This window comes from Lichenostomus cassidix, chromosome 3 (assembly GCF_008360975.1).
Source record: "Lichenostomus cassidix isolate B80296 chromosome 3, HeHo_3.0, whole genome shotgun sequence".
Taxonomy (NCBI): domain Eukaryota; kingdom Metazoa; phylum Chordata; class Aves; order Passeriformes; family Meliphagidae; genus Lichenostomus; species Lichenostomus cassidix.
The window spans coordinates 17,041,574-17,168,941 of record NC_139483.1 but is presented as its reverse complement, the minus strand read 5'-3'; the positions used below and the strand labels follow the sequence as shown (position 1 = coordinate 17,168,941).

The following is a 127,368-nucleotide window of genomic DNA, read 5'->3' as shown; positions in this document are numbered from 1 at the left end:
AGTGTTGTTGCTGGGGGGCTGAGAGGGTCACAAAAAATACAGTGCAAACAATATTTATTCAAGTGAGGCAGGAAGTCAAAACCTTCCCCAAGCCTTTATAGTTCAAGAATTTGTTCTAAATTTTGCCAAGAGAGCAACTTGTCTAAGAAAGCAGTTTCTGGAATAAATCAAAGTCCTTGTTGCCCTTAGGGCCTCACTGAGATGTTCTTCTCAGATATCAGCTGCATGAGAGATGAAAATAAGTGTGTCTTTCTGACTGACTGCTGTTCTGCCTTGTCTTTCCAGCAGCCTGGAGAGAATTAACAAAGTCAGGCCTGGAGTGAGTGGGGTTGTCAGAAACTGCAATATTTGGGAATCTTGAGCTGTAAGCAAAAATCTCAGAACATGGCTGAACTGGAAAATGCTAAAGGAAAACACAAATACAGGAAATGTAGCCATTTAATGGACCAAACCCTGTTTATCAGCCCTGGAAATTACTGTCTTTAGTCATGTCTAGCCATGGATTGGCAGTAACAAGTGTTTTGTTCTGCTTGCCATTCAGTGTGGGGCACTAGGCAGGAATAACAAACAGTGAGTCCTGTACACCCCTAAATGTAATTTTTAAAAAGAGAAGCTGGAGAGAAAACAAGAAGTAAACAATCATGTTATGCTCTTTGTTTTCGAACTGATGCTGAGTGATACCTGAATGCAGGGACTTGGACCTCCAGGATTATTGTTTGTTTCTAATGTTATTGCTATGATTTTATTCAAGTGCAGTTTGGACAATTTTGAAATGTCAGAAATGCTTTGGAAGACTCAGAGTGTTATTACAGGGCTTGCGAAGCGTTGAGGATAGAAAAACAATCTTTAAAAATGTTTTCATTTTGAAGGCTTTTACATACAGCATAAACACCGTATTAATTAAAAATATTTTACCAGCATTTATAAAGAAAATTTCCACATTTCTTTGCAGCTGCTTGACATTTTCTCTTTTTCTCCCTCTCTTTGTCTTTCCATTTTGCCGCTGAAGAAGTGAAAGAAGAGGAAAAGCAATAAAGGAAATCAATCAAACAAAAACAAAAAAGGCAAGAAAACTGAAGCTTCTTTAATCTGGGGTTCAATTTTTTTCAGAAGATGATTCTGAAAATATTATTTTTGCTGTAAATTAATATTTTAAATGTTTCCTGAAATGAAAAAAGCACCTCAATCTGATAAGAAAAGCTTGTTCTGTTTAAGACTTTGATCTCTTTCCTGCCCCTGGCCTTTGTGCAGCTTTGTCTCCTCTTTTATAAATCACAGGCTGGTCTTTTCACTCCAATTTGGGAAGAATGTCAGGTATGCCTGTGTCAAATTGCCCACATAACCTTCTCTGCTTTAAGGCATACACTAAGCTGTCTCTGTGTAACACTGTCCAAGGGATCTGGTTTATCTCTGCCACCTCAAGGTGAAGTCTCCTTCCACACTTTTTCAGGTAACAATTAAAACCAATAACTGCCCAGACTTCTCTGGCTCGGCTGTGTGTGTCTGATGTTTGGCTAAACGAGCCCCTGCAAGCAGAGGCTACAGAGGAAATATAGCTCCACTGAACTTTGGATTCCTGGTCTTTCTATGTGGAGATGCCTGGATCTCCCAAATCCTTCACTTTCTTTCCTGCAACTCTCGTAAAGTTGCAACTTTGTTCAAGTGCTGGCATCCTCACAGCTTATCAGTGCTAAAAAATATCTGGGATCACTGTGGTTTCAGTGAGTTTTTTGGGGCAGTTTTGATTCTCAACAAGATGTCTGTACAGTGTTGTGCTAATTTCCCTTGCTGCGTTCCCCAGTTTCTGTTTGCAGTTTCCTTCCCGTCTCAAATTAGTCTATCCCAGTAATACTTAGTTCTGCTTCTTTGGTTATTTCCATGTTTCCCAAAAAACTTGTATATGATATTTTCTTTGGCAAAGGCACTTGGAAATTAGGGGTGTTATAAGAATTAACTGTGCAATGCAATGACTTTTTTTAATATCAACCAAACCTCCCCCCTTATGAAGCAAAAGCTTTTACAAGCTGAAATGAGACTGGTCATCAAGACTGTACAGTGCAACTGCAATCACAGAAAGTTACTTGTATTTCTTACTGAGGTGTTTGGTGTGTCCAACCAGTTATTGGGAAAAAAACTGAGTTCGATGACTCAGCTGAGCAAAACCGGAATTATTTGATTATTCTTTGAAAAGATTTTGGATGGTACAAGTGGTAGTTAAAGCAAGAAACATAAGGATTGTGATTATGGCCCAGACTCGAACCTTTCCAATCACTTGTGCTATTCAATTTCTCTGTGCTCTCGAATCTGAGCAGTGGGGAAAAGATAATGCTGATCTTTCAGGGAGCTGAGGAAAGTTTACAAAGTACTCAGGAACTGCAGCTTGCTGTTACATGGCACAAAATGTCAACAGTTCACCCAGAGATCCCCAGTCTGATCCTGGAACAGACTACCTGGTTACTGAAGGCAGCCTCCCTAGAATCCCAGCTGAAAAATATAATCCCCTAACACAGGTGGGATGATATGGCTGTGAACAGGTGGAGAGCAAACATGCAGACTTGTGAGCAGAACTTCATCTTGTCATTGCACAGTTCTGATTCCAGAGCCAGCAGGACTGAGATTGGGTCTTGTCTGTATCTTGGATTTATCTTTTTTGGAGCACAGATTCAAAAAACAGCCTGAATTTTTTAGTTGTTTTTTTCCCCCTGTATGAATTCTTTTATTATTCCTAAAAGTTTTGTAGCCAATTCCATTTCACACCTCACACTTTGCAGCTCTTCAAGATTTCTGTACAATGTTGTCATGCTTGGAAATACTTCACCTTAGGTACATCCCATATGTCAGATATTGCTTGGAAATGAGACAGAAAACAACAGGCTGGAGTGTGATGGCTTCCACATGATATTAATGCTATATAAAAATATATCAGAGATGCTGAAAAACTTCCATGGCCTAACTGGCCTCTTTAAGCATCCTGTGATACTTTGGTATCCAGTGGATGCTTTGTCCAAGGCCAGTTGTAGATGTGCTTAGGTTTTGGAACAAGTTTTGGGTTGTAGCATGTGCAAGTGGAGTGGAGGTCACAGAAGCCACCTGTGTATAATCCAAAGCCAAATACTGCACTCAGAAAACTCTAAGAATTTTGCCTTTAAAGTGTCCTTGATCGATTACCTGGTTCTTCCTGTTCCAATAATAGCTTTTCTGATTCTTTCTCTGAAAAGTGAAATCACATTATGAAATTGCATTAGTGTGCATTGAGAGAGCACCAGTTATCTCATCTGACATTTCATGTATTGATTGAAATGCTGAGAGACAAGAAAGTCATGATTTATAAGAGTACAGTGCAAAACTGAGAAAGAGGTGAGGGAAGGTCACAAAACACGAGCAGCAAATGGGATCTTAGCACACTCAGATGAGTCTGTCAGGGCTATTCCATGGTAGAATGGAAGGCATATGGGGGGTTCTTATCCCCCATTCTATGTCTGGTTTGCCTGGCTGTTTTATTTTTCTAGGTAGTCTTACCCACGTATATGGAACAAACCCCACTGATTGTAAGGATATAAATTAATACCTAATGCAAAACTTCTTACTTGCAGGTCTCAAAAATAGTTCAGAAAGTTAAAGCGGCAGAGATGCCCCAAGGCGATTATCTAGTGATCTGGTGGGGAAGCCCAGAGAGCCCCCAGCACTCATGAACCCCAGTCAAGAAGTCTGTCCTTTTGGCTGAATTGGCTTTAATCATGAGACCAAGAAAGAGTGATGTCAGGGTTGTGTTGTCATCTGCAGCTGGAAATATCTGGGCAAGTCTCGTTTAACTTGAGCTGGTTTGTGGAGCACGCTTGGCTTTGTCACCCCGCCAACCTTGGCCACTGGGGAAAAGCACAGAGTATGTGTTAGGGGAGGGTTTTTTTGAAAACAAGACTTTTGATTTAATTGCTATTTACATGTTCCACCCTTCAGCCTTTTTCAGCTGCAGGGAGATCTTGTTCTATTTTAAAAGCTTGGGCAGGAACTCCAGGCGAGAGACTGCAGCCAAATCAAACAGGAATCTCACCAACCCAATGGAGGGCTGGCTGATAATAAAGGCTATCTTCCCAAGCCTTTAAAGCTCTCTTCTTCCAAAGACACTCCCTTATCTGAAGCCTCTGGCTTCCCATGAGAGGGTATAAACATCTTCCTATGCAGCAGGGTACCCTTTGACATTAAGAGGAAAGCACAACTCAAGATAAGTTGAAGAGGCTTTTATGTCTAATCTCAGTAAGCATTTGGAGGCTGTGAATGTCTTTTTATCCTGAGTTGTTGAGGTTTGTTTTGTTTTTTTGGCTGGGAGCACATTTTGCTTGGAGTTTTATTGCATCCCTCATGGCTTTTTTTTTTTTTCTTTTTTTCTGTTTTTTTTTTTTTTCTTTTTCCAGATGAGCTGTCAGTGCAGTACTTGTTTGGTCAAGGCTTGTGTGTTTACTTGGCATCTTCAGTATATAAACCCAGTGCTCTTTGCATGGCTTCCCTGCAGCCAATTCTGCTAATATTTTAAGGCTCTGACTAATGTGGCTTGAGGGTAAATGTTTTCTGACTTTAACATTGTACCAAGCTCACAGGAGCAAATTCTGATGACTTCCTTTCACTGGCAGAGGTTTCAACTTCGTCAATTCACTGCTATTCCTCATTAGAGGTTTTTTTAAAAGGTGTCAAAGATTTTATTCTTTTTTCTTTCATAGCTGTTGGGATCCCATCAGTGAACAGCTCACAGAAATCCCAGCTCACTTCATACAAATGCATCAGTGTATCTGTGTGGCTGCTGAAGGCAAGACCCCTGTGCTCCCCTTGCAATAATAATCTCCTCTTCCAGGAGTTCTAATCTCCCATGAGCTCTCCAGGACCTCTTCACTGACTGTTGTTTCATGTCCTTTCCCAGCCCCTGCACCCCAAACACCCTTCTCCTGGCTAATGCAGAGCAAATGAGGTCTCATTCGAGCCTGGTTTAAGTGGCTGTCTTTAAGGACGGAAGCTGAAGGATTTGTGAGGTGTTTTGTGCCATCCCAGGGCCCTATGCTCTGCCTCTGCTGCCTCCCAGACTGTCTGGCTGGGAAGATACTGGAATTGACCTTCTCCTCCCAGCAGCAGTGCCAAAGGCCTTTCTCTTCTGCTTGCTGGGAGCCAATTAGGGAGAAAGCAAAGATATTTCTGCATAAGATTGACTCCTGTGACTTGCCAGCTGTGGTGTCTTTACTCAAAGGCCCTCTTGAGCCTCCTCCTTCTCTCCCATGGATTGAAGGGAGTGCCTCACATGTTCCCAGTAATCACCTCAGGCCTTCCACACTGGATGTTCCCCCTTTTCCTGCCACTTTCACTTCTTTCAAAAGGAAAACATCCCTCGAGGCTCATGGTGCAAACGTGTTTTTAGATCAAGAACAGGTATCCAACCACCATAATTAACCTTCCATTTTAAAACCTCCAGTCTCAGATCAGCTCCCTACAGGCTAATTTTTCTGTTTGTAGGAATGCATGAGTGATGCACAGATGCTCTGTCAGGACACTTTACCTATTCATTAAGTTTGATTAGATAGCATTTGCACTCTGCCATCTAAGAGTGTGCCACTTTCTCATATAATTAGTGTTCCTCCAATTAGGATAAATGGCTGTTTCATTACTTTTAAGTGGATCATTAAAGTGCCATTCCTATCTCCTGCCTCTGGAGCTGACAAGGGTACCTGCACACTCCTTTTTGCAAAGTCAAACCTAATTTCAGAAGGCTAATGGAGAAGGTAATGTACCAGGGCAGATGTTGCTCATGGCTCCTGCTGAGAGCAGTTCCTGGGTAGCTGATTTTCCTGTGTGCTTGATACTCTGATTTGTGAAACAGAAGTACCTGATTGCTATGACACCTTTTGAAGAAGTTCCTGGAGGCATTAAAACCTGGGAATTATTTAAAATACAGATTGATAAGCTTCTGTTGCCAAATGAATTCCTGCTATGACTGTGGAACTGTGTGTTGTCATGGGGAAAACACAAAGACTGTGCCTTATCAATAATAACCCTTGTATCTTTGTTTTCCCATCCCAAGGGAATTCATCCACAAGGATGTCTTCTCTCCAGGGCTCATGCTATTTGCTTGGAACCTGAGTGTGGCAGCCCTTTTTGTTTCTCCAAGAAGCCTTGCAATTCCTTAATCATTAGATCCTAAAAACAGCATTTTCTGAGAACTGGAGGGCAGACTTCTGGCCCATATCAGAGAATTGTGACTCACATTTTGGGAAGGGATAAAGTCATCTCTTTTGTAAGGCAGATTTGAGTTGTGAGTCACCATGCTGGTCCCTTTCTGTAATTTTTTCCTTTTTAGATGTGGAATTCATAGACAGCTATATATTTAAAAACTGCTTAGGGCCACATCTGCAGAAGAATAATCTTGATAATTTTGGATGCTGTTAGTCAGAAGTTGGTCCAGCTCTGAGATCATCTGATTTGCTCCATCAAGATCTAATATTGGTTTTAAAAATTTCTCAATAAGGGCTAAGATTTTGGAAAACAAAGATTATACTTCTTGCTGCAGGATTAATCTACTCAAGATGTAGTAAAAATGCATTTTTAAAAAAACCTAAAATATCTGTGGAACTCCATGGGTATCTTTCTATTGATGAAGCTGGGTCAGATCTTAGATTGCTTAAAATATAAAAAGCCTATTTGTTTTTCTCTGCATTTTTTGTTTTCCACTAGTTTTCTCTGATTTTCAAGACCTTTTGTTCTCTTCTAACTTGTGGTCCCTGATTCTCTTTTTACCACAACATAATTGGGTAAGACTTATCCTTGCCAGTTCATCCAGCTTGCAACCATTGAGATGTTTCTCAGGTTCACATCTCAGATGACTCATCAAAACCAAAGCACGCATTAACCAGTCACCAGTACTGATTAGGTTTATTTCTTGTAAGTTTGGAACTAAAAACCAGACAAAGATGTTTTTCCCATCCTCCTCAAAGTCAGAGGGTATCAGGCAGGTGGGCTGCAACCTTTATCCCCTTCAATGACTTCTCAGTGGGTAGATTGAAACATGCAGAGCAATCACAAAAGCCAAGTGGGAGCTAGGCAGGAGGGATTAGATCTTGAGGAATTTTATTTAATTAATCTTCCTGCTCAAGTAATCACATCTCACTTCTCAGACTCTTACCCTTCTAGGTCATGTTTTCTCTATCAAACTGTGAAGTAACACGCAGAATTATATAGCCTTCTTGGTATCTTTGATTTAAAATAAAAACATAAATAATTCTGAAGTGACATGAAAGTATAAATAGATGGAGTAAGAAAATATTTACTGCTGTGTAAACAGCTACCAGTCTGTCAGAGATGTATGCAGCTGCTGGATCTCAGTGGGAGGCACCTTGAGCCACTTGTGACAAAGGTTTGCATTGATCCCAGATGCTACTTTGAAAACTGAGGCTCTGATACATCTCTCATCTTTGCAGGAAGTCAGAATAAATCCAGCAGCTCCTGTCTCAAATCTGTGCTGGTTTTGCTGTGGAGGGTGTTTTGGTGCTGTAGCAGCTCTAAGTGAAGATTCTGGCCCCAGATGCACATTCCAGGAGAACAGAGCAATATTTTGCAATGCCACATTTCAGTGACTAAGGCACCAAACATATTGTGGGAGATAATCAGGCATTATTAATGCATGTATCCTGGAGCTCTCCAGAGGAGGGCTGGCCTCAGGTTCATCAGTTCAGGCAGGATGTGCTGCTTTGTCATGCCAATGAAAAACAGTCAACAGGATATGGGGAGATCTCCAACCTCAGTAAGGGCTACCAAAGGGTCACTGGAAGAAAAGCTGCTGCTTGTAGATGTGAAGTACAAATGTATCCCTCCAGAGTGTCTCCAGCTAAGCTTTTCCTTCAAAGGGGTAAAACCAAGGTGAGGGGGCAGTAAGTTATTGAGTTTAAAAGTCTGGATTCTGAGGCCATCTGGGAAGTGGCAGATGGACAGCATGGCAGTAGGAAGGGTGAGGCTTTGCTGAGAAGAGCTGCTGTTGATGCAGGTGTGTCCAGTGGATGTCATCACCCACTGCTGGCTCTCATGAATGTGCAGCACAAGCCAGTTTCTGAGTAAGTGTCCTGCTTCCATGGGACAACAGACATCTGAGAAATACCACATCTCCCTGAAACTTGAGAAGGCAGAACAGCCCAGCCACAGTGATTACTTGCAGCAACCTACTTTGTAAAATATTTTTTCTGCAGGTATTCCTGATAGGTCCCTAATTTACAGTGCCAGGCCTCTTTCCTAAGGGCTTGCAAACCTGAGGTGAGTCATGGATCCTTCCTAAATCTTGGACCCTGCAAGGAGCCCATGGAGCTCAGGCAGGCCAACCTTTCCCATGTGCCCTCCCTCCTCGCAGGGCACAGATGTGTCCCCAGCATGTGCACTGTGCTTGGCCACCTGCAGCCTGGCCTGCCTCTCTCTTCAGGGTCAGGCTGTTGGCTGACTGGGTCAGCCTTCCCCAAATAATTTACTCTGGTTACTCTTAAGCACTTTATAGGCCTTCCTCTTTATTGCTTAGCTCGCAGGTAGCTCATTCCTCCCTCATGAGGCGTGCGCTCCGCGTTCTGGCGGCACACGTGGTCTGCTGTGGAAACAGTCACCCTGCCAAATCCTCTAAATATTGTAAAATTCCAAGACCCAGTCCAGGTCTCCCAAAATAGCATGTCTGAGCAAACTTCCTGGGGCTTTTTAAACAGCCTTCTGATGTGTGTGCTGGGGTATGAATGGAGCTGCGGATTTCTGAAGTGTCAAGGGGGTGAATGTGTGTGTACCCAAATGAGAATATTATGAATGAGTCTCTTCAGAGAAGAACACTGATGAAAAGGACACTGTTAGCAAAAACGACCACAGAAGTATGAGCAAATACTCGAAAGGAAGAACACCCAGGGGGCGTGGGTTCCCACTTTCTAGTGAACTACATTATTTTCTTTTCAGAAGTCACACTAAATAGGAAAGATTTTTCAGTTTTAGCAAAAAAACTGAAATAACGTCTGTCCTTACTGTAAGGTCTTCAGGGTGTGAAGACAAGTCCCTGTATACTTCCATGGCCATAGGATAAGCCTATGGATTAGTCTCTTAAGAGGAGTTAAGTAAGTTAAAAAAAGGCTAAGTTCTTATCTGTCTTCTGAGTTTACACTGCTTCATCAGCATGTTGTTTAATTGTCCCTCAGGTTTAATATCTTTACAGTTATAGCACCCTTATGATATAGGGCTTGTGCTGTCTTCTCACAAAAAAGATGAAAAAGTAAGGCATGAAAAGGGTGATTTGCACAAGATTCTTTAAAAGTTGAACTTGTCTTGATTATTTCAGGTTATTGGCCTCTTATGCCATTCTTTGTCCTTTGTTTGGTCATCTCAGTATGAATAGACAGTGAGCTGACAGGGACAGTGCCCTCTGCAATAGTGCAGCTCCTCTCCCTTCACACTGAAAACTTCTGTTAGCTTCAGATAAAACTTTCCTGCAGCTGTTTTTGGTAGTTCTTCTGCTTCTCTAGGCTCTTCAGCTCTTTAAAATCAGACTAAAGATCTTTTCTAACCTTTCTTTTCTTTCATGTTTCCAGCTTCACTGAGGAGCTGAGGGGAATTGCACAAAAGCAGAAAACAGGGCAGAAAACTGCATGGGCTTTTCTAAAGTATGTCTCAAGTTTAGGAAGAAAAAAGAAGAAATTCCCCCTTTATTTAAACTAACCAAGCTCTGTCATTCCCAGCTTGGGTCTGTTCTCCATCAAGTCACATTCCAAAATTGCTCCTGATAAAGAATTGTAAAGACAGAGCTGAGTGAAATACCACAAGCTTTGTCCTAACTGTCAGCCTACATTTTTCCTCTTTCTGGATGTATCCCTGAGGAGTATCAAGGGATTTTGCAAAGGTGATGTGTGTTCTAGATTTCTCTTTGTTGTATTTTCCCAGCTTGTATCTTCCCTCGTGCCATGAGGTCTCTCAGGGGCAGCAGTGGCTGCTAATGCTGGAGACTGAGCTGCTATCTTCTTAAAAAGTCTTGCCTCTGGCAGGAGAAGTGCAGCCCAGACTTCAGAGACATGAGGAAGTGCTGTGATTAATCCGTGGGTTTTCTCTGAAGCCCGAGTAGTGAGTGTGGTGGACATACCTGGGTAAATGGTTTGCAGATCATTCCTAACTTGTATTAAATCATGCAGAGGTTCATGGTACTTGTCAGCTAGCTGCTCCCAGCCCTCCCTTGCAGCACAGGATGGTCTTTCCCTGGGTGGCTGCAAAACCATTTGTAACAAAAGATGGTGCAGGAATGTTTGACAGTGTGGAACAAGGGAGGTTACAAAAAGGAGTTGCAAAGCAGTTAAAGTTTGAAATAAGGAAGCTGACACTGAAAATTGCAAGACTGCTTCCAACAGGCAGTTGGAATGCAGCTTGAAGGCTATTCTCCCTAGGAAAAGAGTGAGAAATCCAAGGCCTGCTTTTTGGGAGTGTTGAATGTTTATGTCAGGAAGGCTGCAGGTACTAAGGCTCTTATACAAAGCAAGTGATTCACCCTGGCATTTCTCACCATCCCAAAGGGAAAGCTGGGTGCAGGAGCCTGGGGTTTTCTTTCTGATGAGTTAAAGGGAGTAAATCCAGAACATCAGATCTTTGGGGAAACAGAGGTGATAGTTAGGATAGTTTTGTTAATTTCTCATATTTTCTACAATTTATTGTTTCACTTTCTTTTCCCCTTATTGACATTAAATTCTCAGGCTTCATTGTTTTGAAGCAACATATCCAAATGGCCCTTTCTAAAGATTTTTCATGATCATTGATGAATTTTAGTATCTGAGAGTTTTCAAAATAGAGTTCATGTGTTTCAAATTACCTTGCCTTCTCCCTGTTCTCCCTACTCCATTGCTCACATTCCCACCGGTCCATCTTCATGAGGACAATGTCCTCCATGGTTTGCCCTATCATTCTTCATTTGTAAGCCCTCACCAGAAATACCAGACCATGTGGGCACCTGAAAAGTTGCCCACCTGAAAAGCTCCCAGTGAAACACCCAATGGATTCTTGCTCCCATCCAGAATCTGCTCAGATCACGTTGGTGACACTCAATGACTCTTCAGGCCCCTTCTCCTCCTGTAAAACCAGTTATGCCCCACATGGACAGACTGGTAGCATGATAAGTGGAGGCCTTACACTGTTAATTAGTTCTGCAGGTAAATAGAAGACTTTAATTTCTAAGGTAATAAAAATGCAGGTTGTAAAACTCCTGCTAAACCAAGCAAACAGACCCAAGAGCTTTGACAAACCAGAGCTCTCTTCCCAGTGCTGTCCAAGACCACAGGTACAGAACTTCATTCTCTCTGCCTCAATTCCTCCATCTTTAAAGAGGAGATCATAAAATGCACTCATCTTTATAAAACACTTCCAGGTTCACTGCTACAAGGTCCCACCTGTACCAAATATATGTTTTGATAGTGCACCTGATCTCAATGCTGAAATTACATTGCCAATCCAGTTTTTAGGAACAGCGTCAACAGACTTCATGGCTTGAAGTACTTAGTTTTAGGTAGCAGCATGAAAAGATGACACAACCTGGTATGTATAATCCTGATTCAACGCTCTCCCCCCCAAATGTGCACATCTGCCATCTCAAACTGTTGTTTTGCATGAGGATTCTCCATTTGCTCCACTCCTCTCCATCACTGCCCTTCATGCAAAGCTTGAGGCAGCCTTACTTCTTACACTGTGGAATCTTGTATGTGGTGATCAACCCAGTGCAAAGACTGCTCATAAATCCAGTTTTGCAAGAGACTGGTGAATTGGTAAAAATATTCTAAACAGCACTTGGGACACACTAAATAAAGAGTGAAGCCTTCTTTGATACTCGCTGATGTTTATATACCATGTAATTATTATTATCATTGAAAATCCCAACTTCCTCTCTTTGAACATAATGTCTAAACAGGAAAAAGCTAACCTTCCTGTTTGGAGAATTGTTAGTTTCAGGAGAAATATATTTTTTTCTCTCTTGCTTGCAGTTCTCAAAGATTTTATTTTTAATACAAATGAAAAAGACAAACAATAGACTATCTAAAAGGAAGGAAAACCACATGTCTGAAACAAACAGAGTCTGCTATGAATAGATAGTCTTTGCACTATGAAATAACTCATGTCATACCTACATTCTGACTTTTGCATATTGGGAAAGGAAATGTAGACTTATTTTTGGCATCCACTGCACAGTATATAGACAATACAGAAAACAAAGTTAAGGTTAGACAGGGAAGAGAAGCCTCCTGTCAATCGGTGCAAACAGAAAGGAGGAATCATGCAGGGAGTTGGCCTGGCCCAACAGTAGTTTCTAGATGTGATGCAAGGCTGAATTTAAAACTTCTGGTACCTGCTTGGCATACAGCATTCTGTTTCAGGTCAGTGGTGACAGTGGCCTTCTGGGTAAATCTCAGCTTCTAAACTTTGCTTTGGCAGCTTTTGTTTAGTTAAAGGACATACTGGTGGAGCAGCACCTGCAGCTCTGTTCCAGGTGTGTGTGGAATCTTTGCTGGCTGCCAGCATCAGCACAGTGAGACTGAAGACCAAGATGCTCAGCTCATCGTTGGGAGGCACAAATCAGAAAACAGGTAACTAAGAGCTGTGTATGAAAAAGTGCCCATACCCAAAAGCAGAATGAGCTGTTTGGCATTCCAAAGGTGGTTCATCCCTTCCCAGAGTCTGACAGGCAGCCTAATGGAACAACCAGCAGAAGAGGCCTTGTGAGGACTGCTGATGTCAGTTTGTCAGTATGGGAAGTGTTCATGTTGTCACTTCTCCTTCATGTTATTTCATTGCAGTCAAGGCTGTAGTCTTGCTGATCCTATTTAACAGCAACAACTAAAATACATTGCATGAAGGGAAGAGGATATATGTCATGTCAGATAACTGCCCAGAGGGGGCTGGGAAGCTGGAAAGGCCAACCTGTCTTTTATTCATCATGTTCCTAAATCTCTTTATTCCAAGCCTGACTAATTTAGATGTTCTTCACAGCTAAGCAGAAGTCCTGCAATACTTGGGTGATTTCTTGGCTCTTGTATTCACAGACTACATGGATATCCACCATCTTATGATCATGTAGAATGTGTAAAAATGTGGTCTTACAGGGTCAAATACCAGACATTTATTATTATTTTTGTTCCTTGGGGTTTTTTTTTACACCAGTCTCTGATTTTGGAAGCCTTATTTTACAGAACTGCCTGCTGACTGTTGGCAGTACTGTGGCAGTGAAAAGAAACCCTGCCAATAATTGCTCATGCTGTTTTCAGGTGAATCTTCTTATTCCATTAGGGCATTGTGCCTGCTCATGTTTGTAGAGTCAGATCCTAAAGATGTATTTTGTTCCTTGACTGTCTTCTCTTGCTTCATGTTTCCACTTCCCATGGAGCCGAAGTGTGCATCCTTCCCAACTCTGTGCTTTCCCAGAGATTCACGCATGAGGCTTCTGCTCCATTTGCAGCCACTCAATCCTGCCACTCAGTTGTGCACTGCTCTTTATCTGTAAGTATTTTCCCAGTTATGGGCTTTGCTTTATGATTTAACTGGATTGCATCTCCAGCAAGAGGAGAACATGTTAAACCCATTGCAAAATAATGGGCACCACATGAAATTGAGAAGGGGCGTCCAATGATCTGAAATGCAGATGGTCACTGGCAGGGAGAACTGTCATGCTGAAAAAAACCCCAGAAGTCAACAAATGAGCTGAGTTAATGATGTGGCATGAAAAAATTAAAGGCAGAGTGTTTCTGGGCAACATTGGAGTGCCCCACTGGAGACTGAACTCTCTGTAGTCTTATCTATGCTTGTGTTCTCCACATGGGCAGTGCAGCTCTTTGGGGTGGGGAAATGCTGGATATGTTGGTAGTTAGATCTATCACCTTGGTAATTAACAGCAAGATATATCTCCCAGCATGTGGAACAGTGTCTCTGACTGGGATTAGCAAACATAGCTGGACTTTGCTGAGAACCCTATGCATGTCAGATGGGAGGGCATGCCTGATTTAACTGTGTGTGGAAAAGTAATAATAATGTAAAATGTGAAATAATATGTGGCTGTACAGCTGTTTGCTTCTGTTACTCTCCACAGGGATGAGTTTGTAGAATCAGGGCTCTGGTCCCAAGTGCCTGGATTTCAATGAGGAGCCTGTGCAGTCCTTGGGCTCTGACAGGCTGGCTAGATGTTGCTGTTGAACAACACTGCCCACTTGACCAGACAGTGTTTATAAAATATATTGCAATGGCAGGAGTGGGCTTTTGTTATTGAATATCTGAGCTGATACCATGGGGCACTGAGTCACTGTCCTCTGAAGATTCCCTGTGCTGCTACTGTGAATAAATTCACCAGCTTCCATCTTAATAGCTTGCTTTGGAGCCAGTGTTACACTTCACACCCTATTCTGGACCCTCTCCAACGAGTTAATGTTTTTCACTGAGGAAGGTAAGTAAAACTGATGAGAGTATCCTTAACTAAGGAGCCATAAAATTCTAATAGAGCAGTAATGTTCCCAGTGAGCCTGAAGGAAATCCGATCAATAGCTGTGAGGCTGAGGCTCAATTTATGGCCTTAAATCATCAAGCATAGTCATTCTCCATTTTTGTACAGGATGCTTTTGTGGTTCCTGCTGAGCAGAGGAGTATTAAGTCTGAGCAAGCCCTTTCTAACAATTCCCCAGGCTTTGTCATTTAAGATAGGTGACTCTACAGAGGTGGTGCTCAGGGTCTCATGATCTATTTGGAGGCAATTTTTCATCATATAGGACAGACTGTACCTACTGTATGTGTTCTGAGAGTCTCAGACTTGGAATAGTTTCACAGAGAATAAAAAAGAAAGTTATTTTGGATCTCTTTAAAATTAGACACTGCAGTTATTCATTTGCCTTCAAACCACTCCCCAGTCAGGAATGGTTTGGTAGAATGTTCTCCAAAAATCCTTTTACTGCTTTTTGTAGACACCTTGCAATAGAATTTGCAAGACGCAAGCTGGACTAATTCTACATTTCTAAGCTACCTCTATGGAAGAAATAAGTTTCCCCAGCTGCTTCCAGCACAGGTGTGATCTCTTTAAGTTTTGAAATTGGTTTTTAAGCACAGAGGCAGACAATGAAATTTCATCCAAGGGTTTTATTAAAACCTCTGTGTAACAAGTCAGACCTTTCCAAAGCCTGAAGTAAATGCAAACCTTACATAGCCACCTCCCACCAGTAGCAAAAGCATGAAGCAGACAGAAGCTTTTCAAATGAAATAGAAAAGCCTTGGTTTAAGCCATCTCCTGTAGCTACTTGTTATTCCTGCATACACAGGTTAGCAGGAGAAGGTTTTAAGTATCTGAAGGGACAAGAGTATTTTGCAAATATACAGTAAGGTCCTGAGTGGAGAGGGCTCTTAATTAGTACTTGACCAAAAGTATTTTGTGACATTCATTCCAATATAATTTCTTAAAGCTGCTTTTAAAATCCCCAACTCTTACACCGTGCACAGATCCACAGACTAACCACCTGGACCTGCAGATGATTCTCCTTGTACAGATTCATTCCTGCTTTGGCTATCTGCCAGTGGGTTTTGTGTGAAATACTCCCTGGTATAGCCTCTGCATTTAAAGGATGCTTATAAATATCTGCACTGCTTAACGGGACAAAAGGAGAAAGAGCTGACATTGTCAGAGAAATGTAAGAAGTGAGAAAGCTGAAATGCCCATGGTGGCTTTTCTCACAGCCCAGGGGGCTCTGGGCAGGCCAGGGCTGCTGGTGCTTTTCCAGCCCTCTCCTAGCAGCAGGATTTCCCCTCCTGCCAGCAGCTGCAGCGGCAGGAGGCAGGAGGGGCTCGGAAAGCCGGGATGTTCCCTGAGCCAACAGCGACACCCAGGGCTCCACCAGCACACTCAATCCCTTCTGTCACCTGCAAACCCGCGTCCCAGGCCGGCTGGAAAATATTCCAAGGTTTAGCCCTTTCTGCCTTCCTGGATGACTGCACTGAGCGAGAAGGAAGAGATATTTTGCTGTAGTAATTTTATCAATAGAAATCGTATATACTGTGCTAAGAGTAAATTAGATCAGCCACAGGCACATCTATATTCCAACGACTGCATTCACACAAAGTGGATTACAGTCTTTCACCTCTATCAAAACAGTTAAGATGTTTTATTTGTTTGCAGCTAAGGTCGAGGCAGATAACTTATAAAACCTCCCATTCCTGTTTCCTCTCTACTGCAAAAAAACCTCACTGAGTCCACACTGAAAATATTTTGGTAAGCTTTTGTTGAGTAAATGCACAAACAGAAGGGAACAGTACACTCAGGGAGTATGTCAGGACCAAAATAATAGGTGCAGGTTCTGTAACAGTGAACACTGAGTCAGACTTTTATTAAAATGACCCTGAACAACCCCTTGAAGACACATACCTGAGCAGAGAGTAGTAAAATAATTAGAGAAGTGAGAGAGGATCAGGCATTAATGACTCTAGAAAAGTATTTCAACAGAAGCAGAAAAATCTTAGAATTGTTCAGCCTGCAGGATGTGCTGAGGACAACCCAGATTACACAGGACAATTACAAAGTACAAGTGTACTTCCCACTCCCAGAATGGACAGCCCTGTAACCACTGGACAGCCTGCACAGCTGCTGAGGTAGTTTCTTGTTTGCTTTCCAAGCTCTGGCTTGCTTCAGATCCAATGGGAATAGCTGTTCCTCTCTGCAGGGCAGGAGGCAGCTCAAGTGAAAAAGCACCAAAGCTGGAACAGCAGCAAAGGTTGTAGTTTGACCACCAAGCAGAGAAGCTGTGGATGGTAAGAGCATGAATGAAGTTCAAAGTTTTATGCTCCAGCTGAGCTGAGGTTAATTGAGTAGAAAACAAACAAACAATATCTGTGTTACACCAATTAAAGCATAAAGGTGCAAAACAATGTACTGTGAAACAGAGCATGAAAAGTTACCAGTGCAGCAAGCACAGGGGTGAGTAGTCCAGGAACCACAATGGTCAGGCTTGGCAGTGCCTGAGAGCACATTTGGTAACCTCTGGACAGCACCATGGGCTCTCTTTGGAAAAAAACCATGAACACCTTTTCTCTAGCAGAAACAATTAACAATTAAGTAAGCAGTACTCCAAAAATCAGGGCTAAAGTGCCTGAAGATGCATCCAAAATGTGAAGCATCTGTGATTCATTCAATTCTGAAAATGCATGTTGTAGTTCATAAAACAATTGCACTTTCATATATTTACTGCTTGCTTTGTCTCTGTGTTCTGTAGGATTTATACTGAAACAGTTATCGTTCTGCCTGTCTTTTCAAGGAAAGATGAAGCAAACTTCTGTTTATTCCTGCCATGGCACAGTTGAAAATGGGATATTTGCCAGGAACTCACACGCTGTCAATGTGACACAGTTGCTACAGCCTGCAACTCTATACCAGTGGTTTTCCTTTGCACTTTATTTTCCTTCAGAATTTGGCAAGAAAGGTTATCTAAAAACCAGTCTATATCTTGATAATCTTCAGGCCACCACAAACACTGACTCCTTTGTAAGAAGTTTCGAATTGGCTTGTGTTTCATCAGTTGATACTGAGAAAGCGACCCAACCACTACCACAATGAGGACATCCTTCAGGTCACAGAAGTACCTGCTCTGGGCAAAATTAAAGGCTTCCACACACCACCCATCTTTGAGAAACTGCCTGGTCACAACGCAAATTGTTTTCCTGCTGTTCCAAATGGCATCACGAATATTGTTGATATGTTCTTCCCCAGGTAAGAAATCTCTTTCCTCAAAACACAAGGTAAATCTGTTTTTAGCACAATACTGTGAATCCAGGTTCTTTAGCAAAGAATTCTGGACCCATTCAAAGTCATTTTTGCTGTAGCACAGATATGCATCATATTTGTATTCACTTTTATCTTCTATTTGTGGTTGTCTGTCTATCACTCTTTTGGTGATGGTTTTATACCAGATAAAACAAATCCCCCGGCAGCGAGTAAAAACGATGACAGCCACCAGAAACATGAGAAGAGTAACAGAGAAGAGGATGAATAATGAGAATCTGAGTGTCTGCAGGAGTTCATCTTCATCACAATCATCGTATGTCAGAAGTGACAGGGGCACCCCTTCAAAGGCAGGGGGGTACACACAGTACCTGTCAGACGGGGAGCCAGCCAGGGTTACGTTGGTTTCATTCAGCCACACCAGCAGCCTCTTTAAACCACAATCACAGACATAATTATTATGTGTTATATCCAGAATAGTCAGAGTCATAAAGACTTCAGGCTCAGGGGAAAACAGCTGGTTTCCAGATAAGTTTAGGTTTATTAGGCTTTGTGGAAAAAGCCCAGGAGAAAGATAAGACAACAGGTTGGAAGCCAGGTTAAGTCCTTTGAGAGACGTTAGACCACTAAAAATCTCCTGTGGAAGAGCACTAAGGTAGTTGTTATTCAGATGTAGAACCTGAAGTTTGGACAGTGCCCCAAACACATCCAAACACAATTCTCTCTCCCACACCAGCTGTAACATATTTTCACCCAGATCCACATATATTAACTGATTGTTTTCTATAGCATTAGTACTTTTCACACAGTAAGAGAACCGGTTCTGTTTTAAGAAGATATACTGCAGATCTGGAATTCGGAAAAGAATATACAGGTCACCTAGGTTTTCCAGCCAATTTCTTTCTAAATCAAGGTGTTTGGCAGTTATTGCTCTGTCAGCTGCAGACACTAGCTTATTGTCACCAAACAAGGCAGAGGTCAGATGTGGAAAGGAAGGAAGTGTTTTAATGGCATTGTCTCGGAGATCAATTATTTGCAGATTTACTAATTTCCTGAATGATTCATTCATAATCATACCAATATGATTTTGCTGTAAATCAATATACATTACACTACGTAGACCCTCAAAAGTATAATCGTACAACTCACCCAAAAGGTTACTTGAGAGATTGAGAATTTTTAGGTTGCCTAAGCCAAAAAATGCTTGCCTTTGTATTTGATTTATCTTGTTTTTGAAGAGGTTCAGTGATGCCAGATTATCAAGACTTTGGAAGATTAAAGAATTGAGAGAGAAAATGTAACCCCCTGAAATATCAAGAAAACTAAGATTACTTCTTCCTAGTCCTGCAAAAGTAGACTTATCTGGATTTTTTAAGTTATAAAAGCCAAATCCCGAACCCATTATATGAGGGCTAAGTATTAAAGAATGGATCTGAGTCCCTTTAATGGCTGTACAAAGATACTGAACTCTCTCTGTGCTCCAGCCATTTTGACTAAGGTCTAGTGAGGTAAATGTAATATTTTTGAAAGGATTAGGGCACTTGGCCCAGGCCACATCTTCTGTCAAGTACAAATAATTAGAATCAAGGTTAAAAAGTAAAAAGTGTTTTCCTTGGAAGCTGGTGAGATTGGTTTGACAAAAGTTGGATATCTTGTTGAATTTCAGGTTCACACTTTTCAAGGCTGTTAGATTAGAAAATAATGGATGAGGATGAAGTTTTGTGATTTCATTCCCTGAAAGATCCAATTCTTCTAATGACCTCAAATCCTGAAAGTAACGTTCTTCCAGGATGGAATCTCCAAGGCCACAGTGAAACAGACGGAGTACAGTCAGGCTTGGCAAGCCCACAAAAGCATCAAGATCCAGACGAAGAGCTGTATTATTTCCCAAGTCTAAGATTCGGAGGTTTGGCAGATTCCTGAATGCTCCTTTTCCTATGGTAAGAGGGTAGACATACTGCGTTCCTATTTCCAACAGCAACAAGTGCTCCAGCAGTGGAAACGAAGCTGCAGTCACCTGTGTGATGTAGTTGTAAGTCAGGAGAAGCTTCACTGTATCCTTTGGCACAGGTGGAATATCTGTGAGGCCGCAGAAATAATATATGGAGACCTGGGCTTCTGAGTAGCACGTTCTAGATGCACACATCCCAACAGCTAGTGACAGGACAAGGACAAGGAGCAGCTGAGAGCACGACATCATGAACCTGCACGAGAAAAAGTGACAAGAGTGAGAATTAGTTCTGCAGCTGGCTCTCTGTGCAGTGAGTTGTAGAGCACATTTTTAACAGCTGTAGAATACAGGACTAATGTCACACTAAGAACGACTCATGATTTGGGATTTATCCTTTCTCTGAAGTCTAACAGGCATCACCTGATAGTCTGTTTGTTAAGAATACACATCCCAAAAAGATGTGAGCACCTCCTACGACCTTAAATGTAACCATCCTTTATGTTCCTTAAAACCCCACCAGGTAAGAGTCAAAATCTTGGCCTGGCTATTTAATTTGCACCATGGAACTGGTAATGCTGGTGCATTAGCTTAGCTCCTTAATTAGTTCTCCAAAAAGACTAGAGCAGTTTGGATTGTCCAAGTAAAGTGCAGCCAGCCAGTGATCTCAACAGAGCAGGCAAACACTGCCCTTTCCCTGAGTGCTCTACTTGTCAGGGCAATCACCTGTTTGGAATTCAGACTGCTGTCACACAGAGGTGCCTAACAGCCATGACTTTTTAAGAAGGGGAACTTCTTTTGGGGCTCCTTGAGCCTCTAACCTGACAATGTGGAATTGTTCTGGAAACAGCTGTTAAAATAGTTTTGAAAGTATAGGCAGAAACAAGGCTAACAGTAATGGAACAAAAAAAAGTGCAGTAGCCTGAAACTGTGCTGCAAGATTTCATGTTTTATGAAAAACTGTATTTGCCAAACTGTAAATTCCTAAGGTTTACAGAAAGGTGCATAACACAATTTATGCAGCTTGCTGATGAATCCATTTATTCCCACTCTGTATTTTCCTTGCATTGTGCCATCTGTCTGCCTGTTGCCCTTTTCATCTGAGACAAAAACCTCTTCAAAGCAAGGAAGGTCTTTTTTATTGAGCATGGTAAAGAACAGAGCAAATTATTAGCCCTGAAGTGGTTGTTTGTGTAGTGTAGTCTAAAAAAACTCCCAACCTTCTAACTGAGATTGCAACCATCTGCTTCTGCTTTTAGACAAGCATTTATTGAAATGAAATGATGACCCAATGGAAGAATTCTTGTGTCCTCCAGCACATTCTGCTTAAAAATTGCTAAGTGTGAATCCTTGTAGAACCAAACCCCCAGTGGCCATCTAATGTCGGCAAAGTAAATCTGCCTCAGAGAGGAAAAAAGTGGGGGTTTGAACAATTACTGTTCTGATTTGAGCACAATGCCTCTTTAAAGGACAAAACTCTATGCAGAACGTTGCACTAAATTAAATTAAATTTAAATTATGCTTACTGCCATCATACAAAGGGATTCCTGGGAAATTAGAAAATATGTCAGTGGAAACCACTATGACATTCCCACTGCAAATACCAAAGGAATGAGCCAGCCAAGTTTTAGAGACTATCTGCTACACTGAAAGTACAAGGAAATTACAACACAATCCAATCTCATAATTGACATGATCCCACTGTATCAAACATTTTTAATGATGTTCTCAAAGCCATCTGATTATATTGAAACCTTAATTTGTAGCAACTCTGACTGCTAGAGTGAGTCTGCAAATTTTCACCCTAGAGGCTCAAACACCAAGTGGGAAACCCACATAACTCACAACTTAAAATACTGATCTTGTCATTTTTAAGACAATCTCATGTGCTTGAGACAAGCTCTGATCCTTGAAAGTAAAAGAGATTATGAATATAGGATAAAAATTGAATTCTGAAGTCCTGGCATTCAAACTTCCCTCACGTTTCTTCTCACTAAGGAATTTAGGATGTGCTGCAAAGAAAAGCAAATTGTAGGCAGTGAGTATCAAAATTCTCTTTTATTTGTCACAGTAAAGAACAGAGTAATTTATTAACCCTAAAAGGGTTGTTTCTGTACTGTACTTTAAAAAAAACCTTAAGAGATTTTAACTTCTTCTATGGGGAATAATTCCAAGTACTAAAAAATAATTGTATTTACTAACCTCTTTTTTGACCTAGCATGCACTTTTAAAGGGGACATTATGAGCAGTAAACTATATAATGTTTGTTGTGCTACAAAATATTGTAGGTTATTAAAAAAGACACAACTAAACACACAGCAGGTAATTCAAGATCTTGTTTACTTTTTTACTTTTCTCTTTGCTTGAACCTTGAAAACAAAACACCAAGTTTCCCTTTTAATATTTGATAACTATTATATTGGTTCTTGTTGACACCATGATATAAGGTGTTTAGCACAAATAGTTTTAAATTATGTTTATCTTTCAGATATTTACATTTTCATCCCAGATGAAATGGCTGCTTCTAAAGTGTGAGCAAAATCATGGCATCATGAAAAGCAGTGACACAGAGAAAATATTTAGAAAGTCAATATTTAATGGACATGGGTACAATAGACCTCTAGAAAAAACTCATAATGTTTAGAGTGGAAGAACTAGAAAATGGTTTTAAATTTTAAAAAGTAGTTTTATTTTTCTTATTGGAATATAAGAAAATGGGGGAATATTTTAGGCATCTTTTCTTTTTCACATTTACTTGCTTTTCCACATTCTTGTGAGCTAAAAAAACATCTAACAATCTTTTAGCAGTTGTTGCACTCCACCTCTGCTCTGGTTTAGTGACAAGGAAGATTTCACTTGTAAATTCTTTGCTCCCTTTCTCTGTAAGCTATCACCTTCTCCCCTGCATCCATGAGCAGGAGAGGGATGCTGGCAGTAAGAAAAGCCTCTTTACTGCTCTCATGAGGACAGCAAAGATTTATAATTTAACAGAATCCCATCATGTAGCATTTTATGCAACCTTTCACCACTGTACATTAGCATGTAAAACCTTTTGGGAAGAACATTCTTCCCACAAAATGAGGAGCACGCCATGCAATTCCATGTCTGTGCATGGACATGGAGATGAAGGGATGTTTAAATGCTTTATTCATAGAATCATAGAGTAATAGAATCTTTAAGGTTGGAAAAGACAACCAAGATCACTGAGTCCAACCTTTGACCAAACACCACCATGCCAACTAAACCACTAGAACTAATTGCCAAGTCCAGTTGTTTCTTGAACATTTCCAGGGATGGTGATTCCACCACCTCCCTGGGCTGCCTGTTCCCAAGTTTAAATTCCCTTTTGGTGAAAAAATCCTTCCTGATGTCCAACCTGAACCTCCTCTGGTGGAGCTTGAGTCTATATGCTGTTGTCCTGTCAATTATTGAAAATTTTCATTATTGAAAACTGGAGCACTGAAGTTTAGAGAATCAGAGCCAGCATTTGAAAATTTGTTTCCTTCTACTGCACCGATGTCAGAAAGGGTAAGCAGTAAAGGGAAAAGTGGGAAGGCTTTGAGTTTGACTTTCACTATTGTACTCACTGTTTTACAACCTGGTTTTGCTAACCTGGAAACCTTCACTAGCACCTAGAAACCTTCACTAGCACAGCAAAAAAGAGTGGGAATTGGCAGTACCTGAGAGTGGATGGTGTAGCAGAGCCTGTCTATCTCAGCACAGAGGGGTTTGCCTAAGAACACCCAGAGAGGCTGTCAGGAAGCAGGGCCTGGAGCAGAGCTGGGAAGGAGGGCTCAGACTGTCTCTTTTTATTATTCATGCCAGAGCAGCAACTCTCCCACGGAGACTTAGAAAGCAATTGCCACTCCCCTTTCCACACCCCCAACAAAAATGCATTGGATTCCATATAAATAAACAATTGCTACATACCCTGCTTCTGTCCTTGCTGGGGCCCGAGCCTTGCTTTTTCAGAGAGTGACCTGAAAGGAACATTTCAGTCTCAGAAGTGGTTTTGTGCAGCATTCAGCAGCATGCTGACTCTCCTCAGCTGCCTCCAGTGCTTCCGTCACAAGAAACTAAGTCAAAACTGAGCCAGCAAATGTCAGTGGGAGGAACAGATAGGAACTGTGTGTGCTTAGGAAAATGAGCAGCAGGTCTAAGTGGTCCTCAGTTGCCAGCCATAGTTGTCAACCTCATTCTGGGGATCTGGGTGGACTCTAGAGAATACTAGTCCGATATTATCATCAATAAGATTTAAAGAGTTTAAAAATATTTTTGATAACCTATTGCAGTTACCATTACATCCTTCTAAGAAGATTCTTCCTCGATGACGACTCAGTCAGCCAGAGGAATTGTATGCCCACCACATGCACAGGCTGCTTGAAATAATTCCCCAAAGGTGAAGTCCTGTGACCAAGAAGAGCAGTCTTGTAGATGTTTGCGATGTGGTCAGTGTAAAGATAGATGTAAAGCTGGTAAGATTTTCATATCTGCACCAAAAAGGAGGAAAAAAAAGAAAAAAAACAAGGTAAATTTTTCACTAATGCTAATTTTCATGAAAACATCCAGTACATAGCTGATAGACTTTTCGCCCTCTGTACCCCAAAATATTAGGCACTGAAGAGACAAACACTGTCTTAATAGTCCCATATTATTGTTTTCTAAAGTGTGATAAGTTTGTGTATAAAATTACAGATTTAACTTAGAATTTGATATGCACGCTGTTTTCATAATCAGTTTACAACTGTTCTCGTAGCCGTTTTGAAAGTATACTGAAACCAACTTCCTTATGTGTATGTCCAGAGTCCAGCCAAGTGAACAGAGACTGTTTGACATTCATCTAACCTGAATTACTCTTCCTAGTTAGTTAACTCCAGGTCTTCCTGCCAGCAACCGGCAAAGCGCAGCATTAATAAAAATATCAATAAAGAAATCAGCAGCAGGTACAAGGCATATGGGCATGAAAAAGCCACTGGGAAAGGAAACAAATATCAGGAGGACTTTGGAACCCATGGTGGGTCGGCCCTGGCTGGATGCAAGGTGCTCACCACAGCTGCTCTGTCAGGCTCCTCCTCAGCTGGACAGGGGAGAGAAAATATAATGAAAGGCTCATGGGTCAAGGTAAAGGCAGGGAGAGATCACTCACTGATTGCTGTCATGGGCAAAACAGATTCAGTTTGGGGAAATTAGTTTAATTTATTACCAAGCAAATCGGAGTAGGGTAATGAGAAATAAATACTAAATTGTAAAATATCTTATCCCACCCTTCCCTCCTTCCTGGGCTTAACTTTACTCCCAAATTCTCTACCTCCTCCTCTGCCCAGTGACACAGGATGACAGGGAAGGGTGGTTGTTTCTACTGCTCCTTCCTCCTCAAGGGTAGGAATCCCCACATGCTTCCCCTGCTCCAGCAGGGAATCTCTCTCATGGGAGCCAGTTCTCCACAAACTTCTCCAATGTGAGTTCTTTCCACAGGCTGCAGTTCTTCACAAATTGCCCCAGCAGGGGCCACTTCCATAGGGTGCAATCCTTCAGGAGTAGGCTGCTCGACCATGGGTCCATCACAGGGTCACAAGTCCTGACAGCAAACCTGCTCTGGTGTGGGCTCCTCTGTCCACAGGTCCTGCCAGGAGCCTGCTCCTGTGAAGGCTTCCCTCAGGGTCACAGCCTCCTCTGGACACTGATCTGCTCCACTGTGGGGATCCTGCAGGGGCTGCAGGTGAATCTCAGCTCTGATGCCTGGAGTACCTTCTACCCCTCCTTCTGCACTGACCTTGGTATCTGCAGAGCTGTTCCCCTCTCATATTCTCACCCTGCTGTTCTCTGGCTGCAATTATGTCTGCACAGTAACTTTTTTCTCCCTCTTAAATATGTTATCATGGAGGTTTTACTGTCATTCCTAATTGTCTTGGCCTTGGCCAGGGGCACATCTGTTCTGGAGCCAGCTGGCATTGGCTCTGTTGGACACAGGAGAAGCTTCTGGCAACTCCTCAGAAGGCACCCCAGTAGCCCCCACTCCCACCAAAACCTACGCAAACCTAATACAGAACTTTTGGGTAAGTGAGGACATTTTTTTTAGTTTCAGGTTAAGCCTGACTCAGTATAGATACTCTCAGCTAGGAGGACTCTCAGATTTCAAAGTTTTTCTTGATTCAGGCCACAAGTTTTTTAAAAAGAACTCCAACAAAGTCAAAGAAATCCTTTCTTTCTCTTTCTTCTCTCCTTCCCCTTTCAAGCAGTTTACTTTTGTTAAAAAAATTTAGGAAAATGTTTATGTCCTGGTAGTAATAAAGTTTAAATACCTGATCTTTTTAGCTGTGTAACTGATCTCTGGCCATGGCCATATTGTATATAAGGTGCATGGAATAACTTTGGGCAAGGAGCTATGGTAGATACAACAGCTTGATACCACCCAGCCACGCTGACAGGACAAAGCTGAGCTGTTAAGATACAAGAAAACATACACAGAACTTGGAGGCCAATAGGGTTGATGTGCCTCAGGATACCATTGGCCCTCCTGTCTGCAAGGGCACTGCTGGCTAATGGACAATTTGTCACCCACCAAGACTCCCAGGTCCTTACAAGCAGAACCACTCTTTAGTAAGTCAGCTCCCACCCTGTGCTGGTACTTGGGGTTGCTCCTCCCCAGGTGCCTCTCTGCACTTGCCCTTGTTGAAAATCCTCTCAGCTCTTGTGTGCAGAGCCATGTTTGTGCAGGAGAGATGTTGTGTTACCTAACACACTTAAGTGCCTTGTGGTTAAAGTGGCTTCCTTGAGTGAGACCCAAAACGAAGGTTCTCAGACTAAGGAAAGCAAAGTACTCAGGTCTTCCACTTCCTTTAATGGTCTTAAGTGGGTGATAGCATCAGAGACCTCTCCTTTCCTTGGCTAAAGTTTGAAAGAATATGTCCATGGCTAATATACCCTGAACTAAACTTGGAGAGGAGTGCTCCATGCAGGCTCCCATGCTTGGGGCCACATTCTTTCATGTTGACCTCCCTAATACCTGCAGTTGCTATGCAATTGCTGCTTAAAACCCACTGAAACTCACCTGAACAGACAAACATGTCTCAATCTCATTCTTCAGATCTTGGGTCCCTTCTGGCCATCCAAATAAGTCTCCCTTGTGCAGTCTTCTCTTTATATTCCCAGGTCACAGTTCTGTAGGGAAATGAGAATCATTCCTACTTCTTGGATAAAGTGTAGAGCAAAATATCATTGTCTGACGCCCTAATATCATTCATATTTCAAAAATTATGGGTATCTTTCCCAGAGGCTGGTGATATACACTGACTGAAGAACTATTTGCATTTGGTGCTTGGTAAAATTTCTCAGAAAAAAAACCCCAAAGACCTTCAAAGAGCATCCTTTTTCTTTTAATCTAACAGAGAGCTTACTGACAAGGAGTTTGTTATATTTATTTAGGCCATAAAAAAGATCTTGAAAGATATATTGCAAACAGTAAGCTTTTGTTCTTAGACTGGTCAGATAAAGGCCAAATGCTATTGTGAAAATTTGTATTGCTGCTGTTATCTGATTAGATCAAATCTACTTACTGAAACAAAAATAAAGCTCCAAGCTTTTGCCTGGGGCTTTAAGCCATCATAATATATGCATTTGTGCTCATATAAAGTTGTGCAGTGTAAACACACTTTTTGTCATGGGGGCCCCTCTAGCCAATTCCAACCTAAAAAGAAACTATTTCACTCATCAGATGATTAATGAATGTGCCCCTTCCCAGCCCCTCAGCCTCTCCCTTACATTTCTGGGATGTTTAACTCAAATATAGCATATTTCCTCTTAAAATCAGGAAGCATCTTACAAAACAAGTGAGCTCTGTGACAGTTCCTATCATTAATGGAGAAAAGCATAAGGCAATAAGGCATTTAATGACCTGACAGAGCAGAAGGGCCATAAAAGCCAGCGCTGGTTTGGGTGTAATGATCTACTTCCTGTTTGTATTTATTTGTTTGTTTTGATATCCCATCAGATTACACGATGAGATCCAAAAACACAAAGGCAGATGTGATTCCTCTAATTATAGTGGAACAGTTTTTAAAAGACAGCAGTTCCAGAAGGATGGGAAAATAAACTTGAAAATACAGACTAAAACATGCTCTGGGCTATTTGTGTGAAGGACAGGAGTAAATTGGATGGAGAGGGGTGTGTCTTATCCCCAGCCCCTGGCCCCAGCTCAGCTGATTTCAGCCTCTAGCACCATTTTGAGTGTGTCCCTGCTGAGCACAGCCAGCCTGCTCCCTTCCCTGCCCAGGAGCCAGCTGGGCTGGTTGTTCCAGGAACTGGGCACTGGTCCATGAGGCAGTCCCAGGCAGCCCAGCTCTGCCCTGTGGCTCACAGGGCATCAAGAAGGCAGAAAGAGCCTCAGCTGGGCCTCAGAAGAGGACCAACAACCACTCTTCAGGTCCTACAGAAATAGGGCTTCAATGAGGACAGCGAAGATCCGAAGGTTTGGAGGTTTTTTGGTTTTTTTGTGGCTTTTTTGCTAGTTTTTACTATTGTTGTTTCCCAGTAGACGTGCTTGATCAAAGCTGCACAAACCACCTGTGGGCAGTCACAGTCACCACTCAGGTATTCCTACCTCACATCCTGAATCCATGTTTATCTTTTTCTTTGAAAACTGTCATGTGAGAACTGCCTGATCTAGACTAGAAGCTGCCCCAGGGAAAAAAAAAAGTCTCCTTCCTTTTGGTTTCCTTTCCTCTTTGCTATAACTTTGGACTGTGTTTTTCACAAAGTGGATTTAGCCCAGGGACACAGTGTCCTTTTTTTGTGCTTCCAGGATAATTAGAAGCAGCCAGGATTCAAGGTCTCATCTGGAAGAATCAAAGTGATAATAGGAAAGGAGTCTTAAGAAAGACAGTTCAGTTTTTAAGTTACAGGAAGCCAGCTTTCACAGATGAGATGAAAATTCTTCAGGAAGCAGCGAATTCTTGAGGAAGTGGAGAAACAGCATTCAGACTGTAACTCCTGGGGTCATAAGCAGAGCTCTGTGCAGCTCTCTTTAAAGCTCTCACCTTTTTATAAAGCTCATCAGTGCTGTCATGCCTGTGAGACAGTAGTCAGGCACAAGAGAGTGGGAATGGTTTGGAAGGCTGAAGTTAGCAAAGATGAGTAACAGTGGTCAGTCAGAGGGGGAATGGCATGGTTACCACTCCTGCACTTCTGGGACCAAATCTGGGCACGTTATTTACTAACTAACTATTAAAGAAGTATGGAAACAGAAGCCTAAATATGTGGAGCCAAATGCAACAAATTATAAGAGAGATGTTTGCTTTTGAAGTATTTTTCACGCACAAACATTATAAAAAAGCAATCAAAAGATAACAAGCTGCAAATGTCCATTGAAAAAAGGACCACAAATGTAATACAAATAGACATAATATTCGGCCAGCTTTTAAGTGAAATTAGAAAACTGCTCTGAACCTTCCTGGAATGGAGATGTTTGAATTTATTTGGAATAGGCTTTAGATCTGAATTAATTTGAGCTTGCTCTTGGTGATGTAGGAGAAAAATGTGAAAATTTCACTCACTAGTATGGCTGACAAAATGCTGTACTGCAGAACCTGTGATGCAATGAAGACCTACCAAGTGAAAAAGGTAGAAAAGTAGCTGGTAGCCTTCCTGAAATCATTCCTGTGGGAGGCTCTTGGTGAGGGAGCTGTTCCACTGAGTCCCAGCATGGCAGTGGCATCCCAGGGCTCACCTGCATATATATCCCAGATCAATTGCTTATCTACTGATTATCCTTACACAAGATCCTCCTGACCCAACCAGGAAGAACAGCTGTCACACAGGCTGAGCTGCAGGAAAGGCATTTAGAGTGGAAGCAGGAGACTGAATTATACACTCCATGCAGTGCATATAGAAAAACATGCATCTGATTTCCGAATCCATAAAGATCTGCAGTCAGACACCAAGGGACTGCCAAAACAGAAATCTCCATGCAGGTTAGCTTTTAAATTCTGTCCCTGCCCAGGTCTTTTGAGAGAGAAAACCAGCTATGTCTTCATTTAGCAAAATAATCTATCAAGTAAAACAGCTACAGTCAGCTCTGTTTTCTGCACAATGCAACACCAAACCCTTTAATCTCATGCATACTCACTAAGTATGGAAGCATTGGTTATTTTGGACAGGAGGCACTTTCCTCCTCTTCTGTTATAGCTCTTCCAAGTGAGTTAATGATGTTCAAGATTCTCTAAATCAAAGACATGTTTCAGCCTAATGAGGGGTTGGAGGGATGTTTTGTATGGGGCCAAGGGAGGGAAGGGAGGAGATCTGCTCTGGGCAGCTTCCATATTCTGACTCTGATGTGTTCAACCCAGAAACCATCCTTAGAGAACACTCTGGTGGCCCTTTTTGCCCTCCCCTCTAGTTCCTGTTTCTCACCACCCCACTCAGCTCCTTAAAGTTCTTGCATAATGACACAGCTTCACAAGGAAGCCAGAGGAGGCCAAAATTAACCTGCTGCCAGTTAGGAGGAAGACACATGTCTCATTGACCTTTAGGCAGAGATCTCACAGACCGAACTCTCCCATGACCTGGGTGAATGCTCCCAGCCACAAGTCATGGAATTAAAGAAATCCAGCAACAGTTCATCTCTCCATTTTAAAACCCTGCTGTGTTTTAGGTCTCAGCTAGAAGCCTCCCTACCTGACAACAGCCATGCCATGTCGCCAGAGTAGATGTTAGCCAGTCAGCTCTGCCACACTCGGGCACTGCTGGCTGTCTGCAAAAGCAAAACACTTCGGGCTCGAGTTCTCAAGTAGAGCAGTGCAGGGTGGAACTGCTGATATCCCTCAGTCTGGACTCTTCAGAGGTCAGCTGCAGGTGCAGTCCTGTCTCATCAAGTCCCACCTCTGATGCCTTTGTGTCTCTTAGGGACTTTGTACCCCTAAGGGACTTTGTACTCCACTGGTCTATTTTTTTCCCCCATAAAATGAATGTAATAATCCTTGTCTACCTCGGGGCGGGGTGGGGGAAGTGAATGACTGCTCAGTTACATAGCGCTTTGAAAAATGCGAAGTGCAACCCCGCTGCCAAAACATTCTCCCAGGCGTGGAGAACCTTATTTCTCGGCGGCTTAAAGGGCGAGTGGAAGGAGGGTGGGAAGAGGGGAGGTCGAGGGTGGGAGGGGAGGCTGAGGACTGACCCTTGGGGTGCCGTGGGCTGTGACAGACCCGAGTAAGGCTGTCGCTCTGTCCCGCCGCTCCCGGGCCGTGTCCAGCCGCCGCCAGCGCTCCGGGGCGGAGCGGCTCCGCACGGAAACCCGGGAAGAGCAGCCTTGTTCCCCGCGTTGTTCCCTGCCTCGTTCCCTCATACATACCGGCCAGCAGGAGAGGGAGAGCGTTCTCCAGCTGTGGGGAATGGCTGGAGCGAGGGGCCGGCGGGGGAAGCACAGCCCCGGGGAGAGAGAGAACGAGCTGTGGAGCTGAGCTGCAAACTCCTGCAATGCGAGGGAGACAAAGGGCAGAGCAAACAGCTGAGGTGCCGCAGGGGTAGGAGGAGAGGAAAGTGGTGGTTATGTGGATATGGAACGGGAAAAAAAAAATTAAAAGGTGGACTCATCAGTGAAGAAGTGCTAGAAGGTAAATTCCCCAGCAGAATGGAAATCCTGCCTGGCTTTTCAAGATCGGCTGCTGGATAGCGAGCTCTAGGGCACCAGTAAGAGAAGGAAGTGTTGGAGCAGGTCCAGAGGAGAGGCACAAGGATTCTTAGAGGGCTGGAGCATCTCTCCTGGGAAGACAGGCTGAGAGAGCTGGAGTTGTTCAGCCTGGAGGAGAGAAGGCTCCAGGGAGACCTTGTAGCACCTTCCAGTATTTAAAGGGTGCCCACAAGAGAGCAGGAGAAGGACTTTTTACAAAAGCATGTAGTGACAGGACAAGGGTGAATGGCTCTAAACGGACAGAATTTAGATTAGATTTAGAGTAGATGTTGGGAAGAAATTCTTCGCTGTGAGGGTGGCGAGGCACTAGATCAGGTTTCCCAGAGAAGCTGTGGATGCCCCTTCCCTGGAAGTGTTCATGGTCACATTGGATGGGGCTCTCAGCAACCTGGTCTCGTGGAAGGTGTCCCTGGCCATGGCAGGGAGGTTGGAACTGGATGATCTTTACAGTCCCTTCCAACCCAAACCAGTCCATGATTCTATGGGAGAGAGTCAGGCCAGGGAAAACCAGTTGGAGGGGTGCAGCCAGAGTACAGGAGGCAGCTTTTATGGGCTTTGCTACATTTTAATCTACAGGAGATGATCAGACTGATTCATCTCAGTCTAAGAAATGTGAACAGTTGTGTTTGCTGGCTGCTGGGTGCCTGAGCTGTTTCTTCTGGTCTTTTTTCAGGTGGAAAGAACCAGCACATCTCTGTCTCTTACCTCCACTACAGCTGACTCTGATGTGCACTTAATCTGACCCAAGATAGCTGTAAGCAGGTGATCCTCCACTCACATTGTTATCCTATTTCTAATGGCCATTATATTCCATTTCCTACATTACCTTATACTAAGTGGAATACTTACACTTCCTAAAGAAGTTAGGATTGAATGATAGATCTGCAACTGAAGTGATTTATTTGCCTGTTACTGTAATTCTTAGAGAGCAATCCAGGAATGAAAAGGGGAGGTAAAAGAGAGGACAGGGTAATTAATTTCTTATTTTAAAAAATTGTAGTAATTTAGGTTTTCATGTTACATTTAGATAAAATTTCTGGAAATTGATGCTGTTTGAAAAAGTGACCACCTCTAAGCTAACTCTTGAGCTCACTTTTGCTTGACCAAATCCACAGCAGAGAGCTGGGGATTCAGTAACATTGCATTCTTTTAAGCATTTCATTTCATCACTTTCTTCTGTCTCTTCGTTTAGATTTCAGGATTTCAATGAGCATAATTTTGGCAAGTTTCAATCATGAAATGAAATAAAATCTTGAAAAACAAAGTGAAACAAACACACTGGAAAGGACATATGATGAAATCAAATTCAGGTGAAAAAAAGAAACTTCAGAAATGGAGTGAATACAGTGGTATGGATTGGGATGAAATGAGGTGCAGTGAAGACGACTTCAGCTTGTCAAAATTTTACTCATTGAAATCTCGAATCCAAAGAATGAGGTGAAACGAATAGACAGGAGAAGAAATTGATGAAATTAAATGCTAAGGGAAAAAAAGAGAGAGAGAATTGCAAAATGGAGTGAAAACACAAGCCAGAAACATCTGTCTGATGTAGATACTTATAATCCTGTTGTTGCAGCTTGTTGATGCAGGTGGGAAGCATCTCAGTTTTTGTGGATCCTGTCAGCTTGGGCCTCCAACTGTTTGCCCATATACCTAAAAGGCTGAGATATTTTATATTAATGTTAGTAAAACAAGGTCTGGAATGCTGTGACAGTTTAGGTGCCAGCTAGGCCAGTTTCAGTTTGTGAATAGAAACTTCAGATGTGGCTGAAGCAGCAGGTAAGCAGGACTGTTATACTTTCACAGCTATAGTTTTTGAGAATCTTTTTGTTTAATACATAATGTACATTTCAGCATGGAAGCAATGTATTCACTGCTGCTTGTTGTACAGTCACCTGCTGTTAACAAGTGGTCATGAATTTACAGAAGTGTTTCTTTGCAAAAGTTCTTGCTAAGTTATGGTTGAAAATCCAGCCTGGAACTTTTTTGGTGCATTGGCTGATTTGTCACTGAACAATGCTTGCACACTGTTATTATGACTGAAGATTTGCTTCTGGATTAAATCTTTTTGATCCAATTATTAAAAACCTCCAGGCTTCACGTGCATAAATCACAGGACTCTATAATAAAGATGCCAAAGTATTCAGCTACTGTGGTTGTTCTCTCCCTGAGAGAGAAAAGAAACAGCCAAGTTGTTTGTTAATGCATCTGTATTTTCTGTAGCACTGTGCTGACACCTTTCAGTGCCTTCTAGCACAGAGGAAGTAATGCAATTCCAAATGATGCAGATGAGCATGTCCTGCAGGATATATTTTGATGACAAAAGGCACACCTACATAACCATCTCATGCTGTTCTGTCACTTGAAAGAAATTATGGAAAAATGAAAACAAAAGTTGTCTTCCTGCCAAGGTGTCTGTATTAAGCACAGACACGTTTGTTGCTCCTCGCTTGCCTTATGCAAGTCACATACACACAGCAAGCTAGACACCTAGCAGGCACCAAAAGGGATTAGGATGGAGGGGGAGAAGAAAACATGTCCTCTCCAATATGCACAGGAAAACACCAAACACTAGGAATAATTACTTATGAAATTTTACTGTCTCCTAGATTTATACAGCTTCTTGAAATTAAGCACTGAGAGATGTAATATTAAGCATGTTACTAATTTCAAGAAAATACCATATATGAAGGTTCATTTATAAAAGATCAGTAAATGCTTTAACAGGTTTTACACGAACAGTCATTTGTCTCACATTTTGATAAAGACTGCAACAGGTTAACAGGCTGTTTATTGCCATGATATATCACCAGCTATGATGTCTTCTACTGATGTGCTCATAACATTTCCAGTGCATCCCACCCCATTTTAAACATGTTAATAAAATACATGAATAATGTGCAATCTTTATAAGCCCCCTTAAATTGCAGCCAGGATATAGTCTTTCTTGAAATAAGACCCAAACAGGTGCTCTCTCTTATATTTAATGGAGTGGATTTAATACAGAAAAAAAAGTGCTTCCAGCCAAAAGCAGCCCCTTGTGTGTGCTGGTTGTGCAAATGACATTTGCCAGTTGCAATGTACTCAGCCTATGAAATTCTAATAGCCACAGAAGGTTATCTATGGCGAGTGACTAATGCCTTCTAAATTAAGGCCTGTAATTGCACTCTGGTGATTAATGCATTAAATTACCCATTTCTTACAAGTTATACACTTACCAAATGTGTATCTTATTGTACCTCTGAGCTCACCAATAATGTACAAAAGGCAGGTGAAATACATGAGCATTTCCCCCAGGCTCCTTCAAAACCAGGTCTCCACCCACACAAGATCAACGCTGTAATAAGGTCATTATTTCTGGAGACACACGTTCTCAGATCTTGCATAGGTAATGCCATTAAGTTCCTTTACCTTATGAGTCCCAGTTAAAATTATCATAATAAATGCCAAGAATGATTTGATATTTTCCTGTATGGATTTCACAAGTAATATAGGAAAATCTATGATCTCTTTAATAAACCTCTAACTTTAAAAAAAAAAAAGGACAGGAGAAGTAAAACAGTATTTTGGGAATAATTAAAGTGTTCTAGAAAGATTTTCATCAAAGCAGTGAACTCAACAGTTTGTCCACAGAATGGAGAGAATAGGAAAAGATGAAATGAGCCTCTGCAAATGAATTTTTTCCTGGGTTAGGTAGTGTTGATTTTGATCTCAATCTACTTCTGTGAGCTTTTTCCTTAGTGAGACTAAAGTCTTTGGAGAGGCAGGTTTTTGCATTTATCTGCCTTAATTGCCTTGGTTACCACCGAGTTCAGTTACAAATATGACTCTTTTAATCTGAGCAAAGAAGAGAAAAGCAAGATCAGTAAAGGCTAACTGAACAAAGCTTGCTCAATTGATTAAAGTGGTCTATCCATCTCAACATAAGAAAAATTCAACATATTACATTTTAGCTTGAAAATGATGATACTTTCATTTTAGCACACTCTGAAACCAAAGTTTCCCTGTTGAAATTAGCATGGTCAGATCTTGGCAAAGAGAAACCCTCAGAGCTGTGCTTGCCCATCTTTAGATTCTTAAAACCAACATAAAAAATATGCAAGAGGATAGGAATGGAGGAACTGATTCAGCTTGCTCTCCTTCTCTCCCAGGTCTGAGTAGGCTGTAGAAGAAAAATGTACTCACACAGTTTAATATGGATAAAATACAGCCCTGGATTGTCTGACCTCCACAGCTGTACAGGACAAATCCCTGTTTCAGGCCCTGCTCTCAGGCCAGCCAGACACAGCAGCAGCAGCAGCTTCCCCCCGAGGCCACTTGGAGTAGAAGGAGACCTTTGTTCGGGCAGCATCCACCAGCCAGCTGTTCCCTGTATCCTGCAAAAAAAGGGCTGACTGGAGCTGAAACCTGGTTTTACTCTAACCTAAATACCTTTCAAACGCTGGGGCTGTAGCAAAATGACCTGTGACAGCTTTTGTGCTGCTGATTTGTGTGGCATCGGGATGTGAGTGTACACATGGAGCACTTGTGCAAGCTCAGGTTCTGCCATGGAAACCCTCGGGAATCACACAGTGCACGGGATCAGGGAAGACAGGAGAGAGCCTCGAGGCATAAGTTTCTGCAGTGTTAACAAAAAGGGGAGATGAAGGTAAAACAAAACCCACTGGTAACGCCAGAAGAAATGTCCCATGAAATTGAAAACTGTACATGCTGACAATATGCCAGGGCTGTGCATGCAGCTGGGATTTCAAAGCTCCTCCACAACAGCCTTGTGTCCTTGTGACTCCTGTGGCGCTCGAGACGTCTGTCAGTTAACAACAGGGTGCTCAGCCAGGGTGGCTGCTCTGCTCCATCCTGACCACTTCCCCAAATGTAAAGATGACACATTAATTGCAACATGTCACGTCGTGCCACTCAAAAACACAATGGATGAGCAGAGTGTAAAACCAGCACGTCACTTCTTGTGCTCCCAGAACATCATTCTTTTAAGGATCTCCAGAGTGGTTTAGTAGCAAAGCATGTGACAACCTAAAGTCCTTAACATTTTTTTTGCATGGAAAGATTCCTGCAGACATTAGAATAATAACCTGAAGTCTCAATACTAGATCCATTTTTAACAAGAATCAGGTGGAAGTAATCTGCTCAAGAGGGAGGACTGCTGGGTGGCCACATGAATTCCCAAGCTGAGTGGTAGCCCCTCTGCTGCTGCTGCTGCCTCTGACTCCTACATCCAGGGCAGGAGGGGCCCCAAAACGGTGCAGACAAGCAGGACTCACCCACCAGAGGCTGTGCTTCCCAGAGATCACCACAGCCCTCTCCAGAGAGCTGCCCTTCCCCTCCAGCTCCTGCCCCACAGCAGGGAATCTCACTGATGGGGTTTCACCTGCCAGGGTGGAAAAATACAGCAGTTGTGTTGCAGCTCCTTTCACCTCACCCAACTTTTAGCCAAATGCCACTAAGGGGTGCTTTGCACTTCTGCTCTTGTGCTGACAGCACCTGCCAGCCAGGAGGAACTGGAAAAGGTGCTTGGAGTGGGATGCAACAGCACTTCTGGCTTCATCCACACCTTTCAGACATGAAATGTGTTTCATACGGCCTCTTCCTGTATTTTTTCCTGCCTGTGTTGATGTGGCAGCAGTTCCTGCTCATTTGGTGTTATCAACACAAGCCTTAAAACATTGCTCTTACCTACACCTGCTCCTGCCATGGAATGTCGCTGCTTAAGGAAAAGAGAGATGCTGCAGATGCCAGGAAGCTTCTGTGACTCACTGCCTGTGAAGCAACCATCACCTCACAAATCATATTTGCCTGAAAACAGCATCTTTGCCCTTTTCAGTAACCCCACCCACTGCTGATATTGATTTTTTTTGTACATTTCAGAGAATTTAGTGTCTGCTCACCTTTGCTCCTGGCTTTGCTAGCCAATGCACCACTGCTGATGGAGCTGTGTGGGTCAAAGCCCAGTACAGATGGGCTACAACTCTATAATTTGTGTCTCTTTGGACCTCATGTAGATGGTGCAAATCCAGAAACAGCCTTCAGCAGTGAACAGCTGTTGTTTTTAAAAGTGCAGAATCAATTCTCTGTGACCATGCCAATGGGTAAAGCAGTTGTTCAAGTGGAGCATTCCCCAGTAATCACAAAATTGTGCTTTTGAGGTTTTTTTGCATTTCCTACCTTCTTCAAATTACGTAGAAGCAGTTGTGTTTGGCATCTGCACATGCAAGTCCATCTACATTTGGAATTTAAAATGTATCACAACCTGCCTGGCAGCAGTTTCCCTGTAAGGTTTCAGCATAAACTTATGGCTCTCCACACTCATTCTCCATTTCTTTCTCTGTGGCTCTGCTAATTAAAGCCTCAGTTCACTTTCCTTTTAAGATCCAAACTCTCTTCACTCTGAAAAAGAGAAAAATACTCATCCAATGTCAAAGGTCTTTGAACTGTTGTGTTGGTGTAATCCTGATGACTACATAGGACTCTTTCTCACCAGCAGCCTGGGATTTGTGCCTTTCTCACTCAGTAAACAAATCTTTTCCACAGAGCTTAAATATGTAATTGCAGGGCAAAGGCTGTTGCTTTCTAGGAAGAACACTTCTGAGCACATCTTGCACTAAGTGCTGAGATTTCAGTTTAATCATGGGCTAGTATTTTTCTGGTTTACAGGCTGGATTTTTTTTCAGGGTCCTAATTATAAACATGAGATTTGGCTTCCCTGTTGTGAACTTCATGTTCTTCAAGTGCATGACTAATCTGAAGAGAAAAATGAATGCATGGGGACAACATAACAACAAGGATACTCCCAAGCTTGACTGATTTATTTATTTTTAAAAACATTTGTTTAGTTTTCAATGGTGCTCACTTTGGAGCTGATTTGAGTTGAAAGTATTCACTACCTCATAGAGCTGGGCCTGAAGGGCATCCTCATACAAACATCTCACAGTGCTGAATGCTGCTGAGGCAAAAACCTAAGAGGATTTGCAACAATTTCTAACTGGCCCAGCCTTGGCCAGTGGCATGTCCATCTTTGGAACCACCAGGAATTTGCTTTGCTAGACATGGAAGAAGCTTCTAGTAGCTTTGCATAGAAGCCACTCCTGTAGCCCCACCAGCTACCAAAACAGGGCAGTGCTAAACCCATACAATTTCACTGCATTCCATTCCATTCCATTCCATTCCATTCCATTCCATTCCATTCCATTCCAGTTTTCATTCCATTTCAGAATTTTGTCTTTTATCAATTACATTTCATTTCATTTCATTAAATTCAATTTCCTTCCCTTTCTATCCATTATGCTTTCTCATCATGATTTCTCATTTCATTTCCTTTCATGAATGGAAATTCTTCATTCATGAAAGGAAAGGAAATGAAATCTCAAGATTTCAATGAGTATCATTTCAGCAAGGTTCGGTTCATTTTGCTGCACTTCAGTTCATTCCCTTCCATTTCAATAATTTCACTTTTCTTAAGAATTTTCATTTAAAAAAAAATCATTTAATTCTATTTCCTTTGCAGTCTTTTCATTTCACTTCATTCCTTGAAATCTCGTGCTTTGAATGAGGATTATTTCATTACATTTTGGTTCATTTCACTGCACTTCAGTTTATTCCATTCCATTTATTTCCCCTTCAATTCAGTGCTTTATTTTTAATATATATATATTTAATTTCATTTCTTTTTATTTACTTTCCTTCTTCTCATTTCACTTCATGCCTTGATTTCTTATTTCATTTTCTTTCATGAAATCTCACTATTTCAATAAGTATAATTTCAGTAAGTTTCAGCTCATTTTGCTGCACTTCAGTTCATTCCATTCCAACAATTTAACTTCTCCTAAGATTTTTTTTCAATTTAATTTTGTTTAATTCTATTTCCTTTCGTCTTTTCATTCCATTTCATTTCTTAAATTCTCATTTCATTTCCTTCCTTTTTATATATTTTAGAGGAGGCAGATATTGGATTTAGGTCTGCTGTCTCCTAGTGACATAAAATACGGTGTGGTGACATAGCCTCAGTGAAGAAGCTGAAGGTCAGGGGACAATTAATCACATTCTTGCTCATAATTTAACATGAAGATATGTAGGCATATTTAGGACACTTAGGCCTCCAAAGGTGAAGGCAGTGCCTTTCTGGATTTATAAGTATCTAAGAGGGAAAGTGTCTTAGTTTTGCTTGCTTGTCTTTGCCTAGAGCAGCCAAAGGCTATCAGTGATCTGTTGCACAGCCCTGTGTTGTGAAGGCTCACAGGAATCCACAATGCAGCCCTCAGCCTCGAGTCATGGCAAATACTGTAATGCAAGCTAAATCAGAAGCCTGGACAGATTTTCCAGAGTCCAGTTTTGCTCTAAAGAAGTGTAATGATAAACCCTGCTGTCCCTTGGAAGGCAGGACATGGCCTTTCTTCTGCTTCTGGGAATCAGATGGGGACTGCTGACTGCACGGTCAGAAAGAGCTCATTGCTTGTTGTTCCCATCTATTTCACTGGAAACTGAGAGCAGTGTGTATATCCAGAGCCTTGTGTCTGTAACAGCTCCTAGATTCAAAAATTCAGGGAACAGGAGCCTGCTAGACCAGAGAAACCCGACTGAAGAGAATCATTATCTTTAATGATACTTCTACTTGGCAATTTTTCCCCCACTTTTTCCATAAACCAGAGAGAATACTATCAGCTAAGCCTTACTGTAGGTATGTCTATCCCCAGTAAGATGTATCTGTGATAGATCAGCCCAGCACCATAAGCCTAATTGAAAAGCTGGACTCTTTACAGCTGTCATGATGTCTATTTTAATGCCAGGCTCCAGCACTTCTGTAGCTCTGTCTACACACTGCTGCAGTGTGAATGGATACGTAAGAAAACCTGCTAAGTTATTGTGACAGTTCTCTTCCCAAGTGGTTGCCCAAAATCCAATGGAAAACCAAGCAGGAAGGCTACAAGCAGACAGCTCACTTTGCCAGTTGGACTAACCCTCATTTTTGCTGCAGCACTTCAGTAAAGCCAATTATACCAAACTCCAGTAATGGCTCTATCAGTGATAGACTGCAGACATTTATAGTCTTCATCAATGAACAGGCTAAGTGAAGCTAAATTGTTCTGCTAAACTTTTTAGTAAGTAATTAACCCTGAATTATTAACAACAGGCAGCTATGGTAATGGTTATGAAAGAAATAACAACTGGTTGCACAGTTATTAGCAGCAGAGCACTGAACAAGGCAGGCGAACAGCATGTGCTGCTATGGAATTAATAGAAGGGACAACGGTGGCAAATGTGATCCCCTGCAGGGCAGTACAGTTCCAGGGGCTTGGAGAGCTGCTCAAAGACACTTGCTTTGGCAAGAGCAGCATGTACTCAGCAGTAGATGGATGGAAGTCAGAAGCAGATGCTAATAAGGAACGTTAAAAATAAATCCAGCCTCATTAGGTTAAAAAAAAGGAAAGAAAAAAGAAAATATGTGAACCTGACAGCTCAGCAACTGGCAGCTCTTTAGTTCAAGCAGTTATCCAGGGGACAAGAAATTCTTACTGGAGCACCAGGATGCAGAGAGATTAAGTGACCTGCTGTGCACCCTGTGCTCCCCAACTGGACCGTGGCAGTGCCAATTTTCTGAAGCTGTGAGCTCACCAGTTTCAGAAAGGACGGGGTCTTTAAAGAGGTCTTACCTTGAAACACCCTAAAATATTAGCAGATCCTTAGAACCCTTGGCTCCTGTGTTTGCACAGGAGCATTCACGAGTGTCTGTGAATAGTGGCCTGATGAAAGCTGGTGAGCTGACAGTCCTGGGACCCAGGCACAGACACAGCACACATGGAGCAATGTGGGCTCCCCTCAGTGCCCCTCTCTAACCATTTTCATGGGCCATTTGCCAGCAGACTGAGGAGCTCCATGTCCCTTCTTGTCCTCTCTGCTGAGAACTTAAATGAGCAAGGCAAATAAGAGCAACCTCTTATGAGGGAGGGAAAGTGTCCTGCTGGGTACTGCACTGCAATTAAGCAACTTGTTTTGCTTCCCAGCATGACTGGGGTGGCAGAATGAAACTGGAACAATATTAGTTACCAAAAAAACCCCTGAGAGACTAGAAGGATAAGCAGAGGAGAAATGAAAACACAGTAAAGTGGATCCAAACCAAAACCAAGGCCCTTATTGTAAGCAGAACCAACCTGATGACAGAAATGCAGAGGTGAAGGAAAAGAACTGCTGGACCCCCAACCAATAAGCTTGTCCTTGTCTCTTAACTTTCTTTTGATCCAGTTTTATTAAACAAAAAGCTCCCTCTGTCCTTACTGGAGAACACGGGGAATTTATCCATTTCCCTTGGACTTTATTAAAATTTAAATGTCTTTTCTTCCTTCTCCAGGTTTCTGCTGAATATATTTTAGCAGGTGAGTGCAATTTTCCTGGGTTATATAATGTCCTCACAGAGCAGGTGCCCCTGCCCTGCAGGACAGCCCCTTTGCCTTGCTGAGGAAAGGTGCCTCAAGAATCCCAGTCAGCCTCATCCATCTAATTTCTTTATGGGTTCTCTGTGAATTATTAAAAGTCTGCTCTGGCACCTGGACAGAAAATAATTCCATTTCAGGCTAACACCCTTTCTGTTAATGTTAAATAACCTATCTTCCTGTCCTGGGAAATGCAGGGCTGGAAGAACAGGCTGTATGCTACTATAGAATAGTATTGAGGAGAGAAATCTGTAATGCATGAGGTAAGTTATATACATAATTCGGGGAGAGGAGGATTTGTCTGCCTATTCTGGCAGCACACCCTGGCCTGGGAGAGTGATAGGAAAAGCAGGAGCCATCTCCCCTCTGTTACAGGGCTGCCCTTCCAGTGAAGTACAATTCCTTTGGGAACTGTGTCGAAGGGACTGGACATACCCTTGACTATGACAGATTCCCCTGTGTTTGGGGCAGGTGTTTACTTGCTTACAGTTCTTTCTGCCCCTGAGTCGTGCTTGGGCATTCACAGGAGCTCAACACCAGGAGCTGGAGATGTGTTCCTCTGCTCTGTGCTGCTGCCCCTCTGACAGCTGAGGAGCTAAGCTGTGCTGCCATCCGCAGCGCCGAGCAGGGAGCAACAAACAGCTCTCGGGCACAGGGAGCAAGTTTTGCATAAACATGACAATGGGCTCTGCGCTCCACTTGCCTGAGCTGCTGTTTCGCATTGAGCTCAATAGGTGTCTTCAGATAATTGCCAAGAGAGGATTTACTTCACCTAATGCGCAGGGAGTATTAGAAGGGCTGCATTCATTTAGCTGCCTGAGATAGACGTGAAGACCAGAAAATCCCAAGTTTGGATTTGTCACAGAGCAGAATCCTGAAATCAATGTCACTTTAATGCAACAGGGTTTAATTCACAGGATATTATTGGAGTTCAGCCCATGCTACGTGAAAGCTTCTGTTGGTGGAATAGAGAGTATTTCTAGCTGTGATTTTGATGAGTGCTGACCAGTGTGCCCAGTACCATCAGCTGGGAATTAGTCTATGGGCAAAACTGGGCATCAGCCAAGTTTAGTTCTCACAAGCTGGGAATCACGCAGAAACAGAAGGAGAAGGGGCCTCAAAGCTCACATTGTGCATCCCCCCCCAGTGTTTTCTTGGCCTCTATTTATTTAAAACAGTCTTAAAAATATCTATCAGAGGTTTTTACATCTTCCTCAGACCATCTCTTTTTGTAACCCTTCCTGTGACTAGAATGTTTTTTCTAGTATCTAACCCAATTCTCTCAATTAAGCTTAATTAAGCTTATTATTCTCGTCCCACTTATATGGATAAATTCCTTCTTCTTAGCAAAATATGCTTCTTACAGAAAACTGAATTTCTGTGTTCTGTTTGGTAGTCTGTTGTTCACACTGACCACTACATGATCTATGACCTGTGAGGACAGACAGATTCTTCCAATTCTCTCTGCTTGATTCTCTCTGCTTGGCTGCCCTCCAGCTACACCATGTTTCCCTTGAAGAGGAAAAAAATTGCTCAACATTTGACACACTGCTCTAGCCGAGGCCTTACTAGTGCTGAGTGCAGCTGAAGGATTGCTTCATGCATTTTATAAGCTACAGCTCTGCATAAACACCCCTGTGTTGGCACTTAACATTTTCACAACAGCCAGGTTCTGTTGACTCATGCTCAGGTTGTGATTCACTCCCTGCAGAGCTCCTGTGGGACCTTAAATCCCCACCCTTCACCCAGCACTCTTCAGGTCAAGCCCCTGTTCATAAGTCAGTGTTGAAGGCTGACACATTGCACACTTCTGCTCCTCTTTTCTCATTTTTAGAAATACTGGCAGGGTGAAGCCAGTTCTTGTTTTTCTTTCCTGGAGTTCTCAGCACACACCCTTTTTCTCTCTGCTGAAGGCACATGGGTTGTCCATCTTCACTAACATGCTGCTTCTCCCCTCATCAGCAAGTTTTCCTGGATCTGTTTTAATTCACATCCAGTTAGCTCAAGGGAAAACAGCTTATGATCTGCATAAGATGTGCTCATCCTCCCATCTGGTCTCACTTACACAGTGCACATCCCATCATGATCATGGCAGCCCTCTTATCTCTTGAGGCCCTAAAAACATCCTGATGTCTTAGGCCAGGGAGCTCTGGAGTTCTGCAGGCTGGCAGGGTGGCCAGGCAAGCTGGGGGCACCTGGGGCAGCCCTCAGCCCAGGGTGTCAGCTGCTGGGTCAGGACACAAGTGTGGATCCAGAGGTAGGCAGTTCCTGTCATGAGAATTCAAGCCCTACATGGAAAAAGAAAAAAGTTGCATGAGAAAAATCCTCTTTCCCCCCAAATATTCAAGCATGCAAAATCCCCTAACTCAACCACACAAATAATCCCCCCAAAACAGCCATTCAGGAAGTCTTATCCATCATAAGCAAAAAATGGTAAAACTCTGTTCCCTTTACAAGCTGTATTTAGCACAGTGCTAGCAAAAGGCTATCAAGCAAAACTAATACATCTACGTTTTTTAGAGTATTTGCAGTTCTGCACTTCTTAAAATAAAAATGGTCTAATAAGTCATAAATTTACATTTCTTAAGTTACCCTGTCTGGCTCCCTTAATGAAATGACTGCAATACAATACACACAGCAGTGTAAATCCGTAAAACCTCAGAGCTCCAAATATTAATCAAGGAGCTTTCATACCAGAAATTAATAAATGGAAGCAAAAAAATTTAATAAGGAATGAAATTTCACAGGCCGCTAAAAGATCAGCAAAGACGGATTTCATAATATTTTATAAGGCATATAAAGTAAATTCAATATTTTTCAATGGTATTATGAAACAGAAATCACGTAACTGACTGGAGGCTTGGGATGTGCTTCAGTTCAGGGTTGGTTTTACAACACTCCTGTCTTGTTTGCTGGGGTGATAATTCTGAACATCAGTTGGTCGTGCAAACACCTCTGGAAAGCTTGGGATCTAAAAAGGAAGGGGTAGCCAAGAAAGTACTAACACCTGATAGATACATCTCTGGGATAAACCTGAAAATACAACTGCAACTGTGACAATTCAGCAGAAAAACAAGGGTAAATATTGTGTAAGCAAGAAGGAAGGATAATATGGAATATGTCTTATCTTTCAATACCAATCACTGTGTTCTCATCAATCTTACCGTAGGATAATTGACATAATTGCTTCTGCTCTACACAGTTTTTTGACTCTGTCTGCTTCTTGCTGTCATGTACAGTTGCTGACAGGATGCTAATAAACACTTTTCTTGAATGGTTGCAGCACATCTATTATTCCACTAGTCTGACTCATGAGTGGGGCCACTAAATGCTACCACAATACAAATAAATCATTAAACAATCATGAAAAAATAACAGAGCAGCTTGCAGTGATCCTCTATTTAGGGCAGTAGAGATATTATTAATTTACTTTGTACATAAAATCAGCACTCAGTTGTATTTTTCCCTTTGGTTTGGATTAGCCCACGTGATGGCAATCTCTCTCATTAAGACACAGTGAGTTATTCCTTCCAACACTGCCAGTTTAACACGTTTCATCTGCACAATACCAAAAATAAGACAAGAAAATCTGCTTGGATTTCAGCAAGTACATGAAACAGCCAGGAATCTTACACTTCCTGATGAGGAACAAATAGCCTGTAACACCACGGAGGTGAACCCTCCACACAGGCTTTAGCACAATGCTCTGGAACAGCCTGCAGAGCAGAGAAAACCCTCAACAAAACCCACACAGCATCTGCAGAAGCAGATTCTGCATCCATTCTGTGTTCTCTGCTTAACCAAAACCACTCCCTCCATTTCCAGCTGGATGATGGATATAAAGGTGAAAATGCCACAGGGGCAGGTGTTCTGCTGCCTTCTCAGCCTTCAGGTAGGAGCTGGTGGAAGAAGCGAGGAAGGGGAAAAAAGGCCAACTACACAACAGTCAGATAAGTCAAAAGAACTGAAACTCAGCTTTATTATTTTCTTTAAAAAGTATTCTACAATAATGGCTCAGAATACTACCACAATGTACAGGGACAAGGCAGTGCTCTGGGCTATGACTGTAGATTACTCTCATTTATATATATATATATTTAAGAGCTTAAGAAAGGCTGAAGCACAGGAGTTCAACATTTCTTAAGCATATATTTCATAATTTTAACATCTTCTAGATCTCTCATATTACAGCAGGATTTATCAAATGCAATGTAGTCACAGAAGTCTTGCATAAATACAAATATTGACACTTTACCTTGAATATTGTCTATTATATAAATTCTGCCTTACCTTTTAAAAAAAATCTCCAGATCATTATATGACCTCAGAGTCTTTCCTTTTCTTTCTCTTTAAGAGTTTTTAAATATATATATATATTTATATATATTTACTATTGTACATCAAAGTATATATGAATCCCATCACTTCTGTTATATTTTCTGCAGACATGGTCTGAAGCAAAATCACCAACAACTAAATCAAAAACTTCCTGGTTATATAGGAAAGCCAAAGAGGATCTTTCCTCTTCTTTTTGTGGGTTTCAATACTGGTATTTTTTTAAACTTGAAAGGATTCTTCATAAACTAGAGGTCCATAGATCATTTAAAGCAGTCTTTATAAGCAAATTTACATATTTTGACATGCTTTTGTGAGGCAGTTAGTATCAAAATCCAATAGCATTTCTTACAGAGCCATATGACTTTCTGCGATGCAGATATACATTTCATTTCTAAAAAGCCACAGTTCTTTTTCTACATCTGCTCTCATCAAATCCCCAGGATTCATTCATAAAACTGCTGCTGTTCCAAATGCTGACACTGTTATCCCCACTGTGGACTGAGACATACACCCAACCTGGTGACATCATTGCGTGGAAGATTGATAAGTAGGAAAACACCCTCCCCAAATCCACAGAGAGTCTTTTCTGTCTCTGAATCCTCATGATTCACGTCACCCAACAGTGCAATGTGATGAAGACACAACTCAGTGCAGGCTAAGGGTCTTCTTCTTCCATCAAAGGAATCTCTAGGAGAAAAAAAGAAATAGCATTGACTGCTGATTGCAATTTCCCTTTACACTTTTACAGAGTATTTTGTTAGCAACTATACAAAAGCAGAAATGGGTATTATAAATATCTGAACAAGATCTGGGGTATTGCCAATTCTAGACCCACTCAGGCTCTAACACCTCTATGAAAATTAGCTTACTAAAACTACACAGATTTTCTTCAACAAGTTAGGGCCACAAAAACCTAAATGCAAACATCCTTGCTACTACATTAATCACTGAAACAGCATTCAGAGGTGGCAGGGACTTTCACTGGCGTTACCATAATTTCTTCCTCTCCTCCTGTATGTCCTGTTCCCCTTGTGAAAGCAGTAAAATTGTCCAAATGTGTCTGAAGCAGGAAGACTTCCTCCACCCAGAACTTCACCCACGCTGAATTTAGGACACTGGGATTCAGCTGTGGAGTGTGGGATATGAGCCTCTCCCTTTAAATGTCCCCAGGGAAAGCCATCTAGTTTCCTTAGCACACTGAGCAGCACCAAGCAGAAACTCCATGAAATTGTGTCAGTACATTCTCATGTTTGGTTTAAAGGCAGGCAGGGGTAATACATGGTAAGCACATGGCAGGCTCCTGGCACATGGACCTGTGGGTAGATTCCCCTTACACTGTGACTTCCATGTCCATGGCTTAAGGCTCACATGGCTCAGATGGGAGGAACATTTTACTGGATGCACAGATATGATGAGTTTGTTAATAAAGGCTGCTAATTTTGGCCCAGTATGAAAACATGTTTTATTTTCTCTTTCAAGGAGAAAATACTCTTCTTTGCTGTGAAAGCCAGGGTATGTGAGGGAGCTGTGAGTGTAGGAGTTGAGGAGCAGATGAACAGACCAGCACAGGCAAGATGAGATTGGCTTTGCTGCTGTACACAGACATCCCTGTTGATGAGACTGGGGTCTGCACAGGAGCCTTCTGGCCTGGCATTCAAACCACAAGCTCCACAGCATACCACAGACATGAAACTTTATAATCATGGAGTTGAATAATTTAAAAAAATGTCCAAATTAAGGTGAGGACAAAACCACGGAGAAAGTACCAGCAAGTCAGCTGGGTGAATTCCTGCTCTGCCAGTACAAATGATGTCCCCTGCTCATGCACTCACCTAGTGCACCTATGCAAGACTCACCATCTGTGATATCGATCCGGGGACTCGTGGATGCAGCATCCCCATCAGTGCTCTGGGACACATCAGTTCGATCTGAGCAGGGAAGTGCTGCCCCTTGGCACGTCAGGGATGGATACAAACTTTGGAGCAGTTCAGAGGAACCCGACCCACTGTCACAGGTCTCAAATTCGCTGGGCAGCGTGTCTGGAATCCTGGGACCGGGGTAAGCAGGAGGATTCTGATCTTCTGTCTGCAAAACGTGCCCCTGGTCTGTGGCAGCTGAGTATCCGGGTGCCAGAGCACTCAGGCCACTGCTGACAGCTTCATCGTAGGAAGGCAGCATGACAGGAACACCATCCACCACCACGAAGTCGGGGTCGCCCATGGAGCCCTCCTGGTTGCCTCTACATCAAACACAGATGGGTTATCACACAGAGCAGGAGCATGTCAGCAGCACCTCAGAGCAACTGCTGAACTTCAGTAAACACAGCATTTTCTAGTCATGGCAAATGAAGCTACAGGGTCACTAACATTCACAGAAATGGTTGCCAAACTGTTTGGGTTGACAAGTGGAATCTGTTACAATTGGAAAAAGATGGAACTAGTAATGTGAAGAACAATTCCAAGAAGGGAAGGTGAACAGGTATGTGGAAGAGATAAGGAGCACCATTTGCTGTGCTGTGCACAGTAAGTATCATGGATATAAGATCACAGATGCAGTTCACCAGCCAAAAGTGTCTGAACCCTTAGAAAAATGCGTGCTAGAGCACAAAAGTGTTTACACAACAAGTAAACAGGCACTGAGATCACTACTGCTGGATGACAAGGCTTTGGTGGCAAGATTTGTGGCTTCCTTCAGGCTTTGCTTTCAAAGGATGGAGGCTTCCTTAACCAGTATTAAGCTGATTTCCTTTTTAAGCAAAACATTTCTATTATTTGGGAAGGTCTGTTAAACCCTAAAGTATCTGTTTAGTAGCCTATTAAACACAGTATAGTCCTGGCAGGAGGGAATTGGTCCCAGGTACCTTTAAGACATGAAAACATCTGAAAAGGAGAGGACTGAAAGCCAGTTCAATAAGCTAGGCAAGTCCAGGCTATAGGCCAATCTTGTGAAGAGCACTATGTGAATTCATGACAAATGCTCGTAGCTGCATGGTATTTTATGGAAATAAAGGAAGATGCAGGAGATATTTATGAATTGTGATGAAAGTAACACTAATGAAGGTAAAGCAAACCTTTAATATAAATTTGTCCATAGAGAAAAAATGAATTCTTTCTTAAAACTTACATTACTAAGTCTACAGTAGTTAAAAAATTAATTCCCCCAGCACCTGAAAATGAGTATTTAAAAATATTGTCAGCTATTTTTACAGGCAGAAGCAGCAATTCTCAGTAGAAGAACTGTAATTACTCCCAGAGTGAATCTGGCAAACTTTGCCTTTTATCTTAGCTGCATGAAGGACTACTGCAGTTTTTTGGGGTTGCCCTTCCACACCAGTGGTTTAGGGACTTCTGCTCAGAGCAGAACAAAGTATCTGCAAGAGCTAATGAGCTGCTCCATCTCTCCAGCAAGGAGTGCTGAGTGTGAAAACTGAATCGAGGCCCTCAACCTTCAAAATAAAAAAGAAAACAGTACAAACCGTGGCAGGAAATGTGTCTTAAATTTGGTCTGGAACATCCTGGCTAAAATAACCAGTAGCAGTACTAATAAAACACTGGTAGCAGTAAATGCCACTATTTTCCATGTAGTCAGGAGGGTCTCCTGTGTATTTGGCCAGGTTTGTTCTGTAAGAGAAAGACAATACAGGAGTTGTGCTTGTATATTCCCATTGGTATTTTACATGAATACTTCAACACTCCTCAGAAGTGCCAGTTAGGACCAGACATTTTTTATATGCAACTTGTAAACACACACATAAACCCAGTGCTATGTACTAAAAGCAGAAGCTGGATCTTGCTTTTTCCCCTTGACTGGTTTTTTATTCATGCAATCATGACCTTAGCTTGCATAAATATTAAAATATCCCGATGTTAAAAAATACATTTGAAGAGGTAAGGATCAAAACGGTTTAGGATCACCCAGCATCTTGGAAATATTTAGTAGCATCTTAAAATCAGTGCTTCTCACTTAACCATGCAATAGATGACGTTCACCAGGCACTACCCAATTTGCTCTAAAGGAGGGAGTATAAGAAGACAGGACCATTAGGACAGGACTGTCCCTCACCTGTTTTGACACAGTACACTTGGTAGGAGGGGAACCACTCTCCGTACTGGCAGGTGATGTACTTGTAGTCGTTGGTGAGGGTGTAGCCAGGGTCACAGTAGAACTCCACCACCGTGCCGTGGTTGTAGCGCTCGCAAGGCCGCGGGTGGCAGATGTAGTCTCCGTGACTCACCATGGGAGGTAGTGGGCAAACTTGGGCAGAGGGAGAAGGAGAAAGGTATTAATCCCAGCAACTCAGCACTGGGCAGCTTCAGAGGGTCAAAATGCAGCAGGCACACTTGAGGCTCCCTCTCAGCTCCCTGCAGCTCTGGGTTTGTCTCAGAGGCACCAGGCAAGCTGCCCATCCTCACCAGGGGAGGGATGCACATGCCAGGGGTCACTGAGGTGGGGTCTGGGAGCTTCCAATCCTCTGTGGGAAGAGGAGGGTGAGAGGAAGACAAAAGGGGACACATGCTCATCAGGTGGCTGCATGGGGATGGAGTGGGGCAGTCCAGATAAGGAGAATTATGCTCCTCATGAAGCATTTATAATTCAGCTGTAACATGCTATTTTTTGTTTCATTAACATAATTAAATGGTTATATGCATTAATTAAATTCCTTTTAACAACAAGTTTGCCATCAGCAGTGCTGCAAGAGGTGCAAAGCACCTAGTGTTGCTTAAGGAAGTGCAGTCTCTTTTGCTGCAATGTTATTAAATTAAGCTTAAACTCTACTGGTGGTATTAGTGTTTTGTTATTTCTGAACAACCTGACTGATCTCAGTGGGACCACTGGTGGAGTGAGGTCTTAAACAGAGCAGAGGCTGAGCCTGTGTTAATTAAGTAGAGTGGTTTACTTAGGGTTAGGTAAATAAGAGAGAATTGCAATATAAACATGTGGGACTTTTCCTGTGGGCCCTGAAATGACAGCCCAGGCAGATGAACTCCATGGAGAACTGAGGGAGCACTCTCTGGAAAACAGCAGTGGGGAAAGCAGCTTGCAAGCAGTATTTTTACAAGAGAGGAAACTTTTCCACTGTGTAAGTGTTAGCTGATTACTGTTTTCGTAAGTGCTTCTAGCACAGAGCAGAAAACCCCTACAAAGTGTAATGATGTTTCAAATGGCTGCATACTGACCCAGAAGGGGCTTCAGTGACTGCATGGCTGCTTTTATTTCCCTTCAGAGGCAGTTCCTGGCTGGCTCAGTGCCCCTCCTACAGGCTCTCCACTTCATGCCTCCCTCATGCAGGCAGGCAAGACCTACTGCATTGATTTAAATAATGAAAATGACATCTCTTGGATGAAGAATCTTCCCAGAAATTACAATTCAGCTGCTTCTCCCTGTGAATCTTGTTACATGAATAATGCATTTCATAAAAAAATACACAAGATATTAAATGAATCTTCAAGAGAGGCTGATTACAATGTGCAGCAATGTCTATTCCCCATCCTCTGGAGACACGATTTTGTTTGCATTTTCACTGGCAAGGCTTAATAATAACTTGAAATCAGAGCAAGTAATTCACATAAAAATTCACATCCTCAATGCTCTGCACACTTTCCAAAGTCTCTGGGCCCACAAGAAAGAGGAATACTTTACTGGGAAGTCAACTCAAGATTGAAAACAATTTTCTTAAGATTGGGGCGAGGGCGTCAGACTGAAATAGTAGGAAAGCACCTATTAATAATTCTTGTATTAAAAAAAAATTATCAGTGAAAGCCATGATCCTGGCCTGACATAAGAAAACCTGCTATATTTTTATTACCTATGCTCAGAGCATGAGAACAAAGGAAGAGAACAATTTAAGCTCCTCTGCAACTGAATTTTGCCAAGCTCTGGCAGTGTGCAAGTGATGTGTAGATGCCCACAACCATTCCAGCAATGAGCAAGTAGAGCACACCTTATCACAAAGAGCAACACTCAGAGAAACTAATTTTCCCCTCCAGCAATGTAGCTGCTACATCATTCCTAACCTCTTAGTGTCATTGAGAGCCAAAGCAACCTGCTGAATAAAAAAATCCCCCAAAGCTGGCATCCCAGAAATGTGGGTCAGCTCAGGAATGACACATTTCCAGGCAGATTTAAAGCAATGCATTGTGTGGACAAGCCAGGTGTGGAGCTGTCAGTCTGTTTACAAATGGAGGTGTATTTCATAACACCCAAAAACAAGAGCATCAGTCTTTGTGCAGGATATGTCCCCAGTACAAAAGAGTGCCACCCCTTCCACAGACACATCCATATTTCAAGGGAAATGCTTGTCTATTGGTGCTGCCTGGAAACTCCTGCAAACAATTTTTGATTGCCCTGCCAAGCATCAGTCATGAATTAGAGTCAAGGTTTAAGGGGTTATACCTGCCAACAGCTCCTGCATGAAACACTTGCAACCAGCAGATGCAATGGAAGAGGTTTGAAAATGAGGGCTTTTAGCTCAGCTAAAACAGTGCTTCATTCTTACGGCAACTGGACTGCAAGAGCCAGGGATTTTAATTTTAACTCACTTGCAGTATCACCCACCACCTCCTTCATGAACTTCGTGTTCAGCCAGTTTCAGGATCCCTTCAACACTTCCAAAATGGGGCAAACTGGCCTCCATGTGCCATCTGCAGCACTCAGGTTCAAAGCCTCTTTTGCCAAATCAAGTAAAATGAAATAGATCACAAACAACCCCAAATGAACTCATTTTGAGCTCTGGGCAGTTAGCTGTACACTCAGTCCCTTTCTCAACTCACTTCATTCCCATGGTCATCCTGATCCAAGATCCTTTAAAGCCAATGGAATGAAAGCCAGCAAGTGGCCTTGGTTTTGATCACAGAAAAGAATGATAATGGAAGTCTGGAGGGCTACTGAACTCTCTTGGCTCCCAGTGACAGAAGAGTTTTAGTGCAGAGCTAACCTTATAGGTCACCTTACAGGGTCCAAGCTCTTATCCATGCAGGACACCACTGTATAATACTGGTTACATGGATTAAAGGAATGTGCCAGATTAAATAGGCAGGAAAACTCAGGTGGCAAACCTAAGGCCATTGAAGTTCTTTAGGAAAATTAAATTCTAGCATTCCCAGTGATGAACCCTAATTGTGTTTGGAAATTACAGGCCATGGACTTCAGGCAAATGCATCAAACTCACAGAATGAAAATGGCCACAAAATGATTACAATAAAAGTGTATCTGACAAGTATATTTTCTCTGCCAAAGCCAATAGCAGTATGCACCATAATCACAGAAACAAGGGAATTCTACTTCAGAAAGTTCTCACAGCTCAAAAAAAAAGCCCTAAGTGCTGTTCTTAAATATGACACTAAATCTTTACTACCAATAGCTTTCAGCATCTTCACTTTATGAGGCTTTGGAGACTTTAATGCTCTAATTACAACATCCAGCATGGATAATCCAGCAGTATTTTTTGACGACCAGCATTAAAAGACCAATGCCTGTGTCCTTAACTTTGGAGCTTGGCAGAGGGATGGACATAATTCAGACAGTGTCTGCTGGTATTCCTGCAGCAGGTGATCCGAGGTCTCTGGATCTGTCTTTGTACAGCAATTGGCCACAGACTGTGTGGGGATTTACTGGAACTTTATAGCTCAGCATTCTCAGCTGAAAAGTTGAGTCGTTCATCAAAAAGAAAGAGCAATTGTGTTTATATGGCAAACAAATCCCTTGCTGGATGCTCAAGAGTCCTGTTATTCAAGGAAGTTGAAGGGAAGAATTCCTGATTCGATTTGGTGGACTTCCCTGCCTGCTCCTAGGAGCTGCTGGAGCTGAGGGCTCTCCTCTGAGATCAGCTCTGGCTGATTTTAATGCAGGACTAACACTACCAAGAAGAGCTGAAAACCTGGGGAGTTGAGCCTTGTGTTACCAGCAGGGTGACACTGTGGCCTGGAGCAGAGGCAAGGGCTGCTCTGCCCCATGGAGAGCCCTCTCCATCCCAGCAAGAGCCTCGTGCCTTGGAGCAGGGCCAGGGGAGGGTGGCACAGGCTGAGGGCACTTGCTGCCCACACACTGGAGGAATTAATGAAGTTCACCCAGTAATTTTTCCTACTCATTATGGTCAAGAAGCTTTTTAAACTCTGCCCAGAGGATGCAGCAGTAATTCTGCAGTGTTGACACTGGAACTGTAAGAGGGAGGGGAGATTTCTTGCCATTAGCATATTCTCAATTAACATCGATGGCTCAGAATAAAGACATTGCATGACTTTTTAAAAGCCTCTGGTAGAAAGATAACAGTATAGTTACAGATATTTACACTGCTCAAAACCCGTTCTTTAGTCAGTATTCAAAGGCTAGTGGGTTTAGTCTGTGGTCGAAGCAGATAGTATATCATTCAGGTTTTGCCCAGCTTTTTTTATGCGAGCCAAAAAATAAAAGCAAAAATGTCTTGAAGTACAGGACATTTACTTATTAAACAAAAATACAGGGTAGGAATAAGCAAGCTTATTTTCCACCTGTGATTATTTCTCTCAAGCTACTAGTTTACCTTTCATGTAGGACATGAATTGCTTGATTAGCTGAGCTTGCAGAAAACCCCAGTGTAAGGCCAACCATTTCTGTTTGACACAGAGATGGACAGGTTTAGAGATATTTGCACCTAGTAAAGAGTAACACTTCTTCCAAACACACAGTGAATACCTGCTCATTATGCAAGGAGTGAGAACAGATTAAGATGAAACTTCCAGATGGGAAAGACACAGATAAAAACCTGCCAGTTCCAATGTGCAGGAAAATGCTGATGTGTCTCACTCAGAGTCACCTGACAGGGACAGACACTGTCTGCTTTGCTCACCAAATGGAAGAGAACAAGAGCTTCTCCTGACCCTCATTTGTCGTTCTTGGGACATTAATTATCAGGACACTAATTACCACTGGAAATCTGGGCACTGTCACCTGGCTGCTGCATCCCAGCCAATGCTTAGTCCAAGCTGTCACTCACTCCATGAGGCCACAGCTGTGTTTGTCCCAGCAGGTCTCACCCTTCCCACTGAGGGTGGCCAGGTCTCCACCTGAAGCTTTACTGCCTGGCTTTTGGGGCCTGAAGAAGGATCCTTTTTCATATACTGCCTTTGCACAAACACATGCTTGGGGTTCTATGATCTGAATTTTTTTTTATGGGAACATAGAAGATGATGTTTGTTCCTTTTCCTGCTTCTTTGTGAACACTGTGCTAATAAAACTTTGTTTCTTGGTTCCCTCAGCGTCATCACCCTTCACAACTTCAGAATAAAATACATCATCAACCAAAAAGGGGTTTTTTTCATATTCATAAGAATTCCTGTCCAGTTCACCTGACAGACCTGTCCATTTCCACAAGTATTAACACACATGAATCACACCTGTACTGCACAGTACAGAGCCTGAGGAAATTACTTCTGCACTTTGAATACTAAAAAACGATTTTTCTATTCAATACTTAGATTTCAATCTACAGAAATGTACAAAACCCGAAGTATTTTAACTCTAAAATTGCAAAGTAAAAATTCCCATTAAAACATCAATTCCTGTAAGCAGGATGGAAGAAAAACCATTGGATTCAAACACTCATATCCAACTTAAAGACTGAAGAAGAAATTTAGAGGTTTGTAAAAGGAAAGAAGTAGAAAATCCAGTTGCTTTAAAATAAGCCCTGTCAAAACATCTCATTCTAGAACAGCTGTTTAATGAGATTTTTTTTTTTTTTTTTTTTTTAATGACACTCTTCAAGAATGTAAGCAGAACAAGAATCATTACTGGAGTAACTTTTCATTTATTGTGAACATCAACTTAACAATATCCTAATGAAATATTCCTACAACAAATGCTGCCAGCTCTGTAAAGAGAGACTCGGTGCCTGTTTAAATTTGTGTTCTGAAAGTGAATCCATGCTTTGAGGAACTTTTCTGATTATTCATCTCCCCATCAAAACAACAGCACCAAGAGTAATAACAGAATAGAAGGTTTAGTGGAAACAACTGAGCACTCATAGATAAAGTAAATCCTATTAAACCTGACTGAAGATGTAAGGTAATGAAGATACAAGATGCTTACTTTGAAGTCTCAAGTTGCCAGAGAATTTACTTCTTGAAAATCTAGAGCAAGAATTATTAATAATATTATATTCTTAGCCAATAGCATCCAAATTCTTTTCAATCTTAACCTTTCTCCATTACTTAACCTTCACAATGCCACTTAGATGTTTTCTTCTGAAAAGACAACTAACAGGTAAGCAATTTCTTCTCAACCACTCAGCAAGTCAACATTCAAGCAGCCAGGAACACATCCCAGGTCTCCTGGCTCCAGGCTGTTAGCTGCACCCACAGGCAATCACCCCTGGGTAATTCTGAACCAGCTATAGCAGTGAGGCAAGCCTTTCAATGTGCACACAGTGAGCAGAACTTCTCACCTTTTACAAAGAGTGAAATGAATTCAATAATTAAGTTTTTAAAGCAAAGCTGCTTGTCTGGTTTGGCTTTGACAAACACCATCTTGCTGAGAATTGCAATCACTGAAAGCAGCTGTATGAGCCTGAATGAAACAGTATAAAACTATTTTCAAAAGCATTTTATTATTAATTTAATACTAGCTGATTCCAAAATGGAAACAGAAGGTGATTTACCATCACTTGTTGTACACAGATCTTCCTTGCTACTGGAGTTGCAAATTACAGAGCAGGTTTTGCAGTTCCAGCCAGCTGAGCTCCTACCAAATTGATACTCATCCTCAACAATTCTGCCCTTTCCAGCACAGTATCCAGTGAAACATTGATATCAATGCCAAAGTCTTTAGTTTCAAATGCATTTCACAACTAATACAGGATGAAGCACACCCCACATGATCTTCTTCCTACAAATTGTAAGCTAAACAGCGTTAAGTTTCATTTAAACTACAAAAAGTTGATGACAAATTTGCAGCTAGAGTGTTAGGACTTCTTTTAGCAAGAGTCCCACAATTATATTTAAGGAAATATTTATATTCACTGTTCACACATGAGTGCTTGGAGCATTGTGGTCTCATTCACATCAGATTATTTTGGCTTTCTTCATCACTAGCTTCGAGTTTTGTTCCTCCCTTCTCTCATGAGTGGCTGACTTTATTATCAGCAATGGTCTTTCTAGGACTTGGAGAAGCAGATGCTGAGGACTACATAGACACTTTGCAGGTAGGAATTAAAAAACTCCAAAATAAATCAAGGCTTGGGTATTTGACAGGCATCTCAGGAAAGCCTGAGGACTGGAAAAGGTCAAAGTGTTTAGAAGTATAATGAAGGTGGAAGGGAAAGAGAGAGCAGTTGGGAAGCTGGCTGAGAAAACCAGACAGCCAAAGGCTCCTGTCAGGGATGTCTGCAGAAGCCAGTGCTCACTGTGAGCTGGATGCATCAGTAGCTTTTTAATGTTACTTTAATCCCTCTTTTTTAAATAGCTTTTTTCTTCTTCGTTATAAGCAAGAATCCCTTGAGCTTGTGTGGGGTCAGCTACACCAGTCATCAGGGACTGATGGAGACAAGGAATGCTGGAATAGACAAGCTGTATTCCAGGGCTTAGCTGAAGGCTGAGGAAATCAAGCTATACCACATAAGGCAGGAAAAAGCACAAGGTCCCACTCCCAATTGAGTGCTATTAGGAAAAAAAACCCCCAAAAAAAGGATGTGAGGAAAACCAGCAGGTGATTTTAGCACTGTAATCTCACAAACCATCTTACAAGACTAGGAAGGTACAAGACTAGGACAGAGGAGTGTTGGTTTCTGTTATTTATGTTTAGTTCCCAAGTGCCTTCACTGACTGGTGAAAGTGCCACCCTTTAAATATTGGTTTTCATCTCAGGAAATGAATAAGTGAGTAGACTTCCTGATGCACAGAGTCTGTAGCTACAGTTCCCTCCATTTGTGGAAGATGTTCTGTGATTGCACTGTGTGGCCAAAATTTAATGAAAATGTCCATAAAGCACAGAGATGTTTGACTTCAAGGTAGGCAATGTGTTATTTTCTCTTCCAAGCAGCCTTGTCAGCCACAGTTACAGGTTAGTATTATAAACCAGCCCTCAGGAAGAATTTTTGTCTGCTGTCCCCCACCTAATCCACAGCATATTTAAAGCACAGTGGATAACACACTACATGCATCTGGCAGCTAATGTGGCACTGCAGGGCAGAAATTATGGCTCCATAAGAAAGTTGGGTGTATGGCTGATTCTGGAAATGCCAAAGGAGTTTCTGAAAGGTGCAGAGGTGACAGAGCAGGTGTAAAACAGTGATTTACTGTGGCAGTCCTATGCAACAAGGAGAAAGGGAAGACATGAAAGAAACAGATTACAAAATGTTATTCTGTTGCTTTCCTGAAAAACTATGAACAGTGGAGAAGGCATCTATTTTAATCCCAGCCAAGATCAAAGATTTCTGCAATGCAAAAAAGGAGCAGTCACTTAGAAATATAATGCTATTTATCTTCTCCAAACAAAGTCTTCAACTTGGAGCTTGTTATCTAAACCCTCCAACCCTCACAACAAGAACTGCAAAAAGACCACTTTGTTGTGCATCCATTCTGTCTCAAATTGTGGTCTGGTTTTCTTTGTGTTTCACTTTGCAATACAGCTGCTGGATTTAAGAGATTGGATGATTATTTAGCAGCTTTTCCACAGAAGAACATGACTTCTCTGTCTAGCATTTCATGTCTCTGTGCTCCTTTTGCTCCTTTTCCTCACCTCTTCAGCTATGGGTAAAGGTGGACAGATCAAGTTCAGCATTTTCTGACTGCACAAAAGCCCAGATACTCCAAGCTCAAGTGTTCACCTTCCACACTGATACAGGCTGGCTGGACGTGTGTCATTTCTGCACTCCTGGGTGTTGAATGAATTAACTGTCTACAGTGCAAACACACAGAATTATTGAATGATTTTTTTCTAAGGAAAACTATCCTCTTAAACTTCTTCATCACACTTGCTTTCCACAACAAGCATTCCCAGGGTGAAACACTGTCAGCCTATTTCATTTGGTATCAGGCTAAAGGTGTTACTGATATAAAGGTGTTGCCCTGGTAAAGATCTTTAGAAATATTGTTGTCTGCTGCTATTTAAGCATTTACTGCTGGCTGTAGTTCCTGAGTCACAATGAGTGTTGCTGTAGGCAGTGAGATACCACTGCAGTCAGAACTACTAAACACAAGGCTATCAATGTTCCACGTTAACATTAACTCAGTTAGCCTGGATGACCACTTTGGCAGCTGAGCAATATTTAATTTATTCTCCCTCCTGCCTGCAAGCTGAGTAGGTACAAACCTACAACAGAATCCTGGTATCTACCTCACTTAATTTCTTAATACCTCAGTGTTTCATAACTTGCTTGTATTGCTGCCCTCTGCTCCCTCTACAGGACTTCTATCTGTTGGAGATGTGCTGCATCAACATTATCTTCCCTGAGGATACACATCAGTCTGTCATGTTGGAATTTATTTAAAGCCTTCTCAGTGTCAGCAAAGAAACAGAGAAATCCGTTTGTACCAATGTACAACATCTCAGGCTTAGGATTGCTTACTTCATCCTGTCTCCTGAACATAACTGATTACAAGCTGATTTCTATCCTTTTTTCTCAGTGTTGCTCTCTGTTCCATCAAGAATTTAAAAGATTTTAAGTGCCTAGTTTCTCAAATAAATAGCTCAGTGTCAATCACTGCTTAGGGCATTAGGAATTGTTATAGAAGAATGTAGATTTATAAAGCTTTCCTTCAAAGTGTCCTGCACATAGCTGGTTACAAAGAGTCAGCTATTTTGTTTTGAACTATTACAGGGCTATGGCATTTCATCTGTAATATCACCCTTCTCTTTCATACTCTTTACTTTCTAGGTTCTAAGTAAGAATTATCAGCCCCTCTCTTAAGTGTCTGTCCCCAGGCTTATGAGAAGAAAAATTTTAAAGCTCTGTTCTGTATTCTTACCTGTCTTTCCAGATTTTTTTTAATCTGTAGTGTACTTTGTTGGTTTTGATTTTCATATGACTAAGCCCTTTTTTATTCTCATTTTTCATATGACTAAGCCCTTATTTATCTCCTGGTGCCCAGATTTTGGGTTTCCTTGCACTTCTGGCTTTGTTGGCTTTGTTGTGCAATTTTCTTAATTTCTTCCTTCTCCTACCTTTCTTCCATAGTTTCTATAATTTTCAGAATCCTTTCAGTACCTTTATGGTTGCTTAGCATTTTGTCTTTTAATCTACCCTCACTATGAGGTTGTTTTATATTCCAGAGTTTCGAAAAACCTTCAGCTTTTTCTGAGTTTTTCTTATCTGCTATTTATTGAGTCTCCCCTTTGAAGTCTATTCTTTATGTTTCATTTTAATTTTCAATTTGAAAAATTTGAAATATTTTCTGTTTTACATTTTTTCATATTTAACCTCTCCTGGTCCCAGAAAGCAGAATGAAGTTTTGATATTGCAATAGATTTGATTTCTCGCAAGATCAGCTCTTCTGTCCAGCTGGGATGATGCTAAAACAAGACATTCTAGACAATAGGATCATGTCTGTTGTCTGCAAATTGAATCAACCTGTTTTCCCTTTTAGATACAAAGCCAGGAATTCCCAATGACACTATCTATACAACTGCTTTATTTTCTAGCATTATAATCAAATTTTCCCAGCCTTTCCTCCCTTTACCTGCTCCCCTTGCCACTACCCAGTCCTTTGTAAGAACTATTCCTTACATCTTCTTGGAAGATTTCCAGAGGGCATAAAAAATTAAAATACAGAGTCCAGATGGCAAGGAGTGTAATCATGCAGATCACATTCCCAAAGTACTCATGGCCAAGGTTTTTTTTTTGTTTAGTTTGGTGGGTTTTGGGTTTGTGGGGTTTTATGATTATTATTTCTCAAAATCCTGTGTAATCTTTATACACCCCAGAGTATCATATTACAAACATTCCCTAGTTTTAAATGTTTCATTTCACAGAGTTCCATACAGGTATGTTTTCAAGTATTTGCTCTCCTCCAATGTTTTTGGAAGCTATTTGATTTATTTTACAATTAATATTTATATCCCGTGTGGTATTCTTCAATCTCATTAATTCTGCACCCATGTTTTGCATACCAGATTATACAGAAGGCAACCACTAACTTACATCAATTTCTACAGATGGATAATTAACCCCAAACTGGTAATTTAAAAATCATATTTAAAAAACCCAAATCCCATTTTCCTTCTATTTTCTTGGAAGTGTCTATTGAGTTTCAGTACAAAAGAAGGTTTAAAAAGTTTCTGCATAATTACAGAAGTTCACTAGAAAAAAAGGAAATTAAGAAAGTTAAAGAAGAAGAAAATTCACCATGAAGATACTTCATCTTATCCTCTGAATGACTGTAAAATTTGCTAGCACTGGTAAAACAACACCGTCCTTCTCTGACATCGCTCAGCCATTTCAACTGAAGCCTCCCAGATGATTCAGCTTGAGGCAGACACTCAAAAACCTATCCAAATGTTTAAAACCTGGCAAAGGTACAAGCATTTAAGAAGAGGATCTCATACCAGCAAACACTTGGCAATCTGAGCTAGAGGCATCCCTTTTTGCTGGAGCCATAACCACTGCCCCAGCCAGATGCAAACAGCTGTTTCTGAGCAGTCGCTGCTCAGCTCTGCACTGCTGGCTGCACTTCAGTGCCAGGTGACACAGTTTCTATGTGCTGCTCTGACTAAAGCAGCACTGATTTCACTTCTCAGAAAAAAACCTCCTTCTCTAACAGCAAAAATTAGTCTCTCCTCCAAGCTGGTGGGAGCTCCTTGCTTGGAAATATTGAGGGTAAGGCTGGGAAGCATTAGAAAGCCTCATGTACAACAGGAGCTGAGTGGTCCCTGGTGTAAGTTTTTATTTAAATAGAGCTACAAAGCCTTCATTCAGAATTTATTTTCCCTAACAAAGAGGGAAAAATTCACCAGATTGACGTACAGTATTTTTGTGACTACCCACAAATTTAGGAAATCCCTTCTGTGGAAGCTTCAACAAGAACATACATCTAAATGAGAAGGCTGTAAGCAGCATTGTTTATAGGAAAATAAAAGCTCTCAAATGGTTTGCTATAGCTTCCTAGCAGTCATTTGCTTTTAATCATTACCATATTAAAATACTGAGCAGGAAATGTCATTATGATACATTTTTAATTGAACATGGAAAGAAATAAACGGAATTAATTTGTTATTTGCAGATTTCCTCTGTGAAAAATACTGCTTGGCGAGATTACACCACATACATAAAAGGAATGCTGAAAAATGAGCTTGGCATTGGAATGCAAGGTGGAGAATAAAAAAAATACGCAGGGAAGGAATTCTGTCCACTAATTAAGAGTAGTGCATTGTAACAAGATTCCTGGAGACTGGCACCACTCGCATAAATCACTTAACCCTATCTGGATTGATTTTAAACATCACTACACACCTGCTGAAGCAGCCCTACAGCAGAGTTCACTAGGGGAGCTGTCAGGGATGACCCTTCAGTGCTGCTGAAAGTTCTCTCTTCTGCCCCAAAGCTGAGCAGAATCAGTTCTTGGAAGCATTGTGCTCCAGACTTTGGTCTCGTGTGGTTCTCTCAATGCATGCACTGATGGGATGCCATGTGAAATCACCATGGAAAGTTTTGGCATTTAAAGAGAATAGTAAGAAAGTGATTGAAAGGGAGGCTGAATCAAAATGAGAACCCAGGAGTCCTCCCTGATGGCCTTGGCTCAGTGTCTTGCCACACACTGATCCCCCCATCACAGACCATCATAGCTCAGTGGGGATGATAACTTTTGACACATTATATAAAATATAGAACTGTCAAGGCAGAAGTTTTTTGCCTCATGTTTTAAATTATCAAGAAAAAGAGCCTCTCTATGACTTTATAATACAAGCAAGAAACAATGAGCACATGCATTTTCTCCAGAATTTGATAACAGCTGTAATGCTCACCTGTGTTAAGTGACGATAAGACACAAATTTTTCTGCTTCATATACTTGAGTTTCATGCTCTTATCTTCCTAACTGAAGAATTCTCATTTTTATCAAGTCAGTTATATTGTTTGGACCAAGTCTAACAGGGTCCTTCTGATTTTTAATGTATTTTCCATGCTATAAACAACAGCAAACAAGCCTTCCAAAAATGGCTTACACAGAGCTGATTGAGGATTAATCTTTCATGGTGAGCTAAATAAACAAAAAAAAATCATCTTGTTTTGTCATTCCAAAATTGCAAAGGCATTTTTGAATTTTGGAACTTGAATTGACAGCTAAAAATAAGGATCATTTAATTATTTTTTGTGCAGTGTATCACTTTGTTGATGCTTTTGGCAAATTTTTGCACTTTCAGAATGCTTAGCATTTAGTTCAGTGACACAAGCATCACATATGAATTCCTCTAATTGCTTTTAGCTAAATTCTACATATAGATAGCTTCCTTACAGGCTCGAAATAGAACAAAAATGTCGTTCTTTTAGGGGTATGAAACGCAGAGGATGTATTTGGATTCTGATGACTCCCTAGGATGTTTCATTCAAGATGTGAAGATGGAGGAGGGTAGTTTATGCAATTTTGGCAATGTATGGAGCAATCCATCCAGTATTTCTGTTTAAAATGTCTTGGATGCAAATATAAATGCACTACAACATCTTCCACCCCAGCTCTAGTCACAGATTACTCCTTTCGGCTCGCTAGGATTTACCTCTGTTTCACACTGCACGGATTTTATGTTCCTCATCAATAAATTAGCTCAGTCATTTTAGTTGTCAATCCTTCTTTAAGGTTAACTACTATCAGAGACAGTGAATACTCAAGTGTGCAGCACCGTGTGGCACTGAGTGATGACTGCAGCTGGCACAGCCCAAACTAGAGTTTCTGTGGAGTATTTTTTAGCTTATCATGGAAATCCATCCATCTGTGTAGGAACTCTGAGCATCTCACAGGAAGGTGAGTTATACAACTTCTTCAGTGTTTTGATCAGAAATGCAGCAGAGTTTGTATTTATAAGGGCAAAGCAATCATTAGGAGCTTTCCCTCTTGCACTGTGAGAGCAAACATTCCTTAGGGAACACCAAGAGCTGAGGGGGCAGTGAAGCACAGCAGGCTCTGCACCCAGCAAAACCCAGAACAGGCTCTGCACAGCTGGGGGAACACCGTGGAGAGAGGAATTGTGGCTACAGCCCTGAGTCAAGATCACACAGAGCATGCAGATCTCGCAAAATGGAAAGAGAAACAAACAGCAAGGCATTTACCTTCCACATCAAGGCACCTAGGTGGGCTATCTGACCAGATAAGGTTATACATGCACTCAAGGATCTCTGCCCCTTCTAGTTTGTATCCAGGGAAGCACTGATAATACACCACTGTTCCTACGGGGAAGGAAGCCCCGAACTCAGACACGTTAATGTAACTATGAGGAAGAACCAATGGCCTCAGGCAACCTGCAAATTAAGAAGAGGGAGGTTTCTTTTATTATCAAGGGCTTATCTCAGTCATCTTCACACATCTCAGTTACAGTTTCTAAATTGAGGAGTGTGATATTTTTCATCCTCCCCACTATGAATGGCATGTCTGCATGATCTCCCTCAGATCTATCTGCCTCATTACCCTTTTTCAACCCCTTTTGTTGTTTAGCCCACACGCTGTGCTAGCATGGGCTTCACTCCCAACAAACCCAGGAAAGGTTTCCTGAAACTGACAGTATTTTGCTTAACAAACATTCACTGGCTCAGCAGATGGCAATTTCTTTTTGAGGTAGAATCTTTAATAAATGAAGATTGTCATTTATATAAACGGTGAGTTTTATTCCTCCTCTTAAGAATGACAGGCATGTAAACCCTCTTAAAAATTAAAACTGCTCCTGTGACAAAGTGCACACAACTGTAAAAGATTTGCAGTCAGAATTAATGACTTTTAAATTCCAGTTTGAGAAAGTCTAAAGGGACAAGTCTTCCAGAAGTAGTCCCATGATAAACACTGAGTGAGGTCTCAGACTAGGTTATCAAAAAGTTAAGGTACCTGTTATCACCAGAAATTGTAAATGAAGTCACAATTCAGAGACTACGTTCCAGTTCTCCTTCTGGAATTACTCCTGAGGGATTTGGATCACGGATTGTACTGAGCAGTGACAGCTAAATGGTCACCAACCAAATTTGGGGCAACAAAGAGCAGTGAATTTAACAGTGGCACATCTGTAACATGTCATTCCTCATGGCCTCAGAAATGACCCTCTGGATAATATCTGATACTGTTTGATTTTTTAATTTGCAATAATGTGGAGAAAAGATGACTAGTAATCAGGGAATGAAAAATAATATTTTAGAGTTATGTGACTAATGGAAGCTGCATTATGGCAGCCCATAAATAGGTCTCTTGCCACCACTAGGAATTTGTGAAGGATGTTCACAGGACTCCCATAATTTTAAGCCTGAGGAGGAAACTAAAATCAGTCTGAGAACTTCTTGTAAGGTACTGGCATTTAAAACAAAAAGCCTCAGCAGCATTTCAAGCAGCCATTTCCTTGCAATGTTATTTTGAGGGAGAGGAACAAAACCAAAAGAAAACAAAAGAAAAAGCTTGAAAGCCTTTTGCAGCATGCTGTACCACCAGAGCAATGGTTCTGATAGCTGTTTAAGCAGCTGGTTATGTCCCTGCTCAAATAAAGCTTCAAGCATCCTATCTGCTGACTGCTGCTGTGCCCTGATCAAGAATGCCCCACACACAGCACACTAATCCCTGCAAACTGAGCAGCCCATCGAGCAGGACAACATAAGCAGCCCCCAGTGGGACAGAAAGAGCACAGACTGCCCAAGCAAGACCAAGCTTACTCTTCTCTGAACTGTATCGGGGAAAATTCGGTCCTGCTGGCTCAGAATTTTAATGCTCATTATATTCCTTGTCATGCAGGACAGAGATTTATTTGAATTTGTATGACAGCCAAGCATTTGTGAAAATTCCTAGGACTCCAAGCAACTCAAGCTTGCAAAACTTCATTTTGACTTTTTTTTTGTTTGCCAAGTAAACATCCTTCCAGACCAGTAATTAAAATTATTATCTCATGGCAAAAATAGAGGTTAGATTTTTATACACTCTACAGTCCTTCCCCACTGATCTGGCAGGGAAAAAATGCATCTTAGTGTCATGAGGCTCCCCTGCCTGTTGTAAAGAAAGGGCTATAGAAATGCACCTGACAGCCTACCTAGAGCAAGCAGACAAGTGGCTCTGATCTTATTAGTACCTGACATGGCAAAAAGAAAATTCTGGAGACAATTTAGCTGTATCTTTATAGAATTTGGCAAAATATGGCAGAGTTGAATCTGAATTGCCTTTTCTCTGCCTGTCTGGTAATCACAGCACTTGGGTCTTGTGCAATTGATTTCTTAACTTTTATTAGCACTGCTTTTATTTTGAAAAGCGTTAATATTGACTATTGGGTAGGAGCAATTGATTGTGTTTCACAGTACAAATACAGCAACAGAAGTAATAAGCCAAGGGGTATTTGGGGTACTCCAGCTTACTCAGTAAACATTGCCTGTCTCAAAGTTTTCACCTGGACCTTTGGCAAGTACAGCATCTGCAAATCAACCTTTTGAACATTCATCTTTCCCAACTGCAAGAGTCTTCATCTACCTCACCTAATGTGAGGTGCACCCCCACAGAAAGGGGCTGTACACTCCACACTGCCACACGTGATGCCACTGCTGCTAAGACACCCCAAAACTGGCATCCACTTTGCTATGGTTTTGCACAAACTCCCCTTTGCTGTCAGGCCTGTTGAGACACAATGAGTGCTAGCTATTCAGATGAAATGCTGACCTAGCCCAGTCAGATGTCTAAGAATCTGCCACAGTCTGAGGCAAGATCCTGGGGACAGTGTGATGTGCTGCTGCTCCTGAGGAGTGTCCCAGCCTGCCCTGACCCTGCAAATCCGTGTGACAGTGTAACTAAGTTCCAACAGAGAAGTGTTAGCTCGAGGAGGTGACAGATGGGTTTGAGGAAAGTTGGGACTAACCCAGTCTGCTCCTCAGCTAAAATCTCTACTGCTGTTCTGTGGGCCAAGCTTGTTACCAAGACGTGACTTGGTTAAAATGGAATCAGTGGCACTCAGATGTGCTTATTAGAAATGTGAAGGGAAAAGGTGCCCAGGGTTAGTGGATTTCCATTCACTAAAGCTGCCTTAGCCCCAGCCATTTCTCACAGTCTAAGCTGAGCTGGGATCCCATGCTGTTGATATTTCTAGTTCCATGCCTAATGGCTTTTCTGGCCAAAATCATTCCTGTGCACACCCTGAATTTTCAGTCAATACCAAAAGGTTAATGGACTGTGAATCAAATCAACAACTCTGATGAAAACTCTGACAGAAGAACAGGTTCCAGCTTCTCTCCTCTACCCCTGCCTTCTGCAAAAGGCAAAGAAAGACAAAGTGCAGTTAGAGGCTTAAATCTTACCACAAATTAATTGGTGAAAAAATGCAAGATGCCCAGCAGAATTTCTGACTGATTACCTTGGTTGTTTTTAACTTTTTAACGCAGTGTATTTGTGTCAGATTTTAGGTTTGCAAACAAAAAAGCAGTATTTAAAGTAGTATTATAAGCATGGGTATGTCCAGAAAGCAACATCTTTCCTGCAGTGAGCAAAGGGGAAGAGAAATCAAAAAAATCTTAGCAGCAGCACTATTCAAACACTGCACTGTGGAGCTTATCAGATCACTGACATTCTTACGACCATAGGAAAAAATATTGGCAAACTATCACAGGATGCATGAGCTATAAAACAGGACGTGCTGGAGTACTAAACCTTGACATATGGGTAGATTATCCCATGTTCCATCGTCTTGACATATGGAAACCATGTTGTCTAAGTCAGGGTAACGGATCTGGAATCCTTCATGACAGCTGATTATTAACTTATCGCCAGTCCTGTATGTCTTGTTATGAACCTCTGCATCTTCAACATGTGGAACAAGGCAATCTGTGACTTCATGAGAAAAAGAAATAGTAACTTAATTAAAAAAACATGGCTAGCTATTCAGCAATCAAGCTCTTAAGCAAAAGTTAGCATTTAATGTAAGTGCTCTGCTTAAACTGTTTGGAAAATACATGCATTTCAGTAAAAGTGCCCTTTCCCTAGTAAACCACCATTTACAAAGTCTATAGTACTGTAGGAGAAGCTGAGGTGCTACAGTAATGGATTGCTCCCCCAGCCTTTTTAAAACCAACAAAGAGCCTTTAGGAAGACTCTTGTTAATTTTGGCCCTCCATTCATCATGTGTGCAAATCACAAAGTCTGACTATCCCAAGGTTCCACGCGAAGGCAGACTCTGACAGCACTAAGGACAGGACAAAAGAAAAGATAAAATACAAATATGGCACAAGGAACACAGAAAAACTGCAGTTTTAGCAGAGAGACAGATGAAAATCAGTTACATCTACAAGGGTTTATCCAGCTCCCCTCCACAGAGTTGGTTACAAGAATGTCTTCACTGTGATCTCCTTGATCATGTTTTAAACCAGATAATTTTATGTGCCTGCATTCATATGCCTTTAGAGGTCATGGTTTTTAAGGTCCTGAGCAACATCTCCAGTGCTTGTAGAAGACTCTCAAGAAGGGACTGCAAACCTGTAGTGATACAGGGATGGACTCTAGCCCCTGTCTGTGACACACAGATCAGACAGTCACACATCTCACTCGGTGTGAGTGCCAAAAACACCAAAATACAGAATGAAACTCAGAACACTGAAAGATGTGGAAAGTGGAAGGGTGAAGCAGGGGAAAAATATCCCTCTGCTAATACTGAATAATTGAGAAACAAGCCAAGGAGATATGAGGGAATAGTCCAGGTGACTCAGAGTTCATCCTCATCATAAAGGCAAAGTGAGATTAAACAGAAGAGAGGAAAAGATTAAATACTGGGAGAAAAATTTTGGTTGTCGGCCAGCAGTCAATCCATGACAGAGATGGTGATAAAAGTTTCCAGGCATCAAAACCCAAGATGTATTTCAAACAAAAAAAAGACAGGAAAAATATTATAAGCCTGTGTTATGTTGTTTTATTCCCCCAACACTTCTACCACGAGAGACAATTATCTTCATTTAGTAATACAGTATTTATTAAAAAAAAAAAACGAAGAAAAAAGTTTTAGATGTCCCTTCAGACTTTCCTGAAAGTTTCTGCCATTTTCATGGGTAATTCTTGTGAAAGAGGAAGAGGAAAATCTAAATTTGTATTTAGCAAATAATCATTACTCTGCACTAAGTAAAGTGATAGTGAAAGCTTGTTTGTTTAGAAGGACAAGTAGAAGCAAGATAAACTGTCATTTAGCACAGCACTCAAAAACTACTGAGAGCAAATATATTTCATAATTTTTTATTTAGTTAGGCAAACTAGGGGGGATCTATTACTCTGAGACTCCATCCCTAAATTTCACTAACTGTGAAGGGGGACAGTGTTGCTCCCCCAGTTAAAATATACTTTCCTTTGTACCTTCCCATCACAGGGATGTTTTCTAAAATACACTGTACTTAGCCAACTTTTAGGTATGGGCCCTGAGCATATAATTAGCTAAAAATTCTTCCATTTCTCTTGTTACATTTTAGCTTCTTGGCAGCTGTTGCAGGTGCCTCCTGCTGCTGGTAGCCTGCCAGGCGGGCTAAGAAACTGCAGCAAGAAGTTTTCTTAGAATTTATTCATTTATAAATGCTCAAGTCTGGGAGGATCCATTCCCTAACAGTAGGTCGTAAAATACACTGGCAAGGGTGCAGACATCATTTTCAAAGGCTGAACAGTTTTCGCTGTCTCTGTCTCTCTAGCAAGTTAATCAGCAGAGAAGACAGCAGAGGATGCCCCATAAGAAATGCCTTACACTAAGCCATAAATGCTGTCATGAAGAGGCTGTCCTGGGCACCCCATGAGGATGGGATGAGATAGATGGAGAACCTGCTTGGCAGCCATGCAGCAGGAGGTTGGAGATGGATGCCAGAAGATAACGTCAATGAACAGCTCCCTCTCTTGAGACAACATCTTTCTGTTGCTATACAAATAAAGGAGGTGTGTACACACACAGCACAGTAAAACATGAGATTTCACCTTCAAAGTGGGGGAAATTGATTCTGTTACAATGATCTATCACGGCGGCTCCATCCCCATTATTCCAAGGAACAGCTGTAGATGGGATCATTTTAATCGCTAGATGTTGGCAGGGAACAGGGATAAGTTGCTCACCACACTGTCCTCTGCCTGCCACATTCTGGCTGGCTTTGATAACAGGCTTATTACGAGCCCCAGCTAAATGCCAGACCAATGGGCCACAGTATTACAGCTCTTTTTCCTGATGCCTTGCAAGCAAATGCTTTCCCACTGGCTGAATTAGTATTGTTTAGCACTTAGTCAGGCATAAACTGCAGTAGCTGCCTCTCCACAAACAACTGGATTAGCTGGCACAAATTCTGCTTGAAAAAGCTGGAAGGAAGTGACTGAAATTTAAAATGTCCTGTCCTAGAAAATAAACTACTTTATTCTAAGTCCTTCTCAGCAAATCCGTGGAAGCTGCTAAACCATTTAAGGGAACACACGGTCTTTAACCAGCATCGAACAGCAAAGGCTATGACTTACACTCCTTTCTGGCAGTTTTACATGATCTGCTTATATCTACTGTGTCAGTATTAAAATGGGCCAGCCAAAAGAACACATTTCTTATCTAGCAGGGGCAGAAAGGTGGGGTACAGCCAGCAGGCTAACAGCCTGCCAGGCACGAAGGCTCACCTTGACCTAACTTTCATGAAGATGCAGCTTTGTACATTAGGAGCTCTTGGCTTTATCAAACCAAGTGTTTCCCCATCACAGGAAGATTGGTCTGAAGAATGAAATTAACAGTATAGTTAGAGTGTTTCATTCAGGTGCAAACCATGCAGAATCTCTCAGAACTGTTTATTCCAGCCCATGGGGAAGGAGGACCACCCTACCTCCTCCCAAGAGCACTTGGACCAGAACAGCCATTCAGAATGAAAGCATGACATAGACACCATGGAGATAGCCACACCATCCACAGGTAGCAGCTGGCTTGAGATGGCTTTATCCATTGCAGGTGAGCCCTTACCATCCAAAAATTGTCCCTTGTCCATGCTAATCCAAGACAGTGCTGGTAGGACTTACTTGGGAGTACTACTGGACGTTGGCCAAAACCACATGAGGGACCTTTCTGACACAGTAAATGTGTACAGCTGAAGAACAATGCCCTGATCCCTGCTCTGGCACTCTTTTGTTTACTATCTGCACGTAAATTCAAATGCAGAGATCTGGTGCTCCTGTGTATCTCACTGTGGACAGATTTCTGAATTAGCCTTGGCTACATCTACTAGTCACAACACTGACAGGCTGGAACAGAGAGAAACAGGGAGGGAGGATGAAAAGAATACCATGAAGAACTGGTTTAATGCAGGGACAGCTCATCTAGACCCCGTGCTCTTAAAAGTAAACATTTAAGAGCATTATTGTCTCTGGTTTCTTTCACTAGTGTTAAATCCACAGTACAGTGTTATTAGCAGAGTTCTGTGGATGGCAAACACAGTATTTAGTGCATATTAAGTAACACTTTATTGTCTTTGTATTCCAACAGTGCAGAGAAACTTTGCCTAAGATCTGTGGCCATTGAGCTGGGGCCTGGCTACAAATACAGAGCACTTGTAACCAGGCTTAAGAATCAGCAAACACTGGGCAAGACAGATAAGAGATGGAGAAATAAAAATATTTCCGTCATCTCACAGAGTCAGGGACAAAGGCAAAGCAAATGTAGGGCTAAATGCCCTACAGGAAAGCTGTAGCCAAACCACAGACTAGTCCTCTCCTTTCACTGCAGGTTTATCATCCCTGTCAGTGGGAGCATGAGGCACTGAGAACATCTCCAAGGTGTCTGCCTGCAGCAGCACAGGGAGAGGAGGGCACAGCTCTTCGCTTCGTTGCCATCTCCATGCAGACTGTAAATTTAGATTCAATCTCATAGGAAAGAGCTAGCATTTGTTCCAAGTAGGGCAACAGCCTCAGCAGCCACATTATCACAGTGGGAGAAGATTAGATTAAAGTGTGAACAACATGACATACTGCTCTTAAACAGTAAATACAAAATTCCTACCTCAGAGGTTTGGTATTTATGTACATAACCATATTAGAGCTGATGAAAGGTACAGTCACAACATGCTGTAGATCAACATAAGAACATAACTCTAAGCACACAGATTTTTGACAGGGCATTAACTGGGCACCGAGTCATGCAACTTCATTCTCGTCCTGACACTTAAAATCTCCTGCCTCTTAACGAGAAATGACAGACCTATAAAATCAAATTGATTGGGTGAAGAGCTCCAGGCAAACGTATTAGTTCTAAAATCAATTACATTCTGAAACAGGTTGCTTTGCTTTCTTTGGTAAATAGCATCCATTTGTGATTAGAGATTGTTCTAGTAAACACACAACCACAATTAAACGTACATAACATACAGACATAAAATTATCCTTTGCCGAATCCCAACTCCTGAGAATAAATGAACTCTGGAGTATGGAGTGTTTTTACTGTTCAAGCTCAGCTGGCACTGCCTGACATTTATATATGCTGGGATGAGAGGTGTGTAGAGCATACCATAGCCCACAGAGCAGCCAGCCCCCACTGTAAATGGTAAATGCAGCATAAAGTTTATTTCATCTTGTGATAGGTAATGATGAATGGGAAAACATTAACTTCTCCCTTCTCCAGCAGTTGCTGGAAATTTCAAATTTCTTTCTATATATCACTACAGAATTTCTGCAATGAAGACTTTTATGTATGTCATTAGGCAGCTGAGAATCACAAACCCTATTGTAATTCTCTCTTAACTGGTCTCCAGATGGGCCACATTCCTACACTGTCCACCTCCCTACCGGGTCCCTCTCTGATGATTCTGCTCCCACTATGCAAAAGGATCAGTCTAAAAATCACTTAAGCCAATCCTTAGGTCTCACGGACTGCCACTGAGCCTTTGCTTAGTATTTCTTCTGAATCAGTGGTGCTATTGTGCATTGGAAAGAAGAATTAATTCTGTAATCTAATACCTGAGGTGGTATTATAATGTTAATCAGGAAAGTACTTAAGCACTTGCTTCACTAAATCCTAAATCAGGGTCCTACTCTTTGGTCCAAATAATAAAGAGCATTTTTGCATCTGCCTAATTTTGAGCACAGAACTTTAACAAGACTAATCACATAATTACAGTTATGCTCCAGCTTAAGTGCTTTGCTTGATCAGAGCATTGGCTAGCAATCTTTTTTAAGTGTTCTGTGCTGGAAAGTAATTATTATCTCTAAAGCAACTGTTGTCACTTCATCCATCACATTCTCATCTTCCAATTTCTTTCTTTTTTGAAAACACCTGGCTCGAGTGTTGGTAATACTGACAGTGGTGGGGGTTTTGTTGCTGATGGCACTATGATCATAAACTTCCTCCTCAGATTTCCACTGGGCTGGAGGACCTGGAAAGGGCTTTGGATATTCAATAAAACACATTAATGCTTATTTTAATAACTGCAGCAGATGATACAGGCAACATTTCAAAGATGCACATCAAGATTCCTAGCAGCTCCCTGCTGTGCTAAAGGAAACAGAATTTCCAAGCATTAAAGCTTTGCCTGGTAGTTCCAATAGCCAGTTTAGACACAGGCTGCTGTCACTCTACATGTATATTTTCTTAAATAACCGTGAGACGAGAGACAAGGTCATTTATGAAAAGTGGCTGCAACAGGAGAGGGCACGATTTTCATACATAGTTGTTTTTAAAGGCATCAGGTTGTTTCTTTGAAGCTGGCCCATGGGGCCATATGATGAGGTGCTACTGGCACCCCTTTGCTTTCATTTCTAGACATCAGCTGTCACCTCATGGGACTGCTCACCACGGTGCCCCTCACAGCTCTGTAGCCAGTGAGAATGTCCAGGAGAATATATTTTACCAAAACCTCTCCTGCCAACAGGCCAGCTGCCTGAAAGCCCATGGATTCTTTACCAGCTGCCTCTGGCTACTCTCCAGTATCTCAGGCACCACTTTCACACTGCCCACTGTTTAGGGCTGCTCCCCTCATGTGCACCTCCTGAGCATGGTCCTTGCTGGCCCTGCTTGTCCCTGTTGTGGCACATCCCTGTCCTGGCACAGGACTCTCACAGCCATGCTTCCCCCAGGAGCACAAACAAGTACCTGCAGTTCTTACACACAGTGAGTGATGATTGATCCTGTGCAGTGAGTGTGTCTGCCAGCCATGTAAGTCTTCAGCTACCTCTGAATAAAGTCCATGTATTTATCTGATTTTAAATGGTGAAAAGCAACCTGAAATACAGTTTATCTCACTCTGCCATGGAGACAATGTGGTAATGGCTAATGACTTCAGGGGAGAAGTCACAACACTAAAATGTACACACTTTATTTAACTAACACTTTTCATGTCTGTTGATTTTAATAGCTCTGTTGACTAAAAATAAATCAACAACAAGGACAAGTTAAATCTTTAATATACTTGGTGAAATAAATAACTTGTGGTGCTTGGGTGTACCTTGGCCAAAATTTACAGTTATGAAATTCAAATTAATCCTGCCTCTAAGATCTACAAGAAAAAAGCAATGTAACATCCTAATTATTTAAACCCAAATACAATTTCAAATATACAATAAAAGTAAATTGGTTTATGCCATAATAGTCTGAATTATCTCAGAATAAACTTCTACCCTGGCTTTAAACTTCTGCAGTATATGTGTATTTGATTTCCCTACCTGACTCATGCATACGTCATAAAATACAATTGCTTAAAATTCCTGATTAGCAGGAGCAGTAGCATTGGAAATTGATTGTATTTTCCTAGTAAAATATTGCAGGAAGGAATATTAAGTGGGCAGCTTTAATAAATAGTTACAGTTAACTTAGAGTGGAGGTTGTTTTTCCTCTCTGCATCAATTTGTAACTAGTTAAAAGGGGATGTTATCTTCTGTTTTCACATTTCTTTATGTCTCTTTCAACAGACACAGCCTCTCATGGTACAAATTTAACTGACAAATGAGGATTATGGATGGAAAATTAAAGTATGCATCCAATAAGACACAGTGAAATGGACTTCAGCCTTTTGTGTTTTGTCCAGAGACACACAGAAATGGTACATCGACAGGTGAGCACAACTGACACAGTGGACAGCTTGAAGTAAACTGTCTTACCTTCTTGTAGGCACACAGGTTTATCACTGGGTTTCCAGCTCAGGGAGCCATTAAAGTGTCTCACACAAAGTTTTTTGGAAGTACCATTGAGCCTGTACCCTTCTTGGCAATGGAACCGGACTACCACGCTCTCGAAGAAAACACCAGCGCTGGGTGTCTTGTAGCCATGCTCAGGAGCTCCAGGATCAGCACAGGCTTGCAGGTCATCAAACCCTACATCAGACAAAGATACAGTCAAATTGTGCTCATTTACTCCTCATGCTTTTTCTGTCTTTAGCAATTATCTTCATGGCTTTTGACCACTACCACTTTTGACCACTAGCAACCCTGTTGGCTACCAGGTACTCCAGACTCAGCAGAGCACCCACCCCCAGCTCCAGCTGACAGAAACACTCCTGTCTTTTCGTGCAGCTACTGGGGAAGCAAAAGTCAACCACACTCCTCGGTAGCTGACCTGGATAAAAATAAAGCACTTGACCCAATCTACCAGTGGGGATTGCTCAGTAATGTATCTGTAATTACTTTTGGGGACTATGGGATTTTGGTGGTGTCGTACAGTCACTGGAAAGAATAATAATGTGTCAGGAGCAGAGAGGAAGAGGAAATAAAGGGGCATGAAACCTACCTGCCATCCAAAGACACAGTAATTGAAATAGAACTGCTAAGTACTGGAGATTTCAAGATGGGAGGGAGATCTGCCACACGGGGAAGGGACACTGTGACACTGGATGAACGTGACCCCCCTATCACTTTGCCTTGGTGGCCCTACCAACACTTTCCAAATGCTGTTATGGGAAAGCTGTATTACTGCACTGACACCAGAAAGGAGTCTGTAAAGCCCTTTACCTCCACAAAATTAACTGTAAAATAACAAACTAAACCCCAACAGTTGCAATCATTAAATGCAACTGTTTATCACTTTATCAAACTCATTTCAATGCCATTTGCATAAACGGAAGCTTTTTTTACTGCAAAGCAGCAGAGGTTTAGTGCAGCACTGAACAAGCACTGCATACAGAAAAAGCAAATAGCTTTGGAACAGGAACAGCAGGGGGGCAATTAATGCCGGCAGGAGGGATGCCTGGAAAATGTGAAAATCATTGCATGGTAGTTTTAATGTTTTGATTTTAAAAGAATAGTATCAGAGAGCCTCAGCTACTTCCTGCATGATAAGAAAGATATGCCTCCGTGGTACAGTCAGAGAGAAGGAAGATATTACAGTAAAGGACTTTTGGAAAAAAATCTCCGTTTTCCAAGGCTAACTCATTCCCTCTGCCAAAGGCTTGTTGTGACACTGTGGCAGCCAAATGGAGAGCACTGAAGGTGATGAAGGGCTCTTGCATTTGAGCACTGAATGTCTCCACTCAGTCCCCTGGCTGGCAGCTGCTAGTGGAGAATACAGGAGGACCATTCCAAGCCACTGTGTCACATGTCCAATTACCTGCTCCTGTGAGCAGAGGCAGGACACACTGTGGGGTCACCAGCGTGGATTGCACACTCCTGATTCCCAGGTCTTGCCTTGAACTCCCCAACCAGGGTATATTTCCCAGGAGGTGCCATGATGGACAGAACCCATCCTGAATTCCTACGTGTGCTGGGGAGAGCTGTGACTGACAGCCAGCCCTGCCCCTCTGCAGTGCTCCCTCTCCACCTTCACCAGAGCTCTGCTCCTGGGCAGCTTCACTCCTCCATCCATTGCAGCTTACTCTGGGAGCCAAAGGGTCAGTGCAGTGACAAAGTCAAACACATCCCTGAACTCCACGCCTGCGGCTCGAGTCCTCCAGTGCAAATCGCCCAAGAGCCTCCATCATTTGCCAGCAGGATGAGCAAGGAGAAGTACAGTCATTATGATCATGGGATTACACGCTGTAGGCAACACTTATTAACAGAGAAGGGCTGTCCGTTTTTCCTGGAGATTAAAAAGAAGCTTCTTATGCTTCAGACAGCAAGCCCACGTCCTTTAATAATGTCAGTGAAGATCTTAATTATTTCCCATTAAAGCAAGGGATAACATGACATTTAGATCAATTTTGTTACTGCAGTAATCTCGTAATTTGCAGTCAGGCAAAGAATATTATAACCCACCTTGAGATGTGTGTCCTTCCTTTCTCACTAGCTGCATCAGGGAAAAGAGCACTAACTGCCTACTACTTTGCCTCTGCAACAACATAAAAAAAGAAAGGTGCTGAGGTCACACACAATTTGCCTGTTAAAAAAAAAAAGCCAAGCTCATTTCTCAGTTTTCATTAAGTCAAATATGCAAAGTTAGAGATTTTGTGCCAGTCAGCACAAAACCCGACATGGAAGGCAAGAATGTTTCCTTTCCTGGTACAGGCTGATTCTGTGACCCTACTGCCACTTTGCTGGTGACCTTTCACAAGCAAAGATTTCCATTCCTCCCAGGGATCCTTTTGCAGTGTGTTGGTCTCTCAGGTTCTTTTTCTCGAGTGCAGTTAGCGAGCAGACAAATCTATCCCCAAGGGGAATTCCCAAGTAGAAACTAGAACGCGAATGGGAAAATTGAATTATGCACCCTCTAGTTTCTCCAGAGCCAGCAGCCAGCTGCTATTAGCTGCTGCATAAGAGGTGACACAGGGAACTGGCACAGGATCACCGCTTCCTTGCTTGCTCCTGAAGCAAGGAAGAAGGAAAAAGTCTCAGGGAAGGGCCAGTTGGGCAGATGGCACACACAATGTGGTCATGTCTCATGGTAAAGCCATGAAGGCAAAGCAAACAAAAGCCTAACCCCATCTTTGCTCCACAGAGCAGACCCTGCTCAGATCTCAGTCCTGCTGAACTCAGTGGAAGGCACTTGTATGTCAGATTTCTTTATGAAGGTGTAGGTGATCCAGGCACAGAGCAATGATGCCAGGGCTGTGCACTGGCTGGGAAGGAGGAAGGACACATGTGAGGGAGGGGTGGAAAGGCTGCCTCTGTGCTGAGGATCTCCCAGTGCACATGGGGCACTGCAGGAGTTCCAAAGGGGTAATTACCAGCATCCAGAGAAGCCAGGAACTGCTCTGATTTTCACCAGGGCTGCTCCTCCCTTGCACAAGAGCTGTGCTGAAGTTTCAACAGCTTATTTAGCTGACAGCTACGTCCATCAGTCTTTTCCAATTTAAGTATGAAAATTCTGGTACAATTTTCAAGAACAATAGTGCTGAGACATACCTGAGGATTGCCATCATCCAGTTCTTTTTAATGATAGCAGACTTGGCCCTTTACATAATAATCTTTTCCATCTAGTTAAACTCCACCCTATCAAAAATCTGTAAATATATGTCTTCAATGAGATACAGCTTGGTGATTTTTTTTCTCACACACTTTGGTTTCTTCTTTTTTTAAAGAAGCTATGCATTTAAGAGCAACTACTCCAAGTTGAGATACAGAAATTTTCTAATGGTAGGAGTAACCCCACATTATAGATGAGATACTATAGGCATCTTATGCTTCGATCCCCTTAGAACCTGATGAAAACAGCCGAAAAACTTCTCAGCCAGAGCCACATTACGTCTTTGGAAGGGAAAGCTAATCTTTTGGCTATAATAAAAAGGTTCTATCCTTCAGGAAAAGGTGTATCAAATAAAAGAAAAAGTGACTTAGAACTACAATGGATTTTGTTTCTTTACAAACCCTTCAATGAGTCTTTGGGGAACAGAAAATTACAGGACTTTTTTCTCATGGTTGAAAGGAGGGAAGGGGAAATTATCATCATCACCTACACGTAAAAACTATACAACACACTTGTCAAATAAAGTAGTAAACTTTTATGTTACCTATACAGTAAAAGTTCAGTAAGGCCAGCAGCCATCATAATCAATACTACATCATTAGCAGCAACTTCATAGGATGCTATTGCATGGCTTTAAATTGCTAAAGTAAAGACTACACAATTACTGCTGGAACTGACCATTTCAGAAATCAAACAGCTTAATATCTGGCCCAAGTTGCAGACTCCCTGTATCACAGTACCTTTAAGGGATATTGTGTAAAATATCATGGACAATAATGCCTTCTGACAAGGCTAATGAGCATGTAAGGTCATCATAACCAGCAAAGCTCTCAGCTGACAAAGAATATATTTTGGGTTTGGTATTTACCAATTCACCCTATTTCTACTGTTGGATGAACCAGAAAATAGCCATGTTCTTAATAACCCTCAAGCAGATTATATGGGTGCCTATTTTACATAAATTACTTGGTATTGTCAGACAGGTAAAATAATGTAAAATTAATGAGAAGATTGAAAAATAAGCAATGCCCTCCTTGGGGTGTAAAATGAACCACTGCAAATAACTCGACCACACTGTTCCTAGAATTCTGCATTGTACATTCTCAAACATGTAATGATTCATCTCATCCCCAATGAAAAGCCTGAAATGTTGGAAGCCAGGAGAAAATTACGTATATGTGATGACAAGAAATCATGATAGTCCCAAATGAGCTTCAGACATGCCTAAAAAAGGCAAGAGGAAGAATCCCTCAGTTCATCCCATAAATCTGATTTTCTCTGTTTCTTTTTCTCAGTTTCATGCTTTGTTTTCCTTGTTTCCCTCTTCCCTCACCTCCATATCTTACAGCACCTTGTAAATTCATGGTGCTGGCAAGGTGATTTCTAATCTAGATTTGATGGACTTCTTTGCCCCTAAAGCTGCTATAAAACATTTCACTGACACGCTGATGATGCATGTGAGCTCAGAACTGGCTGCACTCTCTCTTGAACAGAGGCATCACTCTCATTTCAGTTTGCTACATACACCCAGTGAATGAGAAGTGACATGTAATATGCAATAATATTCAAGTTATAGAGTATTTTCTGTGTTTGTCTTCCGCAGGGTGGAGAACAGGCTTCCTGTACATCAACACCTGGGTTGACTAAATTTGGGTTTCACTAAATCTGTCTCAGTCAGAAGCAGGGGGAGGCAGAGACTTCACAGACTGTGGCAGGACCAGACTGCCTGCATGCACGTTTCATAAGGAGTCTGCAAACACTGCAGGAGCAGGTTATCTTAGGCCAGCCCTCAGTAAAAAGCCATTCTGGGACTAAAACAGAAGGGCCATGAGTGCAAACATGCCGAGGGCTGGCTTGTTTTGTACAAAGGAAAAGGCGTTTTCATCCCTTTAGGAGTTTCTGCCCCGTTTCTGTGAAAGCCATGCAGGCACAGTGCTGAGTGCCTCTGGCTGTTTATGCTTCCTTGCTGTTGATGATGGTAATTGAACCATCCATGTACCCCAGGAAGAAGAAAAGGAAGGATGTGCTTCGATTAGCATCTAGCCTTGGAAGCGAAATGAAATTATAAACCCATGATTTCATTAGTGAAATGCCTGCTAAAATCCAAACTCTCCTTAATCCCTGAAGGGTCACTAACGCTTAAGCTTCCCTGAGTCTTGAGCAGCTTTGTAAAACCCTGTCCTGTTTAAGATGGGAATCACAACCTCCCTGGCTATCCCTGCAGAACATGCTCCCAACTCCCAGCATGGTTGGATCTCTCTCCTCACTGGGCTAAGCCTTACCCAGGGCAGCCTAACAAGGCACTGGAAGAAAGGGAGAAGTTTAAATTATTTTGTAGGAGAAACAGAACAGCAAAAAAGACCTCCAGAGGAGGGTTCTTTGCTTAAGTCACAAGCTGATCTATCAAATCGACACCATTAAGCTTCTTTATCCTTCACATAACACAAGAGCATCACAGCAGAAAAAAGAAAATCAGTGTGTAATGCAGCTCACGAGCACCAAACTGACTCATTTGCAATAAAAAATGAACATTGTAAGCCCTCCATGAAGGGCAGAAGGCTCCAGGAGAGGCAACTGGTCATTCAGAAGGCTGAAAGGTTGCCTCATTTGCAGTTCCTCATTTTTCTTATCTTTCATCCTCTCTTCTCCCACAGCCCTGGCCTCCCACCTGTTCTCTATCCTACTTACCCACAACTCACCCTCTGCCCTTCCCTGCTCCTCAAAGAGTTCCATGCTCCAAATCTTGCCCACCACCATGCCCACCACATCCCTGTCTCCTCTCCTCAATGAGCACCTGGAAAAAACTCAGAGATGCTCCTAAGGGCAACAGCTCAACCTTAAATCCCTACTCAGGTATGAGAAGTCCCTGGGCATTTTCGTGCTAAAACAAACTGACATCTCCCTAGAAAGCCCAAGAACTGCTGCTCCCCCCAGAGTGGGCACAGGGGAAGGAATGTGAGGAGCTGTAAGCAGGACAAAGTGTCCTCAGAGGACAAAATGAGTCTTCTAGGAACCACCCAGGAGCTGCTTCTGCCTGGGAATACCAGCAGGGAGAAAGAGCACAAGCTGCAGTGTCAGCAGGGCAGGTTCCTGGGCTCTGCATAGATGACTGCAGATGTAACAGCAGCATCTTTATTTCAGGGGTCATGCCTCCAATTAGTTACTCCAATTACCATTCAACACTCACGGCTGACAGCACACCCCAGCTGGTGCCTGACCAGAGTCATACAGCAGGGAACAGGCTGAATTTTCTACCCATGGAAACCAGTTTTAATTTTGAATGTGAACCTTGATACAGGATTCTTTTATTGCCTTGACATTAGGCTAATATGTGAGGAAAAACCACTTAAAATTGCTGGAAAAGGAAGGAGGTTCAGAATACAATCAGCAATGCACTTCAGTAAACCCACAGCAAACTAAAAAGATGCATTTGTTTCTTTTGGAAAAGTAGTTTCTTCTAATTAACATCTTAAACAGCACAGGCCTATCCTTTAATCATAACTTCTCACAATTAATATAGCTATGTCATCTTTGTAAATAAGCCATTTCATTTATAATGCAAGAAGCACTTGTTACTCCCAGGCTTTTGTAATCCTACAAGTCTGACTGCATAATTTATGAGCCCTTATGAAATGTCATATGCTGCTCAGTAATCCTCTGAACTTGCCATCACTTAAATTGAAAACAAAAGGCAGAAAGTGTATTTGCTCTGTTTCTGCTGACAGAGCTCACTTCTTCTGTGTTTTTGTTACAGAAAGTTACTATGGCTATCCTGGGATATGATTCAGGGTGAATAAAAGCCAATTTACCCCATAATAAATCCCACAACCTCCTCCCAGTTCCCAAACTTTTAAACTGGCTATTTAGTTTTCTAACAAAGCCATTGAAAATGACAAAACTTGTATTCTGAGGCCTAGACTGGGGTGAGCTCAAATCAAGTATTAGGCAGAAATAATTAAAAACCTGAAGACAAAGTTTGGTCAGCTTTCTGCAAATATAAGGTGAATATTTTCTGAATCTCAATTTATTCATCTGGTTCAGTTTAATGACTAGTTCTATTCGAGCTGCAAACTCCACCAGAAATTAAAAAAATTATAAAACCAGAGAGGTTTTTCTATTCTGTGGAAATTAAGCATATGAGAACGAATGACTTCTTCAATTTCCAATAATATTTCATGTTTCTAAGTGAATTTAAAATACAAAATGTACTTAAATAGGCATATCTGTGTGCGTATTTATTATTCTTAAGGTAATTTAAATTACTTTAAAATGGATCTTCTTGGAAATGGTAGTTCCTCCCTTCTTATCAGAACCCTGAATATCTATGAATTCCAATTTTTATTTTATTTATCCTATCTATGAATTCTAAACATGATTTGACAAGGATGACTAATTTTTGAAATGATCCAATTTTAAAAAATAATCAAACACCACCTTTTACCATAATAAAAACAAGAATGCAGTAAATGCACACTAAGCTCTCTATATGCTTCAATAAAAGGCCAAATACCTAACACATCCTCCTATTAATTTTGCTGATAAGGCACTGTAATAAAGATTATATTTGCCAATGTGTGCTTCTTGACTGGTGACCCATAAGCATCATCACAAGGAATTAAGTATGTACAAATCCAGAATATAAAATATTAATACATCACTTATGCCAAGATTTTTTTACTGATTTAAATGAATAAGTGAGCTCATTACTTGGATTTAAACCAACCAACCCCATTTCTGTTTTCATCCTCAGATGTAACATTTTATATATTAGGTGTCTAAGGATTTCATTAGAGTTGCAATACTGTCAATGTGGGAATCCAGCCTTAGGTCACTAAACTGGATTAATAACAACATAGAAAGCTACTAATAAAAATGTGACAAATAAAACAATATTCCTGTAATTTCAAGAATGTTATGGGCCTGCTGTGTTTTTCAAAAAGCAGTATCTAAGTATTGTTGTTTATCTGTCCCATATTTTTAGCACTCTGGAAGAAATTAATTACCATGAGTTAGTTTAAGCAATCTTAGTCTAGACAGGCAACCCTTAGGAAATATAGCAAAAAAACCCCATAAAAAATGAATCATGAGCTAGTTACTATAGTAATACTTCTTCTAGGCCAATAGCATATAATATTATTCATCACAGCAAATCCAAAGTGATGAAATGTCACACTGTTCAGCAGAGATCCTTGTTTCTATAAGATGCAGGAATTAAATACTCAGGGGTATGAGTTGGGGGGTTGATATTTATGCTCTCATCAGCCACAGACTTCCCTAGATAACACTATATTTTTATTGTATACCACAGTATGGTAATCCAACAATTTTTTGCTTTTCAGCTGTGCTGTATAAATTGATTTTATACTTTCCCAAGACCTGGCAGAACTGGATATGGGGACAATCAGGTTTAATGTGTGAATATTGTAATATTAAACTTTTAAATTAAGTGCACACTAGAGAAGACTGAGGGAAGGGGGATTTAAAAAGCTGCTTCACACTAAAACAGGAGAGCAGACAGTGTTTCCAGCTTTTGCACTGATTCCTTACAACAAATCCTCTGATGCTTCTGGGCACTCTGACAGCTCTTATGCCCTACAGTGATTTTTCTCTACATGCACCTACCCATGAAACCATGGCCTTTCCTTCTAAATGGGGACCTCATCACAGCCATCCATTTTTTATTCACCTTTTCCTCTGTGTGTGTTTTACTTGCTGGTACTTACTTGCTTAGCCTTGCAAAGCTGGTATATTATTTACCTACAGGTCTAGGAGAGGTAAAGGAAGACAAGGTGGCTTTGTGAGTTCACCAGGTATTTCCCCCAGGAGGACTGGCATTGAACCTTCCACATTTGCTTCACATCACCCTGAAAAGCATTTCTACTCAAGTAAAGCTTTTAGAAAGTAAGCAGGAAATATCCACTGGGAAAAAAAATAATGCCCTTATTGATTTTGGTCCTAATCTGGACCCAAGGAGAGTTAGTTTCCTTCTATACTGAAAAGTGCCTGTATGTTTCTGTGCTCTGCAAGTAGTGTTTGCATCAAGCACAGGTTTCAGTCTGTTTCCCTTCATGAGAATGCATTTTCTGAAGGAAAATAAAACATAATCGTCTTGCTATTTTCCAAGTAAGTGATAAAGCCAAAAATCGTACAGAAAGGCAGCAGGAATCCAGTCGGGCACTAAAAATGAAGTATTTTCATAATATCCAAACACTTTTAACTTAAATTACTCATTTAAAGTGCTCTGTCCTGTGAGTTATTTTATCCATACTGAGAAGACTGGAAAAATCAGTGGGAGGTTAAGATGATGCAAAGGCTTTTTTCCCCCCTTTCTTTTTGATTCATAATTGTGTTCAGCTTAATCCTTGTGTGCCCATTTTCCTCATACAGTCCTTCCAAGGAACTCCCAGTGGATGGAAAGTGATGGGAGGCTGCTCACAGCATCGGAGCAAGCAACTCAGAGCAAAGTCACAGAAGAGCCAGTGAGCAAGATGGAAACATTTATAATTAAAATGTTCTGCAACTATGCAGCCATCATAAACCTAAAAAAAAAAAAAAGAATCCAGAAAAATGTCAATGACAAATTCCACTAGCACACTCAATTTTTGTGGCATCACCAAAAAATCGTTGGTATACAAAGACCCCTCTGGTCCAGAATTTCCTGTCTCAATGCAATCTGATTCCTAGTTTTCTCATCGGTTTTCTTTCAATTCTCCAGTTCTTCTGTGAATCCAAATCTCCACAAATACTTTCCCTGGTGGTAGTTTACAAAAGTGAGGGGGGACAGTATCTGCTATATTTACCATCCTTGGGAAACCAGCTCTTTTCTCAGGAGATTTATAGATTAGTTTGACACAACCTTTCTTTTAATACAGCTGTTTTATTCTATATCATACCTCCAAGGTTTTTAACCTCACCACCTCAAAACAACTCTAAAATCTCAAATTATTGAAGTGAGAGAACCAAGCCCCTGATTGCCAGATCCTGATTTGTTGGGGTTTTTTTCCCTTTAATCTGTGGGTCTTACAGATAGTGTCTTAGGGAAATACTGGAAGTTTCTCCATTTCAGTTATATGGCAGTGAACTTATGCAGAAGAGGAGGAAGCTGAGAACAGAGGAGAGACCAAAGGAACTGGAGCAGGAACAGCAGGAGCAGCTTGGCAAAGGTACAGAGATGGGATGTAGGGACATACAAAAATATGTTAGCCTGGAAGGTGACTTACAGCTGCTTGGATGGTGATACCACTAACAGGTCAGAGAGAAGGAGGTGGGAAGAAGAAAGAAGCAGCCCAGTAGGGTTCCTAGCAGGCTAAAACATGGAACTGGGGAGGGACAAGAGGGAAGAGAGGGAGAAAACCTCAGTCATAGGCAAGAGAGCTAAGAGGATGGGCACAGCCTGGCAGGACAATTTTGGAGGCTGATAGAACACTGTGAGAGCCTTCTCAAGGGTTAATGGCCTACCCTTTTGGATCAGAAAAACCTGATTTTTTTCTCCAGATGACACTTCTAAAAGCTACAGACTCTGTAATGTACTCAGCGCTCACAACACTGAAGTCGAGACTGTCAGATCAATCTAATACACTTTATATAACATATACACATCACCATTAGTCAGCTGAAAGATTGAGAGTTAGGGTATTCTTGTGCACAGATAATAGGTATTGCTGAGCTACCTGATACTCAAAATATTTTCATAAAAGCCAATCTGAAAATCACATATGCTAGTTAAATTTAAAGATTATGGGCTTTTGTTCTTCAGAAAGCATTCACATCCCTACATTTCATGAAAATAGGTTCTCATCATTTTGAAGAAATAGAGGAAGAATAAAATGTTATTAAATTTTTACGGTACTGTAAGTTGATTAACTGGGAACTAGGAAAAGTCTAGAGCTAGTGAAGTGATAGTTCATTGTTCTTATTCAAGGGACAGGAGTTTTAACCGTATACACAAGCAATTTATTTAAAACTTATTTTTCTTAATAGATATTCATTTGAGGATTTCTGCAGCCTCTCTTTCCCCAGAGTGTTAGATGGCTCTTTTCAGAGCAACAGCTGCAGCAAACCCAGCTAAAATAAAGAGCAGGCAGCACACAAATCCATACATATGCTTTGCGAGAAACAGGCAGCATATCCAGATTTATGTGTGTGCCAGTCCCCTAGGATGTCGTAATTGTGTTTGTTCTTTTAATAACTTTAGGCTCCAGTGATCAGAATAAAAATTCTATGCTGAAGCTAATGTTTCATCCTTAGTTCACCTCACTACCTTGAATTATATAGTAAGCAGACTTAAATAAATGCAGGAGTCTGGCTCCTTCCTTACACCAGACTCCAGCCACGCACATAATAGGTTGCCTGATTTAATTCAGGGTCTCTCTCTTCAAATCTTACTTTGTTTTTACAAAATATTTGGCTCAGCCATTTCTTTCTGTGCACAGCTTTCCAAGCCCGCCTTGCAGTGTTCAGTGAATTGCAGCCTCCCTGATAGGAGCAGCACATCAAGCTTCCTGACTTGCAAGAGCACTTGGGGTATTTAGACAATCTTGTTCTTCCTAATTATTATATCTACATTTTACATTTACAGCCTCTTTCTACAAACGTATCCCGAATAACTGAGTTAGCTGAGCAGCTTATTAAGTAGGCATGGCCTTTCAGCAGCTATTGTGGCTACAGCATGCCAGTCCTAATCTAATGATTGCATATGATTTTTTAATTCCTATAACCAGACTACAGGTTACCTTATAACACAGACCGGCGTATACCTAGTCCAATGTGTCATACAACATAATGACTATAAGTGAGCTAAGCATGCCTAAAACACTCCCACTTTCAGTCTCTGATCACCTTAGAGAAATTTTTTCATAACCTGACACAGTTTTGAACCTTGTTTGAGATCAGAGATAACTGCTTTAGAAAGGTCAGGAATTACGGAATCATAAAATGGTTTGGTTTTAAAGGAATTTTAAAGACAATCTAGTTCCAGCCACCATACCATGGGCAGGGACACCTTCCACTAGCCCAGGGTGCCCAGAGCCCCATCCAACCTGGCCTTGAACACTTCCAGGAATGGCACATCCACATCTCTGGGCAACCTATTCCAGTGCCTCACCATCAAATTCTTGCAAAATTCTTGCAGGATTTGCTGGATTAGGTAAGGCTTCTTGTCTTTCTTTGTTACACATGAAAATACATGGATATTTCTCACCTCCAATAACTCAAAACCAGTTTTACAAAACTCTGACTTGGTTGTTGATAATGCTGGTTGAAGAAAAATATTGATCTGGTTCCCGCACTGTATCAGTTCCCCAACCACTACATTATGTCAACCCTTTTTTCTTCATCATTACCCATCTTACCATCCTCCTGAGAACAATGATGTCCCTTTGTTTCTGTATCTTCTCACCCAACTTTCTCACCCAACTTTCTACTGTGGCTCTGCTGACTACCACTCTCCAAACATCTAAGTCTCCTCCCTTCTTCCTTCCCATTCTGATTGATGGGAGTCACCCAACATGATCTGGCTCCAAAACTGCCTTTCTAGAGCTGCCTTGGATCCCATGTCTCTGTTATTCTCAGTAATGCCAGTCTCTGCCAGGACCCTGAGGGCACTGACTGGCCCCACTCACACCCTCTGCCCATGGCCAGGAGCTCCAGGTAGCTCAGCCCTGGGCTCCCAGACCTTGCCTGGGCTGTGATGGAGGTGTTCCTGTCTCCAGTCCCATCTTCTGGGCGAACCTTGGATCCATGTTGGACCATCAGCACCTCCTGCTGCTCTGACTGGGCTCATCCCCTGGCTGTTTCTGGACCCCATCACCAGCCGCCAGCTCTGCCAAGGCCCTGTGGGACTGCCCTGGGCAGAGAGAGCACAGCCTCAGCTCCCTTCACTGCTCTCCTTCCTTTTCCTTGTGAAGCTCAAGAAATTCATCCTGTTCTTCCTCACCATATGTCCCTATTCTCCATTTTTTCTGTGCCCTAATTTTCTTCCACATTCTCCCCAGGATATCATTTTGGCTGCTTTGTTTTTTCTCAAGCTTGAATTTATCTTTTTCATGACACCTTCCTATCCCCCCATTTTCCCCCCTTCATGTCTAGTTATCTTACAAACCTCATCTCAAAACCCCACTTAATTCATCTATCCTTTGCCAGACCAATCTGCTTTCCATTTTGAGGATTGTTCTCCATGAGGTCTTTGAGTTTAGGCAACAAAATCCACAGACAAGAAGCATCTCGCCACATTTGGTGGTCTCTGACGTTGTCTGCCCTAACCTTGGACTGAAAATGGTACTCTTTTAACTATTTGCTCCTGGAAAAAGCCACCTTTCTTCACAAGTGTTTAATTTTCTGTGACTGTGTCAACGTACATGAAAACAGAGAGACTCCCATTGATCTGACCTGGCTTATTGTTAAGAAATACTTGTTCCTGGCCTGAAAAGAAATACCTCTGCTCCTGATTTCTAACTCAAGGCACTTGATAGCCCACATGCTGCTCACCAAAGACATATCAATCATCAGACATCAGGCAGCAGTGACCTGCACTGGTAGTTAGGAGTTCCCACATGGAGATATCACACATTGCTTGACCTAAAGATCTTTCCCACTCACCAAGCAGGTCTGTCCTCCAAGCATTTAGATCTACTATTCTCAAAAATTACAGCTTCTTGTGCCTGATGTTGAAACTAGGAATGGATATGGGAATGATAACTATGAATTGTTTTTATTTTCCATGATCTTAATGAAAAAACGGTATAGACAAATGTCCTTGTGCATCTTAAAACTCAGCATATTGCCTATGTCACAGATACAATTATGGACACAGTACACCACATATACAAGCCTAATGGGAAATTGAGTGAAAACTGAGGTAAAATAACTGTATCCCATGGAAAAATTGAGGAAACTGCTACTTCTCTAAGTCTCTATGTACAATTCTGGCGAAAACATCACAGCTTTCTCTCAGGAGGCAAGGGATGCTCTCTCAGCTTTATCAAATGTTCGACGTGGTATGGAAAAAATACAAGAACAGATACTTCAAATTGGGATGAGCTCAGCATTTTTTTTACAATTCATTTAATCAGCAATCAGGTAAACTTAATCTGATGCCAAAAACCCACACAGTTACACTTACTTCTGAAATGCAGCATACCCAAATGAGGGAGGAAATTGCTTTAGAGTGATTTATAACAGCAATGAAGAGTTATATTCTTTTTGGTAATGACATTGTGTGATGCATTTTCTCTTTGGGGAGAAAGCTTCTGAAGTGTTTTAATCTGCCTCATCTACAGCTACAGACTCCAGTGAAACTGTGAAATCCTCACGAGAATCACGACTGTATAAAAATCCAGTAATAACCTACCAGCTTCTACGCACTTTGGTTGTTCTTTTTTTTTGTTGTAGATTCTAGACTTCTTCAAACTTCCACGGAAAATCTGCCAGTTTTATAACCCACTGAGCCATTTAAAGGGCTTTTGCTGTGAATTATGGCTGCTCTGTTTGTGGGCAGCTTTCAGAGTGGAAGGGGAGAGAGGCAGAATGCGACGAGGGGGAGCACAGCTTGTCCATGACCTACAGAAAATGCATCAACTGGACAGCATGAGCTCCCAGTGCACAAATGGGAATGGCACTACTTCAAACCACTCCTTCCTTGGGGAAATGGGGGAGTCAGTCCCACTTGTAGGGCTGGCAGAGGCTGCCTGGAGCTGGTGTCTGTCCCACCCCCTGGCACAGGTAGAGTGTTGCAGCTGAGCTGCAGCAACACTCTTCACCCGTGAGATGAAATGCATTAGCTCCAACTTCCTGCAGCCACACTCTTTGCCAGATGGATTCCTAACAAACAGCAGAACCCAACTGCTGAATTATTTTACATATGCTTGGAGAGAGCCTGGGAGGAAAACAAACACATAATAAATAACTAATGGGAATTGAGTGATGCATTTTTGAGCGCTACAGACCCCGTCATTATTTCAAAAAACCCCTGTGCATTACAATGCTATTTAAAAAAAAAGTAAAAAATCAAACTAGTTTCCCACTCTAAGTGAGATAACAGGTCTAATTTTCACTCAGTAGAAATCCTGAATCCTGTTCCTATCTGAGCATCCTGTTCATTACCTATGGTGTACAAATATGTTAAATCAAAGCTCATATTGTGCTGCAAATCCTTCAGCTCTGCCTGCAAGTAATTCCTTTTTCCCTCCTCACTATGAATCTACATTTCTGCTTCTGTACAACAGCTATTATTATTTTTTCTTTTGGTTTGGGCTTTCAATCTTAGGGGGTGCTCTGCTTTTTTGAGCTTTTTAAAAAAAAACAACAAAATCCAAATGAAATTAACGCAGCCACGAGAGGGAGCCTCTGATGTCTTTCTAGAGAAGAAAAAGCTATTGACAGTGACAGAGAAATTAATGAAAATAATTATAGTTGAGAAATTGAATTCCAAGAAGCAGTGACTTCGCCTTAAGACCAAATTCCATTTCCGTATAAGGTTTTGTGAAAAGATGTAATTTATGCCATAACTGCCTCCTTTCAATGTGGAAAGTATTCAGAGGAAGGACAAAAATCTGACTGGGATAAGAACAACTTTGATTAACAGTTGCTTAATCTAAAAATGCAGCAACTCATCAGCCCCGGTGAGTAGCAGAAGCAATTCAGGCTACTCAAGACAGCCAGCCCTCTGCAAGCAGATATTAATATATACATACAGGAGCGTAGAAGAATAGTACCAAATTTTCATTATCTAGACATAAACGTTTTAATGGATTTTGCAAAAGAAAACGTGCAGCTTCTTTCCTCTGTGTGAGCACAGATCTTATATATGTCACAGCTGCCTTGGCAAGAAGAAGGATGAAACCAGAGTTCTCCAGAAAAGACAGCAGAGCTTTCTCAGACCTCTCAACGTCTTGCATAACCCTATCATGTTCCCTAGACAGCTGACCTTCAAAATGTCATAAAAATAGGAAATATTAAAGGTACACTTCTACAGAGTAGCATCTGTGCTTTATATCCCATTCCTGCCATGGCTCTTCAGAAGAAATCTGCCTTAAAGCATATTTTGCTTACAGGATAAAAAAAGGATATAGCATGTTTGCAACTACTATCTCCAACAGTACATTTAGTGAAATATTCATCACTTGTTCTAGTCCCTGAACTACTTCTGAATTGCTTATGTCATTTTTTAGAAGATACTCATCATATAAAGACTTTTTATGTTGGTATTTCTTAGCTATCATCCTTCTAACCAAGAAATTTTGCCAGAGGGGCTTTACTTCACAATTACAAAAATCTGTGTTGTAGTTTACTTGGTCTGGAACTGTGACACTTCCCTTTCTCTTCCTGCTAATGGAGGAAAATACTGTCAGGGAAATACCAGGCTGATTGCTAAGTGATGTATGGTACTTACCACACTCCCTCAAGATGCTTTTCTGGCATGCTAGGGGACACAGTTCTGGATTTTTCTTTCCCAAAACTGACAGAAATATGCTCCTGGAACCCACACCAGTAACACTGCTCAGTTGAAGCTATCTTTCTTTCTCATATCCAAAACAACTCTGCACAAGCAGCCCAAGTAGCAACGCATTGGACACAATCAGGTGTTTAAAAATCTTGTCCTAACATTATTGAAATCTGAAGCTATTAAGCTATAAAACAAGAATGGAAAATTTCAGTTAAATGCTTCAGTGCAAAGTTACAGGGCACTGAAAACAAGGATTCCTACTGAAGCAGCTTTAGCTACAAGCCTTGCTGCCAACTCCACCTTCCCCAGCACAGCACAACCCCTCTCGACTACACATCTGCTCATCACACCTAATATAATCCCAGTTATATAAGCAGCTCCAGCACAAGGCACTTGATATAACTGTTGATGTCATGGTGATTTTTAAAAACAACATTTCTATTAACATTCTGTCTTCAGCCTTCCCAGCTGGCTGACTGCAGACCATTTCCCAAGATGTTCCAGTTCTTCCCTGCAGAGCTTTCTCATGTATCTTAATAATAATTCATAACATTTCTATTGCACCTTTTACTTTGACTCCCACTGACATATTCAGCTGTGACTTTCAGAGCAGCAGTAATACTGCTGTAGCTGTGATTGCCTTCAGGATACACCAAGGCAACATTTGTCACGAAAAGAAATATATTTTACTAGACCAATTAAGATAATTATAAAAAACAGACCCTCTCGCAGTCACACAAGGCCTTCCTCACAAAGCCTGCTGTATTGTCTCTCCTACAGTTATGAACTAGAAAATGCCTGCTTAATGGTGTGCTGGCCAGAAGATTGAATTGATTGGGAATATAACCTAACCTCATTACAGGAGTTATAAGTTTGCAAAGATTTTATATTTAGAACCAGGGAAAAATCTAATCAAACTAGAAACATATTTTCAAAAGCACTTTTCCTCTCCCTCTCATCATTAGTCTCTTTACTGACCTCTTTCACCTTTTCATATACCAGTGGATCAGTGAGTAACTATTTACATTTTATGCTGAAAATTAAGAGGCCAAGAAATGCATGCCAGAACAAAGAAGAGAATGTAGATCAATCTAATGCTAAAGCAATCACGGAGAAAATGAGGTAAAATCACTTTGCAGATCTGTTCCTAGCATTTTCCCTCCTCAGTTTCAGGAACAAGCACAAGAAATCACAAGCCACACTAAATTAGCCTACCTGTAATAGCATCCACACAAGGCCAAAATACAGTAAGCAAACATCACTGAATATAGTCTAAAAAGCATTAAAAAAATTTCCTTTTGTCATGGATGTAAAATGCTACAATACAAAATAACAGAACAGTTAGCAGAGAGTGATTGCAAATTTCTCCCATTGCCCCAGCAGCACTCTCTGATCCCAAGGAGTTAAATTCCACAACCAAGCACAATTCAACTTCCACAATCTCATCCAAAACTGGCACCTCTGATGGGATTGTGAAAGGTCATGAGGAGACCATGTGGGACACAGACATCTGAGCAACCGGAAAATCCATTCTACATGTGTGAGTTCATTTAATTATCTACTTAGATGGCAGGAATCTCTTGTCACTGTTGAACTAAGGTCATTGAATCATGAGCTTAAAATACAGTATTCTGCATCCCTCTGTCCAGTTTCAAGGTTTCAAGGCCATCGTGGCTTTTATGTAACCAACTAGGAGATGCTGCCAACAGAGCAGTTATTTCATTGCTACACAACAAAAATGGATCCACACGTTCAGAATCAGATGTGGGAAGAAATGTCTCAAAATGCACGTATGTCTGTGAAATCAGTCACTTTGCAACTTCTGAAAGTTTTAATTTCTGTGTGGTATGTTCTTGCCAGAGTTGAGAGATGTTTGATATAATCTGTGCAATGGAGAATTACATCCAGGACTGATCGCTAGACAACACCGAACTGTAATAGCCACACATTCCAAGGAAAGCCAGTTCATTTGACCTTCTGCATCTTGTTTGAACCAAGCCAGGAACACTCCTGCTATGCCATCTGCTCCTACCACGGAAGCAGCAACACAAGGACACTGAAGAAGACGAGCTGTGCCCTAGCAGTTTGGTCCTCCTTGAGCCAAGGCAGCATACGGTCATGTTGTGTGTTCGTCAAGACACCAGAGCAACAAACTTCCTAATTTCAGCTGAGGATGGTAGCCAGGCTATGCTAAAAACAACTATGTCACTCATAACAGCAATAACAAGGATGGTAACAGTAATAGCGAACTACAATAGCACTGCCATATCTAATGTCTTTATAGTTTTCTTTTAATTTTCTGTCATTCACTTCATTTGCATTGCACTATAGATCTTTAACTCTGTATTGAAAGGGTTGCTAAATTGTTTCATCCTGACGAAGTGCTTCATTCACTCTGGACTACAGCTAGAAGAGATATGAAAAGGAGGAAGGATAGTTACATGTGGCCAAAATTAAGTATTTCTTAGGCCATATTTCCAGGCTGGAAATCATTCAGGTTCTTGAACACGAGCAAAAAACACCCACACATGTGTATATAAATCTTGCTGGATACACTTAACATTTCAAATAGCAGGTCTGAGATGTTCATCTGCTTCTTTATGTTATGAATACACCACAGCCTTGCATCCAACTTGCCCTGAGTCCTTGTATTTTGGACACGACCTGCACGTCACATTCAGCCATTCCATAACTGTACAATGTCTTTATAACACGGTGTGCCTCCCACACTTCCCGTTTCCTGACAGGACTGATGTGACAGGGAGGCTTCCTCTGATGAGCATTGATGTGTGGCACATCACAGAACAGGAGAGCTGGGGAGGCTGGAAGGGACCTTCTGATCATCCAGGCCAAAGTCTCAGCTCAACCAGGGACAGCTAGCAGGCTGCCCAGGGCTGTGTTTTGAACATCTCCTCAGATGGAGACTCCACCACCTCTCTGGGCAACCAGCTTGGTCACCCTCACAATGAAAAACTGTTTCCTGATGTTCAGAGGAACCTCCAGTGTTTCAGTTTGTGCTGAAGGTTTCAGGTTACCTCCTGTGCTGCCACTGGGCACCACTGAAAGCCTGGCTCTGTGCTCTTTGTCCTCCCCATTCAGGTTATTTTTACACATCAGTAAGACCTTCCCCGAGCCTCCTCTCCTCCAGGCTGAACAGTCTTAGCTCTCTTGGCCTCCCCTCACAGGAAACAATCCCCAGAGCCTCTGTCTCCCCAGTGCAGCCCAGGATGCTCTGGCTGCCTTTGCTGCAAGGACACACTGCTGGCTCATGGTCACCTTGCTGTCCCCCAGCACCCCAAGCACCCTGTCTCCCGAGCTGCTTTCTCTCTGCTCAGCCCCAGACTGACTAACAGCATTTGTAAGTGTCTGAAAATGAACTTGCCTTTAAAATGTGTGCCTGCCTAACACCAGACTTGGATGTTGATGCACAAATGGCAAAAAATAAAAAAGATCCTTTAGACTAGACCAGGCAGTGGAATTTGTTACAGCCAACTGTGAAGTGTTGATGAGTCAAACATGAGACTTAAAGTGGAGTGCTCAGCTTGCAGCTACCCTGACTTAAAACATTCCTCTCAGACATCCACACAGGACCAGAACAGACAGCTATAGTCTTCAGCTTTAAAAACATCTCCCTGGTGTAGTTTGATAAGATTCAACTCTCTCCTGCACAACAAAAGAAGATAAATACCCATGAACACCAGTTTTATGCCTCCTATGAAACACAACTCATCTGCAACTTTATACATCCATCATTTCAAACACAGAGATGAAACTTTCAGTGGGCTATCTTGATTCCCAGGTCTGGCCAAGGAAAAAGTGAATCCTTGAAAAGGAAAATATGCTGCAGAATTTGCTACATCATGAAGATTGCTTCCAATCCAAGGCAAGTGGTCAGCAGCCTGCTGCGGTCTGAAGTGTCTTCTGGATTCTTAATTAAATATCCCCATGGCTTCTGTAACTAAAAATACACCTTCCACTATTAAAGGCTTTTTCCATGACTTGCAGACATGGCCAAAGCACACTACATCTTCTCATCTTCTGGATCAACTACCCAATCACACTGTACATGGAGCCAGACAAGGAAGCTAGAGTTCATAACTATGGGAAAAAAGAACATTCCCAAGGACCCAGCATGCCAGGAGCCAAAATCAAATTGATCCTCCATATCAAGTAGTGAGAAGGCTGCACCCTCTCCTGCAACTGCCCCTTCCTGGCCAATCATTGTCTTAGGACCAAGATTCCAAAGAAAAGACCTGTGACACAACAGATGCAGGTGGCAAAGGCTGTCAGAATTCCACCTCTTCTGCTGAGATCTCACATATGGAATACGATTCTGATCTCAAAACTTACTATTGCCAGAACAAAACAAAAGGCTGATGTCACAGCAATTCCACAGTTCACAATTCTGTTGGAACTTTCTCAATGAGAATAAATGGAAAAAGCATCAGTAAAAATTTAGCTATGTTGCACTCTTGCTTAATGCATTGCAGAGGGAAGGGGGAATATATATGGTCAGTGATTCCTTTTCTGACCGATTTTTTATACAGAAAGCTCTAGTCTTAGACATCTTTACGGATTAGACAGATGCTCAAGGGCAAACAGGTTAAAAATGTGAAAGTCTAATCACATAGTTCACAGTATTTCTGCAGTTCTCTCTCAATGCAAAATTCTGCTGAATATCAGCCAGATTAATTCTTTTGTTGAAAAATGAATGTAGGATTGATTACCTATGGCCTCTGCATCTCAAAGGACTGTTCCTAGTATGAGGAAAGACTGTAAGCTACAAGTGATGACATTCTCCTTACAGGAGATTGAGAAGACAGTGATTTAGAAAGTGTTAGTCTTCAAGAGGCATTCAAAACAAAGAATATCTTGAGTCTTCAGTTTTGAGGATGATTCTAAAGAAATACGTGATTTATTTAACATATTTCACTATTTAAATCTTTATAACTCCAGACCCATTATCCAAGGCAGAACTTTCCAGAGTCTGAAACAGAACAATCAGAAACCACGTGTGCATGACTGCTTACAAAACCAAAATGTTGTATAAAACACATACAGGGCATTAAGGAAACTGAGGTGGGAGACCAGCTCCACTAATTTCTTCAGCCTACACAGACATATGCCCAAAGGATAAAACTATCATCTTCTAGATGTTATATCTATTCTGTACCATTTTAATTTCTAAACAGTCAGATCTTTCGCCTAAGGAGTCTTCCCACTTGCCACTGCTAACATGCCCCTGAAAAAAATCATATATTCATTTCAAAATTGAACAGAAACACAATTTGCTAACAATTACTTCAGCTACTTATTCCTGCGAATTTCAAATATAAAGCTTTGCACCCATGAAACAAACTTTGCAGGGGTGAGATTCTCACCACTGTGTCCCAGTGAACCAAGCTGCAAGGGACATCTCAGCTGCTCCTGTACCACATGTCCAACATGCAGTGGAATTGGTGGATCAGCACCTGTGAGGCAGACTAGGGGCAGCAACTGCCCTCATTTCACACAGCAGCTGTTGGATGTGGCCATACAAACTTGACAACAAGACAAATCCAACACTATGGCAACTGATTGCAAGGGTACCTGTGGGCACAAGCAATCCCTGGAGAACTCACATGGCGAGGCCAGAGCAGGGACAGCATCTGTGAGCAGAAGTGGTGACCACTTCAGAATGGGATGAGTGCTCTCCTACACATACAGAAGGCATAGTCATGAATAACAAAAGGTGTTCATCCTGAATAATCAGTCTTAGGAACTGTCACCTGCTCTGGCAGAGTGGATAGAAGATCCACACTTAAATAAATATAACCTGTTTGATTTAAAAAATCACTGCCTCCAGCAAACACTTGAGTATATATTTACATGAAGAACAGAAGAATGAGTAGGCAGAATACAATATTCCACTTCATTCCTGAAGCACATTGCATAAAAATCCCACAAATACAAGCCTGGAGCAATGTCAAGATTATTTCACTGCCTACTAAAAACCTGCAATTTTTCTGTTAAGCTTGATGTTTGGAGCAAGATTCATTGATGGTCTAACAAGAGGTGAAACCACTCAGAGAACACAGTTGTTTTTGGTAGCAAGGGATACATGACCTTACCCAAAAGCCGTGGGAGAGGCTCTCAATTAAGAGACAGAAGCTGGACTCAAATGCAGGGAGACAACACTAAGAGCCACTGCTGCTAAAAGAGCAAGATGATGCAGGCACTGCCCCAGGTCTGTGAGCAGCTCTGCAGACAGAGTAAAGCAGAACTGAACAGCATGGCTGAAGAGGAGTTTCTCATGGGCTTGGCTAAGGGGATCAGACTGTGCAGTTCCAGTTCTTTTATCCATTTAGAAACCTTTTTGGTTTAGGCCATGCAGCTCATATCATATATAGCATTACCTATTGACAAATAACCTTTATAACACCCAATCATAGGAGAACATCTACTAAAAAACTGTCAGATTTAGTATTTTCCTGCTTGCAGCTGACTCATTATGTGACTTGAACTTTATATTTAAATCCACTGTGTGTGTGTGTGCACAGTATGTCTCTTGGTATTTGCTTTGGTTTTTTTAAATATGTTGTTAAGTGAAAAATGTTCTGCTGTACAAGCCAAAGATGCTGAACACAGTAAGCTACTGTCAGTCTTAAAATATATCCTAACTTTTCAGCTGCTACATTGCATAAATAGGTATTTAGAGTCTGTTTAAAAGCAGATTATTTATATAAGAGTTCGTAATAAATCCTGTAGCAACAGCACCATTTTAATGCAAATTTGTACTGAATGTCTTTTTAAAATACACTCCTTTTGTCTAATATACTTACACAAAGGTAAAACAGTTCAGAAAACAAAGTGCTATTGAGCTGTGCAGTCTTCAATATACATCGACTTCAATTTTGTAAATATATTGGGTCAGATTCAGCTGTGTCATAAATCCAGAGCTGCCAGAATATTCTGTAATTAGTATTTCCTGCCTTTGCAGAACACTGGGCAGATGGTCACATTTTAAAGTTATTTCAGTACAGTGGCCAGAAGTCCTTCCCCTCTAATGGTGCCATATGATTGAGGTGTCTTAGGTCAGGATCCAATTTCAAAACATGGTACAAAATCACAACTTTCATGGACTTTTACTAGAAATTTGGGATAAATCACCTCTGAAAATGGAGTCCTTCAATTAAATCAGTAGTCTCTGGTGTTTGGCGGGATTTTTTTATTAATAACATTTGATCTTGAAGTGCCACCTCATGTATCAGGGCTCAGCCCCAGGCAAAGGTTTTTCATTAAATGGGAAACAAAGAGAACAAACTGTAGAACTTAAAAGAAATTTGAGACATCAGTTGTGCAAATAAACTGGAGTCATAATCTAGCCTTCAGAGAGACCCAGGGTCTCCCCTGCTCAGTTTTATAAGTTACACAATAAAGTAGAGCAGAAAAGTTCTGCTGTGTAGGCATTAGCCTGCTACAACTGAAGCCTACTGAACAGAAATATCAATTTCTAAATTGCCACTAAGTTAAAGAAAATTGAAAAGTGAGCTAAATTTTATATTTTCAAACGCATCCAATGTATCTCTCGAATTATGATCCTAAATGGCTCATCCATGGGACTGTCTGTGCAGAGCCTGGAGTTGGAGCTCCATAATCCTTGTGGGTCCCTTCTATGATAAGAAATTGTTCCATGAAAATTTGGAAACTGAATTTCTCTACTTAATTGTGACATTTCACTTCTGCTGCAGAACTCCTGTGGTCTGAGCCAGGCAGCATTCAGAAAATACCCAGGGGAGGCCATAGCAGCCTTGTGTGACAACTGGTGCGAAATGCAAAACTTCCAGGGACAGCAGAACAATTCACTCTCTTTGCTGATTCAGGACTGGCTTTTCCTTCAACACTGACAGCAATTACTGGGAATTAGTGTCAAGTGGCCTAGGGCTGAGAGACACACAGGTATCCCACAAGAATATGGTAAGAGAAAGCCTCCAGGTGAAAGGAGCCTCAGATTTGGAGCTAACAAGTGCTGACCTACTGAAGGAAGAAGGGTCGATGATCAAGTACAAATCCCTGTTGTACTCAGCCCTCTTGAATATACAGCCATTCAATATTAATTTTCCATTTTTTCACAAGCTGACATTTCAACCCCCTGCTCCTATTTCTGGCTGCATAACTTTGCATCCTGTATTCCCCACGTATAAGGAACAGGATTCTTGTGTACAAGTGTATTTTTTCCTCCAGCAACGCATAAAGGAGTGGGTGTTCACATATGTGTAAGGCATATGTGTGAGCATTCACCCACATTAACGTTTTTGGGTTGTCAGTGGCTAGGTCTGCGTGCAAGTAATCAAAAGACAGGTTGAGACACAACACGGAAATCTGTCCCATCTGCAAAATTGAATCAATCATGTGCTGTCAGCAGAGATTTAGCTCACAAAGAGCCTGAGTCTTACAACAGGTTATTGACTTAAAGGCCGTGTTGGTAAAGAAAATAGTATAAAATTAAGCCATTTCTCACCACAGTATTACATCCCTTATTTAAGTGTCTAATAGAGGAACAAGCAAACAAAAAACGTGGCTGTCCGAAAATGTCAGGTCTGTAATTCAGTGACCACTGCTAAAACCTAGGGGACTGGGATTCTTTGGTCAACTCACCTTACACACGTCAGGGATACTATCTAGGGCGTTTTAACCTGCCAGCTCAGGGTTTTTTTTCATCCAAACAGTGTATTGCAGTTGACACAATTTCTTCTCTCTGAAGAGCAGAGAGAACAGAAGTCTTCTGAGTTTTGCTTCTCTGACTGCTCAGGGGATCGGAGAAAGCAGGGAGAACAGATGGGCAAAGTAGCATGTGCAAAAGCATCCCTGAACCCAGCAAGTCACTCAACAGAAGACCAAAAAGGGACCCTTCAGCTGTCACTTTCCCAGAGGTATCACATAACATTTTTGGGGCTGGGTTTTTGTTACGTTTTTGTTGGTTGTTTTTTTTTTTTAATCATGGGCATTTCAATATATTAAGTCTAAAATGAGAATACCTGAGGGCCTTTTAGCCTTGACAGCATTCAGTTAATCCAAGAAACCAACAGCCTCTGTCCAGTGGGACACAAATTATGACCTTCCAGGAAAGGGCTGTGACTCCAGAGCTGCCCAATTCCACTACAAATAGAAATCACTGCCCAAATAGAGATCACTACAATGAGCATGGGGAGGGTTTAGCTGAGTTCTGTTCCCACCACAGCACTTTATTTCCTGAGTCTGGGTAGCTCCTCACAAGAAAAAGGATTTACATCCTAGCAGCATTTACCACCCACAGACCCTGACAGATTTAGCAAGAGGTGCAGTGATTCAGTACACAGAGGGTGGATTAAAAATAGTGACGTTGTGGCTGAGTTGCCTCCACCACGTCTCTAAACACTGACAGCCTCAAAGCAGCCACTTGTGACACTTGAAAACCACCTGTGCTATTGGAATTGTGTGCCTACACACCAAGGTCATGAAGCATCCCCTGGACATGCAGGCAACAAGGCCAGAAAATAGGCAATATGGCCAAAAATCCTGATTGTACAGATAGTTACTGAACAAAACCACTACTTCCTACTCTATGCATTACAGCTTTAAAAACGAATGAGTCAAGAAGGCAAGTGGAGAGAGCAGCAGAGCACAAGCTCAGTAGCATCACTGTGCCCCAGGATATAATAAAATGGATAGAGAAGAGCTCAAATATACAGAGAGACTGCTCTACTTCCACTATCTGCAATCAGTATGTTTGCTCTGGGATAAAACAAACATCCATAATCAATACCAAAGGAAGGCTGGACTGTGTCTCATATAGTCGAGCAACTGATCAAGAAATAATTCATCCCTGTGCAAATCTTACCCTTGTAAGTCTGCCAAGGTCAGTGTCACTTTAGGTTATCAGCTGTTGGAAGTGCTGGCTAAGTTAAACTGCCTAGAGCAAGCTTTAAACTTACATACCCGACTTCTTTGACAAAATGTCTGTGTCTTACTTTATCTGAATTTGCAATCCCCTGATAATGCAAGGCACATTCTTCCCCTGTACTCCTTATGCTCTGCCCTTACTTCCCTTTTTGGCTCAGATAAGTCTTCCATACGTAGCAGACAGAGACTTCACTACAGAGAACATATCAGCATCACTCAGTTGACATTCACCATCATATGATGGTCCTTCTTAAGAAATAATTCAAATTAGATTTAAATCCTGGTAAGGTATTTTACTTCCATTAAAAACTTGCTGTATGGGCAATTTCCCACTGTGATTAAAAAAAAAAAAAATTTCTTCAACTTACCATAAAAGCAGTAATCTCCTTATCAAGTAGGCTGCATCACCATTATGATCTACAGACTAGGACCTAAACCCTACATAATCTGAATGCAGGTTTTTGTTTTGGTCATACTCTTAGCAAGTGTCCCAAAGGCAGCAGCACCTCTCTGGGCTGCCCTGTACCTTCACAGCTACTCAGACCCCTTGTTTCACTGAAGGTTTATGGACTTCAGCTTCTTAGAGTGTAAACATGTTTTTTCCTTCAAATCTGACAGTACCACCACTCACCTTTACTTAGGAATTCAGTGTTAGAAACTGGAACTGCTTGGGTGGAACAGAGGATTTTAATGACCAGGTATTCCCCAGGTAACCCTGGCAGGAGCACAGAGGCCATGCAGCCTGGCAGGCTTTGCAACACTCTACAGAATTAGAAGCAAAAGCTTTCAGAAATCAGTGTACTTTTCCAAACTGAGTCTGGACCAGTTATCCCACAGGAAAATGTGACTCCTCCTTTATTATACCACTACTACCAAATGTCTTACCTCTGAAAATTATTCTTTAAACATAAAATAATTAGCACTCTGAAGGCAAATGAAGAAGATATTTATACTTTAAATAGAACAAACCAAATCCACAGACTTCTGTGTTGCTGTTTTTGTTAAATCAGTCACGTTTTCCACTTTGGCTGTTTCCAGCAACAATTCAAGTTGCAAAGTCTCTGTCCTCTGCAAAAACCCGTACTGTACAGAAGAGCAGAGAGGCATTCTCTCAAGGAATGAGCCTATTATGAATTAAAACCAAACAAATGCATGGCATCTTGCACAAGTCTGGTTAAAAACAGAAACATGAATATTAAACCTCTCAGCAATATCAGATTGTTCAACAAAAAGCACAGTTGGTATGGAAAGATGAACCTTTGCTCCACTGTCTCCCCTTCAGAGCTAAAAATAATAGTGAGTCATGCCAGTAGCAGTGTTGCTATTTAGCTTTACAAATTCAGGTCATTAGGCTTGGATGTACAGAATCATTCCCTTCCTACCACAGATCATATGGAATGATAGTAAGGAACACTCAGAACTGGGCACTGAGTAGCCCTTGCTTTCCAAACTCAGTAGGATAGCCCAGGAACAAACCAAATGAATCCAGTCAAGTTCAATAACAGAGTCGAGACTGAAATTACCATTACAACTAGGAAGAAAAGGGAACCTTTACATAAAGCTCTGAAAAATACATCCCTCTACTACCTTTCTCCCCATCTAGCACATCCCTGTCTTATTTTTCTGACTCTTTTTTTTTTCATATTTCTGATCAAGGTAAACAGTTAAAATGTGTGTGTGAAGATATTTTTTAAAAGCTAGCTGATCTAGACAGCAGAGAGACCAGATGATCTGGAGAAGGTTGAACTGGAGCCAAATTACAAAAAGAGACATATTAAACATTTTTTAATTGCCTTGTAGCTTCCCAGAGAATCTCCCAGAAAAGGCACTAGTCCACCTGTTCATTTTATTTTCAGGTAAGTACATTTAAAAATAGGTCAGAGGAAGATATAAGTATGGACTGACAAGGATGTAAGGGAGAAAGAATGAGAGGTCTTCAAACGCTGAAAGGAGAGGCTGTACATCCAACCAGAAGGACCAGCACCATCTTGTGCTGTAGAAAAAGCACATTTTCCTCATCCCCACATGCAAACTGAGGGGGGCTTTGTTTTAGAACTGTTCCATGAGGCCAAATCTCTTCATCACATACAAACCCCTCTTCCCCCCACCTCCTCCATTCCCAAGGTCAAGTGCAGGAGGCAATACAGAGGATGCAGATTTGCTCTTGTAGGAAATTTGGCAGTGCTGCTGGTGACCAGAGTCCCCATGGCCCAAATGACTGCCTCGGAGCGAGATAGGAAATTCACAGGAGAAATGGAAAGCTGATGAATAGGAAAATCCCTACATCATCCTATTTCCAAACACGTTCAGATCAGGGAAAAACCAGCAAATGGATTTCCAAGCTAACAAACAGCAGTCTGGTGTTAACATTCACAGTAAGCTGCCAGTCCCATTGGCTGCTGAAATCCTGCTGCAGCTCCCTGCACTGCCTTGGTTTTGTACTTCAGAGGAGATTTCACGATAACAGAATCGCTTGACTGCAAGGACAGAAAATTCCAGCACATGGAAAATATTTTTTCCACCAATATAGGTATATATGCACTACCAAAGGACCTTTTCCTCTCCAATAAAACAACCAAAGAATTAAACTGAGATTAGGTACGGCAAAAAGGGATCATAAACAGCAAATGCTAAGATGACTACAGAGTTGCAGCTGGGAGCTGCTACATTGTTCCTTTGGGAAAAAATAACTATCAGACCAGATTTATACAATATATAAAAAATCAGATTTATAACTGTTTTCCCTGAAATTCTGTGTTTTTAAATCACAGCTTTAAACAGGCAAGGCTGGCAAATGTCATTAATCATTTACCTGCAATACTAATGCACTGCAGCAAAACCCCTAGTTGACATAATTCTGAGCCACTTTAAATGAGTGCCCCCTTACATTTATTAATATTCTAATAACGTTGGCATTCTAAAAAAAAGTTTTAAATACTAGTTTTTCAGTCATGTAACCTTGGCCTGGCTGACATACTGACTCCCTGCTGCATAGATCTACCTGCTCCAAGTACAAGGCTTCTCAGACAGCCTGTTGGAAGAACCAAGAAAACTCTACCACATGCAGAACCCAGAGTTGAAAAATACACTTATTAGCAGCATCCAGGAAACACACCTCCTAGTACATCAAGGCTACTGCAGAGAGGCATCTTTCATCTTGGTTTTGACAAAATTCCTCTCCCCGCAGTGAACACAATTTATCTGATGGATTTCTCTTTGAAATGAGGAATGAAGTCCTTCTCTGTAACGTTACTGAATATGAAATAAAAATGAAATAGAATCTAAATATACCAAACACTATCCTGCCCTCCATCCCTCATATGAATCCAGTATCACTCTTGTGCCTAAACAGAAGCATTAGAGGCAGCACTCATCCATTTTTCAGTGTAAAATGCAACCTTGTAAATGTTAAGAATAAGCATAAGAACCTTGGAATGACTGTCAATGAGAGTAGTAGATTTTTTGATGTTTCACTGCTGGTTTTCTGGGGTTTTTCATTTCTTACTCTTACTCAGCATATATATACATCTCTCTATGCATACATCTCTCCTACCTATCCACTTATCCATCAAATTAATAAAGGGCACAGCAAGTGCATTAGTGGATGCATGCTAAGACAGATATGTACCCCTCCTTCATCCCTCCTTTATCACCAGATGCCCCTTCCTGCAATCTCTTCCACTGGCATCTCTTACAGCCACTGTGCAGAGGTGTGTCCCATCATGACCTAATTGCCAAGAGATCACAGGCATAATGGAGCTGGGTTTCATCTACACATGTCGTGCAATCATTCATGTAGTTTGTCTGGTGAGTATTTTCACTGAGATTGTCCCTTTGAACTAAAATATCTTAGCCTGGACTTGACAAAATCAGTGCCAGACTGTACCTTTCTTGTGCTGGTCTCTAAGACAGACGCACTGGATAAGGGCAGCAGTGAAATATGAAGCACGGGCTATCAGCAGGAAAGGACTCTGCTGGATTTGAAAGGTAGATTCTTCCACCTGGGCAAACATTTCTGAGTGCCAAAAGAGAAGAGGGCAAGGCCTGAAACAACAGCCCCACTTTTTGGCACATGAATCCCATAGCACAGAGCGAGGGGGAGGTTTAAAATGTGGGCACTGTGCTGTCACACCCATGTCACACACTCCAGCTCACCCAGGTAACTCCCAATGGTATTAACCTGGAATTGTCTCTAATGAAAAGAGAGGCTGTATCCTCCATACTTCTTCCCTGGCCCCACAGAAGAACCTCAAGCCTTGGAAAAGAGAACAAGGAGTGCAGAGAACAGAGCATGTGATTGCATGAGTCAGCGATGGGAAGAACTGCCCAGGATGTTTATCTCTGAACCCAAGGAGGGATAGAGCAGGATTGTGGTTGCAGCTGCATGGTGCTCTCCCAGAATGGTTGTGACTGTACTTTTGGGGGTCATGGTTCCCCTTCAGAGGAGAGAAGAATGTTCTGCACTTTTACAAGATCAAGACAAATGTCTGTGTATTTTCATTTTTAATATTGCTCATGATAACACCATTCTATCTTAATTCCTTCAAAATTACTGCAAAGCTGGTAATTGCAATCAAGCTATTTTATAAGTCCAATTTACAGGAGACCAAATTATTTATTATTTATTTTCAGTTCTAAGTGGATCATTTGTGTTTTCTCTGAATAAGATGATGTGTACACAAAATATCCCTAAAAATGTCAACTAAGTGGAGAGATACAGAAAAATGCCTCTCTGTCTCATAAGTACCCATGACTTTCAGAATACAAATCATTCTTACACAAACACAGGAATAGCGTGGTAGGCTTCCACTGAGTATAAGAAATACATAAAAAGACACACTGTAAGCCATGAAGTTCTCACAGCTAGAAGATTTACCCAAGCAAGTAGTGCTGTTGAGTTCAGTCCCCACACCATTGCAACCTTCTCTTGCTAATTCAGCTCTCAGTGCTGCTCCAAATCTAACTTCCATTTCAGCCTAACCAAGCAACTCCTCCCCACACACTCTCTAATATCCCCCACCTCTCCCTCTGCCATTTCTGAATGCCACAATCTTTCTGGATACCCACAATTAGCAACCATTTCACTGGAAATGGGAACTCAGGCACTGGGGGTGACAGCTGTTAAGCAGCTGCTTATAAAAATTCCAGTTAAAATTGTTTATTTGCAAACACACATGGAAGTCTTAAGCTATTGACTGGCTTTTGTGTGAATCTATTACCACAGGGCTGTTCAGTATATACAACTTCACTCAGTCTACAGAAGTAAAACACAAATTCACTTGGGTGCAATTTACTGTGGCAATAACCATACTGTTTACATCATGATCAAGTACAAAGAGTTGGTCTAATATCCCCAAGGAGAACAGACTGTGTAAATAAGCATCTTTTATGGGAGGGCTCTGAGATTTATTCCTGGTGCTTTCCAATTGTGACTTTGGAAAATCCTTGCAAGCCCTTCCGAACTAGCAAGGTAAAGCTGACCTTTCTGATAGCTGCTGGTAAGATATCTGATCTAGTGTTAAACACAAACTTAGCTGTGACCTTCACTAAACCAGAAAAATGGAAGTTCCACCATCAAGAATCACAACAGCTCCTTCTGTGCTGGCAGCAACACATGAAAATCGGGCAGCTACAGCTAAACCTCAGCTCCCAGGCTGTTAATTAATCCCTAACTTTTCAAAGACACTTTGCTGGACTGGAGCAGTCTGGATTTTTCCAGCCTGACCCAGGAAAGTGACTGCAGCAGTCAGGATGGGCCAAGACACAGCACTGCTGGATTTGCACTGACAGGCAGCACAGTGGGGGAAGTAACACTTGGGAATCCCACACTAGAGATGGAAATCCTCAGAGTCCTATGTTAGAGCAATGATGATTCAAGTTAGACTTGAGAAAAACCTTTTTAGTGGTTAAGAGAATGAAGCACTGGAACAGACTGTAGAGTTTTCAACACAAAGTCTCAACTGGGAACATGCCTGAGCTATGTGCGTGGGACCTGTGTTCTGGGCAGGAGGATGAACTACAGGTGCTTCTGAGCTCTTCTGCAGTCCTATTTCTGTCACTCTGCTCTCACAGGTGTTGTCCCACCTCCTGCAAGATGGAAATGAAATTTCTGTTCCATAGTTTTTTTGTGTACACACTCACTGGTGCTAATGACAGACATGAGAACAGGACCCCATGTTTCCAGGCTTCTCTTTCTGAGCATCTTCTCCTCCCTCCCAGCACGCATGGCAGCTTTTCTCTTGTATCTGTATGGTGTTCTCCAGCCTCCTGACAGATAAACAGCCATGAGTTCTGCTGCCTTTCTGCACTACCAAAAAATATCTGAAGGCTTTGCATTTTCAAAGACAACCTCTTCTTTTTAGCGTGTCCTCTTGGTCTCCGGAATGGAAGTCCAGTGATATAATGATTCCTCTGATTCATGTGCATACCATATCCCATTTTTTCTCTGGCAGTGTACAAGAGAGTTTATTTTTAGGATATTATGTCATGATATCCTTGATAACCCAACTTCTACATAATCTAACCCTTAGTAACATAACCTATTTTCTTCCTCAGGCTATTGTAAGCTCTGTTTCCTCTTTTCAGTTTCCAGATGGCTTTTTTTTTCAGATTTTGTAAATTTTAACTGGTTCCAGAAACTCTGCTGCACCCTTTGACCTGCTTCATCACGTGCAGAAAGGATCAAGGGACCAGACCTGTTTCATCCCTCTGTGTCCTCTGCATTACACCTAATGTTTTCATGAGCAAACATTTGTAAGCTGAACCCATATTTTTATGGGAGCACATTACACATCCACTGATTTCTGAAGTGGGATGGGCAGTATAAGGCAATGGCCCTCATGCCACATGGAGCTGCTTGGTCATGCAGTGGTCTTCTTCTCTCTAATTGTTCAAGTATGGTAGAATTAATTTAAAATCACATGCAGTACTTCTGTAGTGTTGCCCTTTTATGTAAACTGTGATCATGAACCACATGACTGAGCAAGGCAGAAATATCCTTCTGTTGATAGGGGCTTTACACCATGAGAAACCTGCATAATACCATTTTTCAGGGCTTCACCCTAACTCATAGCATTTTTTTTTTTTATTCAGAAGATGTTTTTGGTGTCTGGAAAAATGCCATGTGCTATCTCAGACATAAAGGAGTCAGGCAAATAAACCACACTGGAAAAACTCTCTCTGTGATTTGCTTAAGTAGCAATTTAAGTGAATAGGAAATCAGCTGCTCATCTCAATTAGAAGACAGTCACAGCCAAAAAAATTCTATTATAAAGGCCATCTCATAAAAATGTGGATTAGGAATTTCCCTAAATTCTATTTACAGAAGAAAGTGCTGGATGAAGATCCAAAGGATCTCTTCTTTGTCTATGGTAGCATCTGTTTCTTACGTGCAATGTGTCTTCAAGACATTTAACGCTTCTGTAGTCATTTCCCCATCTACAAAGGGACATAATGAAACTTATGTTCCTTTATAAAGTGCTTTAAACTCTATGGATGAGTAGAGCTATATAAAAAAATTCACATTTTTATTACTATCATTACTATTAAGCTACCACAAGCAAGAATATTTGTAAAATTATGGGTTTAATGAGATGTTTATCAAAAGTAAGTAGGGATGCTGCCAGAAAAGCCCCATATACTCCTTGCTAAATTTGGTCATACTCACAAAATCAATTAATACAGAAACGTTCCTGATAAATTCTGGAACCTCCCTAGATTAAAAAAAAGCTTGGTACAACCCTTTAACAAGCAGAAGAGCAACCCAGGATGGATACTACCTGATTTAAAAGATTCAAGGGTCACAAATGTGGAAACACATTTGCCCCACAGGATCTCAGTGAGCACAGATGGCACCACCAACCACTTCCACTGTTTACAGTAGGAGGAGAAAGAAACATCCTAACTCGGATAAATCCCATCAGGAAAAGCCATAGGGAGTCCCCTCTGAAAAGCAGGTGGCCAAACTTGGTGTCAACAGAAGCAACTGGGTAACACAGTCAGATGGAAGGTAAGTGTAGACACCAAAAGCTGCTGTTACAAACCACACCACCCCGAGGTTTAATAGCTGTACAGCCTGTAATTGGTTCCATAATGCTGTGCTTGCAGCCACCTCGAGGGAAGGAGCTGAGAGATGTAAAACCAAGTGAGGAGATGCCAGTTTCACAGTTAAATTGCTGTATTTGGTGAGATACTCGTACCTTCAGTCCCCTTAATACGTTAGCAAAGCAAATTTTTCCACTTAGAGAATCAAATTGTACACACTACACCACTTTATCCCCCGAGCTCATTTTCTGACTAAGCAGTGCTCACCAGAAAGTGTAGCCCAGCCTTCATTCACATTTGCACTGGCACAATGCAAATATGAATTCAGGCCACACTTTGTTGTCTTTTTCCTGCCTAAAACCTTATGAAAATGCACAGCACGAGTGCAAGGTTTCCTACTTCTAATAATGTGTATTTTGTTATAGAAATAAATGAATTGCAATCAGAGTTAGACAATATTTGGGATAAAAAAAATTGAGTATGTGATCAATGCTGTAGAAAAAACCTATAAGAATCTGTAATGGTTAAAAAGATAGAATCTTTCTAATTCTGGTAAGAATATTTAATTATTAAACCACACAAATAACAACAACAAAAATCATGAATACTAAAGAACCTTCTACTTTGGTAAAGTTCATTTAATAACTCGTTAAAATTCATATTTCTTATTCCTGTAACATTTTCTTTGGGAGGTTCTCCAACTCCCTCATAACACACCCACAAAATACATCGCTTATCTACTTTACAGATGAGAAAAATCAAGCAAAGCATAATTAATTAATTCTTCTAAAGCTGTAATCATCCCTAATATAGAGATCAAAGATATTCTATTGCAATCCTGGGAGTCAGGGAGCAAAGCAGAGCAGCAAAGTTAACCTCAGTCTCCAAATGGCTCAGTTCATCAGTGATGAAGCTCCTTCTTGCAGGGTGTTAAGAAACTGATTTAAGATTCATCTATCAAATATGCCCACCTCTCTCAAGGCAGCAGGCAGATGGATGTGCCACTGAGACAAATGATGAACTGCCATCCTCTGATGTCACCAGCCCTGCCACTTGCAATCAGAACAGCTAGGGAATGGCACTTAACTGCTGAGAGCAGAGGTTGCATGAGGTGCAGCTGGGACTGAGATCCTGTCATGATCGGAAAAATCTCTTCCTTCCAAAACACCGAGCTTATCCAATAAACTGGAGGTTAAAAACAATCCTGCAAAATAACTGATGATTTCATCAAATGTACTGGGAACTCGAGGCTGAAATGCCTATTTTGCTTGACAAGTGAAGCAGATGCACTGAGACAGAGACAGTAAAACACATTAACTACAGACTTAGAGAGAGGGTACCAGGAAACATTCTGAGTTTTCACAAAATCTTCTCTATAATCTCAGAAGGGCATGTAAGGCAGCTATGGCAAATCCTTTGCTGGCTTCTCTTGCCAAAAACAACTGCAGGTTACCAAATAGTCAGCCCTATCATGGGCCTGCATCATCAGCAGACACAAAAATTTGTATCATCCCAGGGAAACAAGTCTGCCATCCTCAGAAACCTGAGGGAGGTGTTTTTGATGGCCACTACATCCAAAGTCACTGGTGAGATACTATAACCAAGGCATATCCAAAATTTCAATCAAATGCAATACAATCACAGAGCAGTAAAAAATTCAGCCTTGGTCTAGAAAAAGAAGCCTGCCACTATTTTTCACAGAATCACTGAAATTCAATATATTTGAAGGCTTCACAGCATGCCAGATTTCTTTACCATCATGCATGATGTACTTCCCAGCTTAGAAGCACCACCAATATGCAGGGATGCTGCCTGCAGAATGTGCAACCAGGGAAACACCACAAATTGATTGCAATGCCAAAAAAAGCAGCAACATGGAATAGGAACATCTGGCCAGGTAAGAGCCCTGCAGGAGCAAGCTTGGGAGCTGCAGGGAATCAGAAGCTGAATATAACCCAGCAGCATCCTAAACTGACAGCAAAGGAACCCGGGATGTCTGAGCAGGAGCAGAGCTCTAAGGCACAGGCAGATATTCCTTAGCTCTGTTCAGTGCCAGTGAGGTGTGTTCCACAGGGATGTGGCTCCATGAGAGCAAGCTCATGGTCTGAATGACCAGCAGTCCAGAAAGTATGACATAAACTAAGGAAAAGTTCAGAGAACTGGAGCCAGCCAGGCTTTGGAGGAACTAGAGTGTGCACTTCTGCAGTGGAAGATCAAAGAGATGAAACAGAAGATGAAAGACAGCTAGAATGCTGACCCTGCTCCAGGCCAGGAAGCAAGACAAGGTCATGGCCCCCTGCAAGCCTGGGGTGATGTGTGCTATGTGCAGTCCTGAGACTCCCCACTGGGCCCTGCAGAAGAACACACTTCACCCAAATGACCCATGGCAACAAAGCAGAGCCATCCCCATGTCATGTCTAGGTACAAGACCAAAAAACCTCAGAACCAGAAGCTTACTGAACTATTTTTCTCCCTCTCCTTTTAGATTTCGTCATCCTCCACCATTTTAAAACAATTTCAGGAATTTGAAATATATTTAAGAACATATTATTACAGCTATTCTCTCCACAGCTTTCACAGTGAACTCTCTACAATACCTTAAAATTCCAAAGTAAGTTGTCATCAGCTCCATTTCTCCTCATAGCAGCCTCCCCAGCATGCTCCTGCTTTGTCCCTTTTGCTGCCCCTCCCTACAAGAAGGACATTGAGGCACTGCAGAGTGTCCAGAGAAGAGCTGGTGAAGGATCTGCAGCACAAGAGGATCTGCACCAGAGGAGATTTAGATTGGATATTAGAAAAAATTTCTTCACCAAAAGGGTTGTCAGGCATTGGAACAGACTGCCCAGGGAGGTGGTTGAGTCAACCACCCCTGGGGTATTTAAAAGATGTGGCTTTTGGGGACACAGCTTAGTGGTGGTCTTGGCAGTGCTGCATTAACACTTGGGCTCAATGATCTTAAAGGTCTTTTCCAACCTAAACGATTCTATCATTCTGTAAACAAAAATTATTAGATGAAAGCCACAAGCTGAAGTATGAGATATACACTTTATCCTTGGTATCAACAGAGTTTTAAATACATCAGGGACGAATGAGAGATATTGATAGCTGAAAGGTTTGCTCATTTGAGTTCACTTCTACAGCAGATTTTTTTGCTAGATCCACTTCTGCGAAAGTCAAAGTGTAATAAACAAAGTTATTCTCTGTAGGGTTATTGACAAGAAAAAAAAAGAGTTATAAGTAGTATTGATTTGGGGTGAAATGGTAGAATGTGACAATCAATAGAGCTTAGTCAGATATAAAATAGAAGGAGTCACACAAGTCATGACAGGATTATTACAGGAGACAAATCCTGGTATTAGCCAAGGAAGGGAGGAAGCTATAAATGGGATCCAAAATATAAACTGTGGATTGCTTCGTAGAAAAAAAAATAACCCTAAACTATTTATTTTAATGTGTTAATATGGGAGATAGTTTTTATTTCAGCATGTTGTCAGTGCTGTTTTTCTAAAGCTTTTGAAACAAATTCTTTCCACCTCAATAGTATTTTCATTAAATGTCATCAAAGCTCTTTTCAAATCTCTCAGAGAAGTATGATTATCCTTATTTAACAGATAATGAGAAGAAAGAAAGAGACTGGGGCTACATTTTCCAAACCAGTCAGTAATGCCACGTGCCATGTGTCTAAATACCCAAACACATAAAATGAGAGTTCTACAGAAACAAGATTTTCAAAGGTCCCGGGAAATCACAAATTCAGACAACAGCTGCTTACAAGTTCCCAAACTCTGTGTCACAGGCTGGGGAGCCAAAAGCTGAGCCCTCCCAGCAAACACAGCAAGCTGTGTGAGCACAGTGAGCTCACTCACAGATACAACACAGCCTAAAATAGGAGAGATGCTAATTCACAGTCCTCTGTTCTAATTACAAAGCTCATTATTTTTACCACTCGAATGACTCAGGGTGAAAGAAACCCAACAACCGTATATTCTACCACATGAAAGGACTGTACATTTGCTGGGATTTATACAGTGCCTACCTTCTGAGCACAACCACACTGGAAAATAATAGCAATAATCAGAACAGCAATGAATGTTTTTCACTGGTGATTATGCCCATGCACAACAGTTCAGTGCATTGCCTTTTCCTAGACTCAGGACCAAAGAAGGAAAAATTACTGAAAGATGCTAAAATGCCTTAAAAATGAAATTTGGTACAGAATTAGTTACACTACCAAGGTAAAAGGCAGCGGCTTCAATAACGATCAACATCGCACAACAATTTATTGCAGGCTGTGATGAAAACTATTCCATTCGAGGGAGATATAAACCGTATTTTGAAGAACCTCTTGCACTAATCGGCTAAATAAATGCTGACAATCAAACTGTGGGATATGCAGAGCCTCGGGGAGGAGGGGGCCTTGCAACAGCTCCATTTTTATGAATGGAGCCAGAAGAAGGAGGTTAGAGAAGGACAGGAGCACACACAACTCCAATCCCGAGAAAGGCACAGGACAGGCTGAATAGCACCACCACACTGAAACATGAGCTGGCCAGGAAATCAAGGGTTACACAGTTGCAATGCAATAAAATCATTAATATTAAAAAAGCCATTGATTTCTAAAGAGGGATATGTAGAGACTGCAACAGTTTAAAAGCTTGTTTAGCTAGAATCACATTTGCAGTCACGGGATTTCTATTGGAAAATGGCATTATCGTCTCCATAGAGAAAACTAGGACTGAATCGCATCAGGAGCAGGATGGACAAGATGACCTTTTGAAGTCCTCTTCAGCTGTATTCCTGCAAGTCCATGCTCAGTGACAGAAAACACATCTGGATTGGAGCTGCTGGGGCTTAGGCATCCAAGTTAGAAAATTTTGGCATAAGTCTTTGGCCATGAGAAGAAGCCCAAGCATTTTTTATATTGGGCTCTGTCTGCCATTAGTGATGCGATTCAATTATAAAATGGCTTATTCCCCCAACACAAATATATAATACCATGGTGGAGTAGGAATGTGGAGCTGCTCTCATTACCACAGCTAAGTTCATTTTACAGCAAAGCAGTTTACTTTAAGACTTTTCCAGTAATCCAAGTCTAATTATGGAATCAATTTAAAACAATTTTGTAATTAAAAGTACCTGCTGAAAATATCTCACAGGCTCAATAATTTAAATGATAGTGTTAAAAAGGTAATTAAAATTAAAAAGGCCAAATGAGGCTGGGTCGCTCCTCCACTAGGAGAGTGCTGAAGGACGTTGCATTTGCACACCCGAATCGCCAGCTTCATCCCCAAATTCCTGCCTTGCCCAGCTGCATGGGGATTTCGCACTGAGAGTCATCCAAGAGATGTCTGAGCGGACCGCGGCGGGGCAAGGCTTTTTTTTTTTTTTTAATTCAAAAAATTACGCCGTTTCAAAACGAAGCTGTACCTAGAGACAGCCCTTTAGGCGCTCCCTAAGCGGGGCCGGGGTGATGCTCCCTTCCTCCCTCCCTCCCTCCCGGGGTGAGGGTGCCAAAGGCTGCGCGCTCCCGCGGCGGGCAGGCAGGGCTGGGGGGCACAGAGGGGCAACTTTCCCCGCTCCCCCCGGGCCGGGGCTGCGGGGGCGGCAGGGAAGGGGTGTGCCGGGCGGAGGAGGGGAGCGGGGCCGGGGCCGGGGCCCCTCACTCACTCACCGCCCGCCGCCAGCCCCGGGCCGAGGCTCAGCGCCAGCTGCAGCCACAGCGCCGCGGCCAGCGCCCGCCGCCGCGCCGCCGGGAGGGCACCGCCGCCGCTCGCCTGCTTCCCATGACACATCTTCTGCCCGCCAAAGGCATCCGGTTCGCCGCCACCTGCAACGAGAGAGCCGCTCCGCCTCGCCGCTGCCCGGGGCTCCGCGGGTCGCCCCCGCCGCCCCCGCGCCGCCCCCCGCCGGCCCCGGGACGCGCTCCCGCCCGCCCCGCCGCCCCCCGCCGCCGCTACCTGCGGGGCTCCCCCGCCACAGCCGGCGGTACCTCCGCGGCTGCTGCCGCCGCCTCCGCCGCTGCGGCTCGGCAGCCTGCCGGGGCCGGGCGGAGCGCACACTCGCTCACACTCGCACACACTCGCACACCGCACGCTCCCCGCACACGGCACACGCACCCAGGAGGCGCAGAGCGCAGCCGGCCGGCCCTACCTGCGAGCGGGGCAGCGGCAGCCGCAGCGCGCACCTGCCCGGCCCGCCCGCCCGGCCGGCGCGGAGCGGAGCGGAGGCGCGGGGAGCCGTGCGCGGCGGGAGCGCGGGCAGCCCCGGCGCCCAGCACGCATGGCAGCCGCGGGCACGGCTGCGCCGCCGCTCCGCGCTGTCCCGGCCGGGGGGCACCCCCTGCCCCGAGCCGGGGCCGCCCCAGGGCGGGGGAAGGCGAAGTTAAGGCTTCGCTCCCGGTAGTTTCCGCTCGTTTTCACCTCAAACGGGGTTTCGCGGTGCGCAGCTCTGACGGAGCATGTTTGGGATGCCCTGTGCTTCGTCACGTACGCAGAACGTTGGATGGCAGACGCGGTTTAGCGGCGCTGGTGGCGGTGCCACATCTTTCGCAGTTTTGGGGAGTGGGAAGGTGTATTCCTGAGCGCTCCAGACCCAGCAGCTGCCACTGGGGAAAGGCAGGGCGCCTGGGCCTGCCGGCTGAAGCAATTTGCTGCTCGTAATCAGCATCCAGCTACATTTAGTGAATCTGTGAAATTCCCTGCCACGAATCACTGAATCAGAGGCACTGTCTCGTGGCTGCAGCAGCTGCGGTAGCTCCGTGTTTCCTGGTGCCATTCCCAGTGCGCTGTTAGGGGTGTTGCCCCTTTGCCCGCAGCTCTTCCCTTGCTCAGAGGTAGCAGAGGGTGTCCTCCAGCTGAAGAGTGTGTGGTACATACCTGGGACACAGCGAGGGGGACAAAACCAGGGACTAGGGAAGACACATTTGTAATGAAACATAGCCGGAGCCAATGCAAACATAGCCAAAGGCATATGGGATCCTACTAAGAGTATGTGGAAATAGCACATCCTGATACTTTAGAGTTAATAGTAAATAGTGGTAACATTAAAGTTCTTTTCAAGTGTCTCAGCTGCCTGATGCTGTCTCCTCCAAGTTAAAACTTAAGGCTCTTCAGGAGGGATTTTAGTTCAAATCATGTATCAGTTCAAAGGCCAGAGTAAGAAGCGTAGTTCTTTATCTCCCCTGGAGAAAATGGGCATCTCACAGTGAAATGCAGGCATTCTGCTAAGAATGGGGAAGTACGTGGCCAATTTTCAGCTAAGAGAGTGTATTACCTCTGAAATATCTTTGCTGCTCCTTTGAAAAATTGAAAACTATAGAGCACAGGAAAAATTGGAAACTATAGAGCCTTTTCACCAAGCATCATTTCCTGATCAGGTAACTTTTCACATCCTCAGCCAGCTCAAAAAGGGAATTCAGGTCAATAACGGCCCTCTTAAGCCATGCAAATGCAGCACAGACACAGTTGCATGATAGAGATGTTCTTCAGAGGCAATAAGCCATTGACTACTACAAGTGGCAGGCCAGAGCAATAATGCAGCAATTCCTATTATCTGTAATAAGAGGATCTTTATGTCACTGGTTTGGTAGATTTCATTTTTGAAATCAAAATAGCAAAAGATAATGTCCCAAGCAATCTAATGCTATTTCTGTTCTCCAATTAAAATGTGAAGTGCTGGATGCAATGTCTACCTTCAGTGTGGATGGAGCAGCCAGATACAACTTCTGAGGAGGAAGAGGCAAATGAACTGCTGTCTGTCAGTGTTGATAGGTACTACTTAACCCTTGTTCCTGCCATTTACTCCAACCCCCACTGTGCAGCTGTGCCTCTGACACCATCCAGCCTGAGGAAGGGCAACTGAGCACTCCAGGCACCCATCAGCCACCCCACGTGAGTGAGAGCACCACTGCTTTAAACAGCATCAGGAAATCCAGGTTTGCTTGTGCAGCAGCTCTTCAAAGCCTTAATGAACTGTAAAAATTCACCTCTGGCTGAGCAGGGCATGTGTGTAGGATGCAAGATGGCAACGGCTGAAGGGGCTGGGGGGACTGGTCCCCAATGACTGAAGGAGTTTTGTGAGGATCCCTGTCAGCCAAGAGCAGGGAAGGGCTCCTGGAGCTCAAGAAAGCCTGAACTGAGTGAGGAGTAGCAAAAGGTGGAGGAGGATGAAGCCTGAGGCAACCCTGACTGCAGAGAGGCAGAGGAAGGAGCTGCTTCACTTTGGCTTGGACTTTGTTTCCAGAAGGGATGGATGGATTGCCTGAAGGGCTACAACTGCTCTGTGACCAAATCTGACATCTGTAATCAGTTTAGTGCATCCTCCTGAGCTGAAGTGGGGCCACAGCAGTGATCAGCAGGCTGGACCTAAAGCTCTGAGCTGCTCTTACACAGCAAAGACTGTAAAATACAGGAGGATTTGTCCCTTGGTTATCCCACCAGTGTTTTATGGTCACAGATGTCATTATTTCTGTATCTTCCTACACTTGGCTGCCCCTCCACTATTTTTCTTCACCAAGTTACAAACTGTGGGGACTAACCCTGAACTGCCCCCTGTGGGGATAAACCCTCTCTGGTGCTGGTGCCAGAAACAAGTCAAAGAGATGACATGACATTATTTTGTTCCAAACATACTCACAAAGCTTTTTCCATCTCCCTGCACTGCTGCTGCAGCTAAAAATGCCTCTTGCTAGCAGCCACCCCTCAGAATGAAGATGACAAGGGCCAGTGCTCATCTGCACCCTCCAGACACAGGTTCCTGTTGTTTGGGACAGGAACATCGAGGTGGTGCTGGGAGCAGGGGGAAATCACATCTTCCTCGTGGCAGGCAGGTTGTGGGTGCTGCCATGTGGTGAGAGGTGTTCCTGGCCAGCTTCACTCTCCTTGGAGGGAGAGGCTTCAGCTCTGCTCCAGCTGGTGCACACAGTCAGCTCCTGGCTGCTTCTAGCAAGTGCAGGGTGGGCATCCCAGCCAGGTTCTGGCTGGCTGTGGGCTTGCAGCTTATCTTCTCCTGGGGTTTTTTAATTGCCTTCATGAATAAACAGTTGTGTGCATGGCTCCTGCAGCTGCAGGATTTTAGTTTTGTCTTGCCATGCACATTCATCTGCTTCATTCTCTTATTTTTATCTTCTCACATGCACTCATTTACTTGATTATCTAATTTGGAGGTCTATACTGGATCAAAAGCTAGATTGAAAAATTCAGTTAAATACATCCACCCCAAAAAGTGGCCCCTCAGCCAAACCAAGTGACAAGAGCAGTAACATTTGCCTTTGCTCAGGACTAGGAACATGAAGGCCATGCCCACCCTACACAGCATTTGGCCCTGAGTCCTTAAAACAATACTATTTTCTCTCTGTGTGAAGGTGTAGGAAATGTCTTTCAAAATATCCAAAGCAATGTGAGAGTCCATGGCATCACCACTCCAAGCAGTGCCCTTGCAAAGTGAAACTGTGTTGCACAGCTGCTCTTGAGGCATGTGAAAGTGCTCAAGAATGCTCAAAAAACAGGACAAAAGTGGGACAGGAGCGCCCAAACCTGCTGTAGTCTCATTCACGCTGCTCATTGGGAAGGTGTCTGGACTGCCAACAGGTATTGTTTCAAAGAGAACAAATTCATTCACTCCAAAAAAAAAGCTGGGGAATGAATGAGCTCAGTCAGTTCTCCACCATCCTGATATAGGAAGGGGAGGAGAATTGGGAAAAAAGAGCAGAAACTCATGGGTTGAGATCAGAACAGTTTAATAATTCAGATAAGAACAGTTTAATAATTGAAACAAAGTAAAATATAGTAAGAATACTAATGATAATACTAATGAGAATGAAAATTACGGACAGAGAGAGAGAGGAATCAGCCCCAAGAGAAACAAGTGATGCACCACACAGTTGTTCACCTCTGACTGATGTCCAGCAGTGATCAGTCACTCCTGGGCAATTCCCCCCAGTTTATGTCCTGAGTATGACTCTATGCTGTGGAATATCCCTCTGGCCAGTTTAGGTCCTGGCTGTGCTCCCTCTCAGCTTCTTGTGCAGCTCCTCACTGGTGGGGCATGGGACACTGAAAACTCCTTGATTTAGGGTGAGCACTACTCAGCAACACCTAAAACATCAGTGTCTTGTCACCACAGCTGTCATACTGAATCCAAAACACAGCACTTACCAGCCACTAAGAAGAAAATCAGGTTTATCCCAGCCAAAACCAGGTCACTGTGGTAAGAGTCAGCTAGAAAGAAGGACTGAGGTCCAGATTCTTGGGCTACCTAACACTGTAGTTGGCCTTAGTGCATGAGTGGCCATGGGCATGTTGAATTTGCTAGAAAAAATGTAACCCAAAAGACTGGGTATTGGATTAATTGTTTGGGGGTTTTATTTATCACATTAAGATATTCCCTTTCCATGTTTTAGCCTCTCAAAAACAAGGCCAGCAGGAATTGTCCTAGTGATGTGGCTGTTGTGTAGGTAAGATTCATCCTTTAACTGGACTCCAGAAAGGGTGAAAAGGAAGTGGTGAGGATTGTAGCTGAGGATAATGAGAGAATTTCTCTGTGGCAGTGTGAGACTGCCTTAAAAAAAAAAAAAAAAAAAAGACACCAGGGCATGTTAGTGAGTGGCTGTAGAATGAGTAAAGGGGTGGTCAGTCCATGGGGAAAAGAGCAGCTTAACACAGAAGACTGCAATTACTTATTTTAAATTATAACATGACAATGACTGGCATTGAGATTTGGCTGCACAACATCATTCCAGACTGTAACTACATATTGTTGCAATACATCCTCCAGACCTGCTGGACACAGACCAACTTCCCATTTCATTGGCCACAAAGAAGAACTGTACCTCGAGCTCACAGGTATCATGTTGAAAGCACAATTCTGCATGCAAAATTAAGAAAAAGAACTTAAGCATCATCTAACAAAATGCAGGGAGTAGCTAAAGGGAGTTCTGAATGCCTTGGAAGGCACAAAACTATTCAGGGCTAAGATTTCATAATGACCTTCTTGTGTCCTTATGAGAGATAATAGCCTGAGATATGCTGTATTACTGGTATTCTTAACAGGCTCAAGCTTTCAAGCATTTTCAAGTAAAAATTCCTTTGTTGAGCTCTCTTATATATCAGATAAGGCATTCAATCACTTCCTTCATACCTGGGGTATGCTATATTTCCATTTTAACTTAGAAATGTTAATGAGCTGGGATTTCATAAAAATGAGGTGTTCATGGGTGACCTGGGGAGGATATACATTATTAAACCATGTAAGAATAAATAGATGCTTTGCAAAGAAAGGTTTTATCTTCTTAGGCGTTCATGGTGATGTCTTACTGTTAATATTCAGGAGTTAATGAGTTCCTGAGTGCTTTCCAATCTATTCCCAAGTGTGCTCTGGTCCCCAGAAGGGTACTCCTGGAGACTCTCCTCTTCACCATGACATTGCCTTTGCTTGATTCAGCTGGAGACTGACCCCTTACACCTGTCTGGGTAGATTTGTGCTGGAAACCTTGATTGCATCATTTCACTCTATCCATGTCCAAAAAGGCCAGCTCTCTCACCTGCCTCAGCCTGGAGAGGGTGATTGCTGGACACTCAGTAATTGCAGGCTTTGCAGGAAAGCAATTATTCTAAGCAGAATACTTTCAGGTGATTGCTTATAAGAGAGGCTTCCCTCATAAGTGTGCTTTCAAAAACAGGTAAGCAATTAGGAGGATAATTATTTTGATGAATTCTGAACCACTAACAGTTATGCTGGTTCAAGAAAAGCAGCCCTAAAGTTGTTGAGTCCTGATTCTGCAGATGCTAAATAGTGCTGGCTCCTTTCAACTCCTACCAAATTCAAAGGAGAGCTGAAGGCATTCATTTTCTCACAGAGTCAGGATTTAAGAAGAACCTTTCTCTTCCCTAAACATAATCACTCTTGTTTGAAAGGAGCAGGGGGCACCCTGAAGAAAATGACAGGAATATGGAAGGCGAATTCTTTTTCCTTCGCTGAGCCATTAGTACTGACAGCTGTAAACTCACATCTGGGACCAATACACAAACATTAATAACCAGCCATCAGTGTAGTTTTACCAATTAGTGCTAATTACATTTCATTAGAAAAACTGGCAGCATAGGGAGGGTGGAGTTTGAACTACTTTTGTGTTTCCTACTGACCTACATAACTAATGAAAAGTTTTAGTTAACAGAAAACTGTGCTTTATTTTTATTTCCATCAACATCGTTTAGAGGACATCACAGAAATAAATGATACCTGGCTAATTGGAGAACTGGACTAAATCACACTTACTGGGAGGCCAGTTCTTCAGCTGAACACATGGAGATTTTTGTGCTCTTCTGATTACAGCCAAATTGAACTTGCCACTAGTCCTGTGACTACATTTGGCCCCTGCTTTCCAGTAAACAGTAATTTCCAGCAGAAGAATGTAAAATGAAACAATTGCAGGAGCTGAAACAATTTAAACTGGTTATGAGTGTTTTCCATTTCCTCCCCCCCAGACCAGAACAGGCTCAAAATTATAAAATGCAACATGTAGTGTTTGATTTGCAACACCATTCTAAGCCCGGAATGGTATTCATCACCCTTAAGTATAAACTAATGATGGATTTCCCTATGCCCACAGCACACTTGGCACAGTTCATTTCCTTTGCCTTATGACACCTGAAGTTCTGCATAAGAGAACCCCAGTGTCTTTCACCTCCAGCTCACAGGTTCATTCCTCACTGGGCTGTTTAAATTAAGGTTCTCAGCCCCATCCATTTACCCCCTGGAAAAGTTCCCAAATCTGCCTTTCTGACCTTTTCATTAGTCTGGCAGAGCAGACTGGGGAGGCACACACCTGAGTGTCTTTGGTGCCTTTTGGGTGGGCAGCACAGCCCCTGGCACAGGGAGCTGCACAGGGGCTGCAAGACACAAACTCCATCCCAGCACTGCCTGAACTTACAGCCACTAGCAAGTCCCTTGGACTCAGCTCCCCCAAAAGGTGCTACATACAAAACTGCAACCTCCAGACCCCTTCTCAGCTGCAGTTTAACTCAAAGGCACTTTGCTATTTCTTAGCAAAAAATCCCAGGAGTTTGTGGTTGTGTTTCAGGCTGTGGGTTCAGCCTCGGCAGCAGGGGTCTTGTGCTTGCCTGGGTAGGGTTGTACCTCTGTGTGCTGGGTTCACAGAAGCTGTCATGATGATTCTGATAAGATAAATGTTTTTCAAACCAGAAGGGATGTGCCCACCTTTGTCCAAACTGAGCAAATGGACTTTCCACTCAGGTGCAGAAGAAATTGGCTTCCACAGCCCTTGGATTCTGGCCCTTGCATCTCATGTCCCTGCAGAGTTTGTGTAGACAGAGTGTGTTTGCCTAGAAGCATTTAACTATGCCATGTAGAAAAGTAAAAAATGGTGCACTGCCTTTTTCCTTGCATGGAGAGCAGCTTTAAGTATTCCTTGAGGACACAAGGGAAGAAGAATAAGGCATCGCAGTAGAGTCCCCATGAGAGAGGAGAATGAGAGAGCTGAAGCAGATGTGTTCAAACATATTCTTTGAAAGGCTGTGACTAAAATAGAGCAGCTGGTTGAGAACTCTTCCAGTGCAATCACCTGTACCTTCACAACCCTAGAGGTAGAATAACAGAAAAAGTTAAAATGTCACAATTTTATAGCACTGCATAATGACTTCTTAAGATGTCGAGATTTTTTACATTGAGTCCTAACTAAATGCCATGCAGAACCTTAGCTCCATAACATATGGTCAAATGTGAATTCAGAGAATTAAGAATTAATTTACATGCATCTTATGTATTTAATGTCTACACATTTTTATGTTTCTTGATAGGCATACAGCAATTTGCATTAACTTCATTTTGCAGCAAAACCATGGAAAAGCTGCAGGAGGATAGTTTTACCAGTGTTACACTAGAATTTCTGTAACTTTCTTTGGCATCTGTTTTGATGCACATACTAAAATCTGCAGTATCAGGCTTCAAAACTTTTCCAAAAGTCCACAATGTGAAGCAACAGCCATATAGTGTGAATTAGTGCAGCCAGAAGAAAGGGAGCAGAAAGAAAGATCCTAGGCAGAACTCAATACGAGCAGACTTTGAAGAAGCAGAGATTTGGATTTGAGCTTTTCTCTTCTCTAATTTCCATGTTTATTTTCTACCTTTTTCACACAGACACAAAAATAACTCTGTTCTGCTGTAGCCACACTACCACTGAGTTGTGCCAATTGTGTCAGCTGTTCATCTGGCTCTCAGTACAGGCAACAGTTCAGATCTGTTCAGGTTCCTCCCTGCATGGGATCCTTTTCTTCCTTTTCGGTGCTGCATTTTTGTAGCTCAATATCTGTCAGCTCTTATCAGGTGAAATAATAACAAATCTAAAGCTGTCTGGAAAATACATGATCACCATTACTGCTTGCTGTTGCCACCCTGAAATTCATAGCAACAAGAAGATTAGCTTGAATTGAAGACTAAACTAGATTAGGTTCGATTAGCTACTCTCCTTCAGCAAAAGAAACTCTAAACAAAAGAAAACAAAACAATAACAACAACAACAACAACAGCAACAGCATGGATTGGGAAGGTCTGTGGAATGATGCTGCCTTCCTCTTTCCTTCATGTCCCTGCCTTTTCTGCACAAGGTCGACTGCACCCTCCAGGGACAGCAGCTCCCCAGAGCAAGGGCTGAAACACAGCCCAGCTGCACAGAGAAAGGATTTCTGCCTTTTTTTGTCATGCATAAGATGACTTTCAGATATTTAGATCCCCATGGGAGTCATCTAATTCTTCATGCTTGCTAATGAAAAGGAAATCCAGCCAGGTCTGGTCTTCACCAACAGATTAATTGTCATAATATTAATTATTCCTTTTTATTAAGTTTGATGCCATTTAAAGCTTTGCCCTTCTTTGTACTTATGTGTTAAGGTTATACTATTTATATAGTATAAATAGTATAGTGACTGTTTTGTTTGAAGTGTGGAACAAAAACTGAAACATAAACTACCTTTTCTAGTGTAGGGATGCCAACACATTTTTGATGCATAAAGCATCAGGTATTAAACACATGGATAAGCCAATGTGTAGTGGTGAGATGGCAAGAGCTTCACATGACAGGCTTTCAAAATCTGACACTAATTCAATCTTCATCTGCTTCATATTCCCCGAATCCCTGACCTCTGTATTTCTATCAGTTGCCCCAGTATATTCTGTATGCTGTAGCACAGTGTCTGGCTAAACCTAAGTTTCCAGAAGGGCATCCAATTTTCTTGTGTGGGTTTGTTCAAACACTCAGTTACTTTCCATGTGAAAACAAGATGTCCAGCTATCCAAATTGAATTTGTCAACTTCAGCTCCCAAACAATGATTTCTCAGGATTTTTTTCATTTGGACTTCCCCTTCCCCTCACCTGGAGTCTCTTCACAACTGTACTTTTTCTCATGAAAAGACTTCAACAGCACATTTGAACCACTTCAAAAGATTCTTTAAGGGAAGAGCGAGGTCTTCAAATTTCTCACACTGAGAGTATTCAAAAGGATTTTGTTTGAGCAGCTGCAGGGCCACCTGGCACAGGGGAGGCTGAGCAGGGGCAGGACCTCTAGATGGTCTAGATGATCACTCTGTGATTCTGTAGCTCTAGTCAATGACAGGGACATGCCTGAGCTGGTGACCCATGTGATCTGGACCTGTTCAAGCCACCTCTGTTCTCACCTCTGCTGGGCAGCAAAGGGAAAGCACTGCTGGGTGGAGATGGCCTTGGCTGAACTTGCTCCTGCATCCTGAGCAGCAGGGAGATGGGGGCTTTGGAATTCCCACCTTTGCTAGCCACTGCCACCAGCCTGGCTCTGCTGAGCTCCTGTGCAGGGAGGGAGAAGCCTGTGCAGGGATGGAAAAGGCTTTGCTCAGTCCTGACAGGAAAGAGCAGGAAGAAATAGCCATTCCTCTCTCAAGAGGTGGTTCCTTCTCTTCTTTGGAGCAACAAACTTCAGGTTGGTTTTACTACCGTGAATCTCATGGGAGCCTTTTTCAAAGGGATTTCTCCATGTTGAGTGATGGCTACCAGCAGCCCTAGTGCTGGGCTGTCCTGCCTGCTGATAGCTGCCTACAAAGTCCCTAAAGAAAAGCCCAAACTGCCTTGTGCCCAGCCTGAAAGGAGCTGAAAGGGTTTGCTGTCATGTCCTTTTGTCCCCTCCACATTCCCCACACTTCATAAATTCTCATCTGTAATTGATCATTATATGTTCCCCTTATTTATTGATTGTATATCACTGTTTATTCCTAATTGCTGCTTTCATTTTTTTCCATAATCTGGCTTTCATGCAATACTGTCATCTTTCTTGGCACTGGAATCACAGCTTTTTGGCTGTTTAATGAGCTCTTCTTGAAAGAGCTCACAGTTCTCCATCACATTTGCTCCTTCTGAGTTTTTTTTCTCACTATCAGTCTCTTCATCTGTGGGAAACTAGTCCTTCTCAAATACCAAAATGTTTTCTTTTTGCCCATTGTAAATACTGACAAGCAGTGATTACCATTCCATGGTTGACCTCTTAGCTTTACCTGTAACAGAAGGGTCCAGACTAGATTTGGTGTAGGATAGGTGTTCAAGATTAGAAAGTTACACTTGTAACTCTTAGAAAAAAATGCCTTTGGATATCTTGAAGGACATTGCAGCTCTTTCCATACACAATGATTGTAAAGAAAAGGGTGACTGTGAAATTTTGTTGTTACTGATTTGAATCCAGGAGTTCTTGTTCAGTCCATCATAGTCAAGTCAGAAATTATTTTTCTAACATTTGAGTCTGTTTGGGTAGCAGGTTGTATTTCAGCTGATGATTTATTTATAAATCTGAGGAAAAGGATTATTTATGACTGCAAATGCAGGATAAATTGTAAAATTTTACCTATAACCAGAGTTACAAAACTTCAGCATATATTTTATTCACAAGCTTCCTTCCTTTTACATTATTTAGCAAACATACCATTATCTCATTATATGTGGTCTTTGCCCCAAAGAGCTTGCAGTATCATTCAGGCACCAAAGATTTTTCAGCAGAGGAAAGCATAATGAAGTAATTAGCTTTGAAATAAACAGACATCATTGCAGATTAGAGAGGATGCACATTAATTAAGGCATCATCCAGAACCCTTCTCCTGCAAGGCACGCGTTCTGCACCAGCCATGGCAAAGGATGTTGCAGAAAGGCCTTCACTGAAAGCAGAGACATTTCCCTTTGGATTATGGCAGTGAAGTCATTTTATCCATGCCAAGATCATGAGTCCATCAGTAAAGCTCAAAGGAGAGTGATTTCCAAAGCCATATATTATGTTTAGCCCTCCTTCTAATGTACTCAGAGCACTTCCCAATGGTTTGATTTTGCTGGGAGCTGAAGCCATTGAGGTGCT

The 127,368-nt window shown here is 42.0% G+C and overlaps 2 protein-coding genes across 4 annotated transcripts; both read right to left on the bottom strand.

The window, feature by feature from the left end:
• Positions 1 to 16,338: 16,338 nt before the first annotated feature.
• Positions 16,339 to 31,354, bottom strand: TLR5 (toll like receptor 5). Of its 3 annotated transcripts, XM_085054723.1 has the most exons (5): positions 31,051 to 31,354; positions 26,758 to 26,867; positions 24,003 to 24,196; positions 23,637 to 23,923; positions 16,339 to 19,962 (listed from the first exon to the last, which is right to left on the bottom strand). In XM_085054723.1, the coding sequence occupies exon 5, from the start codon at positions 19,956 to 19,958 to the stop codon at positions 17,373 to 17,375; it is 2,586 nt and encodes an 861-aa protein (XP_084910849.1). In that variant the 5' UTR covers positions 19,959 to 19,962; positions 23,637 to 23,923; positions 24,003 to 24,196; positions 26,758 to 26,867; positions 31,051 to 31,354; the 3' UTR covers positions 16,339 to 17,372. The 3 variants fall into 3 exon arrangements, with proteins under 3 accessions (XP_084910849.1, XP_084910848.1, XP_084910850.1); XM_085054722.1 differs by having other exon boundaries at positions 23,637 to 24,196; XM_085054724.1 differs by lacking the exons at positions 26,758 to 26,867; positions 31,051 to 31,354 and adding an exon at positions 26,009 to 26,202 and having other exon boundaries at positions 23,637 to 24,196.
• Positions 31,355 to 46,668: 15,314 nt separating this feature from the next.
• Positions 46,669 to 116,404, bottom strand: SUSD4 (sushi domain containing 4). The gene is made up of 9 exons (XM_085054720.1): positions 116,141 to 116,404; positions 115,662 to 115,817; positions 75,354 to 75,566; positions 67,935 to 68,114; positions 64,391 to 64,579; positions 50,226 to 50,417; positions 49,639 to 49,783; positions 48,020 to 48,402; positions 46,669 to 46,850 (listed from the first exon to the last, which is right to left on the bottom strand). The coding sequence occupies exons 2-9, from the start codon at positions 115,780 to 115,782 to the stop codon at positions 46,819 to 46,821; spliced, it is 1,455 nt and encodes a 484-aa protein (XP_084910846.1). The 5' UTR covers positions 115,783 to 115,817; positions 116,141 to 116,404; the 3' UTR covers positions 46,669 to 46,818.
• Positions 116,405 to 127,368: the final 10,964 nt, after the last annotated feature.

What these genes read in the sequence shown, in the direction of transcription:
- TLR5 (XM_085054722.1), bottom strand. Translation starts at nt 19,958, where the DNA reads ATGATGTCGTGCTCTCAGCTGCTCCTTGTCCTTGTCCTGTCACTAGCT.
- SUSD4 (XM_085054720.1), bottom strand. Translation starts at nt 115,782, where the DNA reads ATGTGTCATGGGAAGCAGGCGAGCGGCGGCGGTGCCCTCCCGGCGGCG. An exon ending in CCCGGGGCTGGCGGCGGGCG is followed by an intron (nt 75,567 to 115,661) that starts GTGAGTGAGTGA and finishes TGTCTGATGTAG; the next exon opens with GGTTTGATGACCTGCAAGCC. An exon ending in TAATCTACCCATATGTCAAG is followed by an intron (nt 64,580 to 67,934) that starts GTTTAGTACTCC and finishes CTTAATTTGCAG; the next exon opens with GTTGCCTGAGGCCATTGGTT.